At 35.7% G+C, this 137384-nt stretch overlaps 18 protein-coding genes, 1 non-coding gene and 4 pseudogenes across 36 annotated transcripts in view; 14 read left to right on the forward strand and 9 right to left on the reverse strand.

Moving 5' to 3' along the window:
• The window catches only part of LOC117923381 (cellulose synthase-like protein E6), a 5483-nt gene extending 3434 nt beyond the window's left edge, over positions 1 to 2049 (forward strand). The window contains exons 5-8 of the mRNA XM_034841641.1: positions 45 to 257; positions 374 to 598; positions 689 to 1036; positions 1352 to 2049. Of these exons, the coding sequence (XP_034697532.1) occupies positions 45 to 257; positions 374 to 598; positions 689 to 1036; positions 1352 to 1897 (1332 nt within the window). The 3' untranslated portion in view covers positions 1898 to 2049. The remainder of the gene's footprint in view (positions 1 to 44; positions 258 to 373; positions 599 to 688; positions 1037 to 1351) is intronic.
• A 498-nt stretch (positions 2050 to 2547) lies between these two features.
• Positions 2548 to 9765, forward strand: LOC117923210 (annotated as a pseudogene).
• A 4114-nt stretch (positions 9766 to 13879) lies between these two features.
• Positions 13880 to 18173, forward strand: LOC117923383 (annotated as a pseudogene).
• A 108-nt stretch (positions 18174 to 18281) lies between these two features.
• LOC117923382 lies at positions 18282 to 22372 on the forward strand (annotated as a pseudogene).
• Positions 22373 to 23684: 1312 nt separating this feature from the next.
• On the forward strand, positions 23685 to 27026 carry LOC117924348 (cellulose synthase-like protein E6). The gene is made up of 8 exons (XM_034842961.1): positions 23685 to 24123; positions 24202 to 24526; positions 24848 to 24988; positions 25088 to 25219; positions 25298 to 25510; positions 25613 to 25837; positions 25932 to 26279; positions 26406 to 27026. Exons 1-8 carry the CDS (start codon positions 23846 to 23848, stop codon positions 26949 to 26951), a joined length of 2208 nt encoding a protein of 735 aa, XP_034698852.1. The 5' UTR covers positions 23685 to 23845; the 3' UTR covers positions 26952 to 27026.
• Positions 27027 to 28775: 1749 nt separating this feature from the next.
• On the forward strand, positions 28776 to 33907 carry LOC117923212 (annotated as a pseudogene).
• A 2698-nt stretch (positions 33908 to 36605) lies between these two features.
• LOC117923514 (cellulose synthase-like protein E6) lies at positions 36606 to 40306 on the forward strand. 3 transcript variants are annotated; one of them, XM_034841839.1, is made up of 8 exons: positions 36606 to 36886; positions 37034 to 37358; positions 37973 to 38113; positions 38332 to 38463; positions 38564 to 38776; positions 38874 to 39101; positions 39193 to 39540; positions 39614 to 40306. In XM_034841839.1, the coding sequence occupies exons 1-8, from the start codon at positions 36699 to 36701 to the stop codon at positions 40157 to 40159; spliced, it is 2121 nt and encodes a 706-aa protein (XP_034697730.1). In that variant the 5' UTR covers positions 36606 to 36698; the 3' UTR covers positions 40160 to 40306. The 3 variants fall into 3 exon arrangements, with proteins under 3 accessions (XP_034697730.1, XP_034697731.1, XP_034697729.1); XM_034841838.1 differs by having other exon boundaries at positions 36607 to 36970; XM_034841840.1 differs by lacking the exon at positions 37973 to 38113 and having other exon boundaries at positions 36606 to 36970.
• Positions 40307 to 41590: 1284 nt separating this feature from the next.
• Positions 41591 to 49961, reverse strand: LOC117923516 (acetyl-CoA acetyltransferase, cytosolic 1). Of its 2 annotated transcripts, none has more exons than XM_034841843.1 (14): positions 49635 to 49961; positions 49404 to 49502; positions 49149 to 49322; positions 48937 to 49042; positions 48649 to 48787; positions 48283 to 48360; positions 48132 to 48197; positions 47604 to 47686; positions 47128 to 47227; positions 46931 to 47041; positions 46795 to 46836; positions 46552 to 46638; positions 46226 to 46311; positions 41591 to 42425 (listed from the first exon to the last, which is right to left on the reverse strand). In XM_034841843.1, exons 1-14 carry the CDS (start codon positions 49663 to 49665, stop codon positions 42413 to 42415), a joined length of 1215 nt encoding a protein of 404 aa, XP_034697734.1. In that variant the 5' UTR covers positions 49666 to 49961; the 3' UTR covers positions 41591 to 42412. The 2 variants fall into 2 exon arrangements, with proteins under 2 accessions (XP_034697734.1, XP_034697733.1); XM_034841842.1 differs by lacking the exon at positions 41591 to 42425 and adding an exon at positions 45178 to 45312 and having other exon boundaries at positions 49635 to 49960.
• Positions 41691 to 45197, forward strand: LOC117923515 (cellulose synthase-like protein E6). The gene is made up of 8 exons (XM_034841841.1): positions 41691 to 41982; positions 42046 to 42370; positions 42881 to 43021; positions 43240 to 43371; positions 43458 to 43670; positions 43761 to 43988; positions 44078 to 44425; positions 44499 to 45197. The coding sequence occupies exons 1-8, from the start codon at positions 41711 to 41713 to the stop codon at positions 45042 to 45044; spliced, it is 2205 nt and encodes a 734-aa protein (XP_034697732.1). The 5' UTR covers positions 41691 to 41710; the 3' UTR covers positions 45045 to 45197.
• A 9432-nt stretch (positions 49962 to 59393) lies between the features above and the next one.
• Positions 59394 to 61899, reverse strand: LOC117923374 (DNA oxidative demethylase ALKBH2). 4 transcript variants are annotated; one of them, XM_034841634.1, is made up of 5 exons: positions 61505 to 61899; positions 60557 to 60673; positions 60270 to 60459; positions 60054 to 60121; positions 59819 to 59940 (listed from the first exon to the last, which is right to left on the reverse strand). In XM_034841634.1, the coding sequence occupies exons 1-5, from the start codon at positions 61733 to 61735 to the stop codon at positions 59914 to 59916; spliced, it is 633 nt and encodes a 210-aa protein (XP_034697525.1). In that variant the 5' UTR covers positions 61736 to 61899; the 3' UTR covers positions 59819 to 59913. The 4 variants fall into 4 exon arrangements, with proteins under 4 accessions (XP_034697522.1, XP_034697523.1, XP_034697525.1 ...); XM_034841633.1 differs by having other exon boundaries at positions 59819 to 59946; XM_034841631.1 differs by lacking the exon at positions 60054 to 60121 and having other exon boundaries at positions 59394 to 59946; positions 61505 to 61891.
• A 1036-nt stretch (positions 61900 to 62935) lies between these two features.
• Positions 62936 to 65613, reverse strand: LOC117922891 (protein C2-DOMAIN ABA-RELATED 11). 2 transcript variants are annotated; one of them, XM_034841100.1, is made up of 4 exons: positions 65468 to 65613; positions 64441 to 64595; positions 64136 to 64231; positions 62936 to 63627 (listed from the first exon to the last, which is right to left on the reverse strand). In XM_034841100.1, exons 2-4 carry the CDS (start codon positions 64549 to 64551, stop codon positions 63337 to 63339), a joined length of 498 nt encoding a protein of 165 aa, XP_034696991.1. In that variant the 5' UTR covers positions 64552 to 64595; positions 65468 to 65613; the 3' UTR covers positions 62936 to 63336. The 2 variants fall into 2 exon arrangements, with proteins under 2 accessions (XP_034696991.1, XP_034696990.1); XM_034841099.1 differs by lacking the exon at positions 65468 to 65613 and adding an exon at positions 65279 to 65461.
• A 626-nt stretch (positions 65614 to 66239) lies between these two features.
• Positions 66240 to 88099, reverse strand: LOC117924106 (sister chromatid cohesion protein PDS5 homolog A). 3 transcript variants are annotated; one of them, XR_004652719.1, is made up of 34 exons: positions 87880 to 88099; positions 85056 to 85259; positions 84763 to 84944; positions 83870 to 83996; positions 83516 to 83734; positions 82893 to 83109; positions 82595 to 82740; positions 82347 to 82492; positions 81549 to 81698; positions 81380 to 81428; positions 81087 to 81278; positions 80795 to 80977; positions 77595 to 77749; positions 77388 to 77514; positions 77117 to 77266; positions 76960 to 77019; positions 76664 to 76800; positions 76407 to 76524; positions 76119 to 76253; positions 75787 to 75980; positions 74639 to 74795; positions 74340 to 74486; positions 72860 to 72940; positions 72090 to 72740; positions 71879 to 71989; positions 71025 to 71104; positions 70254 to 70305; positions 70010 to 70096; positions 69855 to 69892; positions 69572 to 69631; positions 69319 to 69497; positions 67261 to 67697; positions 66808 to 67171; positions 66240 to 66687 (listed from the first exon to the last, which is right to left on the reverse strand). XR_004652719.1 is itself a non-coding variant. In XM_034842667.1 (34 exons), exons 1-33 carry the CDS (start codon positions 87970 to 87972, stop codon positions 67136 to 67138), a joined length of 5100 nt encoding a protein of 1699 aa, XP_034698558.1. In that variant the 5' UTR covers positions 87973 to 88099; the 3' UTR covers positions 66689 to 66970; positions 67112 to 67135. The 3 variants fall into 3 exon arrangements, 2 of the variants coding, with proteins under 2 accessions (XP_034698558.1, XP_034698557.1); XM_034842667.1 differs by lacking the exon at positions 66240 to 66687 and having other exon boundaries at positions 66689 to 66970; positions 67112 to 67171; XM_034842666.1 differs by lacking the exon at positions 66240 to 66687 and having other exon boundaries at positions 66689 to 67171.
• Positions 88100 to 91042: 2943 nt separating this feature from the next.
• Positions 91043 to 94093, forward strand: LOC117922902 (tRNA (guanine(9)-N1)-methyltransferase). The gene is made up of 3 exons (XM_034841112.1): positions 91043 to 91507; positions 93059 to 93418; positions 93546 to 94093. The coding sequence occupies exons 1-3, from the start codon at positions 91106 to 91108 to the stop codon at positions 93759 to 93761; spliced, it is 978 nt and encodes a 325-aa protein (XP_034697003.1). The 5' UTR covers positions 91043 to 91105; the 3' UTR covers positions 93762 to 94093.
• Positions 94094 to 94954: 861 nt separating this feature from the next.
• On the forward strand, positions 94955 to 95026 carry TRNAT-CGU. Its single transcript has one exon. It is a non-coding gene; the product is annotated as a tRNA-Thr (tRNA).
• Positions 95027 to 95093: 67 nt separating this feature from the next.
• On the reverse strand, positions 95094 to 98007 carry LOC117924386 (nuclear transcription factor Y subunit B-6). 2 transcript variants are annotated; one of them, XM_034843011.1, is made up of 3 exons: positions 97463 to 97518; positions 96345 to 97319; positions 95094 to 95837 (listed from the first exon to the last, which is right to left on the reverse strand). In XM_034843011.1, the coding sequence occupies exons 2-3, from the start codon at positions 96424 to 96426 to the stop codon at positions 95254 to 95256; spliced, it is 666 nt and encodes a 221-aa protein (XP_034698902.1). In that variant the 5' UTR covers positions 96427 to 97319; positions 97463 to 97518; the 3' UTR covers positions 95094 to 95253. The 2 variants fall into 2 exon arrangements, with proteins under 2 accessions (XP_034698902.1, XP_034698903.1); XM_034843012.1 differs by lacking the exon at positions 96345 to 97319 and having other exon boundaries at positions 97463 to 98007.
• On the forward strand, positions 97626 to 98115 carry LOC117923213. The gene is made up of 2 exons (XM_034841438.1): positions 97626 to 97679; positions 97787 to 98115. Exons 1-2 carry the CDS (start codon positions 97626 to 97628, stop codon positions 98093 to 98095), a joined length of 363 nt encoding a protein of 120 aa, XP_034697329.1. The 3' UTR covers positions 98096 to 98115.
• Positions 98116 to 98334: 219 nt separating this feature from the next.
• Positions 98335 to 101943, reverse strand: LOC117924385 (trihelix transcription factor GTL1). 2 transcript variants are annotated; one of them, XM_034843010.1, is made up of 3 exons: positions 101401 to 101943; positions 99048 to 99825; positions 98335 to 98682 (listed from the first exon to the last, which is right to left on the reverse strand). In XM_034843010.1, the coding sequence occupies exons 1-2, from the start codon at positions 101874 to 101876 to the stop codon at positions 99051 to 99053; spliced, it is 1251 nt and encodes a 416-aa protein (XP_034698901.1). In that variant the 5' UTR covers positions 101877 to 101943; the 3' UTR covers positions 98335 to 98682; positions 99048 to 99050. The 2 variants fall into 2 exon arrangements, with proteins under 2 accessions (XP_034698901.1, XP_034698900.1); XM_034843009.1 differs by lacking the exon at positions 98335 to 98682 and having other exon boundaries at positions 98928 to 99825.
• Positions 101944 to 105480: 3537 nt separating this feature from the next.
• On the forward strand, positions 105481 to 110984 carry LOC117924028 (nudix hydrolase 2). Its single transcript, XM_034842577.1, has 9 exons — positions 105481 to 105638; positions 105709 to 105953; positions 107400 to 107465; positions 107635 to 107772; positions 109073 to 109150; positions 109241 to 109291; positions 109428 to 109462; positions 109822 to 109930; positions 110510 to 110984. The coding sequence occupies exons 1-9, from the start codon at positions 105512 to 105514 to the stop codon at positions 110699 to 110701; spliced, it is 1041 nt and encodes a 346-aa protein (XP_034698468.1). The 5' UTR covers positions 105481 to 105511; the 3' UTR covers positions 110702 to 110984.
• A 647-nt stretch (positions 110985 to 111631) lies between these two features.
• On the reverse strand, positions 111632 to 113134 carry LOC117924330 (nuclear transcription factor Y subunit B-3). 2 transcript variants are annotated; one of them, XM_034842941.1, is made up of 2 exons: positions 112389 to 113134; positions 111632 to 112259 (listed from the first exon to the last, which is right to left on the reverse strand). In XM_034842941.1, the coding sequence occupies exons 1-2, from the start codon at positions 113006 to 113008 to the stop codon at positions 112106 to 112108; spliced, it is 774 nt and encodes a 257-aa protein (XP_034698832.1). In that variant the 5' UTR covers positions 113009 to 113134; the 3' UTR covers positions 111632 to 112105. The 2 variants fall into 2 exon arrangements, with proteins under 2 accessions (XP_034698832.1, XP_034698833.1); XM_034842942.1 differs by having other exon boundaries at positions 112167 to 112315; positions 112389 to 113131.
• Positions 113135 to 118085: 4951 nt separating this feature from the next.
• LOC117924397 lies at positions 118086 to 119662 on the forward strand. The gene is made up of 2 exons (XM_034843030.1): positions 118086 to 118408; positions 119090 to 119662. Exons 1-2 carry the CDS (start codon positions 118162 to 118164, stop codon positions 119431 to 119433), a joined length of 591 nt encoding a protein of 196 aa, XP_034698921.1. The 5' UTR covers positions 118086 to 118161; the 3' UTR covers positions 119434 to 119662.
• On the reverse strand, positions 119599 to 122019 carry LOC117924398 (acyl carrier protein 3, mitochondrial). 6 transcript variants are annotated; one of them, XM_034843037.1, is made up of 3 exons: positions 121938 to 122019; positions 120273 to 120499; positions 119599 to 120031 (listed from the first exon to the last, which is right to left on the reverse strand). In XM_034843037.1, exons 2-3 carry the CDS (start codon positions 120486 to 120488, stop codon positions 119840 to 119842), a joined length of 408 nt encoding a protein of 135 aa, XP_034698928.1. In that variant the 5' UTR covers positions 120489 to 120499; positions 121938 to 122019; the 3' UTR covers positions 119599 to 119839. The 6 variants fall into 6 exon arrangements, with proteins under 6 accessions (XP_034698928.1, XP_034698926.1, XP_034698924.1 ...); XM_034843035.1 differs by lacking the exon at positions 121938 to 122019 and adding an exon at positions 121807 to 121913; XM_034843033.1 differs by lacking the exon at positions 121938 to 122019 and adding an exon at positions 121718 to 121748.
• Positions 122020 to 122867: 848 nt separating this feature from the next.
• On the forward strand, positions 122868 to 133331 carry LOC117923353 (SNF1-related protein kinase regulatory subunit beta-2). Its single transcript, XM_034841612.1, has 4 exons — positions 122868 to 123579; positions 124453 to 124631; positions 124732 to 124894; positions 132686 to 133331. The coding sequence occupies exons 1-4, from the start codon at positions 123343 to 123345 to the stop codon at positions 133010 to 133012; spliced, it is 906 nt and encodes a 301-aa protein (XP_034697503.1). The 5' UTR covers positions 122868 to 123342; the 3' UTR covers positions 133013 to 133331.
• Positions 133332 to 133714: 383 nt separating this feature from the next.
• LOC117923352 (oligopeptide transporter 3) overlaps positions 133715 to 137384 on the reverse strand; it is a 3833-nt gene continuing 163 nt past the window's right edge. The window contains exons 1-6 of the mRNA XM_034841611.1: positions 136986 to 137384; positions 136574 to 136671; positions 135375 to 135944; positions 135040 to 135295; positions 134743 to 134925; positions 133715 to 134655 (exon numbers count right to left, since the gene is read on the reverse strand). The exon at positions 136986 to 137384 is cut by the window's right edge and continues 163 nt beyond it. Coding sequence (XP_034697502.1) covers positions 134038 to 134655; positions 134743 to 134925; positions 135040 to 135295; positions 135375 to 135944; positions 136574 to 136671; positions 136986 to 137384 — 2124 coding nt within the window. The 3' untranslated portion in view covers positions 133715 to 134037. The remainder of the gene's footprint in view (positions 134656 to 134742; positions 134926 to 135039; positions 135296 to 135374; positions 135945 to 136573; positions 136672 to 136985) is intronic.

A 137384-nucleotide genomic window follows, 5' to 3' on the forward strand; every position in this document is an offset into this window, starting at 1 on the left:
CTGTCAATTATCTTAATGTAGGTGACTCTGATTTTGTTGAACAGATAAGGGTGTCATCAAAGATAAGCAATGGCTCGATTATTCTTAATGTGGACTGTGACATGTACTCCAACAATTCAGAATCAGTGAGAGATGCTCTGTGTTTTTTCATGGATGAAGAGAAGGGCCATGAAATTGCTTATGTCCAGTTTCCACAGTGCTACGATAATCTTACTAGGAATGACTTATATGGCAACTGCCTTAGGGTGATTAATGAGGTAGGCAAGATTGGAAAGAATTAGTTATTCCTTACTGCTTGGCCTAGAGGAGGTAGGCATTAGCAATGACTTCCTAATGATTTTATTGTTGGCTTTTGGCATGACTGGTGAAAAAGGTGGAATTTCCAGGCCTTGATTCTAATGGAGGACCTTTCTATATTGGTACCGGGTGCTTTCATAGGAGAGTGGCACTGTGTGGAATGAAATATGACGAGGAATGTGAGAGAGAATGGAAGAGAGAGAATAACAGAAGAGGAAGAGAAAGTGCTAGTGTATTAGAAGAATCATGTAAGGTCCTTGCAAGTTGTACCTATGAAGAGAACAGTCAATGGGGAAAGGAGGTTCTTCTGTCTCTGTCTCATGAATTTCCTGCCTGTAAAGCTTTTTCCTTTTCTTAAGCTAAAAAACTTAATCTTTATGTTGAATTGCAGATGGGCGTGAAGTATGATTGTGCAGTGGAAGACATTATCACAGGATTCTCAATACAATGTAGAGGTTGGAAATCCGTCTATTTCAATCCAGAAAGGAAGGGCTTCTTGGGTGTTGTGCCCACAACACTGTTGCAGTCACTAGTACAACATAAGAGATGGTCTGAAGGCCACCTTCAGATGTTTCTCTCGAGACACTGTCCAATTATATATGGACACAAAAAGGTTCCTCTGAAACTTCAACTCGCATACTCTATCTATAATCTGTGGGCTGCATACTCCTTGGCTATGCTATGCTATGTTGCTGTCCCATCCCTTTGTCTCCTTGGAGGCATCTCCTTGTTTCCAGAGGTATGAACATTACATCATTTAAACAGATACTTCCAAACTTAAAAAACTTTTGAGTAGTACAGAACTGCAAAATACTTACTGTCAAGCACAGGCAACATTGTTCTATAATGTATGATCACTAGCTAGCAAAATTTCTCAAATTATTCTCAATAAATTTAGTTTCTGAACATGATAGATTTTCCTAAATACTTCGAAAAGAACTATGTGCTTTTCTTCTTCCATTTTAGAAAGAGAAGTCCTGACATGACACTTTGCTGTATCCAAACAATTGAAATGTTATTTGGTTCCCAGCATTGAATTATGTTACTTTTTCAGATATGGAGCCTGTGGGTCCTTCCCTTTGCCTATGTCATTATTGCCAAGCATGCATACAGCTTAGGTGAGTTTCATTGGTATGGTGGCACAATCCATGGTTGGTGGAATGATCAAAGAATATGGATGTTCAGAAGGACAACTTCCTACTTCTTTGCCTTCCTTGATACAATCTTGAGGATACTAGGCTTTGCTGAGACCACTTTTGCTGTCACTGCAAAGGTGTGTGATGAAGATGTGTCTCAAAGATACGAGCAAGAAATCATGGAGTTTGGTTCTCCTTCACCAATGTTTACCATTTCAGCTACACTTGCATTGCTCAATCTGTTCAGTTTTGTTTGTGGTGTAAAGAGGGTGGTTGTGGATATTCAAATTAAACCTTTGGAGTCATTAGCTCTGCAGATTATCTTATGTGGGGTTCTTGTTCTCATCAACCTGCCTGTATACCAAGGGCTCTTTTTCCGCAAGGACAAGGGCACCATGCCAACATCAGTCACATACAAATCAGTTTCTTTAGCGCTGTTGGCCTGTTCAATAGCCTTGTATTAGTTTACTGTATCAGTAAGCAAAGTCTCTTTACCACAACTTTATATGTATTATATAAGGCTCTGAAGAACTGTTATATATGTATAACTGATGCAGTTTCAATTTTCAATAATGGATAGTATATGTTTCTCCAGGTATAAAGGCTTAGATATTAATCATGTACCCATTTTAATTTGTTACAAGCCTCTTGCTTAAACCCCTGTTCATCAGGGTGTCACCAGAGAGTCCAGAAATTGAAGAATGAACACATGAACTCTGTTTGTGCAGGCAGAGGATGCTTAAACCTTGAATATCCCTTGTCTCCTTGTTAGAAACATTCTTGAATTTAAAGGAAATAGTGGGCAGGTTATATAAGGTAAAGCATGAGACAGAAGAGGGAGAGTATGAGAGCATGAGAGCTAGAGAGATGTTTCCCGTCCTCTGTTTGAAACAAGGGCTGAAAAGGGTCAAATCTTGTTTCACAGTTTATCCAGTTTCAACCTTTGCGGTCGGTTCATTTACAAGAGGAAAGCAATTTAGAGATGGGTGGGCTTAGATGGGATAATTTGTTTTTACTCCTTTCTTTGATGCCATTTAAAGCGGCAAAGTAAAGTTTTGACCATAACAACAATAAAATGAAAAATGCAAACCAAACTATTTATATAAGCTGATCACATGGTGGTCAGAGAAAGACAGAAGCAACGGGCAAAGATGGCCATCTTCCTCTCTTTGAAACAAAAGCTGCTAGGGGTCGTATGCTATTCAGATGCTATGCAGCATCAGTTTTGGTGGGCATCTCTTTTATCTGTGTTTATAGGGTGGTTCACTTCCCAGCTGCAGATGGACAACTACTGAGAAGATGGGCATGGATGGGTTTATCTTTAGCTGAATTGTGGTTCAGTTTGTACTGGTTCATCACTCAATTCGTTAGATGGAACCCCATCTATCGCTACACCTTCAAAGACAGGCTCTCTCAGAGGTGATCTTTTCTCTCTTCCTCTCCCTTTTCTTGCCCCCATCTTCACTTGCTAATTGCCTATTGTGAAACTTAATTGCAGATACGAGAACGCTTTTCCAGGCATAGACATATTTGTGTGCACTGCAGTACCAATAATAGAGCCGCCCATCATGGTCATCAACACTATTTTATCATTCGTGGCTTATGTTGTAATATGTGGCTTATATTGAGTGAAAGACATGGAAAAAAATGGGTCAATGCCGGAGCAAAGCGACTAATTTGTCATTTAAGCTTATATTTTGTGGTACAGTTCAAAGGTATTCTTAGAATTTCAATACCTGAGGGTTAATATAAATACCCTTTATGTAATCCTAATTGAAATATAGTGAAAATCTTCTTCTGTGTTCTAATGGACATAGGCAATCTTCTAAACCACGTTAAATCTATGTGTTTATTTTCATTTTTTTCTAATTTTTCACTAAGAACCATTGCACGAAAATCAATAGCTTATAATTATCCATCACAAAAATTATGCGGCTATCTCTCTAATGATGGAGGCTCAGACCTGACCTTCTATGCCTTGTTAGAGGCCTCTTGCTTCTCAAAACATTGGCTACCATTTTGCAGGAAGTTCAGTATAGAACCAAGGTCACCTGCTGCTTATTTTTCCACAAATCCCAAACCCCATGATAGTAATCCACTCATGGCTCAAGAGTGGTTCTCCATCAAGGTATAACTTTCTCTGTTTCTTTTTCTTTGGATTCTATGAATTTTAGTTTAAGATTAATTTCCATTTGAACATTTATTTTTAACATATTTGCACTATTTCCGTGGCTGCCCTGAGTTCATTCAATCTTCTTCCTTGCCATTCTTTTCTCTTTCAATTTTTTTAGTTTTTTAATTTTGCCTAAGGATATGCTTCCATGGCTGCTCTGAGTTGGTGGTCCACCTTTCTAGTATTTGTTATAAAAAAAAAAATTGAATGAAGTTGGAATAAGACTCAGATGCAATGTACACAAATTGTTCTTTTCAAATTACCTAAGAAAGAAGCAAGAAGAAGAAAGCTGTTCTTTCATTGAATTTGTTTTCTACTACAGACAATAAAGAGATCACATCCTCAGCCCTCTTCCAGATACTGGTCCCACTATGCTTAGATCATTGCTTCCCATATTCTTCCAGATATTTTTCCTTCAAAAATTATATTACAAGTAATGAACAGTCATGTTGGAATTCAAAGACAACACAGATTAGGTTCGAACCTTTTTTTTAGGATTATACTCGGATTCTGATCTTAAAATGAATTCTATTAAGTCTGTCACTATTACTACTATCATGAAAGAATTATAACCAAATTATTTTTCATTAGGCTTTGTAGCTTTGGCAGTAAGTTTTACACTCATGGTGCTCGAATTTTTCATCTTTAACTATTATAACTAAGGCCTTTTATCGGTTTTCTGGCTGCAGTGTAACACTTACTCTGTTTTCTCATTGTAGAAATCGTATGAAGACATGAAGAATAGAATTGAAACCACCACTAGACTGGGCAGGGTTTCAGAAGAAATAAGAAAGGAGCACAAAGGATTTCTAGAGTGGAACCATGTCTCTACACAGTATAATCATCAGTCCATTGTTCAGGTGCTTGAAAATCAGAACATTTATATTTGTGAGCTTCATCTTTCACTAATATGATATAGAATAACAGATACTAATTGATGGGAGAGAGGGCAAGGCTGTGGATGTTGAAGGCCAATCCTTGCCAACTCTAGTATACTCGTCCCGGGAGAAGAGACCCCAATACCACCACAATTTCAAAGCTGGAGCTATGAATTCACTGGTAAAACTTTGCTCTAGCCTCTACACACATGCATCCTAAATCCATTAAATCAGTTGAGCGTTCCTCCAATGCACCTCTGTCTATTGCATCATTTTTTATACGGGTGATTATGATTTGGGTGAACAGATAAGGGTGTCATCAAAGATAAGCAACGGTTCGATCATTCTTAATGTGGACTGTGACATGTACTCCAACAATTCAGAATCGGTGAGAGATGCTTTGTGCTTTTTCATGGATGAAGAGAAGGGCCATGAAATTGCTTATGTCCAGTTTCCACCGAGCTATAATAATCTCACTAGGAATGACTTATATGGCACCTGCTTTAGGGTGCTTAACGAGGTAGGCAAAATTGGAAAAGAACTTTGTATTCGTTACTATTTTGGCTAGAGAGATCAAGGATTCCTAATGAATTTTATTGTCGGATGTTGTCACGATTGGTGAAAAAGGTGGACCTTCAAGGACTTGATGCTAATGGAGGGCCTTGCTATATCGGTAGTGGGTGCTTTCACAGGAGAAAGGCACTGTGAGGAATGAAATATAGCGAGGAATGTGAAAGAGAATGGAAGAGAGAGACTGACAGAACGGCAAGAGAAAGTGCAAGTGTATTAGAAGCATCGTGCAAGGTCCTTGCAAGTTGTAGCTGTTCTTTATGTGTTTAGGCACTCTCAAGGTATCCAGGCTCACTCAACTCACTGGCCTCTCAAGATAACTTTCTGATGCCAAAATGATGATCTTAGATTAAACACTTAATGAAGAATATATATTTTTGGGCTGTTGGAACACACTTTTTATTGATGAAGAGTGTTGAATTTAAACATGAGCTTGTAACTTGAATGACATTAGAATAGCATAAAATCAAGCTACAAGATGATGAACAACTACTTCCTATAAAATAGAAACCAAATCTTGACCAAATAAAAACAAGAAAATATTTGGATGTTACCAATTTTGTGCAAGACTCCAATTGCAATATTTAACTTCAAAATTCAAATTCCAGCAGATACTAAGGCAAAATTCAAAATTCAACACTCCTCCTTGACTTAGTAGATGCAAACTCCAAGTCTTCCACGTAGAAACTCAAACCTTGCTTTAGGTAGAGGTTTAGTGAATATATCAACATTTTGACTCTCTGTGTTGCAATAGACTAGATGTGCATCTCCTTCTTTCTGCACCTCTCTTAGAAAGTATAGTTTAATCTTGAAGTACTTTGTTTTGCCATGAAAAACTGGGTCATTGGCAATAGATATAGCAGCTTGGTTGTCAACAAACACTTGAGTACTCATTTCTTACTTCATGTCCAAATCTGTCAGCAACTTCCTAAGTCATAAAACTTGATTTACAGCAGCAGTAGCAGCAATATAACAGTAAATATCAGAGAGTTTTCGAGTACCTCTAACTGGAAGCTCGTCAACATTTTCATCATTATATTGCTGCATCTTTTCATCCCAACTTCATTTCTTTGTTTTCAAAAACTTGACATCTCTACTCACCACAATTTTATTAGTTTGTGGTAAGTAAATTCAATAAACCTTTGAAGTGTCACTGTATCCGACGAAAATTCATATCTCTGATTGTTTATCTAGCTTGTCCCTTTTCACCTTAGGAACAAAAGAGAAACATAAGTAACCAAATGTTTTCAATTTCATTACTTTAGGTTGATAACCAAACCAAGCTTTGAAAGGGGTCTGCTTTTTTAACGTTTTTGTTGGCAATCTGTTCAGCAAATATATTGTTGTACTTGCAACTTCAGCACAAAAATTTTAAGGCAGATTTTTTTCATGCACAAGGCATATTGTCATCTCCAAAATCGTTCTATTTTTCCTCTCCAGAAATCCTTTTTGTTATGGATTATATGGTGCAGTGAGCTGGTGAACAATGCTTCCTTTCAAGAATGGCGTCTTTTGAGGTCCACCAACATCAGTATGCACCAGTTGTAGTTTTTGGGTTGCTCTCTAGGATGTTTTCTTTGGAAAATGAAGTTTAGTTTGCTTCCCATATTGACAAGTAGCACATATAGGAAGATCTTTTTCTAAGTCAAGAAGTCCTTCAACTATTTGATTTTTCTTCATGTAAAGCACAACATCATGATGAAAGTGCCCGAGCCTTCTGTGTCAAAGCATTGTTGTACTATCTTGTTATAAAACAAGCAGCATGCTCATCTTTCAGTAAATTCAAGGCAAAGCTCTTGCCCTTCATTTTTATGTTAAACACTTCTTTGCCTTCAGCATCCTTGATAATGCAATTCCTATCTTCAAAATAAACTTTAAATCCTTTCTCAACAAGTTGTCCAACACTGAGTAAGTTTTGGTCAATGTCAGGCACAAACAAAACATCATAAATGAGTTTCAAACTTATTTGGCTTTCGATAGCAACCGTTCATTTGCCCTTCACTGGAATATACTCACCATTTCCAATTCTGACTTTGGAAATAGTTGTTCTAACAAGTTCTCTTAAAAGATCTTGATCATTAGTCATGTGGTTTGTACAACCACTATCCATAAGCCAGCTTTTAGAGGTGCTTTTATTAGCAAAACATGTTTCTGCAAACAATTGCTCCTCCAGGCATTGGCCAACTGTTGCACTAGTTTCTTCCTATTGTTGATTTTTGAAAATCCTCTCCACACGCCCTTGTTTACCACACTTGTTGCATTTCACATCTGGTCTCCACCAACATTTTTGTGGAGAATGATTTGTTTTCTTGCAATGAGGACAAGGTGGAAAAACTCCATTTTTCTGGTTGTTGTTGTTTGGCTTGTTGTTCTTCTTCTTATTCTTCTTTCCATTTTTATGGCCTGGATTTTTTTGCATCCTTGCTTGAAATGCTCCTTCTATAGTATCTCCTTGTCTCATGAGTCTTATTTGTTCCACAACCTCCAATGAATGTAATAATTCTATCAAGCTAATAGTTGACAGATTCTTTGAATTCTCCAAAGAGGAAATTGTAGCTTCATATTTCTTAGGAAGTGTAACCAATATCTTTTGAACAATCTTCTCATTGGAAAATTCTTTTCCAAGCAACTTAACTTTGTCTGCTATTGAAAGAAGTTGTGTAGCATAGTCTTTAACAGCATCAGACTCCCTCATTTTCTTTATTTCAAATTCTCGAATCAAGTTCATCACCTGCATGTTCTTGATTCTTTCATCTCCTTTATATTCCTCCTTGAGATACTCCCAAATTTCTGCAACTAAATCAATTTTCATGATTTTGATGAGAATTGATGATGAAACTGTAGCAAACAAGCAAACCTTCGCTTTAGTCTTTCTTGTCTTTCTTTCTTTATGCAACTTCATTTGAGCCACAGTTGGATTGGCTCCCAAGAGAGGAACTTCATAATTTTCTTTCACTGCTTCCCAAACATCAAGTGCTTGTAAATGAACTATCATTCTAACAGCCCAAGTTTCATAATTGTCTCCATCAAGAATTGATGGTGCAGCTGTGAGACTTGACTCCTCTATTGCTAGATGATTTTAGAATGTGTTTGGGTTCACTCATGGTGTTTTGGGTTCACTCACCTCACGGGTCTTTAGGAGTTTAGGCACTCTCAAGGTATTCAGGCTCACTCAACTCACTAACCCCTCAAGATAACTTCTAGCTCACTCAACTCACTGGCCCTTCAAGATAACTTCTGCTCTGATACCAAAATGATGATCTTAGATTAAACACTTATGCAGAATATTTATTTTTAGGCTATTGGAACACACTTTTTATTGATAAAGAGTGTTGAATTTATATATGAGCTTGTAACTGAAATGACATTAGAATAGTAGAAAATCAAACTACTAGATGATGAACAACTACTTCTTATAAAATAGAAACCAAATCTTGATCAAATAAAAACAAGAAAATATTTGGATGTTACAGATTTTGTGCAAGACTCCAGTTGCAATATCTAACTTTAAAATTCAAATTACTAAGGCAAAATTAAAAATTCAACAGCTATGTAGAGAACACCCAATGGGGAAAAGAGGTTCCTCTATTTGTCTCATCAATGCCATCGTTTTATTTTATTTTTTTCCTTTTTCTTCTTTCTTCGAGTAAGAAACTTCATGCTTATGTTGACTTGCAGATGGGTTTGAAGTATGGTTGTTTAGTGGAAGATATAATTACAGGATTATCAATACAATGCAGAGGTTGGAAATCCATCAGTTTCAGCCCAGAAAGGAAAGGCTTTGTAGGTGTTGCCCCTACAACACTATTGCAGTCATTAATACAACACAAGAGATGGTCTGAAGGCAACTTCCAGATCTTTCTCTCAAGGTACTGCCCCCTCCTATATGAGCATAAAAGGATTCCTCTGGAGCTTCAATTCTCATATTGTCCTTACCTGCTCTGGGCTCCAAACTGCTTGCCTACACTATACTATGTCGCTGTCCCATCCCTCTGTCTCCTTGGAGGCATCTCCTTGTTTCCAGAGGTATGAATTTAACATTACTAAAACAAATTAATCCCAAACTCATCATTATTATTAAGAATTATACCCCTTTCAGATATCAAGCCTGTGGGCACTGCCCTTTGCCTATGTCATCATTGCCAAGTATGCATACAGCTTAGGCGAGTTTCTTTGGTTTGGTGGCACAATCCAAGGTTGGTGGAATGAACAGAGGATATGGGCGTTGAGAAGGACAACTTCCTATTTCTTTGTCCTCCTTGATACAATCTTGAAGCTACTAGGGTTTGCTGAGACCACTTTTGCAGTCACTGCAAAGGTGTCTGATGAAGATGTGTCTCGAAGATACGAGCAAGAAGTTATGGAGTTCGGCTCTCCTTCACCAATGTTTACCATTATAGCCACACTAGCAATGCTCAATCTGTTCAGTTTTGTTTGTTGTGTAAAGAGGGTGTTTGTGGGTATTCAAATCAAAGCTTTGGAGTCATTAGCACTGCAGGGTATATCTTATGTGGGGTCGTTGTTCTCATCAACCTGCCTGTATACCAAGGGCTTTTCTTCCGCAAGGACAAGGGCGCCATGCCAACCTCTGTCACGTACAAATCGGTTGCTTTAGCACTATGGGCCTGCTCAATAGCTTTGTATCAGTAAGCCAAGCGTCTCTTCACCAGACCTCTCTACGTATATCATGTAACGCTTTGCAGAACTTTTGATTTATTGGAAATTAGATATTTATTTATAAAATTGATTATTTATTTATTTATTTTAAAAAAATAAATCACTTATTATTTTGTTACAAAGGATATTTATGAACATCATATTTTTTTTTCATGTACAATCATACAGTAACCTCAATTTTCAAAATCTCAAGTAAGAAGGCAATCTTTTATGTTCGAAATTATGAAGTGGCTTGGTTTTTTTATTGGCGGCTTTAGATCTTTTATTGGAAAAGAGGTGACTAACCCTCCCAAAACCTCTCTTCTATGTTCTTTTCTTTTCTGTGTTTGAACTTGACCGTCAGATGAGACCTTGATCTAGAAATCGGTGCAAGCCCATGTGCTGAAATGAGCTCCACAACCAGGAAGGCAGGAACCTCCAAATTTCCTCCATCAAGCACTCGTCTACCACCACCATGCACGTTTCGGAAACACTGCTGCCGAAGTTTGGCAGTGGAAAGGGAATTGTCAAATGTCGCCATCAAATGCCTACTATTTCACGTCGAGGAATCTTGTGTATATAATTTTGGGAGAGTTATCCGATAGGATAGGTTAGAAAGAATAATTACTAGAAAAGTTCACTCATATTAAAGATTGTTAGTGGAGAATTTTACCTTGAATATGTTTTCTATATTATTTATAAATAAATTTGAGATTATATGATATGAGACTCATACATGATGATAAATACAGTACATTTCTCAGACCTGAAAAAATTATTGTTCACTTTTAAACAATCAAGTGACTGTTTAAAATTTGTTATTTTTTCTTCTTTTTTTTTTTTAAAAAAAAAAAATTGAGATTTTTTAAAGAACCTTATAAAAAAAATAATTTTTAATATCTCATAAATAAAAATCATATCCTAATGTTATTATATTATTTTATTAATATAACATACAATTAAAAACTTTGTTACCATAATAAAATGAATAATCATTTTTTACAAGCACTTGTCAATTGAATAATATATAAATATTCAATTGACTAACACACACCTATTAAATGGAATAACTCACAATTATTCATTGGATAATATAGCATGTGAAAAAATTAAACAAAAATAAATTAAATTATGTTGTAATATATTGTAATGATAGTGTATTTATATTATAAATATAATGCATTTATGTCGTAACTATATTTCATTACAAAAATAATAATTCTAAAAATGTTTATTCATACCCTATTGGTATTAACACATCGTATCAATATATTAATAACATGCATTAAAATTATTTAATAATTTTAGTGAATTCAAATTAGTATTTCATTTGGTTTTAGAAATTATTTATAATATAGGTATTTTATGAAATATGGTATAATCATACAAAATTATCATTTTTATAAAAAATTTCAAAAATTTCCTAATTATGTTTTATTATAATGTAAGTGTATTTATATTATAATTATAACATATTTTTGTTGTACCTGTATTTTATAATAAAAGTAATAATCTTTAAGATCACTTTTTATACCTTATTAAAATTCACTATATCAAATATATTAAATCATCCACTCCATGCATTGAAAAAAAATGAAAATTAAGAAAAAAAAAAAAAAACCACTATGCAAAGGAAAAAAAATCATATAAATTTTTTTAAATTATTTTATTATAAAAATAAAAAATGATTAAATATTCTCCATTATTTTCTTATTATTTTTAAATAATCTCAATGAAAAATTAAACATTTTATCTTCTTTGAATTTAATACCAAAACATAATTTATCAATTTAAAATTAATATATATATGAAAAAATCATCATTTTTATTATATAATTATAAAACTTATTTTTTTTTCTTAATAAAATTAAAAAATAGAATAAAAATAAAAAAAATGTAAAAAAAAAACAAATTTGAAAATATTTTTGTTTTAAATAGTAAATTTAAATAACAAATTATATATAATTGTAAGGGTTAAACCAAAATTTTGATTTAAAATTTAAATATCAATAATTATAATAAATATGTGACCCACGCACCATAAATATCTTGACAAATCAAGTGAAGTGCTTTAAATGCTTTGAATTTTAAAAGTTTTAGTTGAATGTCAGTTTTGGTATTTAAGTCTATTAAAGTCATCCCCAAGAATTATTATTTATATATTAAAAATAGTAAAATAAAAATTAAATTAAATTAATTTTATATAAAATCGGGTAAGACCGGGCAATACCTAAACGTGCTACGAGTTTTTAAAAAAAATTATCAAACTCATCCTAAATTCGTTTATTAAAATTAAATCTCATCCCATTATGTGGGGAGGAGCGGATACCCAAAAAAATCCACCCAATTGTCATCTCCAATTCTAAGACTAAACAAATGATAAACTAATGAGATTCCTTCCTGCTCACAAAGTTACTAATGACAAACAAATGAGATGTCTTCCTACTCATGATGTGACTTATTATCCACATTCAAAGGACCAAAACGCAGTCAAAAGGGGTATTTCAAAAGTAGAGATGATGAGCTTTTTGGTAAAAACAAAGAAAAAAAGTACATAAAATGTCATGGAAATTTCAGCTCACAAAATATAAACAAATTTGCATAAACTAATGGGATTTCGATAAACATGTTTTCAAATTAAAAGAGAATTAAGTCAATCAAATGGTATCATTAGGTTAATGACCACTCCCATTCAAGTTTTTCAATTCTTCTATAACTTGCTAAGTAACAAAAATTAACGATATAAGTCTTGTTCATTGGGACTAAATATTATAGCATAAGTTGATTAAATTATAAATTCATCTCGACAAATAAAATAAATCTCATTAATATAGACCTGACATTATGATGTATCATAAAATAAAATAAAAAATAAAAAAATTATATCCCTTATTATTAATTTATCCTTATAATAACTAATTCTATATTTAAATTTTGTTTTCCTCCTTTACCATACAACATCAAAACATTAATTCCTTGTCCAACAACTTTTCTCTTTATCCACCAACCACACATCCTTAATTTTTTTCTTTTTCTTTTTTTTCGCAAATTCTATTTATCTATCATTCCTTATTCACTGTACATTACACATTCAACATCATTATTTTTGCCCTTATTTTCTATTGCAAACTAATATTTTTCCACAAAATCTCACTTTTGAATATGTAAGACTTTACATTGTCCAATTACTTTACTCTTTTTTTTTTTTACATCTTATTACATCATACTATATTACTTTTTCTTTATATTTCCATTTCTATCGAATAATTTAAGTATCAAATACTTCTTCAAAAAGCACTATAAGAAAATTTTCAACTTCTTAAAATTATTTTTAAAATTTCATTAAAAAATATTTTTTTAAAAAGAACCATCTATCATATATTTCTTTAAAAAATATTTCAAATGATTTTTAAAATTTTAAAAATATTTTTAAAATTTTACCAAATATTTAATTTTAAAAAAATATTTTTTATTATTATTTTACATTAAAAATACTTTCCAAAAGCATTGTGAAAGAGACATTTATTCTTATCTTGATCTATATTAGTTGTGTTTTAAAAAAGTCATTTATAACTTTGAAAGAGATTGTGGGACCTTCTCTTACGTTTTGAAGGTGACAGGAGATTTTTTGAGACAAATTTTCAAGACCAACTTGTCCTTACTAGGAATATGACAACATTCTTACTGCTTTAATACATTATATCTTTAATCATATATATATTTTATTATCTTAGTCACATTCTTCACCCTAATCTTTTTTATATTGTTTTTGCGTTGGTGTAGTCATATTTTTCATATACGTGAAAGCATTTTTTAATAACAACTTAGTCGCAATGTTACCTTACATGCTTTGAAATGATATTAGACAAATGAATTTAATATGATACTGCAAAGTACTCTTTGGTTCAAAGACTAACACCAACTAGTCTTTAATTTCCATAGATCAAAATTCTTTGATTTTTAAATGTGTTCAAAATATTTAAAAAATAAAACCATCCTTTGGCCTGGCCACCCAATGTTACCCACTCACATGGTGACAAAGTATAGCACACAAGGACTGTAAATTTCGAAGAAAGGGCTCGACCAATGGTGTCCTTCCAATAATCCACTGACAAAAAAAAAAAAAAGTCATGTGACTTTATAAGGTCATGGAAATGAATGGAGAGAGAGGCAGTGTAGAAATGGGCAGAGATGGCTATCTTCCTCTCTTTGAAACCAAGGTTGCAAAGGGTCGTATCCTATTCAGATGCTATGCAGCATCAGTGTTTGTGGGTATTATTTTTATCTGGGTTTACAGGGTGGTTCACTTCCCACCTGCAGGCGCACAAGTGCTAAGAAGATGGGCTTGGATGGGATTGTTTCTATCTGAGTTGTTGTTCAGTTTCTACTGGTTCTCACTCAGCTTGTTAGATGGAGCCCCATCTATCGTTACACCTTCAAAGACAGGCTCTCTCAGAGGTTTTTTCAATCTCTCTCCCTCTTCTTGCTCCTATCTTCACCTGCTAATGGCTCATTCTGAAATTTCATTGCAGATATGAGGAGGTTTTGCCGGGCATAGACATATTTGTGTGCACTGCAGATCCAAGAATAGAGCCACCCATCATGGTCATCAACACTGTTTTATCAGTCATGGCTTACATTTACCCATCACAGAACCTAAGCGTCTATCTCTCTGATGATGGAGGCTCAGACCTGACCTTCTATGCTTTGTTGGAGGCCTCTCGCTTCTCAAAACATTGGCTACCATTCTGTAGGAAGTTCAGTATAGAACCAAGATCACCTGCTGCTTATTTTTCCACAACTCCTGAACCCCCTGATAGCAATCCTCTCATGGCTCAGGAGTGGTTGTCCATCAAGGTACAACTTTCTCTGTTTTTTTCTCCTTGGATTCTATGAATTTTGGTTTAAGATCAATTGTCAACATGTAGTTGCAAGCTGCAACTACTTCCAAGGCTGCTCTGACTTCATTCCAAAGACCCAATTGTTAAAGGAAATAATCGAAGCTGGAAGAGAGCCTCAGACAGTAAGAAGGATGCTGTCCTTTTAATGAGTAACTATTTAAGATACGAAAGATCCCCAACATTAATGTCGACCACTGTGCATTATCAGTCTGACCCACTTCAAAATTGTTGCATCTTTTTTCCGGAAAGTTTTGCAGGGAAGATAATGAATGAATGAGTGTGTGCTCGGTAGTGTTCTTCAGAAGTGTTTCTTTTTTTTTTTTTTTGGGAGGCTCATATATAGAATGCTAAGATTTTTAAATTTTTTAGAAATGTTTTTTAAATTTTATGAAACGACCATATTTTTTTCTCAAAAATATTTTTTAAAGTAAAATTAAGTGTTTTTTAAAAGCAGTCTAAAATATGGTTTAAGGACTTTGCAGAAGGCAAGAGTCTTGTTGGTATAACGTAGATGAAATTCCTTCCTTTCTCTCAGCATTTGACTTGCATTCTGACCACTCAAATAAATTCTATGAGGGATCAGAATTGAGGAATATGATAGAGTACAAGACATATTATGGGTCCAAATCGTACAAGCAATTTAGAGATCATAATTGATGAAGAGTGGAAGAATATAACATATATTATAGATCCAAATCCTGCAAACAATTTAGAGATCATAAATAATGATGAGTGTGGAAGAGTATAATATATATTATGGGTGCAAATCCTGCAAGGTTAAGTTTTTAGTAAAATTGATAAAGCAGGCTTGGTGGGAGATCATGTATTCAAACCTCAATACATATTTATTTTCCCGATTTGTTGAGCCCACATGTATGCCCACAAATAAATAAATAAAAGTCCAAATCCTAGGAACTTAAACTCTTAGGAGAACAAAGAAAATGTTCATCAGAGTGTGTAATGGTATGTGGTACTTGAATTTCTCTCTTTCCATGTTATAATGAGTATGTGTAACTCCCATACTAGGCAAATCTTTTTAGAGTTTTTCTACATACGATTTAGAAGTTCTATTCCTTTTCTCATTATAGGAATTGTATGAAGACATGAAGAATAGAATCGAAACCACCACTAAACTGGGCAGAATTTCAGAAGAAATAAGAAAGGAGCACAAGGGATTTCTGGAGTGGAACAGTGCTTCAACACGGCATGACCATCAGTCCATTGTTCAAGTAGTTATTCTACTAATTTGTGTATTTTTTTCCTATTCCAAAAGATTTCTTCTTGAAAATCAATACATCTCTACTTGGTTTTTCTCCATATTTATCTTTGATTCATCTCTTACTAATATTATCTAAAGTAACAGATAGTGATTGATGGGAGAGACCCCAAGGCTGTGGACTCTGAAGGACAACCTTTGCCAACTCTAGTGTACTTGTCCCGTGAGAAGAGACCCCAATACCATCACAATTTTAAAGCTGGAGCCATGAATGCACTTGTAAGCTTAAATGACTTCAGCTTTCCTACAGTGAGCCACTGTCAATTATCTTAATGTAGGTGACTCTGATTTTGTTGAACAGATAAGGGTGTCATCAAAGATAAGCAATGGCTCGATTATTCTTAATGTGGACTGTGACATGTACTCCAACAATTCAGAATCAGTGAGAGATGCTCTGTGTTTTTTCATGGATGAAGAGAAGGGCCATGAAATTGCTTATGTCCAGTTTCCACAGTGCTACGATAATCTTACTAGGAATGACTTATATGGCACCTGCCTTAGGGTGATTATTCAGGTAGGCAAGATTGGAAAGAATTATATATTCCTTACTGCTTGGCCTAGAGGAGGTAGGCATTAGCAATGACTTCCTAATGATTTTATTGTTGGCTTTTGACATGACTGGTGAAAAAGGTGGAACTTCCAGGCCTTGATTCTAATGGAGGACCTTGCTATATTGGTACCGGGTGCTTTCATAGGAGAGTGGCACTGTGTGGAATGAAATATGGCAAGGAATGTGAGAGAGAATGGAAGAGAGAGAATGACAGAAGAGGAAGAGAAAGTGCTAGTGTATTAGAAGAATCATGTAAGGTCCTTGCAAGTTGTACCTATGAAGAGAACAGTCAATGGGGAAAGGAGGTTCTTCTGTCTCTCTGTCTCATGAATTTACTGCCTGTAAAGCTTTTTCCTTTTTCTTAAGCTAAAATCATGATCTTTATGTTGAATTGCAGATGGGCCTGAAGTATGATTGTGCAGTGGAAGACATTATCACAGGATTCTCAATACAATGTAGAGGTTGGAAATCCGTCTATTTCAATCCAGAAAGGAAGGGCTTCTTGGGTGTTGCGCCCACAACACTGTTGCAGTCACTAGTACAACATAAGAGATGGTCTGAAGGCCACCTTCAGATCTTTCTCTCGAGACACTGTCCACTTATATATGGACACAAAAAGGTTCCTCTGAAACTTCAACTCGCATACTCTATCTATAATCTGTGGGCTGCATACTCGTTGGTTATGCTATGCTATGCTGCTGTCCCATCCCTTTGTCTCCTTGGAGGCATCTCCTTGTTTCCAGAGGTATGAACATTACATCATTGAAACAGATACTTCCAAACTTAAAAACTTTTGAGTAGTACAGAACTGCAAAATACTTGCTGTCAAGCACAGGCAACATTGTTCCATAACGTATGATCACTAGCTAGCAAAATTTCTCAAATTATTCTCAATAAATTTAGTTTCTGAACATGATAGATTTTCCTAAATACTTCAAAAAGAACTATGTGCTTTTCTTCTTCCATTTTAGAAAAGAGAAGTCCTGGCATGACACCTTGCTGTATCCAAACAATTGAAATGCTATTTGGTTCCCAGCAATGAATTAAGTTACTTTTTCAGATATGGAGCCTGTGGGTCCTTCCCTTTGCCTATGTCATTATCGCCAAGCATGCATACAGCTTAGGTGAGTTTCATTGGTATGGCGGCACAATCCAAGGTTGGTGGAATGATCAAAGAATATGGATGTTCAGAAGGACAACTTCCTACTTCTTTGCCTTCCTTGATACAATCTTGAGGATACTAGGCTTTGCTGAGACCACTTTTGCTGTCACTGCAAAGGTGTGTGATGAAGATGTGACTCAAAGATACGAACAAGAAATCATGGAGTTTGGTTCTCCTTCACCAATGTTTACCATTTTAGCTACACTTGCATTGCTCAATCTGTTCAGTTTTGTTTGTGGTGTAAAGAGGGTGGTTGTGGATATTCAAATTAAACCTTTGGAGTCATTAGCTCTGCAGATTATCTTATGTGGGGTTCTTGTTCTCATCAACCTGCCTGTATACCAAGGGCTCTTTTTCCGCAAGGACAAAGGCACCATGCCAACATCAGTCACATACAAATCAGTTTCTTTAGCGCTGTTGGCCTGTTCAATAGCCTTGTAATAGTTTACTGTATCAGTAAGCAAAGTCTCTTTGCCACAACTTTATATGTATTATATAAGGCTCTGAAGAACTGTTATCTATGTATAACTGATGCAGTTTCAATTTTCAATAATGGATAGTATATGTTTCTCCAGGTATTAAGGCTTAGATTTAATCATATACCCATTTTCTTGCTTAAACCACTGTTCATCAGGGTGTCACCAGAGAGTCCAGAAATTGCAAATTTTTTAGGAAAAAAGAATGAGCACATGAACTCTGTTTGTGCATGCAGAGGATGCTTAAACCTTGAATATCCCTTCTCTCTTTGTTAGATACATTCTTGAATTTAAAGGAAACAGTGGGCAGGTTATATAAGGTAATGCATGAGACAGCAGAGAGAGTGTATGAGAGCATGAGAGCTAGAGAGATGTTTCTCTTCCTCTGTTTGAAACAAGGGCTGAAAAGGGTCAAATCTTGTTTCACAGTTTATCCAGTTTCAATCTTTGTGGGTACTTGTTCTATTTGTGCTCGGGTCATTTACAAGAGGAAAGCAATTTAGAGATGGGTGGGCTTAGATGGGATAATCTGTTTTTACTCCTTTCTTTGATGCTATTTAAAGCGGTAAAGTAAAGTTTTGACCATAACAACAATAAAATGAAAAATGCAAACCAAACTATTTATATAAGCTGATCACATGGTGGTGAGAGAAAGACAGAAGCAATGGGCAAAGATGGCTATCTTCCTCTCTTTGAAACAAAAGCTGCTAGGGGTCGTATACTATTCAGATGCTATGCAGCATCTGTTTTGGTGGGCATCACTTTTATCTGTGTTTATAGGGTGGTTCACTTCCCAGCTGCAGGTGGACAGCTACTGAGAAGATGGGCTTGGATAGTTTTATCTTTAGCTGAATTGTGGTTCAGTTTGTACTGGTTCATCACTCAATTCGTTAGATGGAACCCCATCTATCGCTACACCTTCAAAGACAGGCTCTCTCAGAGGTGATCTTTTCTCTCCTCCTCACCCTTTTCTTGCCTCCATCTTCACTTGCTAATTGCCTATTGTGAAACTTAATTGCAGATACGAGAACGCTTTTCCGGACATAGACATATTTGTGTGCACTGCAGAACCAAGAATAGAGCCACCCATCATGGTCATCAATACCGTTTTATCAGTCATGGCTTATAATTATCCATCACAAAAACTATGCGTCTATCTCTCTGATGATGGAGGCTCAGACCTGACCTTCTATGCCTTGTTAGAGGCCTCTCGCTTCTCAAAACATTGGCTACCATTTTGCAGGAAGTTCAGTATAGAACCAAGGTCACCTGCTGCTTATTTTTCCACAAATCCCAAACCCCATGATAGTAATCCTCTCATGGCTCAAGAGCGGTTCTCCATCAAGGTATAACTTTCTCTGTTTCTTTTTCTTTGGATTCTATGAATTTTAGTTTAAGATTAATTTCCGTTTGAACATATTTGCACTATTTCTGTGGCTGGCCTGAGTTCATTCAACCTCCCCAATAATGGTTCTTCTTCCTTGCCATTCTTTTCTCTTTCAATTTTTTTAGTTTTTTAATTTTGCCTAACGATATGCTTCCATGGCTGCTCTGAGTTGGTTCGTCCACCTTTCTAGTATTTGTTATAAAAAAAAAAAATTGAATGAAGTTGGAATAAGACTCAGATGCAATGTACACAAATTGTTCGTTTCAAATTGCCTAAGAAAGAAGCAAGAAGAAGAAAGCTGTCCTGTCATTGAATTTGTTTTCTGCTACAGATAATAAAGAGATGACATCCTCAGCCCTCTTCCATATACTGGTCCCACCATGCTTAGATAATTGCTTCCCATATTCTTCCAGATATTTTTCCTTTCTAAATTATATTACAAGTAATGAACAGTCATGTTGGAATTCAAAGACAACACAGATTAGGTTTGAACCTTTTTTTTAGGATTATACTCGGATTCTGATCTTAAAATGCATTCTATTAAGTTTGTCACTATTACTACTATCATGAAAGAATTTTAACCAAATTATTTTTCATTAGCCTTTGTAGCTTTGGCACTAAGTTTTACACTCACAGTGCTCGAATTTTTCATCTTTAACCATTATAACTAAGGCCTTTTATCGGTTTTCTGGCTGCAGTGTAACACTTACTCTGTTTTCTCATTGTAGAAATCGTATGACGACATGAAGAATAGAATTGAAACCACCACTAGACTGGGCAGGGTTTCAGAAGAAATAAGAAAGGAGCACAAAGGATTTCTAGAGTGGAACCATGTCTCTACACAGTATAATCATCAGTCCATTGTTCAGGTGCTTGAAAATCAGAACATTTATATTTGTGAGGTTCATTTTTCACTAATATGATATAGAATAACAGATACTAATTGATGGGAGAGAGGGCAAGGCTGTCGATGTTGAAGGCCAATCCTTGCCAACTCTAGTATACTTGTCCCGGGAGAAGAGACCCCAATACCACCACAATTTCAAAGCTGGAGCTATGAATTCACTGGTAAAACTTTGCTCTAGCCTCTACACACATGCATCCTAAATCCATTAAATCAGTTGAGCGTTCCTCCAATGCACCTCTGTCTATTGCATCATTTTTTATGCGGGTGATTATGATTTGGGTGAACAGATAAGGGTGTCATCAAAGATAAGCAACGGTTCGATCATTCTTAATGTGGACTCTGACATGTACTCCAACAATTCAGAATCGGTGAGAGATGCTTTGTGCTTTTTCATGGATGAAGAGAAGGGCCATGAAATTGCTTATGTCCAGTTTCCACCGAGCTATAATAATCTCACTAAGAATGACTTATATGGCACCTGCTTTAGGGTGCTTAATGAGGTAGGCAAAATTGGAAAAGAACTATGTATTCGTTACTGTTTTGGCTAGAGAGATCAAGGATTTCTAATGAATTTTATTGTCGGATGTTGTCATGATTGGTGAAAAAGGTGGACCTTCCAGGACTTGATGCTAATGGAGGGCCTTGCTATATCGGTAGTGGGTGCTTTCACAGGAGAAAGGCACTGTGTGGAATGAAATATAGCGAGGAATGTGAGAGAGAATGGAAGAGAGAGACCGACAGAACGGCAAGAGAAAGTGCAAGTGTATTAGAAGCATCGTGCAAGGTCCTTGCAAGTTGTAGCTATGAAGAGAACACCCAATGGGGAAAAGAGGTTCCTCTATCTGTCTCATTAATGCCATCGTTTTTTTTTTTCCTTTTTCTTTCTTCGAGTAAGAAACTTCATGCTTATGTTGACTTGCAGATGGGTTTGAAGTATGGTTGTTCAGTGGAAGATATAATTACAGGATTATCAATACAATGCAGAGGTTGGAAATCCATCAGTTTCAGCCCAGAAAGGAAAGGCTTTGTAGGTGTTGCCCCTACAACACTATTGCAGTCATTAATACAACACAAGAGATGGTCTGAAGGCAACTTCCAGATCTTTCTCTCAAGGTACTGCCCCCTCCTATATGGGCATAAAAGGATTCCTCTCGAGCTTCAATTCTCATATTGTCCCTACCTACTCTGGGCTCCAAACTGCTTGCCTACACTATACTATGTCACTGTCCCATCCCTCTGTCTCCTTGGAGGCATCTCCTTGTTTCCAGAGGTATGAACTTAACATTACTAAAGCAAATTAATCCCAAACTCATCATTAGTATTAAGAATTATACCCCTTTCAGATATCAAGCCCGTGGGCACTGCCCTTTGCCTATGTCATCATTGCCAAGTATGCATACAGCTTAGGCGAGTTTCTCTGGTTTGGTGGCACAATCCAAGGTTGGTGGAATGAACAGAGGATATGGGCGTTGAGAAGGACAACTTCCTACTTCTTTGCCCTCCTTGATACAATCTTGAAGCTACTAGGGTTTGCTGAGACCACTTTTGCAGTCACTGCAAAGGTGTCTGATGAAGATGTGTCTCGAAGATACGAGCAAGAAGTTATGGAGTTCGGCTCTCCTTCACCAATGTTTACCATTATAGCCACACTAGCAATGCTCAATCTGTTCAGTTTTGTTTGTTGTGTAAAGAGGGCGTTTGTGGGTATTCAAATTAAAGCTTTGGAGTCATTAGCACTGCAGGGTATCTTATGTGGGGTTGTTGTTCTCATCAACCTGCCTGTGTACCAAGGGTTTTCTTCCGCAAGGACAAGGGCGCCATGCCAAACTCTGTCACGTACAAATCGGTTGCTTTAGCACTATTGGCCTGCTCAATAGCTTTGTATTAGTAAGCCAAGCGTCTCTTCACCAGACCTCTTTATGTATATCATGTAAGGCTTTGCAGAAGTTTTGATTTATTGGAAATTAGATATTTATTTATAAAATTGATTATTTATTTATTTATTTTAAAAAAATAAATCACTTATTATTTTGTTACAAAGGATATTTATGTATATCATTTATTTTTTTTCATGTGCAATCAAGAAGAAAATTTTATAATTATTTTTTTACCTTTTTTTTTCCCTTCAAATATTCTTAATCAAACCGTAACATCAATTTTCAAGATCTTAAGTAGGAAGGCAATCTTTTATGTTCGAAATTATGAAGTGGGTTGGTTTTTTTATTGGTGGCTTTAGATCTTTTATTGGAAAAGGGGTGACTAACCCTCCCAAAACCTCTCTTCTATGTTCTTTTCTTTTCTGTGTTTGAACTTGACCGTCAGATGAGACCTTGATCTAGAAATCGGTGCAAGCCCATATGCTGAAATGAGCTCCACAACCAGGAAGGCAGGAACCTCCAAATTTCCTCCATCAAGCAACCGTCTACCACCACCATGAACGTTTCGGAAACACTGGCAGTGGAAAGGGAATTGTCAAATGTCGCCATCAAATGCCTGCTATTTCACGTCAAGGAATCCTCTGTATATAATTTATGTTGAAAAAATTATGTTTTATTGAAAAATTAAGTTTTAGTTCATATAAGTTTACCATTTAAGTCTAAAATATAAAGAAAATATGAAAATTGAAAAAAAATATATGAATTTTTTATCTTTCCAAAAATGATCTACTATAAAAAAAAATAAAAAAACATTCATTTAAATTTTATTTATTTTGTAAACCTTAATAAAACTTAATTTAATTTAATGATTTGGAAAAAAAATACACCATTTTTCAAAAAATTAAAAATAAATTATTATTATTATTATTTAAAAATCAAACATCTTAAAAAATATATATTTTTAAAATTATGTATGTAAAAAATAACTAAAAATATGTCAAAATTATTTTTTTTTAAATGATATATTTTTAAAATATATTTTTTAAAAAATTAGTTTTCTAAAAATAATAAAATTTCAAAATAATTATTAAAAAAATTAAGATAAAAATATGGTAAAAAATATTTAAAAATAATTTTGAATGATAAATTCATCTCTTCGTATTTATATTATTTTTATCAATTATTTAATTTTTATAAGTCAAACTTAACTTTTGAACCAATGATGTCCCGTTTACTTTCGAGGTACAAAGCTATACAGCCGTTGTAAAAACAGCTTTTTAAGGGATGACTTTAAAATATACCATCAATCATGAAGGGAGAACGGTGAGGTATTTTTTTCTTTTTTATTATTATTTTGTTTGGAAAGAGGGAAGAGAGACAAAAGGTAGAAGATTGTTGAAGTTGAAGTTGATGTTTGATGGGATTGCTAAATGCAATTTAAATTAACGAGTGATGCGGGCTGGGTAGTCGGTGTAAGCTTTGACTATAATAGTAGAAAAATCCCTCCAATGATAAATCCCAACCTTATATCTCTGTGTAAGCTGACCCCGTGATTGATTGCTGAGAGAAAGCGAGAGACAGACAGATAGAGAAGAAGAAATGGGCAAAGAAGGCAATTTTCCACTATTTGAAACAAAAGTTGCGAAGGGTCGTAACCTCTTCAGATGCTATGCAGCATCAGTGTTTGTGGGTATCATTTTTATCTGTGTCTACAGGGCGATACACTTCCCAGCTGCAAATGGGCAAGTGCTTAGAAGATGGGCTTGGATGGGGTTGTTCTTATCTGAGCTGTGGTTCAGCCTCTACTGGTTTGTCTCACAATTTTCTAGATGGAACCCCATCTATCGTTACACCTTCAAAGACAGGCTCTCTCAGAGGTCTTTTTTTTCTGTGTCTCCCTTTTCTTAGCTCTTATTTTCACTGGCTAATCGCCTATTTTGAAACTATATGTGCAGATACGAGAAGATTTTGCCAGGTGTAGACATATTTGTGTGCACTGCGGACCCAACGATAGAGCCACCCATCATGGTCATCAACACTGTTTTATCAGTCATGGCTTATAACTACCCATCACACAAACTAAGTGTCTATCTCTCTGATGATGGGGGCTCGGACCTGACCTTCTATGCTTTGTTAGAGGCCTCTCGCTTCTCAGAGCTTTGGCTACCATTCTGCAGGAAATTCAAGATAGAACCAAGGTCACCTGCGGCTTATTTTTCCTCAACTCCTCAACCAAATGATTGTAATCCTCCCATGCCTCTGGACTGGTTCTCTGTCAAGGTACTAACTCCCTTTGCGCATAGTCTTACTTCCCCTGTTTTCTTTGAGAAAATTGTTATTTTTTGCCTGAAGATAAGTCTAAGTCTTCCATGACAGCGCAGTGTCCGATTCACCTCTGCAATTAATGTTAAAAATAAGAATATTAACAATAATAAAGTTCTCGGAATCACAAGGCCAGTTGTCATTTTATTATTTGAATAGTTTCCCATTTAAGAATGAATCCACCAATAAGTGGGCCCTTCCCACTCTCTATTATAACCCAAGGACTTCAATAGTTCTTCTGCGTTTGATAAAAAAGTTATTTTCCTTTTCTCATTATAGAAAGCATATGAAGACATGGAGAATAGAATAGAAACCACCACTAGACTGGGCAGAATTTCAGAAGAAATAAGAAAGGAGCACAAGGGATTTCTGGAGTGGGAGTATGCTGCAACACGGCAGAATCATCCGTCCATTGTTGAAGTATTTCTTGTCTTAATTTCATCTTCATAAAGAATAGCAAACATCCATATTTGTGAGCTTCTTTTATTGTTGTTTTACTAATTTGATAAAGAATAGCAGATACTAATTGATGGGAGAGATGGTAAGGCTGTGGATGTTGAAGGACAACCATTGCCAACTCTGGTATACTTGGCACGTGAGAAGAGACCCCAATATCATCACAATTTTAAGGCTGGAGCTATGAATTCACTGGTAAAATTAACTTAATTTGCTTTAAACCTGTCTGCTATATCTTCTTAATGCGGCTGATAATCATTTTTGGATGCACAGATAAGGGTCTCATCAAAGATAAGCAACGGTTCTATTATTCTTAATGTGGACTGTGACATGTACTCAAACAATTCCGAAATAGTGAGAGATGCTCTATGCTTTTTCATGGATGAAGAGAAGGGCCATGAAATTGCTTATGTACAGTTTCCACAGAACTACAACAATCTCACCAGGAATGACTTGTATGGTACTGATATGAGGGTAATTAAAACGGTAAGTAATATCAAATACAACTATACATTCATTACTGTATGGCCTAGAGGAGAGTACATTTTGATGAATTGTATTAGTTTTTTGGAATGCTTAATGAAACAGGTGGAGTTTCCAGGCATGGATGCTTGTGGGGGGCCTTGCTATGTTGGTAGTGGGTGCTTTCATAGGAGAGAAACACTCTGTGGGATGAAATATAGCAAGGAATGCGAGAGAGGATGGAAGAGAGAGTATGACAGAGAGAACAGAGAAAGTGCAAGTGTGTTAGAAGAATCATGCAAGGTGCTTGCGAGTTGTACATATGAAGAGAACACTCAATGGGGAAAGGAGGTTGCTCTCTCTGAATGTCATGCTTGTATGTTTTTTTTTTTCCCTTTTTCCTTTTCCTTAATGTAAGATTCTCTATATATATGTTGATTTGCAGATGGGATTGAAGTACGGTTGCGCGGTGGAAGACATTATTACAGGATTGTCGATACAATGCAGAGGTTGGAAATCCATCTATTGTAGACCAGAAAGGAATGGCTTCTTGGGTGTTGTTCCAACAACACTGTTGCAATCACTAGTACAAAATAAGAGGTGGTCTGAAGGCCAGTTTCAGATCTTTCTCTCAAGGCACTGTCCCTTTGTATATGGACATAAGAAGATTCCTCTGAATCTACAATTCTCATACTCTCCCTACTCACTGTGGGCTTCAACCTGCTTGGCTACACTATACTATGTTACTGTTCCACCCCTCTGTCTCCTCGGCGGTGTCTCCTTATTTCCGGAGGTATGTACCTTACACCCCCCAAGTGAACTTAAGAGTTTGAAAAAATGTTCTACCAAAACTAATATTCAAGCAGACAATAATTCAAAAGCTAGAACTGTTTAGCAATGCATTATATCTCCCTTTCAGATATCAAGCCTGTGGATCCTACCCTTCGTCTATGTGGTCGTGGCCAAGTATTCATACAGCTTAGGCGAGTTTCTATGTTCTGATGGCACAATCCAAGGCTGGTGGAATGAACAAAGAGCTTGGGTGTACAGAAGGACAACTTCATACCTTTTTGCCTTCCTTGATACAATCTTGAAGCTACTAGGATTTGTGGAGTTGAGTTTTGTAATCACTGCAAAGGTGTCTGATGAAGATGTATCTCGAAGATATGAGCAGGAACTCATGGAGTTTGGATCTCCCTCACCAATGTTTACCATATTAGCAACACTTGCGATGCTCAATCTGTTCTGTTTTGTCTGGAGTGTACAGAGGGTGGTCGTGGATGTTCAAGACAGAGCATTAGAGTCACTAGCATTGCAGATTATCCTATGTGGGGTTCTTGTTCTCATCAACGCGCCCCTATATCAGGGCCTCTTTTTCCGCAAGGACAAGGGCGCCATGCCCACCTCTGTTACATACAAGTCTGTTACTTTAGCCTTACTGGCTTGTGCAATAGCCTTGTATTAGTCCTACCGTGTAAGAAAATTGTCTCCTTTCCGCAAGTTTTTATATTTATGTAATGCTTTGTAGTTGAAGAACTAATATATATATATATAAGCAGCCAATTTTTTTTGAAGTTTTTGATGTTTGTGTTACGAAAAAGCTTATATGGTCGGTAGCAAAGCCAGAAAAGAGGTTTAGGTGGGCAGTATGTGAAACTTATTTTAGAGAGCAAAACAACATCAAACTACTTACATAGTTTAGTGGTAGATGGCTACTTTTCTCAAAATTTTAGGTCAATTAAAATTCAAGGGATCAAATCCTATTAACCCTAATATTTTTATCAAAATTTCAGGGGGATTTTTGCCCCTTCTAAACACTGTTTAGATCCACCCCTGTATATATGATTAACACCCACTTACATGTAAACAAACATACCTGACCTCCAATTAACCAAAGCTCCTCAAGGCTTGTGACCTGGAGATAGGGTTGCAACTTCGATGGGTTAGTCAAGTTGACGGCTAACTCAAGTTCAATATGAATTAAGAAACAATCAATTTAAGTTCAACCTAACTCAACCTCTAACCCAAGTCCAACTCAACCCCATTTCTCTAAACTTGGGTTGTTTAAGTTAGACTCATGCATAATTCAAAGGTCATCTATAAATATTTATAAAAAAAAAATGATATAACATAATTTAATATTTTTAAAATATATATATATATATATATATAATAAATATTATTATATGGGATAATATGCATTATAAATATTATAAAAATATTAAATCAAATTCAGTGAGGCTTAGGTTTTCCAATATAAACTCAACCTCAACCCAAATTGAATTCAAATTGAAAAACCTAAACTCAAATATTAAAAATAATTGTCCAAGCCTACTTAAATATTGAATTGAGTTCGAGTCAAGTACCAATCCACTTAGAGACAACGTGGGAAGACATTGTGGTCTTAATAAACTAAGAAAATGAACATACGATGAGATGTTAAATGAAACTTTGATATCATATTGGATAACCTGTTTTCTTAATAGTTTAAACTATTTGGATTTTAAGTACAATGAAACAACAAAGATTTTTGAGATACATAGAATCCTCTTTTAGATTATTTGCGGTTTTAACCTTTATGGGCATATTTTTTATTTGAATTTAAAGATGGCCTTGTATGGGATTGTTCTTACCATAGCTTTGATACATAGTCTATTTTGCCTCGGAAATACTCCAAAAATAAAATAAAAAAAATAGAGTTGAATAGGAAACAAAGAAAGAAGAAAAAGGTTAAAGCTTGTCAATTAAGATATTGTCCAAAAGAGGATTATTTCCTTGGAAATAATTTGTCCCTAAGAATAATTCCAATTTCCAAAAATAGGAAAACAGAGAGAAATAGTAATCATGAAGTAATGTTACTGTTCATTGAAATAATTTTATACTTGTTCTCATGAAATTTTGTTTCAACCCCTTCTTTGCAATTGAAAATAAGGCACTCACAATTGGAGAATGCCAATTTTTTTTCCACCAAATATTTCTTTGGATTCTTCCACTAAAAGAAGAACCAGAGATGGCTAGCTGCAGGACGACAGTGACAAATGGCTACCTTTATGCGTAGAGCTTGATTCCACATGGTGCAAAACACAATTCCTTATACAAAGATTGAAAAGAAAAGGCTAAACAACAGAATTGCAATCTTCAAAACTGGTATTAAGTTTCCATTTCTAATGGGATATTATTACAAATGGAAAAGATTCATAAATTGAAAAGGAAAAAAAAAAAATGAGAACCTGAGCACAGTTGGCTCTTGATTGGGACACTTAAAACTTTGAATCAGATGTTCATATATTGAGACCAAAGGGTTGGAAGTTGCTTGTTAGAAGTTAGAACAACATAAATGTCATAGCTTATACAACAGAGGTAGTGCCTCTGTGGAAGATGGGAAGGGATGGTCATCTTCCTCTGTTTGAAACAAAGACTTCAAAGGGCAGAATCCTCTTTGGATTGTATGCTGTTTCAACCTTTGTGGGCATATGTTTGATTTGGGTTTACAGACTAACTCATCTACCGGAGGAAGGAGAAGTTGGAAGATGGCCTTGGATAGGATTGTTCTTATCAGAGCTCTGGTAAATACTCTACTGGTTTGTCATTCTGTCTGTTAGATGGAACCCCATCTACCGCTACACCTTCAAAGACAGACTCTCTCAAAGGTCTCTCTTTCTCTCTGTCTCTTTTCTTCTTCTCCCATCTCTTTCTCTTGCTAATCCTGACCTTGAAACAGGTATGAGAAGGTTTTACCTGGGATAGACATATTTGAGTGCACTGCCAACCCCATAATAGAGCCACCAACCATGGTCATCAACACAGTCCTATCAGTCATGGCTTACGACTACCTGCCTGAGAAGCTGAGCGTCTTATCTTTCTGATGATTGTGGGTCATGTCTAACATTTTATGCTCTCCTAGAGGCCTCTCAGTTCTCAAAGCTATGGCTACCACTTTGCAAGAAATTCAAAGTTAAACCCAGATGCCCAGAAGCTTATTTAAGCTCTACTCCTGAACCAAATGATGATGATCCACAAAAGGCTGAGGAATGGTCATCCATCAAGGTAAAGTTTGCTTATTTTATATTCATGTCTTCCTTCACATCTGTCTGTTCTTCGTCCTGCAACAATGGTAAAATGGATGATTTTCTCTTTTTCTATAAAGAGAGTCCTGCATCATCATTCAAAGAATGAGATTGTATGATTCCAAATGCTTAGATATAAAATGCCCATTTCCTAGTGAAGGTACTGTAAACAAAACAAATTCTTAGGAATATACCAAGCCGAATATCACAGTCAATTTTGACTGGCTCATATTCAGCAATGCCTGCATTGCCCAGAGTCCATTTCAAGCTCTCCACCTCTCCACAGAAAATATGGTCCAGTTTCGATTGGGACAAATTTCTTCAACTGGACCACAACCTCCTATGATTGAAAAGTTCAAACCATTGATTGAAATATCGTTTGAAATTTGGGAACAAAAGTGGGGTATACACCATCTCCCATGTTCTTCAATTTTAAAGGCTAAAACCTTATCTTTTACTTATTTGTTTATTTGTCACAGAAATTATATGAGAATATGAGAAACCGGATGGAAGCTGCTACGAAGGTGGGCCAAATTTCAGAAGAAATACGCCAACAACACAAAGGATTTGGAGAGTGGGACTTTGTCTCTGATCCACGGAATCATCAAACCATTCTTCAAGTACTTCTCACTGTCTTTTCTATTTAACAAGCGTATCGTTTTATTCATACCTGATCTACAAGCATATCCTTTTCATTATCAGATATAGATCTTAGGATCTTATATCATGATGGGCAAAGCCTATCAGAGGAAACAAGGATGTAACAAAGAAGAGAATGAATAGTTCTTCCTTTTCTTGGAATGTTTGATCTTATTAATGATCATCTGCTAATTTCACAGATACTAATTGATGGGAGAGATGGCAAAGCTATGGATGTTGAAGGCGTTTGCCAACTCTAGTATACTTGCTACTCTTCTGTGTAAAATTTCTATGATCAAGGTGGAGCTAGCAGGTATTGATCGCAATGGAGGGCCTTGCTATGTTGGCACTGAGTGCTTTCACAGGAGGGAGACTCTTTGTGGGAAGATGTATGATAAGGAATGTGAGGGAGAGCAGACAACGAGAAACAATGATAGAAAGATAGAAGAAATTAAGTGCAAGTGTACTAGAAGAAACATACAAAGTTCTTGCAAATTGCAGCTATGAAGATAACACTCAGTGGAGAAAGGAGGTTCCTCTCTCTTCTTCCTCTCTCTCTCTCTCTCACACACACACAGACACACTCCTTAAGTCACATACACAGATATGTAACTTCATATCTATTCATTTGCAGATGGGTTTGAAGTATGGTTGTCCAGTGGAAGATGTCCTTAGTCCTTACAGGGCTATCAATACAATGCAGAGGTTGGAAATCAATCTGTTTCAAATTTTCAAGGGAAAGTTGTGTTTTCATGGGCCAATATGGTAATAATATTGTTTTTGGAACCCAGGTTTGTGAAATGGGAAAAACATCTGTTAATGTGGAAACTTATATCAGTTTCATGCACTCTGAGCTGGCTGTGTTTTTTCTACCGAGCTTGCCCCTCCAGGTACCCATTCCTCTCATCTTTCTACACTCTGTCATGGAGGCGAAGCAGAGGTTCCCACAAGAAAACCCTAGCGTTCAGCCGTTCTTTCTTCCCTCTCTCTCATTTTTGCAGCCATTCCTCTCATCTGTCTTCACTCCGTCACCGAGGCGAAGCAGAGAATCTTGTATATTTTTCAACAATTTCTCTCATTTAATTTCTGAAGCCTTTAATCCCAAACTTCAATCTAGTTTTCTATCTTCAGCCCCTTCTCCTCTCAAAGTCCTAACCATTTGAACCTGATCATCCCAATTTCGTCACCCCTTCGGATCGAAGAGGGTGTGAAAATTTGCAAAATTTCACACATTTGAAAGTATAAACCTTTACTTGAAAACCTGAATCGAAATTTTTGTTGCTTGTGGTAATTGTGAAGAACCAAATGGAGCACTTCATTGAAACAAGGTCGAGTTAAGAAGACGGCTTGAGGAGGGTACGTGTTGACTGAAAATCTGGTTTAGGAAAGCGAACCGGAATGGAAGCGACAACTCTGATATATTGGGTTCATGAAGAAGAATCTCGTGTTCTTCTCATTGGATCACATTTTTCTGTAACCTTCACATCAAATGTGAAGGTAATTAATTTGTATTTAGGGTTTTTTTTTTAATATTTTTTTTGTTTAAACTGGAGCAAAAGAGTGATTTTCGAGTGGTTGTTGTATTTGCAATTTTTCCTCCATTGGTGAGGGCATAGGTTGGGGCGAATGTCGATTTTGGATCGTATGAGCGGCTGTTCGATCTCAATATTTTTGTGTATTGGAGACTCATGAAATGGAAAAATGTTGTGGACATATTTAGAAATTGGGTGGAAAACTTGTGTATTTATTCAGATTTTTAGACTGATGGCAATAATTTATGAATATAATTAGGCAATATCATATATTGGCGATTAAAATGCATAAATTATGTGTTGGTTAGTAGAAATTGTTGGTAGTGTTTGTGAATTTGTAATGTTTGTTGGAATTTGTAGTGTACATCTTTTGTCAACGAAGACAGAATTGTTTCATCGCATCAGGTACTACCTTAATGCAAAACATGTACTACCTTAATAGGCTTGAGGTACTACATTAATGTACATCAGGTACTATCTTAGTGCATATTTGAGAAATGTTGTTGTTGTGTGACTTAAGACACAATTAGTTCATTTCATTACACATTGCAGCATGACATTGTTATGTTCTCATAGGTTACTCCATCGGTGGCGTATGTAATCATAACAAATTTCATGTACTACCTTAATGCACATAAGGTACTACCTTAATGGTCTTCAGGTACTACCTTAATGTACCTCAGGTACTACCTTAACGCACTTGTGAGAAATGTAACCATTTTGTGGCTTCAGATTTTTATTAGTTAATTTCATTACCTATTGCAGCATGACATTGTTATGTTCTCATAGGTTACTCCAACGGTACCTTATGTAATCATAAGAAATTTCAGGTACTACCTTAATGCACATAAGGTACTACCTTAATGGTCTTCAGGTACTACCTTAATGTACCTCAGGTACTACCTTAACGCACCTGCAAGAAATGTAGCCATTTTGTGGCTTCAGATTTTTATTAGTTAATTTCATTACCTATTGCAGCATGACATTGTTATGTTTTCATAGGTTACTCCAACGGTACCTTATGTAATTATAAGAAATTTCAGGTACTACCTTAATGCACATAAGGTACTACCTTAATGGTCTTCAAGTACTACCTTAATGTACCTCAGGTACTACCTTAACGCACCTCAAGTACTACCTTCACGTGCTGAGATGGGCTGCTGACCTGGATACCTGGAGGGGCAATTTCGGTAGAAAAAAAACAACCGGCTCAGAGTGCATGAAACTGATATAAGTTTCCACATTAACAAATGTTTTTCCCATTTCACAAACCTGGGTTCCAAAAACAATATTATTACCATATTGGCCCATGAAAACACAACTTTCCCAATTTTCAACTCTACTGCAATCACTGACACAACATGAGAGATAGTCTGATGGTAATTTTCAGATATTCCTTTCAAGTTACTGTCCCTTCACATATGGGCATAAAAGGATTCCCCTTAAACTTCAAATTTCCTACTGTCTCTCCCTATTGTGGGCCCCAAACTGCTTGTCTACTCTATACTACTTCGCTATACCATCGCTTCGTCTCCTCAAAGGCATCTCCTTGCTTCCAAATGTAAAAGCCTCAAGTTATTAAATAGATGCTACATACTTTAATTATTAAGAAATTAATCATCTTGTGCCTTCAGATTTCAAGCCTATGGATTCTACCCTTTGCATATGTCATCAGCAGCAGCTGTGCATACAGCTTGGGCGAGTTTATTTGGTGTGGTGACACTCTCCTGGGTTGGTGGAATGATCAAAGGATGTGGGTGTTTAAAAGAACAACTTCCTACTTCTTTGGCTTTTCAGAAACCATATTGAAGCAGTTAGGGTTTTCCAAGTCCTCCTTTGCAGTCGCTTCCAAGGTGGCTGATGAAGAAGAATCTAAGAATTTTGAGAAAGAAGTCATGGAGTTCGGTGCTCCTTCACCAATGTTTACCATCTTAGCCACACTGGCTTTGCTCAACCTGCTCACTGTTGTTGAAGGCATAATGAAGGTGATTATGGATATGCAAGCTCAGGTCATAGACTCTCTCTTATTGCAGATTCTTCCATGTGGGGTTCTGGTTTTCATGAACCTCCCAATATACCAAGGACTCTTCTTCTTCCGAAAGGATGCAATCAGAATGCCCTACTCTGACACATATCAATCAATTCCCTTGGCTCTATTGACCTATGTAGCAGCCTTATATTAGAACTGTGAACCCCGAACTTCGACTCATGCGCTTCCACTCGATGACGAACTCTCTTTTTATTTGAAAAATGATTTTATCTAGTAGAAAATGACTTGAAATCGCCACTTATTTTTGTTTTATTTTTAAAAGGTAAACAAAATAAGAAAGAAAAACTCTAAGTGTAACTCCTTATTTGGAAAAAGTGGCCTGTGAAAAACTGGATCGGGTTTGGGGATCAGGTTACTTATCGGAAAAGTACGGTAAAGACTATAACATCCCTCTAAGTTCCTAAAGTCAGATCTTTACTAATAAAATGAAGTTGACATGGTAATCAATAAGAAAATCAATGGATACTCAAACCGATTATACACATATGAAGATCAAAACATGAATAGAGAATGACCAGAATGGAAGTGGATGCGTACCTGGGCAACGAGCCACAATGCACTATCAAAAGAGAAGGTTAGTACATAATTAATGAATATAAAATATATCTCACATCTCACCAAATTGAATGTGAAATTATCAATGGCACACATGACATTTTATTCAAATTCATTTTTTATTTCAAATTAAACTTCTTTGATGTTGGGCCCCACCCAAAGCCCATTTTATTTTGCATAAATTCAATTTTGTAATTCCATCCAATTTGACTGATTTTTTTAGATTCAACAAAGGCCATTAATTCTCTATCACAACATATTCACATTGATTTTTTATTAAGACAAACAACCACCAACATTACCATTTCCATTTTACATTGAAATTTTTTTATTCGCATAAATAAACACTAACATTTCACATATTCATGACCGATTGCATTGATTTCAAGATTCCATATTAACATCAAAAACTACATTCCATTTAACTTCTATGGTTGGCCACTTTGAATTTTTAATTCAACAACAAACATACCACTAGATCAATCCTCCATGGCTACCACTCAATCTCCAATCTCATTGATTTCTTTAATTTAATAAACACAGCCCATTAACACCACTCACAGTCAACATGAATCACATATATACCATTAACTAATCACCATGGCCGACACTCATTCTCATTCACTGATTTTAAGAATTAAAACAAAGCATTAACACTCTTCCATGTCTACCATGCATTCATTTTATTTTTAAATCTCAAACAAACACTAGCCATTGACATCCCTCATAGTCGGCCACATCATTCCACATTCAGTTGATTTTTAAAGTTCAACAAAGGCCATTAACAAAGAATTCCCATGGCCGACCGCCATTCGCAGTCTCATCAATTTATTCTTTTTAAATTAAACAAAGTGTTTCACTAACATCTTTCCATGATTAGTATGCGTCCAAGCTATTGATTTTTTATTCAAAAAATAAAAATAAGGTCATCACAACTCACCTTTGTGTTTTGTTCCAATGGTGATGCGCAAATTGAATTGACAACAGGATGTCGGGAAACTAATTTGGCACTGCAGTTGCAAAAAAGTTCCAAAAAAAGGTTAAATGGTGCGTTGATCCAAGTCTTCTGTTGAGCAAGTGATCGTCCTCTGAAGGTGATGTCGATATGATCTCAAATCCTAGATAAACTTGGGCACGACATGCAGATTCATCCCTGGTGATGCGTCTCTCCTGAAGATGCAGAAAATGGTAATGCTATGAAGAAAAAGAGATGGTGAAGTCGATGTCATTCTGGTGCCCTCATGATCAGAAGATCCTTTGCTTGTGTAATAGTGAGAAAGATTCATGCAAATATGTTTTTAGGTGCACCTAAAGATGAAGACGTGGTGCAAACGAGAGGCGTCTGGAGATGGAGTTGTATCTGATGTATTGGAGATGAAGATGATGGTGACACGTGTCACCACTCTATTGACTCCTTCAAACCACTACCTGATTCCCTAACAGCCAGTCATGAGTAGACACGTGGCGCCTTGAGAGCCTTCCGCCTGCAAAGAAATATAACCTATAGAACATTATGCAAAGCAACTTTCTACTTAAAAACTTTGCCTCAGGTAATACTTAGAAGATGTTTTTCCATGAACTCACTCTGAACCAAGTAATATGTTGAAGGAAATGAACTTTTATTTGTAGCCTTCATACACAATCAGTTCCAATTTCAGGATTGTTCCCAGTCCTGAACCATTCACAATCTATCCCAAACTCATCATTATTATTAAGAATCATACCCCCTTTCAGATATCAAGCCTGTGGCTGCTACCCTTTGCCTATGTCACCATCAAGTATGCATACAGATTAGCCCAGTTTATTTTGTTTGACGGCGCAATCCTTTGGGAAGAAGTTTTTTATGTTTGAATTCCAAAGTAAAATTTTATTTTTAAAAATAATATCAGACTACTTTTAAAAATAATTTTCAAAAACAAACTTTTGGTAACTATTTAACATACTCTTATTTCTTTATAAAATTGTTCCTGGTTTAAATTCTTTTTGAGGTGGCACTTCTCAAGGTTCATCTCCACATCCAAAGTTATATATATATATATACATAGACACATGAAGTTAAAGATATTCTTGAGAATGATTGGTAAGAAACCAAAGGACGGTGCAGGAGATAGAAACACGCAGGACAAGTTTATAAAGACATATCAACTTCTCGATCTTGAAAAGGAATACAAGTTTGGACTTATAATGGAAAAGACTAATGAAGTAAAATGGAAAAAGAAATGAAGACCTGAACACAGTTGACTCTTCATAGGGACACTTAAAACTCGGAATAAGATGCTCTTTTATTGAAAACCAAAGGGTTGGAAGTTGCCTGGTAGAACTATATCCAGGTCATAGCTTATAGAGCAGAGGTAGTGGATGTGTGGAAGATGGGAAGAGATGGCCAGCTTCCTCTGTTTGAAACAAAGGCTGCAAAGGGTAGAATCCTCTTTGGATTGTATGCAGTTTCAACCTTTGTGGGCATATGTTTGATTTGTGTTTACAGACTAACTCATCTACCAGAGGAAGGAGAAGTTGGAAGATGGCCTTGGATAGGATTGTTCTTATCAGAGCTCGGGTACATACTCTACTGGTTTATCACTGTGACAGTCAGATTGAAACCTATCTACCGCTACACGTTCAAAGATAGGCTTACACAAAGGTCCCTCTCTTTCTTTTCTTCTTATCCAATCTCTTTCTCTTGCTAATCCTGACCTTGAAACAGGTATGAGAAGGTTTTACCTGGGATAGACATATTTGTGTGCACTGCCAACCCCATTATTGAACCACCAACTATGGTCATCAACACAGTTCTCTCAGTCATGGCTTACGACTATCCGCCTGAGAAGCTGAGCGTCTATCTATCCGATGATGGTGGGTCATGTCTAACATTTTATGCTCTCCTAGAGGCCTCTCAGTTCTCAAAGATATGGCTACCATTTTGCAAGAAATTCAAAGTTGAACCCAGATGCCCAGAAGCTTATTTTAGCTCTACTTCTGAACCACATCATGATGATACTCTAATGGCTGAGGAATGGTCATCCATCAAGGTAAAGTTTGCTTATTTTATATCCATGTCTTTCTTCACATCTGTCTGTTGCTCTTCCTGCAACAATGGCAAAATGGATGATATTCTCTTTTTCTTCAAACAGAGTCCTGAATTATAACAAATTCTTAGGAATATAACAATCTGAACAACACAATCAATTTTGAGTAGTTCATATTCGGCAACAATGATAAAATGGATGAGCTCATCTTTTTCTTCAAACGGAGTCCAGCATATTATTCAAAGAATGAGATTGTATGGTTCCAAAAGTTTAGGTATAAGATGCCCATCTCCTAATAAAGGTACCGTAAAAAAATTAATTTCTTACGAATATGCCAAGCTGCACGTCACAGTCAACTTTGAACGGTTCATATCCACCAATGCTTGCATTGGCCAGAGTCCATTTCAAGCTCTGCATCTGTCCACAGAAACAATGTCCACTCCAATCCGGACAAATTTTTTCATCTGGACCGCAACCTCCGATGCATTGAAATGTTCAAATCATTGATTGAACTGTCCTTTGAAATAACAAAAGTGGCGTGTACACTATCTCATATCAACTTCAAACTTAAAAGACTAAAAACTTATCTTTTATTTATTTACTTATTTCCGTCACAGAAATTATATGAAGATATGAGGAACCGGATAGAATCTGCTATGAAGGTGGGCCAAATTTCAGAAGAAATACGCAAACAACACAAAGGATTTGGAGAGTGGGACTTGGTTTCTGATCCACGGAATCATCAAACCATTCTTCAAGTACTTCTGACTGTCTTTTATGCTTTACAAGCGTATCCTTTTATTCACATCCGATATACAAGCATATACTTTTCATTATCAGATATAGATCTTAGGAACTCATATCATGATGGGCAAAGCCTATCAGAGGAACCGAAGGATGTAAAAAAGAAAGAGAACGAATAATTCTTCATTTTCTCCTAATGTTTGATCTTATTAATCTTCTGCTAATTTCACAGATACTAATTGATGGGAGAGATATCAAAGCTATGGATGTTGAAGGCCAACCTTTGCCAACTCTAGTATACTTGTCTCGTGAGAAGAGACCCAAATACGCCCACAACTTTAAGGCAGGAGCCATGAATGCCTTGGTAAGCTATAACTCATTATGCTTGAAATCCAGATTTGCAACTACACATGGACAGATGCATTGATGAATTGGTATATATTATGATCATCTTGAATGAATAGATAAGGGTGTCATCAAGGATAAGCAATGGTGAGATTATTCTTAATGTGGACTGTGACATGTACTCGAACAATTCAGAATCGGTGAAAGATGCACTGTGCTTCTTGATGGATGAAGAGACAGGCCGTGAGATTGCCTATGTACAGTTTCCACAGTGCTTCAACAACATCACAAAGAATGACTTATATGCTAGCTCCTTAAATGTTATCATGGAGGTGGGCACTTACCCAGAGTATAAATAATTTTAAGTTTTAACCCATTGAAAGAATTCTAACACTAGCAACTCTTCTGTGTAAAATTTCTATGATCAAGGTGGAGCTAGCAGGTTTTGATAGCAATGGAGGGCCTTGCTATATTGGCACTGGGTGCTTTCACAGGAGAGAGACTCTTTGTGGGAAGAAGTATGATATGGAATGTGAGAGAGAGCAGACAACAAGAAACAATGACGGAAAGATAGAAGAAAGTGCAAGTGTACTAGAAGAAACATGCAAAGTTCTTGCAAGTTGCAGCTATGAAGATAACACTCAGTGGGGAAAGGAGGTTCCTCTCTCTCTCTCTCTCTCTCACACACACACACACACTCCTTAAGTCACACACACAGATATGTAACCTTATATCTATTCATTTGCAGATGGGCTTGAAGTATGGTTGTCCAGTGGAAGATGTCCTGACAGGGCTATCAATACAATGCAGAGGTTGGAAATCAATCTATTTCACTCCCGAAAGGAAAGCGTTCCTTGGCGTTGCACCAACCACACTACTGCAATCACTGATACAACATAAGAGATGGAGTGAAGGTGATTTTCAGATATTCCTCTCAAGTTACTGTCCCTTCACATATGGGCATAAAAGGATTCCCCTTAAACTTCAAATTTCCTACTGTATCTTCTTGTTGTGGGCCCCAAACTGCTTGCCTACTCTATACTATGTCGCCATACCATCGCTTTGTCTCCTGAAAGGCATCTCCTTGTTTCCAAAGGTATAAGCCTCAAGTTATTAAACAGATGCTACATAATTTGATTGTTAAGAAATTGACCATCTTGTGCCTTCAGATTTCAAGCCTATGGATCCTACCTTTTGCTTATGTCATGAGCAGCAGCTGTGCATACAGTTTGGGCGAGTTTATTTGGTGTGGTGGTACTCTCCTGGGTTGGTGGAATGATCAAAGGATGTGGGTCTTTAAGAGAACAACTTCCCACTTCTTTGGCTTTTCAGAAGCCATATTGAAGCAGTTAGGATTTTCTAGGTCTTCCTTTGCAGTCACTTCCAAGGTGGCAGATGAAGAAGAATCTAAGAGGTTTGAGCAAGAGGTCATGGAGTTCGGTGCCGCTTCACCAATGTTCACCATTTTAGCCACGCTGGCTTTGCTCAACCTGTTCACTTTTGTTGGAGGCATAAAGAGGGTGATTATTGATATGCAAGCTCAGGTTTTAGACTCTCTCTTATTGCAGATTCTTCTATGCGGGGTTCTGGTTCTCATGAACCTCCCAGTATACCATGGCCTCTTCTTCCGAAAGGACGCGACCAGAATGCCCTGCTCTGTCACATATCAATCAATTGCCTTCGCTCTACTGGCTTGTTCACTAGCCTTATATTAGAACATAACGCAAAGCAACTTTCTACTTAAAACTTTGCATCAAGTAATACTTTGCAGATGTTTTTCTATGAACTCGCTCTGTACCCAGTAATATATTCTAGGAAAGGAACTTTCTATTTGTCATGGTAAGAATATGATCATTGCATAACCTATCTCTTTTACACAACAGCTAGCTGAGAAACCTTTGCTTAATTTAACAACAAGGGTGAAGAAATTGGAACTTCTAGTCAAGTCAGAAGATTGGTGCTTCCTAAGAAGCACAGGGGAATTGGTGGGTTTTAGGGGTTATCAGGAAATCTTACCCTGTTTCCCCTAATTTTGACTTTTTGGCTCTGCATTGAGATGCTCACACGGAGACCAACAATGAAGGGAAGTATAAACTCCTTGATCCTTTTCTTTCTAAAGGTTGCTTTTATTTTCTTCGTATGTTCACATTTTACAAAAACTTAAACGAGGCAATAGTACCCTTCATGAAACAATGTCATTTTTCATTCAAATATTAAAGTCTACTCTATGTATAGACTTTCCCTCATCAACCTGCCTCCACATCAGAAAAACATCCTTTTTCCGCAAGGACAAGGGCCTCTGTTGCATACAAGTCGATTACTTTAGCCTTGTATTAGTCTTTCTGTATGGGTAAGCAAAGTGTGTCCTTTCCACAACCCACTTTGTATGCATTGCATATTACATCATTTTACTTCTAGGTACCGGTGTATGTTGATCTTGTATAGAGGATAAGATCAGTACATGAGCAACTCCTTCACGCATCAGTCCACCCCCAACCCCTTCATATGTAAGGCCTGTGCAATGCTACATACCATGCTCTAGTACCACCTCCCCACAGATAGACGTGTGTTGCCACAATGTCATGCTGTTACTCCGCAATCGCCTACCCACCTCTAGGCATGTCGGCAAAATTTGGAACGAGGTATGTTTTAAAGTGTTCCAAAAAAACAATTGGAAAAACAAAGAATACGTCTGAACTTTATATTATACAACAATGTATAATATTTTTAGAGAAAATAAATTAAGAAATATATTTTTCTCAATGCATTTTTATTTTTAACTTTTTTATATAGAGAACATGCATGCTGCCCTAGTGTTCTCAAGACATGACATGAGGCTTACGAAGGTGCATGGAAAACGTGGCCCACCGTGAACCTTTTTAAAAAGATAAGATAAATTAAATTAAACAAAATTATAATTTAAGAAAGGTTATATTAAATTAATCTTTTTCTTCTCCATATTCATGTTCATTTTTTAAACTTCAACTTAATTTTCTTCCTCAAGGTTGATCTCCAAATCCAAAGTATAATTGGTAAGAAAAGAGGCAAGAGATATTAGTAATGCAAGGCCCTTCAACTTGAACTTCTCAATCTTCAAAAGTAGTTCAAAAAAAAAGAGGACCTGAACACAGTTGGCTCTTGATAGGGACATTTAGAACGAGTAAGATGTTCTTATAATGAAACCAAAGGGTTGATGGTTGACGGTTGCTTGGTAGAACTACATCAAGGTCATAGCTTATACAACAGAGGTAGTGAATGTGTGGAAGATGGGAAGAGATGGCCAGCTTCCTCTGTTTGAAACAAAGGCTGCAAAGGGTAGACTCCTCTTTGGATTGTATGCTGTTTCAACCTTTGTGGGCATATGTTTGATTTGTGTTTACAGACTAACTCATCTACCAGAGGAAGGCGAAGTTGGAAGATGGCCTTGGATAGGATTGTTCTTATCAGAGCTTTGGTACATACTCTACTGGTTTGTCATCCTGTCTGTAAGATGGAGCCCCATCTACCGCAACACCTTCAAAGACAGACTTACCCAAAGGTCTCTCTCTTTATTCTCTTCTTCTCCTATCTCTTTCTCTGGCTAATCCTGACCTTGAAACAGGTATGAGAAGGTTTTACCTGGGATAGACATATTTGTGTGCACTGCCAACCCCATTATAGAACCACCAACTATGGTCATCAACACAGTCCTATCAGTCATGGCTTACGACTATCAGCCTGAGAAGCTGAGCATCTATCTATCCGATGATGGTGGGTCATGTCTAACATTTTATGCTCTCCTAGAGGCCTCTCAGTTCTCAAAGATATGGCTACCATTTTGCAAGAAATTCAAAGTTGAACCCAGATGCCCAGAAGCTTATTTTAGCTCTACTCCTAAACCACATCATGATGATCCTCTAATGGCTGAGGAATGGTCATCCATCAAGGTAAAGTTGTTTATTTCATACCCATGTCTTCCTTCGCATCTGTCAGTCGTTCTTCCTGCAACAATGGTAAAATGGATGAGTTTCTCTTTTTCTTCAAACAGAGTCCTGCATTATCATTCAAAGAATGAGATTGTATGATTCCAAATACTTATATGTAAGATACCCATTTCCTAGTTAAGACACCCATAAGCCGAACAAATTCTTAGGAACATAACAATCTGAACAACACAATCATAGCAATTCTTTGCATTAGCCAGAGTCTATTTCAAGTTCAAGATCTCTCCACAGAAAATCTGGTCCAGTTCAATTGGGACATATTTCTTCATCTGGACCACAACCTCAACTCTTCTTTCTGTAGTTTACAACAATACAAAATGTTCAAATCATTAGTAGAGATGTCCTTTGCAATAGGAGAAGGAGGTGGGATTTAAACCATCTCCTATGTTCTTCAATTTTATAAAGACTTCAAATGTTGTCTTTTGCTCATTTATGTATTGTTTTCTGTCACAGAAATTATACGAGGATATGAGGAACCGGATAGAAGCTGTTATGAACATGGGCCAAATTACAGAAGAAATACGCAAACAACACAAAGGATTTGGAGAGTGGAACTTGGCTTCTGAGCCGCAGAATCATCAAACCATACTTCAAGTACTTCTCACTGTCTTTTATGTTTTACAGAAGGATTTATTCACATCTGATATTTGAGCATATCCTTTTTATTATCACTTATGGATTTTAGGAACTTATAACATAATGGGCATAACCTATCAGCAGAATCAAAGGAAACGATGTAACAAAGAGGAAAATGAATTGTTCTGCATATTTTCAGCATATTTGATATTGTGAATCTTCTACTAATTTCACAGATACTAATTGATGGGAGAGATGGAAAAGCTGTGGATGTCGAAGGTCAACCCTTGCCAACTCTAGTATATTTGTCTCGTGAGAAGAGACCCAAATACCACCACAACTTTAAAGCTGGAGCCATGAATACCCTGGTATGCGACTACAACACATCCAGTGATGAATTGGCGTGTGTTTTATGATCATGATGATCTTTTCATTATCGTGACTGAATGAATAGATAAGGGTGTCATCAAGGATAAGCAATGGTGAGATTATTCTCAATGTGGACTGTGACATGTACTCCAACAATTCAGAATCAGTCAGAGATGCTCTGTGCTTCTTCATGGATGAAGAGTCAGGCCATGAGATTGCATATGTACAGTTTCCACAGTGCTTCAACAACATCACCAAGAATGATTTGTATGCCAATTCCTTAAATGTATGCATGGAGGTGGGCATTTAACCAGAACATAGATAATTTTAAATCTTTGAAAGAATTCTAACACTTGTGACTCTTCTGTGTAAAATTTCTATGATCAAGGTGGAGCTAGCAGGTTTTGATAGCAATGGAGGGCCTAGCTATATTGGCACTGGGTGCTTTCACAGGAGAGAGACTCTTTGTGGGAAGAAGTATAGTGAGGAATGTGAGAGAGAGCAGACAACGAGAAACAACAATGAAAGGATAGAAGAAAATGCAAGTGTACTAGAAGAAACATGCAAAGTTCTTGCAAGTTGCAGCTATGAAGATTACACTCAGTGGGGAAAGGAGGTTCCTACCTCTCTCTCTCCCTCACACACACACACACACTCCTTCAGTCACATAGACAGATACGTAACTTCATATCTATTCATTTGCAGATGGGTTTGAAGTACGGTTGTCCAGTGGAAGATACACTTACAGGGCTATCAATACAATGCAGAGGTTGGAAATCAATCTATTTCACTCCAGAAAGGAAAGCTTTCCTGGGAGTTGCACCAACCACACTACTGCAATCACTGATACAACATAAGAGATGGGCTGAAGGTGATTTTCAGATCTTCCTGTCAAGCTACTGTCCCTTCACGTACGGGCATAAAATGATTCCCCTTAAACTTCAAATTTCCTACTGTCTCTTCTTGCTGTTGGCTCCAAACTGCTTGCCTACTCTATACTATGTCACCATACCATCACTTTGTCTCCTCAAAGGCATCTCCTTGTTTCCAAAGGTATCAACCTGAAGTTATGAAACAGATGCTACATACTTTGATTGATATGAAATTAATGATCTTGTGTCTTCAGATTTCAAGCCTATGGATCCTACCTTTTGCACATGTCATCAGCAGCAGCTGTGCATACAGCTTGGGTGAGTTTATTTGGTGTGGTGGCACACTCCTGGGTTGGTGGAATGATCAAAGGATGTGGGTGTTTAAGAGAACAACTTCCCACTTCTTTGGTTTTTCAAAAACCATATTGAAGCTGTTAGGGTTTGCTAAGTCTTCCTTTGCAGTCACTTCGAAGGTGGCTGATGAGAAAGAATCTAAGAGGTTTGAGAAAGAAGTCATGGAGTTTGGTGCTCCTTCACCAATGTTCACCATTTTAGCTACACTAGCTTTGCTCAATCTGTTTGCTTTTATTGGAGGCATAAAGAGGATGATTATGGATGTGCCAGCTCATGTTTTAGACTCTCTCTTATTGCAACTTCTTCTATGTGGAGTTCTGGTTTTCATAAACCTCCCAGTATACCAAGGTCTCTTTCTCCAAAAGGATGCAAGCAGAGTGCCCTACTCTGTCACATATCAATCAATTGCCTTCACTCTATTGGCTTGTTCAATAGCCTTATATTAGAACATTATGCAAAGCAACTTTCTACTTAAAACTTTGCATCAAGTAACACTTAGAAGATGTTTTTCTATGAACCAACTCTGTACCAAGTAATATGAAGATGTTTTTCTATGAACTCACTCTGTACCAAGTAATATGTTGAAGGAAAGGAACTTTTTATTTGTAATGGTAAGAAAATGTTCGTTGCACAAAATATCTTGGTCACACAGTAGCTAGCTGAGGAACAACTCAATTTCTTCATAACTTGGAATGTCCCAACGTTGCAACTGGCCTGCAACATGCAAAGTTCTTAAAAATTGAATACAGTAGTCATTAAATAATAATAATAATAACAACAACAACAACAACAACAACAACAACAACAATAACTTAAGATTTGTTTCCTCTTCTGAATATAACAGTAAGGATGGAAAAATGTGAATTTCTAGTCAACTCGTAAGGTTAGTGCTTCCTAGGAATCACAGGAGAATTGGTAAGTTTAGGGGTTATCAGGGGATTTTACCCTCGTTCCTTTTATTTTAAATTTTTTAGCTCAGCAGTGAGATATTCATTCAGATACCAATACTGAAGGAAAATATAAAATCCATGATCCTTTTCCTTCTAAAGATTAAAATAAATGGTTTATGGACACTCTATAGTTGACCCTGTTGAAATCACAGAGTTTAGAAAGGTGCAATTACAACTGAAACATTGAAAACAACAGTTTGAAATATGGAGACTCGGATCTATCTCCCAACTGGAGTTTTCCCTTTTTCCTTGTTGATAAACCAAGAAAACCAATGGTTGAATATAAAAGTTTGTAGTTTTGATTTCAAGGTTGTGTATTGTATTTTTATTCATAATCTTTGGTAGTGTTCACTAGTTCAGAGTTGGACCAATAGTTCCAAAAATTCCAAAATTTTAAGGCAAGGATATTTGTTTTGATCACATCAGACAATCAACCATGAATTACAGCATGATTGAACTCTATAATAAAGCTGGATATGAATACAACAGACACTAGTATGCCAATGATTTCAAATAGCTGGCAAACAAACCCCAAAATTTTCTTTGATGTAAAGCTCTAGAACTTAGAACAACATTCTAGCACAGAAAACCCACCAAATGTATATGCCTTAGCAGTAATATGAATGTTGAAGTGACTAAATTTAGCTTATGAACCTCACCAAATGTAAAATGCTTACATGAGCTCTAGAACAAGGGCAGATGCTCCTCCTCCACCATTGCAGATACCACCAACTCCATACTTCCCATTCTTCTGTCTTAGTATCTGCAACACCATTAATCAAGCAAAAAAAACACTTAGAAAACACCAAGAAGAACTAGTAACTGAAGTGATTAATGTCTCCCCACATTTCCAGAGACAGACCTCAATCTCCCACATGGTTTTCAATACAGAAAAGAAGAAAATCAGAGTTCAGAGAGAGAGAATTGTCAAGGAAGTATTTGCTTGTATTGAAAAAAAATCTTTTGACTTATGCAGAACCAAGATAAGCTGCCATGAATATACCCCTAACAATGTGACCAAGATACGAGCACCACTGCAACCTATTGGATGTCCCAAAGATACAGCTCCACCATGAACATTGACCTTTTCCTGAATCCACAAAAGAGCACATGCTTATAGAGGCAGAAATCTGAAAATGGTCAGGAAAATAAAATTGTGCAAAACTGAAGTAAACAAATTCAATGTATAGTAAGTCGCTATAGGTTAAAAAAAACAAAAGTAGAGACGGTGAACTAGAGCACTCACAGGATCAAGACCAAGCAACTTTTGATTGGCAAGAGCTACAACCTGCAGAAAACAAATGAGATCATAAAATCAGCATAAACTGTTACTTGATAAAAGAGATGGTAGAAGTATAACAAGCACAAGAATAAATCCTTACAGCGAAAGCCTCGTTTATTTCATAGTAATCAATTTGAGAAGCCTTCAGGCCAGCATTAGAAATAGCTTTTGGTATTGCAAGGGCTGGGGTAGTTGTAAACAACTCAGGTGCCTGCCCAAGCCAATCATGTTTTAGTATCAAGTCATCTGTGGTCATATCAAGATCGAAACAGATACAAGTTAACTTTTTAACAGTACCTGAGCAGCATCACCATATCCTGCAATCTTAGCAATCACTTGGAGTCTAAGCTCAACTGCCTTCTTACCACTCACTAGCACTAATGCAGCCGCACCATCACTGTCCACAAGCGAATAGCACCAACTTACAGTGAAATGATTGGCAACACCTCAAGGGTTGACATGCTTGGTTACACAGAAATATGCAACAGAAATCTATCAAAGCAATACCTGGGTTTAACTAAAACCTGATGAACTAAAAGAACCATTATCTCTTTAGTGGGTTAACAAAAAAGTATATGCCCCTAACTTAGATGTTTAGATATGAAATTTAGTTATTTATTTTCAAAGTGAAGCCCTATACAAAGAGTCTGGGAAGAGTTTCTCATTTTGGCCAGATGCTTGGGAAATTCAATTGTTCATCTCACATGCTACAACAAGATAAGGTGTTTGAGACTCTTAAGGAAAAGGCAGCATGCGAGAGCACACACACATACCTTATGCTAGAAGCATTCCCTGCAGTAACTGAACCCCCATCCTTGAAACTTGGTCGAAGTTTCCTTAGTTTTGCAGCATCAAACTGTCAAGATGGAAATTGATATCTTAGAAAGCAAGTAAAAGTCAACAAATAGCAAGGAAAATGGATGGCATTGAGAACCCAGAACATGAATTTGTTGCTTGACAGGTAAGGTAATTACTGGGTTAAAGATGATCTCACTAATACTATTTGGTGATTAGATCCTATATATTTGTTTTGATACATCAACTTACCCATTACATTACAGTAATGGCCAGGCCCCTTTTAGTTGGTGAAGATTGAAATGGCTTGATAGAAAATCGAAGAATGATTCAGCATATTAGGCAAAGTACTTAAAATGAAGAGAATGGCACAGGATTGCTTATATCAATAACCAGTGGCAAAGGGCAGAGTGGCGTCAACAACTTGTCCCAAATTACATGTATGAATAAGATATTTATATTTCAGATGGTGTACGTGAATCCCTATACCCATAAATTCTATTTACCTTTCCTAGACCTTCATCCTTATCAACAAGTGTAGATGGTTTTCCTCTCCCTCCAGATACTTCAACCTGTATGTATAAAACCATGAATTAATAATGAAAATTTACCATATATTAAACTTTCTACCATTTAGCATGGAATTAAGAATCAAACCGGAATTATTTCCCATGCAAAGGCACCATTATTTTGTGCAGAAATACCACGCTCAAAACTCTGGATAGAGTAAGAATCCTGCAGAGACAACATAAATACAGCAAAGAAAAAGTCACATGGACCCAATTAGTATTTTCAAAGCCATTTACAGTATCTATAAGGAAAAATGATGTGTGATAGTCAACACATAAATCACCCTTGCAAGCAGTATCGTTCTTTTAATTTATGTTCAGTTGTTTTTCTTTAGATGCATGATTTCACCAAGAGTTCATAAACATGGGCACTTGAATGAAATTAGACCAAAGATTCAAAAAGTAGAAGAAGATACAAATTAATCACACCAGACTGATCATTGCAGACTGCTACCTGTTCTTCTCTTGTTATCGTATGCTGATCAGCACATATTTCTGCACAAATTCCCATTCCGAAATCATTGTAAACATCCCAGAGCCCATCCTTGATCATACCATCAACAATAGTATCATGCCCTAATCGAGATCCGTTCCTGTTCATAAGTACAGAGTCAGCTACAATGCATAGACACTTCTCCCCATTAGTAAGAACGGGAACAATATGTGGCCCAACAGGCTTAATTCACAAACTGAAGCAAGCAACTCAATAGACATGATCTATCACATGACCCGAAAAGCCAACCTTGCATATACTAGGTATTTAGGCGCATTAGACATACTTTCCATGCCACCAGCCACAACTACATCATTGACACCCAATTGGATAGACTGTGCAGCAAACATTATAGCTGGATCAAGAAGACAAAAAGGACAAGTCATACACTTTGATAATATTGTCCACATATGATAATTGACAACTCAAATTTATAGTTTCCCACAGATAATAGAATCTACCTTTCATCCCTGAAGCACAGACTTTGTTAATAGTGGTGCACACCACTGAATTCGGTATGCCCGCACCCAACGCCGCCTGTCTTGCCGGAGCTTGCCCCAAATTTGCACTCAGAACGTTCCCAAAGAACACCTCTTGGACCAGCGATGGATCAATATTTGCCCTTCTAAGAGCACCTACAGTTTCGTGATTGAATCGCAGAATTTCAGTCCCCAAAGGAATAAAATTGAAGTGGTTAGTGAAGTTAGGATAATTACCCCGAATAGCTATGGAGCCAAGCTTGGTGGCTGATAAAGACGAAAGGGAACCAAGAAAGCCGCCCATAGGGGTCCGCGCAACGCCCACGATGCAAACATCTGTTCCCAATGAAAACTCAAAAAAAAAAAAAAAAGCTGAGCAAACCCCTCGAATTCACATCAACAAAACTTCTCAAAATAAATTAAAGCACTATAATACTGAAAACAAGAAATCAAAAGCAAATACAGAACCTCGAGGTTTGATTGAATCATGAGGAGCCATGGAAGAAATCCACAGAGAGAGGAACGTGTATGTGGACGTGGATGTGGATCAGGAGAAATAAATAAGGGGGTATGCATCTACGGATAGACTTGGCAAATGAGAATCCATTTATTTGATGATGCAGCAGTTAAGGGGCTTCTCTTTCTACTTTGGGAAACTCAGTACACAGCTGCTCTGCTGGGGACCCACCATTTTATTTTGACTTTGCTCTTGGGTATGGTCTCCATGAATGTTGATCTCAGAGTAGGAAGAAGACGTCATCAGCAGTTACTAGTGTCAGTTTCCACGGTGCCTTCTGCTTATCTGCCTGGTGTGGTACATTGAACCGTTTCTGTGATTGGCGATCAAATTTTCTTTAATACTCAAGTGAAGTTTTACATGAGTTTATATAATGAACGACATAGTTTAAGTTAATTTAATTCCGATCAAATTTGTACGACTCCCAGATTGAATTTACGAAAAATATGTTGAATTTCAGACCTATTCATGGACCATACCAAATTTTATTAAATAGACTAAAATTAAATATTTACAACTCATGGAATGGGGATTAGGCACATTGTATAAAAGGTTTCGGTAGGATAAGATAAAAGATTTGGATATGATAAGAATTAACCAGCATTTTTTATGTGCATTTTCACTCTACCACGAGACTCACTTTTTATTTGATGAAAAACTTGGAATTGTCACTTATTTTTGTTTTCTTACTCGACGGCGAGACTCACTTTTTATTTGGTAAAAAATGTGATTTTTAGAAAAGATTTAGAGTCGCCACTTATTTTTGTTTTATTTTTAAAAAGAATAACAAAATAATAAAAAAAAAAATCCTAAGTGTGACTTTAAAGGAAAAACAGGTTTATGAAAAACCGAATCTAAATTCAGGGTCAAGTTACTTATTGAGAAGGTACGGTGTTAAGTCGTAGCAACCCTCTAAGCCTATATACATTCGGTCTCTACCAAGGATGAAAATATCGGTAATCACGGATATATCGGTAATTCGATTTTATGGATATATCGGATATATCGGAGATATTTTGGATATACTGGAGATATATCGGCGGATATTATTGGTAGGCTTAAAATTGTTAAAAACTCATAGAAATGCAAAAAAAACCTCATAATAATATAATTAGAAGTATAATAAACATTTTAAAGTTGTTTTATTGAAAAATTTGATATACATATGATATAATTTGCGATATTAGATGTAATTATATCATGTCGATCTATAAAAAATTTTAATTTCGTAATTGTTCTCATTATCAAGTCACATCAAATACTTCATTTCATTAAATAACAATAATTTGTACACATTACATTGCAATGTCCCTTTAGTACCAAAATGATGATCGATGTGGTTCAATGGGATTGATAGATGAAGGAACCCCGGCTTGCTGTTGGAGACAATATTGATACCAACTCAATGAGTCTCGATAATATTAGTTATAAATTCTAACATGCCATGCATATATCTCTTGAATCCTGCCTACTGCCTCTACATGGATAGGATACTCAAACTTCACCCATGTGTTAACATCAAATCCTTCTTCCCTGGAAGGGGAATAATGCGACATACCATACTCTTCATCTGTTGAACTTGAAGGTTGACCATAACTCATCACATGAGGAGGGTAGACGTTAACCTCATTCGAGGAGTCACTAAATTGAGTCCCTATACTCATAGATTCAAAACTCCCTGAAAGTAACTCCTCGTTATATGGTTCCATCATTCGTTCTCTTCCTCTATAAGGCCTCCCAATAGCTTCTATGCCTGGACCAACTCTTCTAGAGTCATGGTCTTCATCCTGTGTGCAGTGTGTGAAATCATTTTCACAAGTAAATTGGCTGATTGGATATTGACTATGTCGATGTTCATCAATATCTCCTCCCCCATTATCACCTCCATCATCAGTTCCACCTCTTGAACCATCGTAACCAGAAGTAGAAGTACCTGCAGCACTAGGTCTACTACTATGGCCAGCACTTGTGGAGTCAATCTCTTGGTAGGAATGCAATGTCGCATGAAGTGAATCATCAGTATCTTTGCTAAAACTTTCAGAGTGAACTTCTTCGGACAACACACGTTCAACATTAACTCCAAATTCTCAAGCATGAGTGGCAATTCATGGATCAGGATTTCCAACTTCATCATCCAAGTGTATAGGCCTAACCCACTGGAACAACTGATTATCTTCTTCTTCACCCACCTCCGCTGAAATGTCAAGAAGATCAAGGTAATCTTTTTCAGCAACTCGATCATTTTCTGCCTCCATATCCCGTAACTTTAGCCTCATATTATAGTAACAAAACACTAATTGCTCCAATCGAGGGTAAACCAAACGATTTCGTTGCTTTGTGTGGATGATAGCAAACGTGCTCCAATTCTCTCACATGTAGAAGATGACGCAGTTTGTGAGAGAACTTTGATGGCTAACTTTCTCAATGTAGGTGTTTGATTCCCATACATAAACCACCATTCAGCTGCAACGAATTTGATAATCATATAAATACTTATGTGGTGAATTTACAATAATAATAATCAATTTTTTCCTATAAAGACTCACCGGGCACCATGGTTGACCTTGATGCAATTGCCGCTCGATCACCGAATCCTCTTTTTGCATCTCGAAAAAGTACAAGTTATGTATTCAACATTTAATTTGTTAGTAAACGTTCAAATAAATTGATGAATGAAATTATTGTTTTATTGACAAAAATAACAATTTTTTATTCACCTCATTTCCAAATTGACCAAGCGATTCAGTAGTTGGATCTAATTTTGCAAAAACATCATGGACAGCTTGAAGTAGTTCCGGATTACTACCAACTCCACGCCTATATTGAAATCTTGGATTCAAGAAGTATGCTACAATAAAATTTAGTAGAGTTAGTATTTTTTTTTTTAAAGAAACTTAAATACAAAGTAAAAACTTATAAAGATATATAGTATTTAAGTACATGCTGCATGAAGTGGATGTTTTAGTGTTTTCTCCCAACGATCTTGTATTATTTTGAACATCCAATCTCCAGCTCCTTGACGAATAAGGTTCTCTTTCATCACGTGCATAAGCTCGTACACAAATGGCATTGTGGGAACAACTTCAAAATCCACAAGTCGAAGCACCACGTATAATAGCTCATATAATGAAACTATATTTGTCAATCTGTCCCAATACGTATGGTCAAACAATAATTGCTCCAATTCTCGTACAAGTTTTGTTCGACTGAGTTTGTGTTGTGCCCATTCATCACTCATAAACAATTTTTTCAAATCAACCCTTTTTTTTAGAAGACTGTCAAGAGCAATATAATTGGTAGCAAACCTTGTAGCTCCTGGTCGAACAATGTCTCCACCACAATACTTTCTCATTTGTGCTAGTAACCAACCATGATTGTAAATGAAGTTAGTTATCTTGCGAGCATGGTTTATCACCTCGATAACATTGGGTCTTTTACCGATGTCTTCAAAGATTAAGTCGATGCAGTGTGCCGCACACGGAGTCCAATATAAGTTATACTTCTTCATCAATTGTTTCCCTGCTTTCATGAATGTCGACCCATTATCTGTGACAATTTAGACCACATTTTCCTTACCGACTTCTTTGATAATAGTCTTCAAAAGCTCATATATATACTTGTGGTCTTTGATATAGTTTGATGCATCGACTGACTTAAGGAACACTGTGGTCCCTTTAGAATAAACCATGAAATTAATAATACTTAATTCTGTGGGCCCTATCCATCCATCTGACATTATTGTGTACCCATATGTCTTTCATTTTTCCCTTTGTTGGTTCACATTAGCTTCCATTTCTTTGTACTCCATTTCCAAGTATTTGTTCTTTATTTCGTATGGAGATGTAGGTTCGATTCCCATTCCTGCACTTCATATGTAAAACATGTCACAAAATATTATACTTACTAAAAGTATAACACAATATAACATTTGATAAATTAGTAATTACCTGCTTGTTGTGCACCAATAATCATATTCTTGAAGTGATGAGACTTTGTTTTGGCGGGTGCGACACTCTCATAAATGAAGAATTTGCTGATTAAGCGTCCTATAGTTTCTTTAATTGCACCACCCTTGAATATATCTTTGATATTTTTTTGTTTTGCTGCAGAAGACTTGTAAAGCGAAGGGCAATAGGGGTGAATGATGCGAATGTCGCATACTCTGTGATTTTCGCATCGTCGACGGTATACCAGTAGAAGACTCTCCCGATTTGCGTTTGCTTCCTACAATATTCTCATGTTGTTCACATTCCCAATTAGATGCTTTTGAGGCACGAACTGCAGATTGATATGCATCTCGCTCATCTGGGTGCATATCTGTCGGATACATATACACATCTTCATCCTCAGCATCATCATCATCATCTTCGTTTACCAAATATGTATGATGCGTCCCCATTGTGCCACGTAATTGACTACAAATGTCTTCAATATCAGCATTTTTCTTTGCTTTTGCTTTTTGTTTGTCATGCACCAACAATCGTATCTCTTCTTTCATTTCGGGCGGCACTCTTGGACACTTTTTGGTGTTGTTATGCGGGTCCTTATGCATTAAATGAGACTTGAATCGTGTAATGCCTCCACTTTTCATTACCAACCCACAAAAATTACAAATTGTTCCATTTCGGTTACCCTCAATTGGTAAACAATACTTCCAAGCCGGATCTCGCCCTGGCACGGCAAAACCACCTTCACTAGTCATGCTAAATCTATTGCAAGAAAAATACACTTAAATTTAAATCTATGTTAATTAAACTAATTAAATAAATTACCTAAGTTAATTTTTTAAATCTAAATGTAATTTTATGACAAATTTACTAAATATTGAAATTAATCATAATTGAATATGAAAATAAATCGCGATAATATAAAAAAATTGAGCATATTTAATATTCCATATATAGTAGTTCATGTTAATTAAACTAATTAAATAAATTACCTAAGTTAATTTTTTTAATCTAAATGTAATTTTATGACAAATTTACTAAATATTGAAATTAATCATAATTGAATATGAAAATAAATCGCGATAATATAAAAAATTGAGCATATTTAATATTCCATATATAGTAGTTCATGTTAATTTAACTAATTAAATAAATTACCTAAGTTAATTTTTTAAATCTAAATGTAATTTTATGACAAATTTACTAAATATTGAAATTAATCATAATTGAATATGAAAATAAATCGCGATAATATAAAAAATTGAGCATATTTAATATTCCATAATTAATCATGTTATTTAAATTAATTACATAATTTACTATGTTAATTAAATTAATTAAATAATTTAGCTAAGTTAATTAGTTTAATGTAATTCTAAATGCGAATTTAAATCACAAATAATCATCTAAAATAAATATATCATAACCTAAATTAATTCAATAAAAATATACAAATTAATTACAATTGAATGTAAACATACTAATTAATTAAAAATACATGAATTAATTATTACAAACAAAATTAATTATAATTTCAAACAAACATACCTTAAAATGATTGAATAATTGAGCAATCTTGGAAAAAATTGGAGTAATAAGAGAGCAAATGAAGAATCAAAGCAAAAATGGATGAAATTGATGCAAAATTGGCTATTTATAGATGAAATTTGGGCCAAAATAGCTGTTGGAACCTTAAGTTACCATTCAAAATTAATTTTGGCCGTTGGATCACAATTTGGAAGCAATCTGACCGTTGAATCTCTTTGTTAACGTTGGGATTCAAATCTGGCCGACAATTTGGAAGCAATCTGACTGTTAGATCTCTTTGTTAACTTTGGGATTCAAATCTGGGCGTGGGATCAACACGGGGCTGATCTGGGCCGTCGGATCACGCTGGAGAGAGAGGGGCGATTTTTCACCAAAAATCGCCAATAAATCGACGATACACGGGATTCTCAGGCGATTTATTCATAAAATCGCTGATTTATCGCCTATTGCCGATATATCGCCGATTTTTTGGCGATTTTTGGCGAAAAAATCGCCCCGCCAACTTATCTCCTCCATATGTCGTTTCACCCCCCGCCGACACGCGATATATCGCGATATTTCACCGATATTTTTCGATTTTTTCCTCCTTGGTCTCTACTAAATAAATTAAGGGAATTATGACAATTAATTAATTACTCATGGATACTAATAAAAAGAAGGTCACAAATCAATATACAAAAAATAAGGATAAAATCAAATTATAGGAATATGCAAGATAAATGACAAGAAAATTATGTAAAATGATTTATTGAAATAATAATAATAATAATAATAATAATAAGATATTTTTTAAAAAAATTAATTTTCAAGAAATTTTAAAGAATTTTATCAAAAAAATTTGAATTAATGATTTCAATTTGTTTATTTTATTTTTTAAAAAAAGAGTCAATTTATTTCAACAAATTACTTGATTCAATTTTAATTGCATTCAATTTTCAAGAAAGTTATTTGCACTTATTTTATCAAAAGAATTTAATACAAAATTTCAATTAAGCAATAAATTTTATTTTTACTTGCTTTTACTAGAAAATAATTAATTTTTATAACTTTATTTAAAAAAAATATTTCGATTCATTTTCATTTAAGAAAAGTAATTTATACAAATTATTAAAAAATATATAACTTTATTTGCAAAAGAACTTTTAATTAAAAAGAAAAAATTTAATCCCTTATTTTTAAAAATTACCTTTAATCCTATTTTAATTAAGGAAAAAGAATTTATTTAAAAAAGCATTTTTTTTTTTGGATAAAAATTAATTTTTGAGACAATTGGACAATTTTTATTAAACAAAGAAATTTTTGGACAATTATTATTAAAAATAATTTTTCAAATTCTATTAAAAACAATTTTCTTGAATTTCTCTAAATGCATTTTTCTAAATTTTTATTAATAAGAAACTTTATTTTATTAAGAATAATATTTTCTAAATTATTATTTTATTAAAACATGTTTACTGAATTATTTCTCTTATTCAAACAAAATTTCTTATTTTTTCGATATCTAATTCTGTATACAATAAATAAACATATAAAAACGAATATTTACATAAACCAATAAAAATGAAACCAAATAGTAGTAGGAAATAAAACATGTACCAAAATAAGTTTACAACAAGTTCAATGCTCCATTTACAGCTTTCCGAGTCTCACTTTCTCCGATGAAATTTCATACTCCACGTATCATAAATTCGTACTTAGCTAACAGAATTGCAGAATTGGCTCATGCAAAAAAAAAAAAAAAAAAAAAAAAGCTCAAATATAAATATCCAAATATGTACAAAATCTCAAACAAATATTCAAACCCAAATTCAAATTTCAAATTAGTCTGATAAATTTCGTCAATCAAAATGGGTCCAAATTAGCAAATATAACCCAACCAAAACATTTCACATTTTATAAGCCCTAATCCAAAATTTTCAAATTAATAACTAAAATATAAACTCAATTAATTAAATAATAAATTAAAATAAATTTAATTAGGCCAAAATTTAATATTCCATAATTCCAACATAATTTAATATGCAAACTTAAACCCACAATTAAAATAAAGCTCGATTTATGCTAATCCTGATTTACAATCAAAATATATTAGGCAAACTCAAAATATCTCAAATCATTACTGCATAAATCAAACAATAATAGATATAATGGCAATAATAATAATAATAATAACAAAATAAAATAAAAATAAAAATTTTAACTCACGTTTTGGAGCCAGTTTGAGTGTTGTGGGAATGGGAGAAAAGTGGGAGATGAGAGAGATAGAGGGGCATCGGAAATAGCGCCGGCATCACGCCACTGATAGTGGCACCGCCGAAGATGGGAAGTCGTGTGTGTGAGGTAGTGTGTGGAAGGGAAAAAAGAAAAAAAGAATAGATGTAGAGGGAGAAAATGGGGCCGACTGGAAGGAAGAGAAGTGGGTGTGGAGTGTGGCAGTGGCAGCGTGTGGGAGGAAAAGGAAGTAGAGAGATGGAAAAAATGGGGGCCAGCCACCAAAAAATGGGAAGAAAAAAAACTAAAAGAAAAAAAGGAAATGAAAAGAGAGAGAAGAGGGAAGAGAGGAGGGGGGATGGGTCTTTACACGTGGGGGTATGGGTGAGAGATAGAGTATGGGTGGGATTTTTGGCAATGATGAAAATATCGATAATTACGGATATATCAGTACTTGGATTTTACAGATATATCGAAGATATATCAACGGATATTTTGACACAAAATATTGATAGATCAAAAATTCATCAAAACTTATGAAAATTAAAATTAAAAAATTAAAAAAAAACCTATTAAAAAATGATATTAGAGCATAATAGATATTTTAAAATTGTTTTGTTGAAGAAATTAATATATGTATAATTTGATTTTTCCTTTTAGAGCTAATATTTTACTTGTATAATCGATATATCTGTGATATATATTACTTATATATCGTATCACCTTCTCCAATATACGATATATAGGCGATATATCCCGATATTTTCGTCATTGATTGTCGGGAAGGCATGGAAGAGAGGAGAGAGGAGTGAGGAAAGAAAGAGAAAAAAAAAATAATAATAATATAATATAATATAATAATAATAATAAAAACTAATAATTAAATAATGAGTGACAAAAAATATTATATATAATTGAAATTTAATTTTAAGAATAAAATTAGGCTAGAAATTAACATAACAATAAAATTGGAAAAATTTTGGGTCTACAATAAGATATTATTTTTCCAGTAATCCCCAACATTAATGTTTGCCTCTTTCTGTTTGAAAAAAAAAATGATATAAACCATATTCTTTCTATTTTAGAAAAGATACCATATGAATGAGTACATGTACATGTTAACAACGTTTTCAAAAATAGCTTTGAAAAAATCATTTTTAACCATTTAATTAGTTTTGAAAATAAATTTTTATTTTGAAATTCAAATATAAAAAGAAAAATTAGTATAAGATCAAATCTATATCCATATGCAGTTTCCTCGTAAAACTTTTCTATATAAAGACTAAAGAGAGAGGGAGATTCTGAAATCTCTATAATCAAAAGCACAAACCTAGCCTCTACATATTGCCTTGTTAACGGTAACCAATAATCCACATATCTTAGGCAAATTTTAAGTGATAATGAGGGAGGGAATGCAATAGTCACCAGGAGACTTTTGGATGCGTAGCCTGATGAGATGCCAAACCAATTAATTGTCAAACAAGGAAACAAAGACATCAAACCACTTCATTTTGCAGCATTGCCTTTACTTTTGGTTTGGAGATGGAACTATACCACTATTTCAAGCTCAACAAATTGCCAGCTTAAGCTTTGGAGCCTTCTGAAAACTGGATTTTTCCCTTGTATGAATTGGGTGCCGTCCAAGCCAGAAATCTATGCTTGTATGGCAGGAAATTTGGTTGACAATGGAGGACCAAAAGCCACAGGACGATGGCTGTAAGTCATGGTTATATCATACGAGACCAAATGTGTTTTTGGGGCAACGGTGAATGCAAGCAAAAACTGAGAGTCGCGCACCAGGAAATATTTGTGAAGAAGGGAACATTAGTAACTAAGGTGTAATTACAATGAATGGTAAAGGTAGTGAAAGGTGGTAGTCCTGAATTTGGCTTGTGAAAGTTGAGGTTCTTTGCTAGAAAGCCAACTGAGTCAGGAAGGCATGTAAAATAAATGGAAGATGTGCTGAAAGGCATGTTAATGGATTTGTGTCATCAAACAGGGCTATTGGAAGGAAGCAGTTGTAGCAACACTAGCCATAAAGAAGAAAATTACAAAATGTTCTTGATAATGTCTAAAACTGTAAAACATAGATACAGCATAGCATATACCAGCATGTGCTGTTACTGTACTTTTTCTTTGATTTTTTTTTCCCTCTTGGGATTTTTGGTAGTCTTATCACCACCCAAAAACCTTCTAGTGTCCATAATCAAGCAAATTATGTTTTCCTTTTCCCTTTCTAACAGAAATATAAGATATTTTGCCTTGTAGCAGGAAGTTTTCTGAGACCCACAGGCAAATGGTAATAGAATAGAAGCTGGACAATGAATTACCTCTCCCCGTTATCCAACAGCCCATCAAATAACATGCCTGAAGGTGAGGTTGATGCGGGTTGCATCTGCTTTTGCACGCTTGGGGACTGAGTGGACCCAGTCTCTCTGAGTGTAGCCTCTCATGACTAACATTGATCCATGCTTTAGTGTGAAAGAATGATGATCAACACTGCTGCTCTTCTTTGCCCGCTTGTTCACAGGTTCACCGTTAGATCGACTATCTGAGACTTGCACATCAAAAGATAATTTTAATATATAATTCCTGGAAGTTCCATTGCTTTTTCATGAGAAACTAAGTAGAAGCTGTCAAGAGAAACCCTGGTGAATGACATACTGTCCCAGTTGCTTTTGCAAGAAACCCTAATTGTCCGCATTGTATATGGTGACAGATGGTCAAAATTCCTCAACCAAAACAAATAGAACCATTAGGTATGATTACACATGCAACAATCAAACAAGGCTAATCAGAAAACCGTTTATTCAAAATTTTCTGAATATGCCAACAAATAAAGATGAAATAGTCAGGAAGTGAAAAGAAGTATTGTTGTACCTTGGGACACTTTACTGGGTTTTTTCTTCAAGAAGAACTCACGTTCACAACCAAAAGAAATAGATGCAATTTCCGGAGTCGAACCATAAAGCTTCTCATCATCGGAATGCCAACCCACATAGTCATTGCCACCTTTATACCTATTTAAGAGCAAGCTATTAAAACTACTCCCAGGCAGAGCTTTGTGTACCTTCAGGAAATAAGTAAGGCATTAAGCCTGCCACTGAAGTAGGCTATTGAAACAACAATTAAAATAATAAGAGGAAGCAATGAATAAGCATTCTTACTGCATCCAAGATATCCTTAAGCGGAGGATAATCATCCCAAGTATAGGCATGTGGCTGGTATCCACTATAACTTAGTTCTGGCAATCCTACACTTGCAACATAACATGTGTCTCTAGGCTGTATAGAAAACTATATTATTAGAAACTATTATTTATTACCTATATCCTACAAAATAAACATAAAAATAACACATAAACAGAAATAAATGAAAAAAAAAAATAAAAAATAAAAATAAATGGAGGGTAGGAAAAACAAAAACAAAAATAACAACGGGAATCCACCAACTCCATGTTCAACTAATTGAAAATCTTGATGGGAAAAACTCTCCATAGTTTGTAATCATAATGTAGTTAAATAGAATTATGTATGAGGGTACCTCCCAATGCCCATAAATCCACAGAATTTAGGCGCAAAAATGACCTTCCTCCACAATATTACTTGGATTTTCACTCAAGCTCTAAAATTACATATCGAGGCAGAAAAACATCTTCAATAAATCTGTCTTTTGTATGTATAATATGCCACATGTTGTCAATGCTGCATTTAGTTGATGGTGAAATCTACATTTCTAGGCAATTTTCAGGGTACAGAAAACAGTAATGAAGAAAAAATCACATAAATAAAACAACTATTAGAAGTTCCCTCACCAAATAAAATAGAACTTGGAAACAGGCAAAAGATGAAAATAATAGCAATCAAACCTAGGTTGAAGCACAAGCCATGGGCTAAAGAAATTGGAGACCGGTAAACATAGCTAGCCGATATAAGTCAAAAGTCACTCTAGCTTATAAAAGAAATTAAGTGGAACAATCAAAACTGACAGTACACAAGTTAATGTCATATTTGACGTCATAGAATCAAATACATTGTTGTTCAGTTTCTAGGAAAATTTCCAGAAAGGAAGAGAGGAAAATGGAGAAATATGAAAACAAATGGGAAGAAACTAACCTGGACGCAAGATCGGCCGAAGACGCGAATAGTGGGTCTGGTCCATGGAATTTCTTTGTTGAGGTAATCGAACCATTTCCACGATTCTTCGAAGGCTAGGAACCGTGGAATGTAGATGAGGTCGCTTCCGTTTCCAAGATCAATGCTCTGTCTCTTTCCACCTTCATTGCTAGGATTAGGGTTAGGGTTAGGGTTTGTTGATTTGGACTCGGCTTTAAATTTGAAATTCATTGGAAAGAGAGAGGGGGGGGGGGGACATAACAGAAATAAACTGCCCAACGTAGAAAGAGTCCAAAAACACGCGTTTTGGCGGGGACGGAGGCTCGAAGATCCAAAACGCTGCGTTTTGACCCCAAGCGGCGAACAAGGTAAGACTAAGGCCCTGGTTGGAATTAACTCCTTGATGTTTAAAAAGATCAAAGAAAATGTTATGGTTCATGAATATTAATTTTTCATTTCAAAATTTGTTCAAAAAAGTTAGAAATCAAAGAATTTTTATCCTTCTTATTAAATTTCAGAAACAAAAAATAAAAAAGAGGTCATTTTTAAAATTATTTTCAAAATTTTAATGTTAAAAATAAAAAAAATTTTAAAAAAAAAAAGAGGTTGTGTAGACTTGCATTTTTCACATTCTTTCTTAGCTATCTTTCAAGTGTGTGACTAAATCCTTCGATGGTACGGAGTCAAACGCTAGAAAATGCGTTTATAATAGATAATGTTACTAAGAAGTTTGATACTATAGTTTCAATTGTTCCTATCATTGGATCGTTGGCTAAAGCAAGATTTTGTAATGCCTTAGGACATCCCCTTCTTTTTGCCTTTGGACTTTCCAATTAAATTCATCATAACACCCATAATGATCAATTTTACGAATATCCCATTATATTCCAAAAGCTCTTAGCATTTCTTTGTAGCTTTCCCTCTATTTGCTTTTTGTGATTGACATAAGGAACCAAATCAATCATGATTTCAAACTGAATATTTGGGTATTAAATTTGGTTTATTTTATGTTGTTTCTCATCTAAATCTACTAGTTCTTTAATTATTTGTAACAATTCTTTACTTGAGAGGTTAGAATTTCTCTAATTCATACATATTTATTTCTGAGTTTTTTGAAATAAATAAAGCAAGTGAAGTCAATAGAACATGTGCGAAGGGAACAAAATATAGAAGTTCAACAGGTTTGGTACCAAACATACCCCAAAAGGAGCATTTACCATGGTGTGAAATCAATGGCCTTTTTTCACTTTGTTGAATGCTCCCACTTGAGTCCCATTTGATTTGATGATTTTTTTATTATTATTATTATTTGTTTATCAACACCAAAGCATCATTGGCTTGGGATGAGGTTACAAGCCATGAATCTCTGAGATAACAACCAAAGGGGGTGTTTGCTTATTTGGAAAGAGAGATCTTCCACTTCACAGAATCTGCCATAAAGGTCAGTTGGAAACCAATCACACCACTTCCATAAAAGAATTACATTTTCTTTTTGACCAACTGTACCTTAAATCACACAAGGAGATTTACAATCAGACATTTAAATCACATGGCAGACACCAAAAGGATAGTCTATTTGAACATTCTAAAAATTCAGACAGGAATAAAATCAACAAAAGTTGGTTGTCCTGCATATGGGGTTTCATCCAAGTAACCTAATCTCCATAAATACTATTGAGGAGCTAAATCAAGGGGAGATGAGACAGTAAGAGAGATAAGTTCATCAAATTTCAGTTATCTGCAATACTAAATCAATGGAGGACAGCAACACAGCTACAACTTAATGAATTTTCTCCATTGTTGAAAATTTTTGGTTATCCAACTAGGCCACTTCAAGGAGCAGCAGGAGGATCCATTAACTTGATCTGCAACTGAATTTCGCCGGACTCCACCCCGCAGAGCCTTAGCCAAACATCCTGCACAACCTCACCATTTATACAACTGACGCAGCTCTCCCTGACAAGACAGTTGTCAGGGTCTGGGATGACCTTTCTCAATGTTGTCTCACCAGATGAAACCCCTAGGATCTGCCTCAGTCTTGCAGCTGAGACTATGGGTTGAAGGCTGAGGTGAGCATGGCCCATCTTGTCATCTGCCTTAAACCGGTCTTTATCGAATACTTCCTGTGGGAAGAGGGTTTGGTCATTATGCAGCACAGATATAAATTTATGAAACAAGGTCATTAGCACCCTCACCACATTGTCCCAATGGGATACCCATGATAATTTTTACATTTGAATGGTTGATTTCTATACTCAAATCGCTTTGCAGTTAAATACGGATCACCAATAACCCAGTAATATCATTCCATACTAGTGAATTGGGAAGGTAAAACCATATTCTCCTCAACTAGAATTCACCAACTAAGCATAGGGTCAAACCCAAGGTATCTCACGGCACTCAAATGATTTACTATGAATACTTCAAGAACCTAGCCCCTAACACTAGACTTGTCCATGAACAGGGGTTTGAGTACCTTGACAATAACAGAACTGAACGATATTAAATCTCTTGGATCAGAAAGATGATTTGAGCAGGCAGAGTTCAAACAAAGGCTACAAAGTGATCCAAGAGCCATAGGATTGAAACAAGAAAAATCTACAACAAATATAGCAGAAAATTAAAACTTACCAAGTATAGAACTCCAACCGGGTCCATGAGGGAGAAACTTAGCTCTTCATTCCAAACAGGATTAAGACAACTGTTTATAACCTTGGTCTTTGCTGTCTGGTAGAGAAGATACAAATAAGTTACTTGACAAGACCCAATACAAAAAGACCGAGAATCCCAGTAACAACATAGCATTTTTTAACATATTTATACCAAACACTAAAAAATTGGCAAGATAATTATGAAGTTTTGAACATAGAATATATGAAAGAAGAAACCATAATTAAACCATTGAGCTGTGAAAGAAGCATAGAGCACAGAATGACCTGATTTCCGAGTTTGACTATGACATAAGGATCACTGCTCTTGAAGTCCCGGATTACCAATCTCTTCCCTTGCACAACAATTACTTTTAGCATGCCCACTGGCTCCCCCATAATCAACTTCTATAGGTGCATCAACTTGCTAAAGAATACAACCACTGTAATGAATGGAGCAAATACAATCAAAAGAAAGCCAACGAGGAGACCACTTTAGAATCACCAACAGAATTGAATTAGTGTTTGGTTGAACAAGATCTGAGATTTCAGATTTGAACGCCCCAATCCAATTCCACAGTTTGAACCAAAAGAAGAAAATGAAATCCATTTCCTTTTCCCTTTTCCAGCGTTGGGGAGAATTTGAAAAGGAATGGATCATATACAAGTATACTACATCTCCGATGCCACTTAAGGAATGAAATTTTCTATTACAAAAGGAAAACAAACAAAGATGATCGAAACAGTCAAGAAGTACACAGAAAACCCATCAAGCATCAGGCATCAAAAAACACATAGGCAAAACAAACACACACCATCCCGATTCTCCGCACAAGCACAAAACCAAAACTCGAACTTAGCCCTTTGGTTCTCCAAGTTATTTCCCTTCCCCCGTTCATTTTCCCGAGAACCAGACAAAGACCCACAAAACAACAAAAGAAAACAGAACCCACAATCACCCATGAAACCACTTCACATTCCTTCACTTTTCTAACTAAAATAAAAAAGAATAGGATAAAACCACCGGCAAATAAACCCAGATAGCAGAGCCCAAATTAGACGATCTACAAAAACCAAAAAAATAACAATGGAAAACGGAAACCCAGTTTAGATATAGAGAGAGGACCTTGTTTTTATTCTGGGGTTATGGTTTGCGACTGCCGGAGATTGGGTTCTAGCAAAAACCGGCTATCGAAGGTGGTGGTGGGGAAAGACTAGAGAGAGGAGGGGGGCAAGTAAAAGGATGAGTCGACTTGATTGAGAGTGGGGGTATTAAGTATAAGAAAGACATGGAAACGGGCACATGTGGGTCAACCTTGGCCTGCGTTTTCGTGGTGGGATCCTGTGACCGGGTGAGCAGTAAGTGATCAGTGGCGTGGCCGCATCTTCCTTCTCTTTCCCTTTACATTTTCCCCGGAAACTGGTTATTTGAAGGAAAAATCACCGATGTCCATTCATGGATTTGCAGTTTTTGATTTTTTTTTTTTTTTTTTTTTTTTTTTTGAAGGACTAAAAATATAGTGAGATGGGATTATTCTTCCGAAAACTGTTTTTGAGAATATTTTCTTAAAAAATGACAAGGAGGTCTTGGATTTTTTGCCCTTTCTAACATGTTCCCATTAGTATTTTCATTTTTCTTCCAAGAAAACCTGACTAATCAGGTTACCTTCTGGTTTGAATCAAGAAAAGCAAATTTGATTAATCGCCCGAAACACTCAACAAGTCACGCAAATACAATGGTCAAACATTCTCTCCATCCTAGTCCCTTTCCATTTCTCTTTCCTCCATCCAACCCTTCCCTTTTTTGTTAAATAATTTTAGATGATTTTTTATTTTCCCTTTTTCCAGTTCCACTTTCAATAAATAAAAAATAAAAAATAAAAAAAATCAGAGATAAATAAATAGAAAAAAATATATTTTAATTCATTAATTTAAATATATATATATATATATATATATATATTAAAAAAAACCTCAAAATTTTATAAATCGATTTTATCTTTATTCATTTAAAAATATTTTAAAATACAGATGCATAGTCACTTTATGGGTAATAAGATAATCCTAAAATATAAAAATAAAATGACTTGATCCAAAGGAAACCAGCCCAAGGATTAATTTTATCCCAAAAGAGGTACAATCACATCCATCCAAAATCATACGTCCGTATTATCGACCATGGCCTGGTTTCTACACAAATCAAAACAGAAGACCATTCTCCATTATTCAAACATCATAACACACATTTCATAACATTTCTTCTTCATTTGTCTGCCCAATCGTCACCTTCCCACCCATGACCTTGACCTGTTTCCTTATCATAATTCCAACACCACCTTTATTCAACTGAGGCCCCATGTGCCACCACACCAACAGGCCACTCATTCTTCTGCAATTCGCTGTTGTCAAATTCAGACAATATATCTTTTAGCGTATTGGATGACTGGTGAGTCCCCACCTGCTCTATTAAATTCAGTCGATGATCCACTAAAGATTGAGAGAAAGCAACACAGAGTGAGGGAGAGAAGGCATTACCTGGAAACATGAATGGCAAACCACTAGGGTGTGAATGGTTCTTAATTTGATGAGTTAAGGTCACACATGAATAAACTAACTAACTAAATAAATCCCAGATGCCAAAGTTAAAAGATTTACAGTGTATGTTAACTATGACTGTACATGAGACCCATAATCCATCATCCATAGTCATTGGTGAGACTGGTGCAAACCATTCATCAGTTACAGGGGGGGGTCACATACAGGATTCCACCAATGTTCTAGCATCGTCATGGGTATGCCAACTGTTACATACAACATGCTGCAGTAGGCCACCATACAATTTATTAGTGAGGCATAGTTAAGATCATATGTGGTATTCATCTTCTCTCACCCTCAGCTGGGGATTCACCATGACACCACAGCTTTGTGAATTATTACGAGAGGGGCAGGGTATAATGACCTTACTGCTAAACTCATCAGCACTCTAGACTGGTTTTCCTACTCGACGCTTCCACATGCTCTGCATTAGATAAGAACTTGAGATTAGAATATCTAGAATGTAAACACAGTGCATACAATATTAAACACAGTTAAGCTCTGACAACTTACAAGAGGCTCATCATCAGAATTTTTGGCATCCTCGGTGTTTGAAGGATCTGAAGTTTTCTTGCTAGATTTATCCACATCTGTTGGATTACTCTCCAAATTTTCTGCTTGAGTCTCTTCAGAATCTGATTGCTCTTCTTTGTTGGCTTCCTCACCAGAAGGTGAGTCTCTTTTTGATTCTTCTGGTTTTCTCTCTTCTGAATAAGATTCCCTTTTTTCAGGGGATTCCTGAGCATCTTGGCAGATGCCCTCCTTATCCTCAACAGGTCTCCCCTCAGAATAAGGTTTTTCTTCCTTCTCTGATTCCTCTGTATCACTTGGCCTCTTCTCCTTATCCTCCACCTGTTTCCCTTCCGAAACTGATTTCTCATCCTTGTCAGATTCTTCCCCACCAGTAAGACCCTTCTCCGATCTTTCATTCAGTTTCTCTTCTGAATCACCTGGAAAAGGAATGAGATGAATAAAATTTAATGATAACCAAAATTCAAGGTTAATGATAAAAGCTATACAACTGGCTTTACAGGTTTATAGCTGAGCATCATGTATAAGCTCTCATAAAAATGAATCAAGATCTATAGGTTGATAATAGCCAAGATCTTTTTTTTTATTATTACAACCCTTTTGAAGGCAAAGTATTCAACGTGCAGGAAGATAGCTCTAGCCAAATAGGAGAAGGCAATATTATGGATATATAAAAGATTCATGTAGAAAATATTTTGATTTGCAAATTCTTAATCTCTCATAGAAAGGAGGTTAATATATATCAATGCAAAAGATGGGGTTGAGCTTGAGTCCAAAATCAATCATGAAATTTCAAGCTTGAAACATGATTTTGACCATTCCACATCACAAGTCCACTCTTGCACTTGCTAGAAAATAATTTTTTAAGTTAAAGTTCCCTACATCCCTCCAATGCATCATCATTGCCATTTTACGCACAACTGAACCATCTCTATAAGTATCAAAAGATTGTCTTTGTCAACCAGTAACTTGCTAAGAGACACTCTTGCTGCTAATTGTAACTAGTACACACTAGTTTCCATTATGTGGTCAACGTTGCAACTCTACCCTGTTTCTGGAGCAAATTTTCTGCTCCAGCTGGATATTTGGTCAGGATGCTTCCATTTTGCACCCACCAGAATTCCAGTTTACTCCAGCCCATTCGGTTGGTTAGGTTACAACTAAGCGGTCAAGCTAGAATTTAGTTTACTTCAGATCATCGCTCGTTTCATTTTCATCATTGAATTCATTCCAAGTTTGAAACATCAACACTAGATTATGACTTGAGTGAAAAAAAAAAACCATGGATAAACACAAAAATCACCAAGTAGCAAAAAAAGATGCATCCCTTGATACATGCATGATTCTATATCATATTTCAATTCCCAATCAAGTAACATGCTCGATGAGAAATATTTGCAGGATTTCCTTCCTCTGCCCTCACCAATACTTTATGCAGCTTAGAAACAGTTAAAAGCCAAGATATTCTCATTTCCCCTCATCTTCATCTAAAGAAGAAACGCCCATTTTAATCTTCATACACACCTTCATTATGAGAACAGTTTTATTTTCAATACTCCTTTTTTATCACTCTATTTGCACAACTTTAGTTCAGCTGTTCCAAGGCAATCTCGTTTTGTTAAGTTTGAAGATTAGCTTTTCCATTTGTGAATTTTCAAATAAGCAGATGCATTTTTACTCCCAATTCAGTTAAAATATTATCCATAATTTGACAGATAAATGCAGAATAAACTCTTCGTGGATATTCTTGATTTCCTTTAGATATTTTAAGTGTAAGGACCATGGTTATAACAAACTTTTAAGTCTCAGTGGTAGGATATTAAAATGGATAGGAACAATATCAATACAACAGTAATCTTTATTTGGACCCTAATTTTCTGTGACTTCTGTCCCAATTTACACTCTGAGAAGTTCATCAACACCACATAAAATCTGTTATTAGCAATTCACACTGATAATACAACCCCTTCAAAGATCTAAATTCATGCAGACTTAACAGGGAAGTAAATAATATATGTTACAAAAGGCAAGACAATTCACCTGAGTTCATATCTTCAACTTTGGACATTGCATTAGGTTCTGGATTTGATACATCAGAGCTCCCTCTGCTCTCAACTTCACAAAATTCAGTAGCAGTGTTACTCTCTAACCCAGCCTTCTCTACATGCTTCAAATTTTTCCTTGGAGTTCTTTTGCCTCTTACTTTAGAGGATGAGGATCTGTCATTCATTTCAAAGTTCGTAAGTAATAATTTTTTACTCAATTCCCACATAATATGCAACAGACTACTCACTTAATTGGTTTCTTGTTCTGTTGTGAACCATTCAAAAACTTATTTTTCTGGTCAGCTGATCTGCAAAATAGACAAAATGAAATAAGAATCAGAGATAGCATTCCAAAAGGAGAGAGTTTCTAATAGGTGAATTGTAATGATACAATAAGGGAACCATGCTGTGATTCTTGTTGATAAATACACCAGTAATGCTATGAGCTCATGCGGGTGTCAGCATTTTCCCTAGATAAACTCTCTGGTAATTAAAGAAAAGAAAAAAGAAAAAGAAAAAGGCAATACTTACACTCCTTTAGAAGGTGGGGTCTTTGATGAATTCAACTTCTGTAAATGGTGTAACAAAAACATTGTCAGGGTCAAGCCACTATTAATAGCTTTACTGAAGTCATAAGCAAAACAGTTCACTAAAGGAAAGAATGTTCTACAAAAAAATATTGAGACCTTAGCAGGCTTTGCAACATTTTCAACAAGCTCCCAGCGTTCCCTGCCTAAACGAAGCACTTCCACATCCCCATCATCATATAATACCTTCAGTACAATATCAATTGGTGAACAATCAAGAATTATGCCGAGTTGTGCTAAATTAGATTAAAGACAACTAATAAATGACTAGTACCAAAAACATTGTTAGTAAATATTTATTAAAAAAGAAAGAATAAAAAAGGACAAGAAAAATGCAGCTTACCACATGTTTTCTTGCTTTAGGGTCATAAGATTTCACTACACCTTCATAAAACCTGTTGATTTTAGGAATAAGATACATTAAGACAATACCCTTGTGAGAGCTTACAGATGATAAGGCACTGATCTGAAGTTTGGACCCCACTAAAATAATTTTACAAGAAGCCTATTAGATCCTCCATTATCAATATCACTGACAACAGCTTCAAGAGAAGAATCTAATCCAGACAAAGAAATCCAAGAGGACTGGTGTGACTATTAAGGGAAAAGAGGTTTCAGAGGTGAGAAACGTGCAAAAATGACCTAAAAAAATATTAATAATAGAAAAAAAAAAAAGGCTGGTGGGAGGAAAAGAAATAGACAGAAAGCTGATCTCAAATAGTTGGATAAAACTGAAAATTATGAAAAGTACGAGTCAAATCATTTTTTTTCCTTTTTTTGGCTACACTCTAAGCATGAAGAGAAAATCCAACCTGTAAATCCATAAATACAAACATGCATAGATAACATGACATTTGATTGAAGAAAGAATCAGGCTTACAAATTCTGAGAAAAAAAAAAAAAGAATTGCAATTTAGCCTCTTTTATTTGGAATAGAAAATAATTCAGTATTCTAATCCTCAACAAAACGCTTCAATCTGATATATCGGGAAGGTATATCCCACACTTTATTATGAATCTCCTTTTTATTTTTCTTTCTAAGAATGGCACTTACGCCCTTTTTTTTATTTTTGTTTTTTATTTGCCTCCCTTATGTAAAGTGAAAAGAACTTACTGCTTATCCATTGGCCACCAAACTTTTATTCTGCAATCAATCAAGTCTGCAGCATGACTCCTCCCTTCCTTTGATGTGCACTGAGGACAAACAAAGCATTAAGTCATAAAACTGTGGTTCTAAGTTACAAGTACAGAAGAATAGCAAGAAAAGTAACAAGAATCTCATATATGAATCTAAAAGAATCTATACCACACCTAGCAATATGTGAAAGTAAAGTTAGTTTCATAAACACTTTTATCTTCATCTTTCTTTTTCTTCCCCCTTGTTTAGTTTCCTCGGTTTTTCTTTTTAGCTTTTCTCATCTTCTTCTAAGGGAATCAACCAAACCAACTACCACCCCCCCTCCCCCAAAAAATAAAAATAAATAAATAAAACCAGCCTCTTTCTCTTTTTTCCTTCCTTCCCAGGTTCCTTGATTTCATGATACTGCTTTTTCTTAATTAATCTCACTAGGTATTAGGATATCCTATGATCTTTGAAATAGAAAATGGAAGCCCTTTTCAAGTAGAAAAGGTACTCATGTTTGTTAAATTCCTTCCAAAGAAGCACAACAATTAAAATCTAACTCCCCTAATTATTCAAAAAAAGATGTTAAACAACAGAAGTTTTTTCCAAAATCAAAATAAACTAACGGTAGGCCTAATATGACAAGAAAAAATATAGTTAACAATTGTAATCATCATTCATTCATAGTCGGGAGTACATCAAAAATCATGTTACAAGGTTCTAGATGAGCATCTTTTCAAATACTTGGATACCAAAATTAAAAGCAGCCCAAGAAGTTGTATAGAAATGTACATTTGCAAGAAACCACTGCTTTGTTTGACAAAAAGACAAGAAGAACTACTGACCTTTGCCAATCCTGCAATGCTTCTTCTTTTCCGCTTCTTGGTAGATCCTGTGGGGGACTTGACATTACTTGCTGTATGGATCTTATCAGTCTCCATTGGCACATTAGGCTCCTGCAAGAGGTAGAAAAGACGCAAATTTATTATATCAATAACTAAAACAACCATAAGTATCTGTAGCTCTATAAGTAATTTGACCAATGGAAAAGCTCACCCTCAAATCATGATCTTCATCTTCTCCAACAATACGAGCCTCATCATTATCACCCTTGTCAGAGCCTTTTCCTTTGCGTTTTGATAAGAAGTTTGAATTCCTTCGGAAGCATGATACCAACAAGTCTGACTCAGCAGGTTCGCCTATATTTTTCAATGCAGACGCTTTATCCTCTGAATCAGTGTGAACTTCTGAATCCATATCAGTGGACTGAAATGAAGATACCCCTGCCTGATGCAAATTATCACGCAAAGCTCTTACAGAACCTTTTGAAGCACTCCTTGGGAGAGACGATTTAGCAGATGATGATCTACGCCGTTTAGGTACTGTAACTGGTGTTACTTCACCGGATCTTCTTCTTTTCTTCTTTTCATGTTTCTGACCCATTTTTGCTTTTCTATGTGACGAATATTCATGACCATTGCTTGATTCAAATTTACTAGACATTCCCATAGCATCAAAATTTATTTCCCTCACCATTTTCAAGATATCAACATCGTTTTCAGCATGTTTCTTCTTAGCTGGTGAAGACTTCTTGTTCTTCACTTTTCTTGATTTGGTTCCCCTAGATTTCAAGCGTTTTATCATTTTCCCCAGCGGCAATTCATTTCCATCTCTATCATTGTCGTTTATGACCCCTTCTTCATCAACCTGATGTAATCAAGGAAAGAGTGCACGAAAACAAGTAAGTGAAACATCTGATATGCAAAAAGTTTCATCCAAAAGTACTGTTTTATGGGAAAGCAGCATTCTTGAACCATAGAACATACCATTCCATTAGTTTCTAACTTAAGAGATTCAAAGTGGGTCAACACACTCTCATCAGCCAGCCACGTTTGCCCTTCACTGGCCTATCAAAAACATGCAATGGTATTACATGAGATTTTTATTTTTTTTTATGGATAAAGAAGAAAATATATTAGGTATTACGTGAGATGATATCAAGGAAATATAAAACAAAAAATAAATAAATAATAAAAGTGATGTGGATGAATCTCCAAGATATATATCAAGAAAGGGAATTAGTAGCAGTTGCAATTAAAGTAGAATTAGTATTACTTGGAATTAAATTAGGATTAACATTTGGAGTCTAATTAGCATGAGCTAGTTAAGTTATAACACAATTAGAATTTAAGTTATAATAAGTAGTCTTGGTAGACTTTGGATGTTATAATTAGAAGTTGAGCCATAATAAGTTATTAGACTCCTAGTAAACTTTGGATTTCTTAGAGAAGGCTATAAATAAGCTATTCAATGTAAATTTCAAAGGGATGAATGAATTGATATTACTAATATTATATTTCCTTTCATTGCAAGTGTTGCAATCCTCAATGGTGAGATTCCATTGATTTTCTTCTAGATGAGACTCCTAGAAGGCCTTAGTGAGATTCTAAGGTTTTCGATTTTTTATTCATTGTTTCTTCTTTCTCTATTTCTTATCTTATATTTTTCTCTACCATAAAATTTATTCCTTGTTTCTCTCCTTACACCCTAAAAATAAAACCCTAGCCCACATACCCTTGAGTGTAGGCAATCATCCTCGGGTTGTCCTACATCAAAAAGGTATCAAATCACCCTCAAGCAACATGAGCTAAATTTATCAAATCTTGTATGTCTTCTTCAAACTTAAGATGTAGACAGAAAGTTATCCTGTGCAATCTTTGGCAAAAACATCTAATAGGGAAGGTGATGACTCCAAACAAATAGTCATAGAATTATGCAACGATTTGAGACATCTTATTGATGATGTTAGATATTTCACCAGTACACCCAAACAAAATTTTGAAGGAAAAAAAGGAGATATTTAATATCAACACTTGTAAATAGTAGCATGAAAGACATTTATGTACATAAACACTTATAATGGTGATTTGATGAGTAGCAGGATTGGGATCAATGGATGTCATGAAGTGAAAGAGCTCTATGGGACTTCATATGGCAGTCTCCCATACCAATTAATTATAGGCATCAATATACTGATAAAAGATTAATAGATAGCAATAGTTGGGAAGCTAAAAGTGCCATACAAACGCCCATTTTTCTTTAGTAAGCAATGCATGGAGAAATTTAGAGAATAATAAAAATTAAATAACCGACAATAATGGCAAATGAGTTCGCAAGTACCAAGACCTTGCATCTTATTGCAATAAAATTTATCAGATCCCAACCAAATTTATGGTAGGAATTCAGCCTCCCCCTCTCCTCCAGGTGCTCAATACAGCCAAAACGAATTTTAAGGAGAGAACTTACCACAGAATCATCCCCCTCTTTCTTTTCACACAGTTTGTACAGCATTGGAGGTAGAGTGATTGATGAAGTCAACCCTTGAACATCATCCTGTTTTTGAACTAACCGCTTGATGATCGACAGCCCAAGGTCACAAAGAGCATGGGAATTCTGAGAATTTCAATGAACAGAAAACAATACATAAGCTCATATTAACTCCCTTCAGAGCAGGGTTCATCTTTGGGTTTAGGTTCAAAACTTTATCTGCAAGAATAACAAAAAGATCAAAGAATTTGGATTAAAAGGTATACTTTATCCCCTACCTTTGACTTTCCTGCATCAACTATATCTTCTGAGAGCTTGATACTTTGAAAGATAGAGATTATCGCAGAAATACCCTCCTTTTCCTTGTCAGCGCCAGCTTCTGCCTTGGTATCTTCATCTCCATGCACCAGCATAGAAAGAAATATATGCAGTTTCCTGGAAATACGGAACAGGACTAAGTCCGATAAGAAGTAGGATTGCTATGGTCTTAAATATACTTGTATGCATATTACCCTTTACCCACAAACAAGTAACTATTTCAAGCCACAAACAAAATCCTCAAGAGTTATTCACCCCAATTTGCATGTGTGTAATAAGTGGTGTAAAAAATCTAGCCACCTTGACAAATATTTTGATAAAGAAAGATCATTTACAGAGAAAATGTAAAAACCATAGGTAAGGTTTTGATACAAATCATGAGTTAGTTAATTGATTGATATTAAAAAATTGACAGTTTTGAATCTACATAAGATGTAACATATACAAGTTAAGGAGATAATAAAAACTATCTCAAAGCAACCATCATTTCAATAGCATAAAACTTAACAGAATACATTTATTTAACTTTGGATACAATTGAAATATACAAATATGTCTCATAAATATCTGATATATAAAATAGTATGTTCAAATAAATTTTTTATGAAATCATATGGTGTATTATAACAGATGACAATTGTATCTTAGAAATCTAAACTAAATGGTTTCCAATTTACACATTGCAAACAGCATGACTACCTAATCATATGAAAATAAGAAAAACTAGGATGATTGGCAATAAGAAAATATGCATAACAATCATGTACTGAAAATAATTATTTTAGAAGGTTCACCGGGTGACAGGTTAAAGTGTTCCTCTAGCATGCATGAACATGAAAAAGAGCATTGCCTCATCACTGAAGACATGTTGTAATGTTCACAAACACAAAAAAAAGACAGATTCCAAAACTATGTTAGATAGCCATCAATAGAAAAGTTGACATTAATAGAATTGAAACTATTCATATTTCGCTCCTTTTTTTGTTGGATAGCCACCAAAACACACTATACATATTTCTCTCCTTTCCTAGTAAAGCTCTTTTCATATGAAAAGTATCAAAAGTTACATTTGAGAGAAAAAAAAATGTACATGTGGAAACAGATATACCAGTATATTGGTTCAAATGCTTTGACATCCTTGCATTCATCGATATCAGGACAAGAATGATGAGCAAGGGCATGGACCAAGTATGGGAGTATGAATTCAGGATAAGCCAGGGAGCTTGCATCAGACTGTGTAGAAAGTTGCCGTGCCTTGGTTTGATGATACATTTGGATGATATCACCCAGGTTGTGTTTGTCCTGCCAAATTAAACATGACACAATATAACTAAAAGATCCAGCTAACAGCCCTTCAAAGTTCCTGCAGGTACAACAAGCATAAAATGCACTTGAATAAAATGCAGAATAATTACAGCCAATCAATTCCAGCATAAATACCTCTTCAAACTCAGATGGTTGGGATCCAACAATGTTAAATGAGAAGGCACAAGCATATTTTGCATCCAAAAGGCGGTCCTTTATGTATTGATGAACTTTGCTCAGGAACAGTTTCTTTGCTTGAGGAAAAGTACTCTATAAGTCCCATAAAAAACAGAAAAACATTTTCAGATATTTGTGAAAAGTAAGTAAACTGTCTCCGCATGAGGACAACAATAGAGGCAAGCACTTATATCATGAACAATTGAAAAGCAAAAACAAAGAAGCTTTAGCAAAAAAGGACTCCACCTCTGATGTTTTCAAGGTCAGGTGAAAGACACCAACAGGTATCTTATGATCCCAGTGCCTAGCCAGACGAAGAATTGCCTTTGCAGCTGCAAGCCTCAAATGGGCTTTATCAACTGCACTGCAAGATGGCCAAACTCATATATGAAATCCTAAGTCTCTTAAACATGAGATACTTTGAAAGCAAACTAACCAAAGCAAAACCAAACTAGTAATTAAGGTGTACCATAAAACTAAAAAATATTTATGGTTGATATTACCTTGATTCTATATCTTCCGAAATCTCTCCAAACAAAAGAATGTTTTTAAGGATTTCCAGAAGGTCATCAATCCCAAGCCGAAGATGTGCATCTTTGACAGGCAAGTAGCTCTTGACCATTGTTTTGATTCCAAATATCTGTAGCACAAAATTGAGGATATTGCATCATTAAAGCAACAATTAAAATATTGAAGAAAAATCCAGGATGCGTTATCCATAAAAAATGAGGTTAATGCCCTAACAGCATGAAACAACTAAGAGAAGCACAATACAACTTCCTCCACTAAAACAGCGGACCTTCAATAGACAAAGCTCACTTCTATCATCCCAACATGCTTTTGCATTATCTTCTGCTTTCTGAAACAGCAACGCATGCTTTTAAATGAAAAGAAATTATCAAAAAATCACAATCCGAAGACAGACTGAATAAGTCAAGGAGTTTTAAATGGCATACACTACTACACTTTAGAATTTCGCATTTTATAAATCCTTCAATCTCACTCTCTCTAGTCTCGAAAACTGGCATTGCAGTCTGTGCTATGCACCCAAGAGACTGTAGGACAGCAGGCAAATGCGTCTTCTTATCCAGCATATCCACAAGCCTCTGCATGATGAATGAGAAACAATGGCTCTTGAAAATGCGAAGATCGTCACAAATTTAAAGAATATATTTAATAATTTAAATAACGGCCAAAGATGACGCATGAAAAAAACTAATGTAAAACCTTGTATAAAACAGAGAGTGACTTGAGCCCATCATCCTTTGTTATTGCTGCAAGCGCATGTACAGCATACTTGGCTTGTCTCCGACTACCTTCTAGACATAGCCTTTCCAATATAAGATCCACTGAACTGCAAGTAACAATAAGGTGATAAAAAGCATATAAACCATGAACTTGGATTTAATAAATCTGCATTTTCAAGAGTTGCACCTGGATGTCACAGCCAGTTGTTCTCGGATGGTTCCACCAGCTTTTGCTAGAATATGTAAAACACCTTCTTTTATTATTTCATTGTCATCTTTCAGAAGATGAACTAGATCTTCTTCAGCCCCACTCAGTAGCAACGGACTGAAGCGTGCAAGAACCTAAAGGTTCATCACAAGAAATTAAAAACATACAAACAAATATGTTTCAGAAAAGAAACAAAGTCAACCATGACTGTAATATACTTAATACTATTAATACTGCAAACTCTTCCCATTGCAACTAAACAAAGAAGGAAAAGAAAACAATGAAGAGATCATTCAAATGATATGAAATTTGCAACTTAGTCTTGCTATGACAACAAAAACCCACAAACGATATGAAATCACTGGCAAGCACAAGCAAACAAGACAATGGACATAATTATTAATGCCACTGAAAGTGGTTATTATCATGTATCGTGCTGCACTGCCATGGGTTAAAGCTGTTATTCCGATTAAATATCTCTATCCCCAAACACATGGATTTTATGTTGAGCCCATGAAAAAAAAAAAACTCCATAATTCCTCAGCTTGGTGACAATTGTAGAAAGCATTGCAAATCAAACAGTTTGCAAGCAAAAACTATGAATTGAAAATAAAGGCAAAAGAAATGCTAATGATATTCTGATAGAAGTACTGCTCATGATACAGTTTTGTTGATGAAGCTAGAGGAGAGGTTCCTTGCAAGTTAGAAACACTTTAGAACCTAAAGGTTTTAGGTTAAGCAAGACTAAGACAATATACAGAAAATATTTTAGTAAAATTAGTAGAAGTGAAAATAAGTGGTCAAGAGCACCTAAAAGCCATCATATCCATCATTTGGCTCTGTTACCTGTAAGGAAAGTGAGGTTTGAGGACTGCATTGACCATAGAATTAGAGTCAAATGGATGAAATGGAGAAGTGAGTCTAGAGAAGTTTGGACTTTTGAGAGAACAAATAAAATGAAATAAAAATCTACAGATACATAAGTACATTCTTAAAAATTGTCGAAGTTTTCACTAAATGGCTAAAATCCAAGTATGCTTTTATTGTGCAGAATGCTGGACAGTCAAGAAACAGACATGTCCACAGAAAAAGCACAGCCCAATTGAAGATAAAGATGGTTGAGTTCCAGGACAAGAGGCATAATTGGAAATGAATGCATCTGTGGGAAATTGGAAGTTGCACCAATTTGTGACAAGATGAGGAAAGGCCAACTGAGAATGGTTTCCACATCTGCAACAAAGACCAATGAGTGCACCAGTAAGGAGCAATATGACCCAACTCGAAGTTGTTGTATGTTTCTCATCCTGTTCTGTACTTCAACCGATTTCAATGAAATTGTTTCTGATCAAATAATATGACTCAACTTGAAGGAAAGGGAGAAAGGAAAGGCTGACAAGGATGTGGTTTGATATAATGAAAAGAGACTCAATGACCCATTATGTTAATGAAATATAAAGCATAAAATAGATTAAAGTGGCAGAACACAGTTCACATAGTCAGACCCTAAATAGATGAACTAAACCATATGCAAGCTGAATTGCATTGTAACATCAGCTCCAGGGTTATCATTATTATTTCTTTTATAGGCCTCAATTTCATCATTACTATTATCTAAAGTTCTCTAGCTCAACTAGTTTTTGTTGCAAAACAACTCATGATCCTCCAGCATAGTTCATCAAAATCCATAAGAAAGTTGTGGGATGTAGTTAGTTCTAAATTGTCCTTTTCGGTGGGCAATGGAAAAAGGATAAAGTTTTGGAAAGATAAGTGGTGCGGGGATGAGCCATTAAATGTTTCTTTTCCCTCTTTATTTGCTCTTTCTAACTCTAAAGATCCTTGGGTGGCAGAGTTGTGGCAGCATTCTAATGAAGAGGGTGGTTGGAATCCTAACTTCTTGAGGCCCCTAAATGATTGGGAGATTGTTATTGTGGAACGCTTATTGGCAAGACTTCAAGATAAAGTGGTAGAAGAGGATAAAGAGGATAAAGTGTGTTGGGTTGATATGAAAAGTGGGAACTTTCTCTATTAAATCACTTTATGTTAACCTAAAGATAGGAAGGGTAGTGAAATTCCCTTCTAGTGTTGTGTGGAATGCATGGGTTCCTCCTAAGGTGTGCTTTTTTGCTTGGGAGGCAACTTGGGGAAAAGCTTTGACTCTTGACCATCTTTAAAGGAGGGGGTGGTCTTTGGCCAACTGTTGTTTCCTATGTATGTCTCATGAGGAGTCTATTGACCACATCCTTTTGCATTGTGACAAGGCAAGGGTGTTGTGGGAGCTATTATTCTCTCTTTAGAGTTTTTTTGGGTGATGCAGCCTACAGTTAAGAGAGATTCTACTAGGCTGGCACCTTTGTTGGAAGAAAGCGGAAAAAGATTTGGAGGGCAGCTCCTTTATGCCTCTTCTGGACTATTTGGAAAAAGAGAAATAGAAGATCAATTGAGAATGTGGAATTCTCAATCCAAAGGCTGAAATACTTGTTTTTGTATAACTTGTTAACTTGGACCAAACTGTTTATAGGTGAAAGATTGATGTCCATAGTAGATTTCATTGATTGGTTGGGGTTGGTTTGAGGGAGGGAGTATCTTTTTGTTTTCTCTTCCTTTTTTGGCGCTTTTTGGCTGCCGCTGTATACATCATGTGTACTTTGGTCTGCCCTTTTTGGTGTTTTTAATACAAATCTCATTTACTGATCAAAAAAAATAAAAAATAAAAAATAAAAAATAAAAAATAATAGTTCATCAAAATCCATGTATCATTTAAAACAATTAACTCTAAATCTCTTCTAATTAACTCCATTACATCCTGGGTTGCCTTCAGCTTTGTCCAACTCATCCATCTCTTTGGAAAAAGAAAGTTCAAATGGTTGTAGCAACTGAAAACACACACACACACACATATATATGTATGAAATTAGGACAGGCCCTCATGACTGGTGGAAATAGAAGACCTATGCCATTTAGTGACTACATTAATTTTTAAGTTGAAATCCTAGACATGTGTCTAAGATGAATGCTTAAGGCAGTCATGCTGAATGTTTAATTACAACATGCAAACCAAATACACAGAACAAAATACTGATCGCACGCCCAGAAACACACAACCAAATACATAATAACCATAGAAGGATTAAAGATTTTAAAATTTCACCAGGAAAAGATCAAGGAAAAACATATTTTACCACTAATACATTCATGCAAGATTGAATATATTGGGTGTTTCCAGAAGATTTTTGAATGGCAGCCTCCAGAAGGAATTCTTTCACATGCTCCTTGTTGAAAAGTAAATAAGAGCACTTCAAAGAGAGTGTGCCTAAGAAATCATACAGACGGTGTTTCTCACCAAGAATCCTAAGCAAATCATCCTGCAAGTAAGAAAAAAGCCATCTAAGAATACAGTCTCATGGGAAAAAAAACACACACACATAATTTTGTTAAACTCAGAAGCATCTGTGCCAGCATCTTAATTCTTACCCGAGAGGAACAAGCTTGATGGAAACTAGTCTTTGGATCAATTAAACTTGATAAAATCTTCCAAATGTTAACATCTTTTAATTGATCAAGTATCTGAAAATTCTCCTCAGCCTTTGCAGGGTCAGCAAACAAGCGAGACATAATTCTGAGGCAGTAGGTGACCTTTTTCTGGATCTCAGGACCTTCACCATCCTGCATGTAGATGAGAATGATTTTTATCAATTCGACATTATAATAGACATTCCAATTTTATCCACCAGGTAGTAGTAATAAAACTTTCAACATTTGCAAACCTGATGCATCTGCTTAAGAGACAGATACCTCTGCATCTCTTGTTGCAACCTGTAATCCAAGAGGAAATCACCCGAAGATCAGTACAAATCTATCATATATATAAAAATTGAAATTTACTAAAGATCCCACAGAAATGCCTGATCTTAAAACCAAGCATTTGAAACAAACCTTTGTTTCTGCTCCAGTATCTTTTCAAGAGCCTTGACCTCAACTTTGTCAAACCCTGAGAAAACTCTTACCCAATGTTTAACCTTATCTTTGATTGAGAATTCGGTTGGAAACAGGGTCTCACACAGGACCGATTCAATTGTATCTGATCTGCAGAACAGATTCCATTAATCAAACATGTGTCTCATTGGATACTTGGAAAGAGCAACATCATGCAAGCTTTAAAATGGACCAAAACATTTTTTAAGTGATTTTCTGATTAGAATATATTACTACAGTTAAAAGACAAAATATAGATGTGAAGAATGATCAGCATTACTCATAAATCTGACATATGTTAATGGACCTGAGTCTCAATAATGTAGAATATAGATGATATATTCACCAATAAAATATAGAGGTGAAAGGAGTGATAAACAGGCATGTTAGAGAAGCAAGAAATACAGAGTGGACCGGAAGTCAATAACAGAATTCACAGAGCCTATCCCAATGCTTTTGTATCGCCATGACTTCAATAAAACATAGTAAAGAATAATTTGAGCATGCAACTGTGGGTGAGAATTGATCTCACTACAGCATTTGAACCACTTCTGAACTTCTACATCACATTGAGCTCTTACATTACAGTTTGCTTATTTTTTACAATCTTTCAACAGAATAAAATAGGCATTCTTAATCGATACTCCTTGGTATTTTATTATGACACAAATGGCAAGCCATAGGGGTTTCTTCTTTGCTTGATGCTCTTCCTAGAAAAACAGAAGTCAAAAGAGAAACTTGCAAATTAAAATACCTTACCTGAAATCTTTATCATAAAAACATCTTAGAATCTTCCCAGGAATCCAATCAAATTCACTGGGATTCAGTGAGCCATCACAACATCTCAAGCAATAAAGATTGTAGATCTCAGCCAGCCTCTCTAGGGTATACTTTTTAACAAGTACCTGAAGATTTGAGAGCAAAACTATTAGAATTTTAAAAACAAGATCCAAGGGATAGAAGTAAACTGAACAAGCACAAACAAAGATGAAGGAAAAAGTAAATACAGATTTGTCTCGGAGACGCTCAGCAACTAGCTTTGCAGTTTCAACTGGGATGGAACTTAGGGAGTGACAGGCCACATCACAAATTACAGCAACAACTTGTTTCCGAACATTTTCATCATAATCTAACAGCCGGTCACAAAGTGCAGCTACAAAGGATTCAACCAGGATCAATTTTTTATATATTTTTTTTTTTGGATAAATAAAGAAGAGTAAAAAGGATTCAACCAGGATCAAAATCAAACAGATGAAAGACACATAAAGAGCATAAAGGTCTGTAGAACTAATCAAAAGCCCTTACAAATGATCTGAGGAGCCTCGGCTCTAGAAGGATTGGACAGCAGACAACTTTTGACATGTTCAAGGACAGACATACGAACCCCAACTACTCTATCAGCCAACCTCTTCAAAAACTCCGAAAATATAGGTTGAAATGCTTCAGAAATAGCCAAACCCGGCAAAGCAAACAGGTCTCCAACTAATTTCACCGCTTTCAAACGAGTATCTAAATTATCTGTCTGCAAATGTAGACACTTGGAAATTGAGGAACTGTGCATCAAATTTAATAATCATGACGTTTATAAAAGGAAAAATTAAGATTGTCACAAAGATACAAGGAGAAAATAGGCAAGTAAACTATTTTGAGTTCAGTGAAGAATGACAAACCAAAAGCTTGAAGAATATCCAAAAAGAATACGCTAGTAAAAGGGTTTCATTTTCAATCAAGACACCGGGCTAGAACATTCAAACAACTATAATAAGAGATTTTGGACCCTACTTCCAAAAGTATCATGAAAAGCTCCTTACAGATGATGTCCTAATACTTAGTTCATCTTAGCAAGAACCACATAATGAGGGAAAATGCAAATTTAACAGCATAAGAAACATGTTCAAAAGGAAGTAAACTGTTGATTCTGTGATTACCAATAGCTCTCCTGTGAGGTAGGGAGTAACTCCCGATAGGATCTGAGGAGCACAACGATAAATGTCATAGATAACTTCATGGTAGTCAATTTCGCTGTTCATCGACCTGTTATCTCCTGAAATCGATGACACCAGAAACTGTTTTATGCCAGGTTCAAGTTTTGCTGCACAATGCTCTATAACATTCATAGCAAGCTTCCTTGCAGCTGTCGTAACATCCTGGTGTCACAAGATCCAGAAAAATAGTTGTCTGTCTATTAAAGTAGATTCTTAGCATAATGGAAGCACAGTATTATGCAACATGTGATAACGAAACACTCCAGTGCAAATACCAGCATAGTGAAAGGTACTTACACTCTTATTGCAACCTAAAATAGACAGGATAGAAAATAAAAGATCTTCCCGAACATCCTCACTCTCTTCCAAGAGAACAACCATGATAGTTTGCATTGATGTTAGGACACTTTCAGGATGATCATCCCTGCATAAGAGAAATTTTTATATGGTAATTATGGCATCTTTAAAAAAAATGCTGACAACTTAACATGCATCCCCTGGATATTCTGGATATATTAACATATCTGTCATCCTTGGAGTTATAACTTAGCATAAAACCATTTGACCTAAAATCAATAATTAAATTCATGGGATTAAAATTGTTACAGCTGGATATTAACAACTGAAAACAGTACAACAAGGTAAGCTTGTGATCAAATTCTATACATTGGTGCCTTGACTATTCAGGTGGTCCATAGAAAACTTATCTGGGAGTAACAAAATTTATTTACATGCACATAAATACACACACATAAATGCATCCTGTCAGGTAGCCCAGGCACATGAAGGGGAGGGGGAGGGGGGGAAGAAAAGAGTGAGTTTTCTTTCCTCCAACTCATCACATCTCCAGACTCATACATAGAGGAAATCCATCAATAAAGATTCAATTAATTATTTCTTATTGCTACAACCTCATCAATGAATGAAAGAAAAAACAATCCAAACCACTTTACAACCATTGACAATATCTACTAATGCAGTTCTCAAAATATTTAGATGATCAAATGATTTGTTTGAGTTTGACTTCCACAATTTTAGAGAGCCAACCAGACAGCTTCCATGTTCAACAAAGGAAGAGTCAACAATCTTCAATAGATAAATTAGTCTTGAGTTAATGAGGTAGTTTTACTAACAACACAAGCAGATTCCACATAACTAATTAACAACAAAAAATTTGGGACAGAACACACCTTGCAACAGAAAAAAATGTACGGAACATTTCATTCACTAGATCATCACACTCAAGATCCAACATCACAACACATGACCTATATCTTGCTAGAGTCTCCAAGATAACAACTCTCCTTCCAAATGCTGGACCATTTGTATCACTTAACCCACTAAAAGTGCTCACAATCAAGCGAAAGATATCCTGGAAAAAATATCACACAGAAATCAGTTGGAGGCTGGATGTATGATTAAAAGATTCATGAATAACAATCAACATTTTACAGTCTAGTCGACCATCATAAAAGAAACATACCTTCAGAACATCATCACTATAAGGAGCCTCAGGTGCTGTAATCCGGGTTATCTCACAAATACATGTTGCAACGAGAAGCTTAACATCCCTATCTTGGTGTTTCAGCAGTTCTGGCTTGACAATTGCATTCAGAGAAGGCTGCAGTGATTCCAAAATTGATGCTGACGGTGATTGATCCAACTCAGTTAAACATGTTGCAGCTTGCTGCATGTTAAAGGAAGGCAAATTATTATTAGTCAACCAGTCAAGAATTGATAACAGTTAACTTCATGCATGAAACTACAAAAGTTTGAAAGTTTGGGCCTAGCATGGTTTTCAATTATGAATTTCCCTTTATGCTATAGCTCAGTCATGAAAGTTAAAAGTTAAAATCCATCACCAAAATTTATTTTCTTGATAGGCAAAAAATAATATCATAAACAACACCTGATAAAAATAGGACACGCCAAAGTACACAAGTTGGATACAAAGGTGCCAAAAATCCATCTCCACAATTTATGCCCAACCAATTCAATGCCCACAACTGCCATTGTTACTAAAGGTTCACACTTGAGGCACTGTGATCCCCTATAATCAAGGTGTAATAATCAAAACAAGGTGCATGTGATACATCTCGACTGTTTACTGAGAATAGTCAAGAAAAAAAAAAAGAGACTTCTTCTGTAAGTTCGTTTTAACTTTCATTGCAAAGAAATTTTTATAACCCAATGATGACAAATTTATTCATCCACTTCTCTTTATAGATCCCACTACTCCAACTTATCTCTCACCACCTCCCCACCCATTTCCTTACCCACTTGGCCAACTTCCCACCCAAATACCCCTCTCTTCTTGCACATCTGAAAAATTGGTATCTAGCTCTTCTGAATCTCTCTCAAAGAATGGGAAAAAAAATAGAACTTAACATGCGCGTTCTAAAATTGCATTAAGGACTCAATATCACATGCATACGGCAGGCGCCAATTGCTTGTTACTGGACGTAGTGTTAAAATCGAAATTCTAATTACCTATTAGTGGAATACTAACAAAGGCATGCCATCAGGGCCATCACAGCACTTTGCACATCATAAAAAGTGTCTAGTCTCAAGGCATTGCACATGATCCAAAGAAGTCTTGCCTTGCTCAAGGTAAGCCACCTTCATGCACCCAGGGAAAACTTTGATGACACTTACACTTATTACCTGCGGCCATTCTAAGCAAGTAGCCCACCACTAAGAGCAACCACCTTAATAAAACCTTGTCCAAACCATTCTGAATATGCCACAGAATCGTGTCCAATCATCCACTCGATCTAGTGCAGCATTTATTACCAACTCCTCGTTCATCTGTTCATCACTACCTCAATCCACATCTTTTTTGTCATAGCCTACTCCTTGTAGCAATTCCGATTTGCCATAAACTGAACTGTTGTAACTTTTACAATAAAAACACAGCTAAGAATCTTTAGCCAGAACAAACTACCGTGTTTGCGGTATGAACAGTTCCTCAAGTCCATTAGCATGTGAAGTTTAATTTCTGGTAACATTTGTCTGCCATTTGGATTGCAAGTCACAACATTGGTTCCTTCAAGCCCATGAAGACCAAAGCTGCAATTTAGATCATAATGAGAACATTTATAGTTTATCCTCCATCATAACTGCGTCCACCAGCGCTCTTTTCGTTCACGGTAACTTATCCAGCCACACCTATGTATTAGGAGAGGGTAATTCCATTCATGGTACCATTATGAATCAGTTTTACCATAATGGGCATCAGCCCATCATACATCATCAAACATTAAACAGAGAAGAATTACCAACACGATCTTGCTGCGCCGTTTGTTTAGGCAATATTAATACATACACTATTTGGCTATCAAACAAAAATTACCAAGGTGGTCATTTCTCATATTCAATGTGGGTCCCTGCTTTCATTTATTTCTTTTAACGACCAATCACCGTTAGAATTTTAAAACAATCATTTATTTCTTTTAACGACCAATCACCGTTAGAATTTTAAAACTATCATTTATTTCTTTTAACGACCAATTCTCATTACAATTTCTAAAAAGTATAGACTTCAACATCCAGTTTCAGATAAAACTACCGAACTTCTAACAGTTAGACCTTCTTCTTTCATTGAGTTCTAAACCCCAAACTCAACCAACTTTACCTATAAAAGCAGTGAGATTATTATGTTCTCTCAAACAATCATCGTCACATAATTCCACTCATCTGATAACTTCCTGAAAAAATGTACTAGGCTTCAGGTCAAGTTCAGGATGAATATTTTCTGGTGAAGTGTGGGAGAAATTATTTAGCCCCTTCTATCAGCTTCACATTTTCCAAGGAAACAAACAAGCCTACAAATGCATGAAACAACGCTCAACTTTCAACCCCCCAGTCTCCCCATCAAAACTCACCACCGAAGGTCTCAACTTTCAAATCCTACACTACCCCACACTTACCACCGAAGAGAACAAAATACGTATATCAAAAACCACAAAACAACATCTAGATATCAACTTTACTCCCAAACCAATAAGCAAAAACCCTAATTCAACCCAATTTCCTTAAACTCCTATCAAAACCACCAATTCCGGAACCAAACCATCAAACTCACCAACACTCAATTCGACCCACACAAAAAAAAAAAGAGCAAAAACAAAGGAAACCGATATTCCAAGCATCAAATTCGCTGATTCCGCTTCCGGAACCAAAACCACACTAAAACAACATGCAAAAACCATGTCCTCTTTTGTTCTCTCATTACTTTCCCGGCAAGCAAACATAAAAAAACAGTAACAATAGTAACAACAAATTGAAAAAAAACCAAAAATGTGCACCTTTAAGAGCTTAACGAGAGCGTCTTTGGTGGCCGGAGGGTTCTCGAGCTTCGATCCGACGTCCCTGAGCTGCTGCTGACGCTTCTGATCCATTCTCTTGACCAAAAACGGCGACGTTTCGAGCTTCACGAGCTCTCTCACCGTACCATCGGGTCGATAGGGCGTGAAAAGTGAGACGAAAAGAGGGTTTCTCCCAACACCACTGCGAAATGAACTCTAAATGCGAGTGAAATTCAACCAAATCCAGGGCTCACAGCTATTTTTATCTTACAAATATGCGTTTTTTCTCCGGTGCCCTTGTATTTTATTCTATTTTCAATTTCTCTGCTACATATTCGTGACTCGAATAAGGGTGTGTGGGAGATAAGTTGAAGAAGTTTGGGTTAAAATCGCAATATTTAGAAGTTAGAGAGTGAAGTGCAAAAGTAAGAAATTTAAGGGGCTTAGCTCCGCCTATGCACGAGCGTGGATTTGTCGGAACGCAGATAACTCGGGCATGACGTAAGTCAAGACTCGAGAGATTAGGTAACGAATTTACTGAATTAACCCTACGGTATTATCTATATTACATTTTGGTTTAGATTAAAGTGCCTTTTTTTTAATATATATAAATCATTTTACAAACGACTTCCATCTCAATCTCTTCTGAAAAATAATATTATTTTTTATTTTAGAGTGATTTGATGAGTGATGAAAAATATGGTGTTAATGGAAGGATAAACATCCATATGAGTATTCTTGAAGATGTTAGATGGTAAATTAATTTGATTTGATATTAATTTTAATAAAATTATTTGAAGTTTCGAATTTGACTTGTGAAAATGATAGGTTTTATAATTAAATCTTTTAGATATTTTAATAATTATAAATTAAATTTTATCGATAAGATGTTTTGATTGATGTGAATATATTAATAATCGTCCAAAATTATAAAGTTTAGTTGAGTAAAACTTACGATTTGCTATGTGTCAAAACTTACGATTTGATACATTGAATTATATCATATAAACTTTTGATGAAAAAACATTTTCTCATGGCTTAAATATTTACTTGTTTTTAATCATCTATTAAAAATGAGTATCTTATACAAATATTATTCTTTTGCATGTAGCATGTGCATGCAAAAGCTTTTCAACTATTAATCGTTCAATTTTTCCCTTAATTGAAATAACATTCATTTGTTAATAAAATAAAACGGTACTTGTTTGGTATTAAACTTGTAAGATTCTTTAACATCATTGATCGATTTATCAAATAATACACATATTTTTAATATTACTTCACAATATATGTCCACGTTATTTTGAAATATAAAAATTTCAACTTTCAGTTCCATTCACATTATTTAAATAATGTAAAATTGATTACTTTTTATGTATAAAAAGGTCATACATAAAAACTCATTTGACAATATTTTTATAAAACGCTTTTAATTTTAAAACTAAAAAACCATTCAAGATGCGTTTGATAATAATCTTATAAAATATTTCAAAATTTTATAATACTTTAAAATTTTTATTTTTAAAATATTAAAAAATTTATAAAAATTATTGTAAAACACATTCTTATAACATCAAAATTGGTGATACTCTTAAAATCGCTTCAAATAAAAATATCGTCAAACCATCCCTATAAATAGAGTTTAAATTCATGGGTCCACGTATTTATTGTTGTCTAAAGTTCTTGACTTAGGATATGTAACTTTTTATAGGCCTCCCCTAGGCTATAGAAAACCAAAATTGGCTATCTAACTTTTAGCCATGATATGCGTAAATTTTGTTGCCATTATAATGTCGAGCTATTGGTCAGTTCAAAATGATCAACTTTGGCAAAATGATGGTCAACGTGGTATAAAGGTTATGTTTAGAATATTTAAATAGAGAGTGAAAATGAGAAAAATAAATTATATATTTGGATTATTTTTAAAATAGGAATATAAGTAAAAAATTAATTGGCATAAAAATCAAATCCCACTCTTATTACAATTTTGATTTATTTTATTTTAATTTATATGGTATTATAATTTATGTTTATTCCCGTTTTAATATATTCCTTTTTTCTACACATATAGATAATAAAAAAAATAATACCTTAAAAAAATAATTTTCATATAAGGAAGATTTGTAAATTGTATGAATTTGATTATATTTAAAAATAATATTTTAGTATATGTAAATTTAAACCCATTTTTATTTACTCGTTACATTTTTAAAAAATGAAAGAAAAAAATATTTTTTATTATCATTTTTACATTTTATAGATCATTGCATATAAAGGTGCAATTTGAACGGTCTGACCAAACCCAACCTAGATTCAACTCAAAATTTGGGTTAAGTTTTTTGAATTGGAATTTAATTTAGGTTGAACTTGAATCAAACTTTTGAATAATCAAAGTTTAACCTGATTTAATATTTTTATAATATTTATTATCCTCTATATATACACACGTGTATGTTTATTTGACTTTTGATACAGTATAAGCTTTTTCATTTTTTTTTAAAGCATATATATAATTTTATTTTCAACTTTTGTATTATTTATTATTTAAATTTGAATATATATATATAGAAACTTTTATGTATGAATTTTAAATTATATAACTTAATTAACTCGATCAATTTAAGTTTGACATGATAAATTTAAGTTTAACTTGATCAACTCAAAATTTTCAAAAAAAGGTTGAATTGAGTGCTTGATTGTCGGGTTAGGTTGAGTTTGAGTGATTGTTTTTTAGTGCAGATTAGATTTGATTAAGTCATTAATATGAAACCCTTCCAAGTTGTCGCCATAATCATATATAAGATTTTGTATTTAATAAGTGAGAGCGACTTTTTATTATGCCTTATCATATTTTGCCACGTATTCAAGCGATTAAAGTGATGAACTTGGAAAATATGACATAAAATTTGGGAAAAACATCTACAGCAGAAAGAGGCCAATTTTGTCTTTTCCACATGTTCCAGAATTGGAATTATTTTTTGAAGTCTTATTATTATTATTATTTTTAAAAAGTTATTTTATTTTATTTTATAAGTTACGCTATTAGATAAAAAGAAAACGCTTTGCACGTGTCACTGACAACATTAAAGATACTGCCACGTGTTTGGCTTTACAGTTAACCGATAGAACGACGTCGTTTTAAGTATTTGCACTGAATCACTGCGAGAGTCGGCTTCCCAACCGAAACCCTAGGGGCTAGACCAGTCCCGTTCGTGCTCTGCAGAAAATGGAAGCAATGGAGGCCGAGCGAAATGACCAAAACGCCCCCGCTCCTCCTCCTCCTCTGACTCTCTCCAAAAACGCTCAGAAGAAGCTGTTGAAGCAGCAGAGGATGGAAGCGAAGAAGGCGGAGAAGAAAGCGGCCATGAAGGAGCAGAAGAAGAAAGAAGCGGAGCGGAAGCGGAAGGAGTGGGAGGAGATGCTTGCGAGCGTCGACGAAGAAGAGAGATCAAAGCTGATAGAGTCACGAAAAGGCCTCAGAAAGGAGAGAATGGAGAAGAGGTCGGAGGAGAGGGAGAAGAAGGTCCAGAGACTTACCAATGCCAAAGAACACGGCCAGAACATCGTCGTTGATCTCGACTTCTCTGACCTTATGACGCCTAACGAAATCAATAGCCTTGTTCAACAGGTCTATAACTTTAGCCATTTCTTATATAAATGCATATATGTTTAAATTTTGTTTGGTTGCTAAGAAAATGGATGAAAAAGAAAGGGGCAAAATTTTGACTATTGTTTGTTTGATGATAAGTGTTAAAAATATTCTCACTTTTCCATACTATCCCCTGTTTTTTCGAGCATTTCGCTTCAACAAGTTTTCCGAGCAGCATTAGAAATAGTGAGCATATATGGCTTTTTTATTGGTGAAAAAATTTCCATTTTTAGCAAATTCGAGCCCCAATTATCTGCAATTTCAACAAACTTTGCATCTATTTATTCTTTTGGTAGAAAAATTTTCTGCTTATGGCCCATTTTGATTTGTTCATTCTGTTTTCAGATTGTGTCTATGACAGGGGTTAGCTTGTTTGTTAAGTATTTGTTACTGACTTACAAGCAAATTCAATATTAATTTCCACGCAAGAACCCAGGGACAACTTGTTGAAGTTGGTGTATACAAGTCTCTATCACTTGAAAGTTGAGATCTATAATCTATTTGAATTATGGGACCACTAATAGGACTGATGAAAGTATTGAACAATCTAGTTTTCTTCATACAGTAGAGAATAGTTTGGGCGGTGTGTGGCAGATGATTGAATTCTTCAGTTTGTGACATTTTGAGCTTTATTCTTGGGGTATTGTTAGAATGATCTTTGCCTTCTTCGAGTCTTAAATATTCTGGGTGATGCTGGTGTTCATTTCTATGTACATTAGGCTGCTCAGTTAATCTGAAGTTCTTTAAGATGTGAGTCAAGCATTATTATTTTTATTTGGCACTGCTATCATTTTGTTTTCCAGCCAAAAGGAGCTCATTCTGTATGTTTTCGTTCCAATGGGACCATGTGATCGAAGGGAAAAATGGGAAACAACGTTAGTCAAGTGATGGATGTCCCAGGCAAAATGGTTAATTTTGGAGTGGCAAATGGTCATAGAATCCATGAACATGAAGCATCAGGAACACATTGTGAAAAAGGGGAGAGTGAGTGGGTTTACTTCAGATTTGGTGGGAAGTAATTTTGGAATCCCTGAACACAAATAATCAGGAGAACTTTGTTAAAACACGTGGGAGAGTAGGTGGTATAAAATATGCACACAAGAATTCCTAACATGCTACATTCGGAAGATAAGCAATACACATTAGAAGACAAATATATGTTGTTGCCTATAAAAAAAAAGGACAAATATACATTGTTGTGAAATAAATTGTTGAAATGATTGTTCTTGCATCGGGATTTCTCTTTGTCAATGTTTGGTAACTGCAGTTACTCAGTCACAAAGTGTAGCAATTGCTATTTTTTTGCATGGTAGCAGGGAGCACTATGCTTTCTTGTCCACCGATGATCTGAGTTTAACATGGGTATTCATTAGGGATTTAATGCTCTTTATGATTATCATGGAGTGAACATGAATCTTAGTATTTATTGATGTCTATATTTGTTGATTTATTTTATTCAAGAAGGATTTAAAATATGGTATATGCCTACTTATTTTCTAATAAATAATTTGTTATTGATGAAACCTCCAGATTATGTATTGTTATGCGGTGAACAGAAGATGCGCTTCTCCCTGCCATCTCTGGTTGACTGGATGCAATGGGAAAATGGGAAGTCAATTGCAAAGGCTTCCAGGATTTGATAAGTGGATAATTGAGAAGGAGAACCAATCATATATTGAAGCATTGCAAGATGAGAAACACAATCTGGTATATCTCACAGCAGATTCAGAAACTATTCTGGATGAACTTGACCCAAAGAAAATATATATTGTTGGTGGTTTAGTGGATAGGAACCGGTGGAAAGGGATAACAATGAAGAAAGCACAAGAGCAAGGGATCCAAACTGCAAAACTCCCTATCGGGAATTACTTGAAGATGTCGAGTTCCCAGGTATTGTTGGTCTTGGCCCATGAAAATCGACCACATCAGCAAAATTTAGAGCTGAAATTTTTGCAAAATTCAATTCTTTTCCCCTCAGTCCTCTCATTATTAAGCATATTGTTGATTCTGAGTGCAGGTCCTCACTGTAAATCAAGTAATAGAGATACTCCTCAAGTTCTTGGAAACCAAGGATTGGAAGGATTCATTCTTTCAGGTGATTCCCCAAAGGAAAAGAGGTGGAGCTGACTCAGAAGATTGCCAGGGAGAGGTAGAAGAAGGAGAAGAAAACGAAGAGGGAGAAGACCAACTAGAGATGAAAAAGATGCGCACTGAATCCCCTTCCAATGGCTAGAGGAAGTTACTGACACATAACTTTGATTGCCCTTGAAGCAGTTTTTGCCCCTCAACATAGTTTGTTCAGAATAATTAGAAATCAGTGCTGTAAAATGTTATTCACCCGATGATTGTCAAGAAGAGCCCTTTTGTTTCGATTTTGATTTCATAGGCAAAAAGTATTGAACATCCTCTTAATCAAACACACCTAATCTAGAATTCTGTAAAATGAAAAGTCCACCTCAATATAGGCCCATTACCAGGAGTATATGGACCATTGGTCGCCATTGTAAGAGTACTCAACCGAGTTGTGATGATTTTGATCATCAAATCAATTTGTTTGATGGATTATGTAGAAGGTGCCACTGCTTCTACAGTTTTCAACCTGTGCCCATCAACAGAAATCCTTAGGCCTTCTTGTCTTATTATTTGAATAACCAATTTACAGCCGATCCCAAAATCTCAGTGCAAAACAAGATTAGGAAGAGAAACAACAGAAATATTGAAGGAGAAGCACAAAAATTCTTGAGCAATGGTCTTAGGGCGAGTAGCTAAGGTGGTGCATCTGCAGTGTAATCCCACACGTAACAAGTCAACCCACTACTAGGAAAGTAAGATTGAAATGATTACTTGATTCTATTTCAATTTTAGGTAGCAATGAAACCTAGATTGCAAAGAAAATGACAATAATACCCATATAGTTCAAAATATTTTTTTGTCTTTACTTAAAAAAATCTCTCAAACTACACAAATTAAATTAATTTTTTATTTTTATTGGAAAAAATATCTTTAGGATTTTTTTAATTAATGCCATTTAAAAATAATGTTCTATTTTTAAGAATTTATAGCATTTAATGTTCTATTTTTAAATTCATTTAAAATAAAATAATATTAGTAATTATTAGTTTTAAATTATTGTTATTTATTTTTTAAAAATAAATCAATTATTCTTTCAAGATGTTAATATCATTTTTTTTATTAAAAAATATTTATTTGTTAACTTATTAATAACTATAAAATTATTTTTATTTTTAATAAAACATGAATTTAACTTAGTTTATATTATACAAATTGAATTTACAAAATCAAAATAAAAATTTATTTTTAAGACCAACTTAGTTTTTTATTTTTTTCTTGGAAAGAGAAGCCTGTGATTCCGTAGTGCCTTGGACTTTTGATAAATTCTTTTACTTGGGCGAAAGCCAACACAGAGCTTCCATAGCATAGTGGTAGTGCGTTCGCTTCGTAAGCGAAAGGTCGCGAGTTCGATCCTCGCTGGGAGCTCGATGAAAATTTTGATATTTTTTTTTTCCCCAAATGCTATTTTGGTAAGACCAGAGACTAGATAGCAAAAGGACCTTAATTAGAAGGAGGATCAACCAGGAAACCCCAGCTGATTTTGCATAACAGCGTCCCAACAAAAACTCTTTTCCTTTGATTACATTCCATTTATTTTCACCTTCACCTCACTAGAAACTACTACTCTCTCTAGCTAGTATTTTGTTTTAAGCTCATTTGTACTGGCCATATGGTTCCAAGCTAGCCACTGCAGCCTGGGATGTGCCTGCATTGGGAGCTTCCTTCAAGTATCCACTCATGGCTGCTGCTCCAAAGAACCCCTGGTGATGACCCATATGAAACGCCGGCGCAAATGCCGCCACGCTCAGACCCCCAAACTCCACATTCCTCTTCACCACTGGCTCACTCCTGATGGTGGTACGGTCGCCTTCAAGCTCGCGGTAGCGGTGGAGGTACATGGTGAGTGGCTCCATGTAGTCATCAAAACCAAGTTTGCTCATTGCCCACAGCACGTCCTCTGCAGTGATGGTCTTGCGCTGCTCGCGCTGGCACCGCTCATTGGCTTCACCTGTGATGAAGCTGATGTACTCAGACACACACTCCTGGATTGTTTCCTTGGCATCATCCGAGATTTTGGCATGTGGGGGTAGGATTTTGCGCATGATCCTGATCACATTCGCTATTGGCATGAACCTGTCTTGTTCCCTCACAGTGCATTCAGTGTCTTCCATGGCTGAATTGTTGGACATCTGATTGCTCTCAGGCTGCTTCTCATTGGGTTCTGTCAGCTTCATTCCTGGGACAGACCAAATCACGCAATAAATTATTCACTACACCATCTCTCCCCAACACTAAAACTATTCAAAAATAACCCTAAAAGAAAAAAAAAATGCAAATGTGGGTTTGGATTCGTCGTTTATAAACCATAGCTACCATACCATATTTTATGTTACCACTGTAAGAGTGGATGCATAAGGAATTGATTTTTTAGGGGATAAGCTATGTGGGTCCACTCCCGAATGAACAACTGTAAAGGGCATTCAGACAAAGAAGTTGGCATCGACCACATGCATGGTGGGCCACCAGGAAAGAAGCCATTAGTGGGTTTTGATGAATTTCTTTACTTGCTTAAAGCTACAAGGAAAATGACAAACCCCCACTGAGCAAAAGGGAGAGAAACCAACAAAAACAGTTCATATACGTTCTTATAAATGTGGCTTCATCCATCATTTGTAAAAACTTGACACTGCTAGAGAAAGAGGCTGCCAAAACCTAAATCACAAAGGGCTCAAGTACTGCTTACCTGAGCTTGACAACATGCAAAGATCAATAGCTTTAAAACTGAAACAAAAAGTCATCCCTCTTTCTTCTGATTTCTGCTGCATTTTTAACCCACATTTGTGTTCAGGTTCTTCAAAAATCTTGGTAAAAAACGCAGCAGCAAGAGCACGCCAAGCCTAGTTAAGAGTGAAAATTGGTGTAATGTCTAGGTTAAAGTAGACGGTGACTGTGTAAATGGGAAGGGTTGTGTATAATCAAAGTGCATGAGCGCCAAGTGTTGACAAGGTCATGTGGGACCTTCTTCTGCATGCTAGCCATTTGTAAGGTACTGTGATTTTCACAACCCATTACTTCAACCATTTCTTCTCCACTACCTTTTTGCAGTACTCTAGCTTCCATAACCCCATATCTATATATATGCAGAGAGGCCATGCCCGCCATGGGCACATTTTACTCCAATAAATATAATCAACATCATACAAAATGTAATCAATAAAGATAATGGATCAAATCCGAAGTCCAAGTAAAGAAAAAAACAAATAAATTTTAAGACGTGAGCAAGTTTGCCCATCGCTGTAATTAAAGGGCTGTGAATCACAAGAAGGGTGAAAACGATTTCCAAGCAAAAAAGGAAGAGTCACCGCCAAGCTCTATTTCCTAGAAAATAAAGCTTCAAGGGGAAGACAAACATCAGAAGAGAAAGTTACTGCAGGGATCCAAGCGAAGAACCCGGATATCAAAGCGTCAGAGAACATTTTTCTACAGTTGCATGCAAGTAATCAGACCAGAACCATCACAGAAAAAGAAAGAACACTAGATCTCAACGGTGAGAAAAAGCTAAAAATGGAGGTTGTCTTCAAGATAAGAGAGAGCAGAATCCCAAGACACACTTGCATGCAGGAGAAGAACACTAGATCAGGCGACAATGTCTCAACAATCGAATCATACACAGTCCCTGCATGCAAAACATCAATGCTGAGAGCCTCTGTTTGGATCTCTGGAAAAGTCAAGAAAAAACATTGAATTTCCAAGACCCAAACAAAGCCCAGAAAATTTTCATTTCTCAAAAGAAAAAATAAAAAGGTGACTCACACCCAGATACATATACATATATCTATAATGGGTAAGCATTAATTTTACCAGAGGTTGTCTTGGAGAGCTTTCTGTAGCCATGGAGGCCTCCACTCTCCATCTCCCTATCTCTCTTCACTCTCAAATTTGGTCTGAAACCGAAAGCTGAACTATTTCATACTCGGCAAGTGTCTAACATTTATACTACAAAAGACCCTCCTCTCCACGTGCCATGGTGGCGATGTCAACGAGGAAACCGGAATTCCCCCTCCCATCACCGCCACTTGTCGGTTGCTCACCTTTTCATTTTTAGCCACGTGGCGGGTTACAGTTTGTGGGGTGTAGATGACCCCTCTCTTCCTACCCGCAGTGGAATAATATGGCCTTTGGGAGAATGGGACCAACCATCGCGTTGGACCGCCAGGGGCTGTGTCCTATGGAAGGGGCACCGCGGGGAGTATTTATAGGCCCGGAATCATAACCGTAGGGTCGGATCGAGTTCTTGAAGAAGACAAGAAGATGGATGAGGGTGGGTGGGGCGCTGGTGCAGTGACGATGGTCCTGGTGGTGGCTGCATTGCTCATATTTGTTCCATTGGGAATGGGCCCAGTGCAGGCTCCTTCTCCATGCATGCTCCTCGTCTTCCCGGCGGTCTTGATCTTCATTCTCATCTTCCTCTCTCACGCCTCCAATCAATCCTAAATTTGTTATTCCTTGTCCCACATTACCACATTGTGTGATCTTTTCATTTGTAATATTATCTCATTCTTATATTATATAATATGGGGTGGTTGAAGGTGTGTTCCTTGGGAAAAATATCATGCCAAATTTGACTCATGTGAAGAGGGTTTTGGAATTCTTTGGAATCAATCATTAAAACATTGTTTGGAAAATGTTATAAAAACTATGGTGGATAGAATCAAATATGGGACCCACAAGGATTATCCATTCAAAACCATTTTTCTTTCTTTCATTAATTGCGTCTACACTTGCATTTCTGAAAAGAAACCATTACCCATGCGTTATTAATCGAGAAATAATGGTGATTGAACAGGACTGAATCTTTTCACCGTCTTCTCTGCCCACCTGCATTTGCATATAGTAGGAGGATGGGCGATGGTGGTCACAGAGACTGGTTGCTTCTGTACTGAATTCCCACAATATATGTAGCCAGATCCTCCTTTTGTATTGGTTATCCTCATCTCTCTCATTCCCTCTCTCCACCCTCTTGCATTTTCTCGGCCTTGTGCTCTTTGTTTGGTCACACCAAGCCCCATCACCCTGTTCATCTGATAAACAATTTTTAAGCAATAACAGAATAATTTAATTTCGTTTCTGTGATCATTTTCTGCAAGTAATAGTAGTTGTGAAAAGGAAGAAAGATAAAGGAATGGAATACTAACTCCTGCATTTCTTTTAAGAGGTACCTGGAAAAGGGTTCAAACCAAATAGACTGAAAAGGTACTAAAGTCATGGGGAAAATCATACAAAATTCATCTGTCTCTCAATGTTTATGCAGACTGATACTAGGGCAAAAGCTAAGACACCGCAGAGTGAAGTTTTCATACAAAATTCATCTGTCACTCAATGTTTATGCAGAAAGGTAACTGATACTAGGGCAAAAGTTAAGACACCGCAGAGTGAAGTTTTTTACCATTTACTCCTTTGTAGTATCTTCTTCCTCATAGTCCTCGTACTCGGTTTTTGTACTATTACATGGATCAATGTTTGTGTTGTTAGAGGGATTTCCTGGATTGATGAGTCCATTTTTGTAGAGAACGTCCAACTCATTAAAGTAAGGAAGCTTCTTTCCACTGCCTGTTGATCTTCTGTAGTACTTGTTGATGTTCTCCCATTTCTCTTTACACTTCTTTGCTGTCCGGGTATAGCCCATACTGGACATTCCAGCAGATATCTCTTCCCATATAGAACCTTTTGCACCCATATTGCGAAACTTGTGATCCAATGTAGTTCGGAGTGTGATGAGGGCTTGCACTTCAGATTTTGGCCATCTCTTATTACTTGGATCATACCTTAAATCCCTCTGATTTTGAATTTCTTGGTTCTGAATTTCCTCTTCCAGGCTTGAGTTTTCTAATGACTGGGGGCAATGAATTTCATGACCCAACACATTCTGGATGAAAGAAATGAGAGCTAAGCTACGAGATGTCTCTTGCGCTCTTACCTCCTCATACCTCTTTGCCCTGTCCATCTCCTGCTGCTTCCAAGCTTCTTCTCTAACTATTCTATCCCTCTCCCTCTTTTCTAGCAACTCTATTAACTGCATATGCATTTGCTCTTGATTCTTGATTACTTTCCTAGCCAAACTTTCCAGGAAAAACTCAAGCTTTTTTCTTGTTCTTCTCTTCCTCTTACGTTTCCCTGGTAGTGTGATCCCCTCTGATGAATCCCCACCATCATCTGAAGATGAGCTGAAACCAAAGACAAATCACATTAATGGGTTAAAAATGATGATTTTGGATCTGGATTGAAGTGATACCCTAATACACTTCCACAGTCCCATTGTAAAGCTATAACAGGCAATTGATGAGCAAGATTGCATATGCTCTTCAATATATTTATAATATTGACAATATCTACTACTTATAATGCTTGTTAAGCTGATGTTCAACTTTGATCATAAACATCAATATGTGCAAGACAATATATCTCATCCCTTTATATCATTATAGTATCACTAAATCCTGTTCTGAATCTATGTGTTGTTACGTACACTACTTGATTACTTTGTTATAGTCAATTTTGTCATTTTTTTGAGTATCTAACACTATTGATTTATGTACTCTCCACTAAAGTAATGCTAAATTAAGCCAATAAAGAAAGTTCCACTTGGAACAAATTTTACAACTCATTACTCCATACATCAATACGAGCAAGACAATATATCTCATCCCTTTATATCATTATAGTATTATTATATCCTGTTCTGAATCTATGTTAGACTTTGTTACATACACTACTTGATTCCTTTGTTGTAGTCGATTTTATCGTTTTTTGAGAGTGTCATAACACTATTCATTTATGTGCTCTCCACTAAAGAAATGCTAAATGAAGCCACTAAAAGAAGTTCCACTTGAAACTAAAAGATGCACGATCTCGTCAAACACAAAATAATATAATACAAGAATAAAAGGAAACAGTTGAATATGTGCAACCAAATGTTCCTTGTATACCCCCTCTGTAGGGGAATATGCTCCCTCCTGTTAGGAGCCTTATTAATAAATTCTATTTACTTATAAAAAGAACACATGCAACCAAATTTTTTGTTTCATCTCATTTTTTAGGTGATAGTGTGCAACCCAAGTGCACAATATAGGACACCCATCAACTCAAAGCACCTACAATGTCCCCGAGCATTTTACACCTAATGTTCTGGTCTAAATGGAATCATTTCTCATGCATTTAATTTCCCACGAACTACAATTTTCTTCCATAGAAAATTTCATTTCTTTCAAGTATCTTATTATGCATGTGATCTTTCTTACCAGCCCTATATATTCTGCACTTTCCTCTACTTTTCCCGTTCTTCCCAAGATCCAAAAAAAACCTTAAAAAAAAAAAAAAAAAAAAAATCATCCCTTGTGATCATAATTTACACCTCCAACAATTACTGAAGCCATATGGTTTTAGTGTCAAACAGTTTTCAGTTCACATGATTCATTGTTTTCCAGATGCTGCAATGGTTAAACCTCAATAGTAAGTATTGAACTTTCCTGAGAAACTGTAAAATTTTGGCAAATTTCAAGCATGTTCTAGTACTATCCTCGCCCCCATTCCTTCACCTTTGGCTTTGGACATTTAACAAATGGGCGTTATGCATATAGAAAGGGAGTAAAAGACAATACCACCGCAATAAAATGTGAATCCGGAACAACAGAAAAGCATATCACCATTGCTACCTGTGGTTTCTACAGTTCATACAATATAAGGAAATATACGATTGAAAAATCAAGAAAATAAAATACTAATTAAACCAGTAAAATTACCTAGATTCAGTGTCATCCGGGTTTGGATTCGTAATATTAGGCAATGCCGCCATAGCCTTCGCCTCAAAGTAGCCGTTTCCGAAAATACCACCGCTGTTCTCTTCTAACTCGCCGACATCAACTTTCACCGCAGAATCAGAGAACTCCTTCGATGCTCCATTGAGCAAACACATCCTCTGTGACAGAAACCCTACTTCAGGGGACGCGACACTCAGTAGGTTCCCGGAGATGTCCTCAATCTCCGGAATCAGCTCGCACGATTGAGGATCGGAGTGCTGCTCCGCCAGCGCCTTGCCGTTGCATCTGATCGGACGGAGCTTCTGCGGGGGCAACTGTTGTCGGTGCTCGATCTCCGGCGAGCGAATCACGGCCGCTTGCTCGTCGTAGATAAGATCGGCGGCCACGGGGAACGGAGCTATGTGTTCGGGAAAGTGGTCGGGGTTGGTTATTGGACGGTCGCCGGAGAAGAGTTCCATGGCGGTGACCGTGGAGGGTAAAAAAATCGCGGCCGAGGAGTATGAGATAGGTGAAATGGGGTTAGTAAAAGCAAGTAAAAGAAGGTAAAAGAAATTATATCGAAATTACAGAAGTCCCCCCTATTTCTTCATATTTATTGTACTTAGCCCTTTCATGACGTGTGACCTTTTTGTCCTCTCCGACGTAGGCACATTTGTGACATTGAAGCCACCATGGATCAGCATGGTGAGTGATGATGTGGCATGAGCTGGCACCATTCCAATATTCTATTTTTAACAAATAATAAATAAATATTGTGGGCCCCGGCCACTTGGGCTAGGTTAATTCTTATGTGGAGCCCCAAAGAGAGTACGCCCTTTGGGATGAACAAGAACTAAAATAAAAATAAGCTTACAAAAGGAACTTGTCCATCTTACAACATTAGTATACTCTCCTCATGTAGACACGAGTATTATTTATTCAGATGTTCCAAAAAAAAATCTTTTGAGTTCATACATTCCAATATCATGCATTACCTTATTGAATATTTTATCACTTTTTTTAGAGCTTACGTGTATAACTTTTTTTGATGAAGTATGGTTTAGTTCTATCTTATTTAATATGACTCATTATTGTGCATATAACATTATCTTCGTATAATATTATTGAGTTACATTCGATTAAAAATAATTTACACGATTATCAAATATGTTAAAATATAGATTTTAACCATATATATTCATGACCTATTTCATGAATTGCAAGTAGTTTAAAATGATTTGAAGATGTATTTAACAAATTTAGATAAAATAGTAGTATAAACATATTTTGGGGGTCTGAAAGGTGTCTTATACTTGCTTATCCAAGCAAATGTAAATTTGATTCTCTTGAATAAAACATACTCACATTAGTTATTCTATAAAGATAACATAATATGTATTTAATACTACTCTAATGTATTCAGGTTGGTGTAGAATTGTATATTGCCTTTAAATTGACTGAAAAACAATTTTTTGATGTGCACAATTGATAAGATATATTAATATGCTAATGACACTAAGACATTGTACTTCAGGACCAAATATCTCTTTATCATCTTTGCAACGATCAAACGAGTCATTTTTCATTTCAAGTAATTAGACAACTATCGGAAAACTTAAAAGATATATTTTATTTATACAAAAATGCATCAAGAGTTTCTTAATATATGTTGATTGATGCACTAAAACTCAACTTGGAAAATGCATAATCACTATATCGAAATAAAATTTTATTTTTCTAAGATATTTCATCTCAAATTCCCTTTTTTTAAATAATTAATATTCCTGAAAGCTTTTAAGAATTCCAATAAAATCCAAGTCATCAACATATATTACAGTAATTGCAAATACAGTTTCTAAGTTTTTAAGGAAAATACATGGACATTTATAATTATTCACATATTAATTCTTTTAACAGGTATTTGTTGAAGTAATTGCACCATTTGTGCTTGGATTGCTTCACATATTTTAATTCTTTTATTGATTTTCATGTATATATAACATTATCTATAAATCCACATAAATATGTTTTAATAATATTCACACGATGTATATCTAGTCTTTTTGAAACTATTAAACTAACTATAAATCAAAATGCAATTTCGTTTATGATAGGAAAGTATGTTTTCACATAGTCAATACCGAGTCTTTCTTTGAAGCTTTGTGCACTAATCATGTTTTATATCTTATGATGTTATTTTTCTCATTACGCCTTCATATAAATTCACATTTGTACTAAACAAACACACTTCATATTTTACTATCGATTTTTAGCTTTGTATGCATTCTTTCCAATTTGGTCAATTATTTTTTGCATCCACATTCTTCTACATTTTATGATTTGGGTCAAAGGTCATTTGGAATAACAATATCATTTTTATCCCACTTTTCTCCCAAATACACATAACTTATCAAGATATCATTATTTTCAAGTATCTCCCCTCTTTAAGGATTATTTGTACTTATTTATGGATTACTAGTTCAATATATAGCTTTTTAGGGATTATTTGATTTCTTTGTACCTCTCAAAGGACTATACGTTTAACAATTTTAAATTGATAAGTTATTATAGGGATTCCTTCAATGTAATAAGTTTTTCATGTGTTTTTCTTTATATTAACTTATTTTAGGGAATTACAACCTCTGAACCGACAAATCTACCATGCTTTAGGCATATCTCGGATTTATTTGTTATAACGATAGTTATTTGTCCTATTAGAACATTATATTTTTCTTTAACTATTTTATTATGTTTCAAATATGAATTTGCTATTATGTCCGTTAACTATCCGATAAGGACGTCATTTGATGTTGGAATATTTACAATCGATTTTTATGATTTTTATCACTTTCTTTGTATTTCCCATCGAATTCAAATAATTGATCTAAAATTCTTTGCAAATGAATGGTTCTTTTAGCTTCTTGTTTATATTGTTTTGTACAATGGTCAAAATGAGACAACTTGGATACATTTCAAGATTATTTATTTTTAGATTAGACCTTTTTTGTTCATTAATGGTGAGAAAATTATCTCAATAAAATGACAATCCATTAAATCTACAGTACAACAAAAAGTTTGTAGGTTAGAAATATGTGGTTGTTGAAATACAAGTTGTAGAGGAGGACCCTAATGGTAAGTAGTATGTCAAATGTGGATTAAGGTTGCACTAGCAACAATAAAGTCTCCATGGGCTAGAGTAAGAAGCGATATTTTCATGAGTAAGGGCTAGACAATTTATTGCAAATGTTTAATGAATGTCTAGTGGTACACCATTGCTAATAGAGAGAAAGATAAGGTGAAGATTTTGAATAGAATTAGTTTGGGAGAGGGTTTCAAAGTAAAAAAAAAACAACTAGTGCTATTACGGTGAATTCATACAAATGACTGATATTATTAGAAGGATTTCTACTTGATTGATAGGTATTGTAACTGGTATTCATGTAATCAGTTTAATATATATTTTTTTATGGTTTATATTTTGAATTGAGTTCATTCTTGTAATAATTAGATGAATTGAGTTGTCGACATGAAAGCATAAGAACTCAAGGGGGCCAACACTTTCTTTGGTCAGGTTTGCCTAATTTAAGAGGGAAGGTCCAAGACTGAAAAATAGGATTAATGAAAAAAAATATCACCATATAGTTTAGGTCCCATTCTTTGTACTTAAGTCCAATCTCATCTATTTATACCTAAATTATTACACTTTATATTCACATAAAAATCATTTTTTAAAATGAAGAGTTGAATACAAATTTATAAATTCTATTTAATATTAAAATCAATTTTTTTTTTGCACAAAATGTTCCTTTAAAAAGAGGATTTTCAATACATATTTATAAGCTTTATATTAAAAATCGAGTTTGGAAAGATGTTTTTTTTTCTACAATCATGGGACATTTAAAAAATGTTATGTCTTTTTAAAATATTTTATAAAATATATTTTTTTAAATATTATTAAATAAAAAATCCATCACACCCCAAAGTAGGGGGTGGTGGCCATTACAGTGAAGACGTGGCAAAATCTCAATCGTGACAATATAACTCAAGTCAACAAAGCACACGATTTCATGCCCACTAAATCATTCCTCACAAAAATAAATGAAAAAGCCAGAAAATGCTTAGAGCCCTCCTCCCAAAACCCCATATTCTCCTTTTCGGACCCAAGTTCAGAGCCTGGAAAAATCTCAATCCTTTGCCCAATCACCACTTCCTTTCCACATCTTTTCGATACCCTCTCAAAGGTTATTGATTTCCACTGAAACCCAAATCTTGAATTCTTCCCTTTGGTTATTGTTTTGTTTGTGGATTCAGGTGTGGAGGTCGTTGGAGCAGTGTTGGGTGGTGGAGTGAGAGCAATGTCAGGTTCAGCAGTGTCGTCAGCATCGGCTGCTGGTGAGCAGTTGGCGTCCGGGAATGAAGTGCAGCAGGTTACGATGAAGGTGCTGTCTGCAGAGAACGATGACCATGGTGGTGTCATCGTGGAGATGAAGGAGGCTATGGATTTTGAGGCTTTTGTTTCTCTGCTCAGAGCTTCAATTGCTCACTGGAGACAGCAGGTTTATGGGCTCTGGTTACTTATTTTCTTGTGGGATTTTTTGGTTTTTTGGTGTCAAGGGTTTGATGTATTTTGGCTTTGTTTTGCCTGTATTTGCATTTTGATTCTATAAAACCCACCTATGTTCTCTACATTTTAAAGATTCACCATTGTATTTAGTCTTTAATATTTGATGGTGTACTATTTACAATTCTAACTGGAGTAGCAACTATTCTATTAACTGCTGGTGCTTTTCTTGAATGGAAGTGTTTCAATTGTCTGCGGATCAATCTCACGTTAGAAAATCAAGTAAATAAGATCTCATAATTCTAGAATAATGAACCAAAATAGATCTACAAAACTCACCTTGTGTCATTGTGATAAAGACCACCTTACTTAGATTGTTCACGATATTGCGATACTTTGGTAGCACCTTGTCACCTTGTATCAGTATTGTATTAACACCTTGTATCTTCGCTCTCCTAACTCTCTGTCTCACTTAATGCTTGTATTGATGATGGGAAACCTCACAAACTTAGGACGAGTGGAGAGAGGGACCAAGCCCTTTTATATTACATCAAGTAGTCTCACTTAATGTTTGTATAGATGATGGGAAACCTCACAAACTTTGGACTAGTGGAGAGAGGGACCAAGAGCCCTTTTATATTATATCAAGTGAACTTCTATTAAGAGTCACAAATGAGCACTACCTTCTAAATACATGAATCCGCCTTTTCCAATTCCATGTAATATCTGTGAAAACTTTAATGTAGGTACATGACTTTGGTCATTGTTCCTTGTATACAATTTAGTAGGTTCATGACTTTGGTCATGGTACCTTTTATTTTCCATATATCTTATACATTTAATCTTCTCACATACATTAGATGTATAATATAGGAAATGTAAATTCATTAGGTTCATGTTGAAGGGGTGGGTTTTTCTTCTCTTTTCTCTTGCTTGCTGATTGGCCCTATTTGTATAATCTGTGTGTACTTTGTTGTGCCTTTTTGCAAGTGATTTTAATATATCTTGCTCATTTACCTTTCAAAAAATAAAAATAAAAAATTGAACCCTTAGGATGTGGGGATTAACTTCATGTGGTCATGAAGGCCACAATAATTCTAACATCTAATGCTTTTGGGGTTTTTAGAATTAGAGATAATTCTGAATCAAAATGTTTGTGATTCAGAATTTTAGGATGAATTAGTTCTTGGGCGTTCCTATTAATTTCAAAATGTTTGTGATCTGCTTATGTTGTCACAAACTTTTTGATTGCTCATACATGTGCAATTCAGACTGGTTGCAGGCTAGATGATTTCACAACATGAATGAACACAGACCACATAATCAGTGGTTTTGCGAGTCAGATATGTCTCCCTTTTACGCATTTTTGATGTTATCACTTGAACTTTGATATATTGATCTTGTTTATTTCCATTGATTGGTATGACAATGGGTTCTGCAGGGTAAGCGGGGAGTTTGGATCAAAATGCCTATTGAGCTAGTAAATCTAGTTGAAGCTGCAGTTAAGGTATCTTACTTTTGTGAAATTGAGTTATGGTGATTCCTGAGAATTGAGAAGCTTATCTTGATTGTAAGGAAATCTGCCAATGGTGTTACCTGTCATGTTTTGTCCTCTGATTGATCTTCTAAAGTTGCATTTGACCACTGTTTCTCGTCTCTGTCATATTTCTATGTAGGAAGGATTTTGGTATCACCATGCTGAGAGAAAATACTTAATGCTTGTGTATTGGATTCCTGAAGGCCCCAATACTATTCCACCAAATGCCACCCATCGAGTGGGTGTTGGTGCATTTGTGTTGAATGAAAAAGGAGAGGTACACTCTTGAGCATTAACCACTCCACCTAACTTTTCAACCTTAAAGGAAGAGCAGCTTCCAAGTCTGTAAAGAATTCTCAGTTTATGCCTGTAGGCCTCTGTTATTTTGTATGAGGAGCACGGTGAAAGACTTGCAAGTTGTACCAACTATTTGAGGTGTTTCCCTGATAAGCATTCTAATGAAAGCTTATACTGCTTGCATGATCCTAACTCATGCACCAGAAAAAAAAAAAGGCAAAGTTTCTGGAGCATTCTGTGGAAGCAGAAGCTTGATTTGGAGCTAGGAAGCAGTTTGCACTCAAGTTTCAACCATTCATATGAACTTTCATTTTTGCATTTTCTTTGAAAAATTTACAGCCATACTCCCATTTTTAGAATTATACTGTTAGAAAATCATGATGCTCCTATTCTTTTACTAGAACGATTGTGACTATCATTGTTAGTGTTAGTTAACTGCTACCATGTGCAATAAGCCAATCATGAATTAACTAATAATAACTAGTAGTTACAGATTAAAAATGTGACTATTTGAGTATCACAAAATGTTACATTTATAGGTTAATGTTCATGGCCACTATATTTCTTGGTGATTTCTAGTGCAGATTCTACTGCTATAATGTTCTTATATTTGAATGTTCCCATTGCTTTTTCTTAGCTTCACTTTATTTCAGATCCCTCCTCCTGGCATCTGCTTCCTGTTTCTTTTCTTGCACTGCATGTAGCTACTATGACTCAGTTCTCTAAGTTGCTTATATTCTTTTTCCATCGAACAAATATGAGAAACCGTTAACTAGACAACCCCCTGCCAATAAACTAAACTCTTGGATTGGATAGTTTTTCATCATATAAGTGTTTCAGAATTCTGCCTAGAAACCTGCTCTGCTTCCTCTATATGGCAGTGGCAGTGGCAGACCGAATTTTTTTCTCACTTTTCTGACTTAATTATTTAACCAAGTTAGATGCAAGAAAAATTTTCCCTAAGTCCACTCCAATTTATTTATTGTTTTGAACCTGATACTAGACTGTTTCTCTATCCCCGTTCTCTCCCTCCCTCCTCTCTCTGTAACTCTCTATCATCTAGTCCTCTTCTCCCTGCCTGTTTTTCTCAGTAAATCTCTATTAACTTTTTGGTAACCACTTTTTGTTTGCCAATTAACAAGAGAGACCCTTGCCCTTTCCCTGTGAGTGCTCATATAATAACAATTATATATAACTTATGCAGCTGTAGATCTCTGAATTTGTTTTCACTCTTAGGGACAGTGTAGTTATGACTGAAAAATGTGGGTTTGCTTTGATAGATGTTGGTGGTTCAAGAAAAGAGTGGACGGTTTCGAGGAACAGGTATATGGAAATTCCCCACTGGAGTTGTTGATGAGGTGTGTATGTCAGGGTAAATGTTTTCTTGCAGATATAAATAATACGCAGTCAGTATTTTTCTTCCATTTATTGAGCTGTTTCATCTACAGGGGGAAGATATATGTGATGCAGCAGTTAGAGAAGTCAAAGAAGAGACAGGAGTAAGTGTGCAAGTTTATTCTCTTCAATACAAATAATCTCACGTTTCAGTTTCTTCCCTTTCCTTTTCTTTTGAGCCAATATATATGTGATTTGGTCATTATTTTGTTTAATTTATTGGGTATTCTGCTGCTTCAGATTGACTCTAAATTTGTGGAAGTATTAGCATTCAGGTATGTAGTTTGCTTAACATGAAATAGTTTAATATAAATCGAGCTGCATTATTTCAGATTAGGTTGCACATGTCCCAGGCTTCTAGCTAATATCTTCAAACTTGCTTAGGCTTCCTTGTATAGTTGTCCTCAATATTTCACCAAGGTCTGGAGAAAGCTTGTGTGCTTTACATGTGTATATATTGTATTTATATCCAACAAACAATTTCTCTAGTACCATTTAATATAGATGACCCCCTGCAAAAATTTTCTGAAAATTTCTGATGGCAACATATCGAAGAACTAGGATATATATTTCTTATCCATTTCTCTGACAGTTACTGTTTCTGAAATCTGAATTCCTGTTACTTAATTTGCAGACAAAGCCACAAGTCATTCTTTGAGAAGTCAGATTTATTCTTTGTTTGCATGCTGCAACCCCTCTCCTTCGATATCCAGAAGCAGGAATCAGAGATTGAGGCAGCTCAGGTAATTCCCGGCCAGAAAATGGCGGATGATAAAGCTTATTTTTTCTTTTAAAAAGGTGCAATACAATTAATTCACTAAAAACACGAAATGTTGGGAAATGTGGTTAGTGCCATGTATAAGCCATCACCCAACGCTCCTTCCATTACCTGTTTGTTTCCATCTTACCCTTATCGATGCTACATGTTGCACGAGAAATTCCAAAATATTTTTGACAAATACAAAATGGACACTGTTCTGGAACAGTAAATTCTTTTACATATTTGTGCCAAGGAGAAAGAAGCGAGAATGAAAAGTAGACGATTAAACTATCTGGGGCCCAACCTGTTTGCTCCCCACCTTGGAGATTCAAAAAAAATCAAACAGGCCCTCTCTTACATGTGGTCCTTTTCGCAGGACTGGTAGCTGGGATGTTCTAATCATCCTGCTATGGTTTAAAAGTTGTTGTCAGATCATGTCTTACTTGTTTCAACCTCGACTTCTTGACTTTTGTTCATCAAACATGAAAAGAACCCAATGTAACAATACCTGAAGTAACTGGTACACAATCCTTACATGGTCTTTTTTTCTTGTGATCTGCAGTGGATGCCGATCGAGGAGTATGCAGCACAGCCATTTGTCCAAAAGCATGGGCTTTTAAGGTACCTCATGGACGTATGCTTAGCCAAAAAAGATGGGGATTATTCTGGTTTTACTGGCGTCCCTACAACATCCAGTTTCTCTAATGAAGAAAGCTACTTGTATTTGAATGGTGGGTGCCTGAAAAGCCAGTAAGGTCTTCTAATCATCTCTTCAAGTCGAGGGTTTTGCAAGGATTTCCCTTCTATGATTTTATGTTGCACAAAGCTCATCTCCTAGGGTGAGGCTGAGTAAATGAACCCTTTCCATTCTATTGTCATTTATTCAACGACTCAGGTATATCAAGAGACAAATAAGTGATGTAAATGACAATTCCATAAACGAGTGACAATAAGTGATAAGTACGACACTGTCTTGTTAGATCGGGTTTTGATCATCTCATCTTAAAATCAATAGAATAAGAACTTTTAATTAAAAATCAATTAATGTTGTGATGTCCAGTAAAGGAGATAGGACATTTGATAGTACAAGAATCATGACTTTGTTAGATCTTGTATTGCTTATTTTATTTGAATATCAATCCATCTTTCAAAAAAATTCGAACATTTTGTGGTATTTGATACTGCACATTTGCACCGACTTTGGACCTGTTTTTTAGACCATTATTAAGGTAAACAGGTTATGAATTAATGCATGCCTGCCAAAAAAAGAAATTTAGTCTTAGGATATGAGTTAATATATGATTAAAGAAAAGGATTGTATTCATACCCTCATTGCTACAAGGAAAACATTGTATATTATTTGGAAATGATGGTATTAAAAGTATGTTTGGCAGCGATTTTAAGAAGTGTTTTTAGTTTATTTAACATCCTAAAATCACAATCAAAGACATTTAAGTAGTATTAAAAAAAGTTAAATATTTTATCAAAAAATTTAGAAAATTAGTAATAAGTTAATAAAAAAGAAAAAATAAATCATCTGAAATGTGAAAGTAAGATATTTTCAACACGGGACAAGAAAAATCAATTCCATTGTTGTTCATTAGGCCATGTAAACTTGAAATGAAATGTTACTTAAAAGTGTTGTTGTTATAGAAGACAATGTACGAACGATTTGAGGATGATATTTAGTGATGTGTACAAACAACAATGACATTATTTTATTTTGAGTAATGGGAATACACGAAGAAAAACACCTATTAGAAAGGAAAAGAAAGAGAAGGAAGAAAAGTTTGACTAATTTTACGGCCTAATTGTGAGAGAGGGACAGGTGGAGTATGCAGCGGAAAGGGGGCCTCCTCCGTCTCTTTGCCACTTTGGTTCAGACAAACAGTATAATTTGGAGAAGCATCGCCGCTTGTTTTCTCGGTTTCCATATTCAGAGCTCAGAAGTCGAAATCTTACACGAGCGCTTTTGGAACTGGCTAGTGGCTTCTCTTTTCTCTCCCTCCCCACTTCCCGAAGATAGAAAAGATAAAAGTAAAAGAAATCATCCAGTGTGGAGATGGAAACAGCCCATAACAAGAAATCCATCATGAATTATATGGTTTATAGATTTCAAGCTAGCTTAATTTCTGGGTTTTTTTTTTTTTTTTTGGATTTACAATTTATATATGAAATAAACTGGAAAGGAAAGAAAAAAACAAAAAGAAGAAGAAAAACCAAGAGCAAGGGCTGTAGCTAGTGTTTTCTTCATCCATCCCCTTCTCCAGCTAGCTCCAGTAGCTCCAGAAAAGAATGTATTCGAACATAGCCTGTGATCCTCACATACAGAACCCATCATCGTCTTCATCTACTTCTTCATCTTCATCTTCATAATCCACATCAATCTGGTAAAGAAAAACTCATATATATCACTTAGAAGTTACAACAGATAAATCTACCTGGGTCTTCCGGTGGCCGCTCCGCCACCACTGCTAGAACCACCGGAGGTAGGTCTACTGCCGCTACCCATCTGATGATACGACCCTGATCCGTAGACGTGTCCTTGATGATGCTGGTGGTGGCCCATCATCATCATTGTCTGCTGCATCGCACCGTACCCACTTCCGAAGTTTCCAGTGTTTACTACGCCGCCATTACCTCCGTCCCCGCTGGAGCCGCCGCCGTCCTTCTCGACCTGTCTGCCCACAGCGGTCTTCTCGCCCTCCACCTCCCGGAACTTCTGGAGGTACACCTTCAACGGCTCCACGTACTCCTCGAACCCCAGCGTCATCATGGCCCACAAGAGATCGTCACCGTTGATCGTCTTCCTCTTCTCTCTCTGACACTTGTCCGACGCCTCTCCGGTGACGAAGCTGATGAACTCCGACACGCACTCCTGCACAGTCTCCTTCGCGTCCTTCGAGATCTTTGCGTTCGCTGGCAACGCCTTCTTCATTATCCTGCTCACGTTCGCGATCGGAAGCAGCCGGTCCTGCTCTCTCGCCGACAACTCGCTGTTCACGTTGCCGCCGCTGTTGTTGTTCTGAGCTCCTCCCGAGTCATTGTCCGAGTCTGCCATTAAACTCAGCCAACCAAAACCTCAAGCATCACACTTGGTCCAAGTCCAAGTCGCCAATTCAGCCGGAATTCGAACGTTGTCACGGCCGGTACTTTCGCCGGCTGTGGGTAGAGAGTGTTGAGGCCCGTTGGATCTGGGGCTTAATATTGCATCGGATTTGACATGTGGACTTTTGCCAACCGTTCATTTGTCGATAAGTTTGAGTTACGTGGAGGTACTGTGTACTGTTGATAGACAGGAAAAGGAAGATCTGAGCCGTTGAGTTCAACAGCACGTGACCTACTCAGGTCCGATTTATATATTTTAATGATATAGGAATTCAACCTAGGGCACAACATTGTATTTACCTAAAATTAGAAGTATCCTATGATTCTTGATTCTTTAATGACAATTATTTTTCGGATTATAAAAAAAAATTATTAAATAGTTTTTTAATTTTAAAAATATGATTAACAAATTTTTTATTAAGATTTTATCTAGGAAAATATTTTTCATATTTAAATTTTAAAACAAAATCATATTCATGAAAAGAATTTATTTTTAAAAAAATGATATTAAACATATTTTAAAATAATACCGACATTATTGTTTATGTCACAAAATATCATTTATTGATACAATTCTCCAATTCCCAATTCAAATTTCATTTATAATAATATGAATAACACGATGACAAACAAAAAATACGATAAAAATATGAATAATAATATCAAACTACTAAAATTATATAGTAAATCTTACACTATAATTTTTTTTCTTTATTTTAAATTTAGAGATTGAATTATTGGATATTTTTCTTTATAGCGAGAAGAGTTTAATAATATGTGGTCCTAGTGGGGTCATTAGGAAACTAAATTAATTTAGTGTGGGTGTAAATGTTGAGGAGTGTTTGGATAGTGGAGGCATGGGAGGGTCCCACTACACTGAGTGGAGTGTGTTGTCAATGGCATCCAATAGTGAAATATTTCACCCATCATATTCATATATTGCATTATATTTGTTGTGAATTTTCCATTTCAAAATTATTCCCATTTGGCAACAATTGTTTGTACATATGTGTTATTACTTTAGGGAAAATTATTAGGACTTAGAATGACAAACTTAGTTTTGAGAACTATGAAGATTACATTTATGACTCATGGGGCCAATAGGTTAAACCATCAAATCAATATCCTTATCCTTGAGTAATTAAGCCAAAAGCCAAAGTAATTCATGCATCACCTTTTTTTTTTAATGAAAAATATTTATTACAAAAAATAAAGTAGAAAGAGGAGAAATCGAGAAAGAAGAAAATATAATGCTAATAAAATCTTATTAGGAAAAACCTAATAGAAAAAATTCTTGTGAAGGAAAAAGAGTGTACTCTTTGCAAATTTAGTTATTATGACTACTTTGTTAAAAACCTTGCAAGTAAAATTTAGTGAGACAAAACTTGGATGAAGGAAAAAAATTACGGTATATCCATATCAGTGTTCTCTTCATATAAACATGATTATATTTTCTTTAACACTTTAATTAGTAGACCTCTCAATCTTTGGATTTCAATGTGGTATTTTCACTTTTTCAATAAAGTCAACGGTAACGCTTTTGTGAATAGATCTATTAGATTATCACATGACCAAATCTACTTAACATTAATTTCACTTTTATCTTGGAACTCATGAATATAAAGGAATTTGAGAAAGATATATTCAGTTCTATCATTTGTTTTAATTTGTGTGATACAAACAACATTATCTTCATATACTTTGGTTAGGTTGTCTTTGATAGAGGGTATCTCACATGATTCCTCGAATATGTTGTATCACTGACCATAACCATATTCATGACTTGTTTCATGGATTGCAAGTATTTTTTAATGGTTTGAAGAGATAATTATCATTGTTTGCTTGATTGATCTCTATGACAGTGTTGTATTATTGTAAGTAAATACATACTTTGTTTGAAATTGAGCTTTGTGAGGGTTTGAAGGATAGTCATCATTCACGTATCCAAGCAATTGAAATTTTGCTCATTTCAAATAAAACAAAGTCAAAACTTTGACAAAGATATTGAATTACATGTTTTGACCTCATTCTGTGCTTTTTATTTAGTGTGGAATTGTATCTTGCATGCAAGTTGACAAAGAATATTATATTTGGTCATATACAATTTGTAAGGTCATGAGTATACCAATAGTACTTTTAGACCGAATATTTCTTTGTTATCTTCTTTAGGATGAAATGGAATATTTTTCACTTTTAAAAAATGAGCTATCATTAGAGAATTTAGTGGATGTGATTTGTCCATATGAAAGTGTTTCATGAAATTTTCCGTGTACGTTGACTGATGGACTAACATTTCATTTGAAAGGTGCTTGATTTGCAAGATGAAACAAAATTTTATTTTCCTAATATTTTTCATTTCAAATCCTTTTATAAATTAATTGTTGTTATGAACTCTTCAGGAGTTGATAAGATTGCAACAATTACAAACCTCTATTAGTATATATAATGTAATGACATAATGTGATCAAATATATTATCATCATGATTTGATCTAGAACGTGATATTTAATTTTCAACTATTGCTTTAGACATTTTAATCTTTCAAAAAATTATTTGCTTTAGGCATTTTAATCCTTTAAAGAGTTGATTGCTTCATGCATTTTGAATCATTAAGAGATTTTAACATATCAATGGAAATTTATTGTACCTATTTTATAAAGTACATATCAAATCCTTCATAGATTATTGAGGAGTTGATATAAGGTATCTACGATAAATCTAAGGTTATAACTTTTGCTTACACTTTTGTAAAATAACCCATTTGTATCCAATAGTTTTTACGTCTTTAAATGTCAAATTTTAAACTATTTATATCAAGTAGACTTAACATCTTTAGATATTGAACTTTATGTCCATTTATATCCGATCAAACTTATACTTTTAAGTATCAAACTTCAAGTCCTAATACTTATATGGACAAGTTTAGTACTATTTCAATTGCTTCTTTCTACCTAGCCATGTATTTTTATGTCAGTATTTTTGCATAATTCATGATTTGGATTTTCATCGTTCCTTATATGTTAAGGTTCATCTAGAAAGAAGATTTTATGACAATATTATTTGATAGTACTTTCCACTTGACATTTACATAACTAATAAAGTCTGTTTACTTATAGGTAATTTACCTCTTTAAGAGTCATTATTCAAGTTGTTCCTCTTTTGAAACTATTTATCCAATTTGTGCATGCTTAATGATAACTTATACCTCTTAGGATCTATTTATTTAATCTATTATAAATTGATAAGTCATTCTTATCATTTTTTGAACGGGCATGACCATTTCGAGAGTGTTAATTTTTGCATGCATGAGTATTTCCTTATGCCATTTCCACATTTAGAGAATGTCTTTTTAGCCGATGTGTCTATAATGCTTCGGGCATGTCTCATTGTTTTATTAAAACATCAAGTTATCACATTTCATTATATTATATTGATGTTGATATTATTAGAAAGAGATTCATTCACTTCTCATATGTTTATAATTTTTTTTGAAAAGTAACATTTTAAAATAATAAATATTTTTATTATAACCTATTCTTTTTGAAAACAATAGACTTGAAAGTAATATCCTATCCTTGAGTAAAATTATTAGAGTTTAATTAGAATTAAATTGCTTTTATAAAATGATCATATGGCAGAGTTTAAAAAATGAAACCAATCTTATTCAAGCTCTTCTCATTCATTATTGTTTATATAAAATAATTTATATTGTTTATATAAAATATTTATTCCCTCATTATTCTATCTCTATATAAATTTCACTATTTTGAATAGAAAGAAGTAAATTATATAGTAAATAATACGAATAATAGGTAAAAATTTAAAATCACTAAACATCATCTCCAATGGGCCACAATTCCATGAAATTAAGATAAAATAATATATTTCAATTTTTAAAATTTTCTTTTTTAGAAATACTTTGGCCGATAGGAAGATTGTTAATATTCTCATATTCATAACTTCTAATTATGTATAATAATATAATATTTGATTGATTGTAATATTTGTAATTATTATTATATAGCTTTTGATGATATATAAATACAATATTTGGCTAACAAAGAAATTGAATTAATATTTCATTAGTTGATTACCCGTTTAATAGAGAATGATTATCCACAAGTTCCTATAATATGACAAATTCTCATATTTTATAATAATATTCATTTTTATTTATTTATTAATATTATGTGAATTTCACTCAACTTCTCCTAATATTGGGCTAAATACACTTTATCACCATTAGTTTAAATTCGGGTCAAATATCTTTCATATTTTTCCTATTTGTTATTTTCACATACCTTCCATTTGATTTAAAATAAGAGAATTATTTGATGAAATTTTCAACTCAACGTGGTTAACTGTATTTAACTGATCAATGGGCCGGGCCCAAATTACACTCCTATTTATATTTAATTAAGAGGGATGAAAAGAAATATAACAATAAACCAAAAGCTAACCAAAAGGTTAAGGCTTGTACTTGAGTGAACTATAAAGGCTATTTTTGTGATTATGGGCTAATGGATTAACTTCATTAGATGGCATTCTATATATGTCACAATCTTTGAGAATGTTGACCTAATTTCTCTCCTACCTCCATATATTCAAACCAACGCTGTTTACCTATTCATAACTCATATGTATATTTTGCAGATGGAGATTGTTGGGGCAGGCTTGAAATTGAGGGAGATTGCTTATGATTCTTTCCCAAGATTATCAAAGGTGTATGTGCTCTAATACTCTTGTAAAGAATACTTTGTTCTCAAAAACTTCATATAGAATAAGTAGATGATAGAAGTAGGCTACCAACCACAGTTAACTTCCTTTTTCAACTTCCAACTTCTGCCTTAGACACGAGGTGATCTCTATACACCAACCACCAAGACAAGGATGAAATAACCCTTTCTCTTTGTGTTGGATGTCAAATGACCAAACCCTCGTTCAACCCAATGCCAAATTACAACTTTTGTGGTTGTAATTTGAAGGGTTGAGAAGGGCATGTGGAAAATAAACTGTCTTATATAAACAAGGGCGTGAGATTCCTTTCTGTGTTGATTAATTTCATTGCAGGAAATACAAAGTTCAGGAGACAGAAACACAGAGAAGATGAGCTACTTTTGTGTGTGCAAGTACAATAATCTTGTGATCATGCTAGTATTCTTGGTGTTCTTCTTCGGGACGTCGGGGGCTGCTGGAAGAGAGAGCTTGCTGCCAGAGCTGTGGAGCCGAGAGGACATGGTGCAAGGAGCTGGATATGGAGAGGAGAAGCTCTCAACGGTGCTGGTTACAGGCACTGTTCTTTGTCACGCTTGTCTGGATAAAGAGTCTCAGAATCCTTCATTGCCCATCTCAGGTTGGTAATGCTGTTATCTGTTTACTTGCCTCGATATATATTGATAGAAGGACCCTGCAGCCTTAACATGATCATAACCAGTTGCCATGAACTTTAGCTTTTCTGATCGATAATGTGATGATAGTGATGCAAGCCTAAATGCATGCTTTCAAGAAAGAGGCAGAGTGCCTTGATGATCTATATATTCTATGGTGAGGTATAAGAAGAGCCTTACAGGCTTCATGAGCTGTGGCTCCAGGGTAAAGGTCATGGTCATTTCTAATGCATCAGGTACATGAAGCTAGCCTCTCTCTCTCTGAGCACTGTTACATTGACACGACTGCTTGGAACCTCTCATCTAATTCCAGTGTTAATGCACTTTCATTTACCTACCTCACCTCCTTTAAGAAATTCCTTTTGAAGTTACTAACATATTAATATTCTATTGTTTGTGGAACCCTTCTTGGCTCACAATATTTTGCCTTTGCTTGGGAGTCATGTGGGCAAGTTAATGCATTTCTAAGTTTTCAAATGTTTGCTGATTAAGTGGGTGATTATGGTTTAATCAACTCATCGCTCTCATTCTTAACCCCCCGGATGGCTTAATAAGTGGCCAATTATCATGGTTTGATGTGCCTATAATTATTATCAACAAGCTTACATGAACTGTATTTTGTAATAGAGTTTTTAAGTTTCCTGCAGGTGCTTCAGTATCTGTTACATGCCATGCCAGTGGGAAGAAAAGGAGATCAACTTTGGCACAAGGAGTCACAGATGAAAATGGAGATTTCATCATCGATCTTCCTTCTGAACTTCATGCAGTTCCAAACTTGGAGAAGACATGTTCAGTTGAAGTTCATCAGCTGCCAAGGAACTCGCTCTGCCAACCAGGTTTTGTCAGGAAACACAGAGGAATAAGATTATCATCAGTTGGGAATGGCATACGGACATACACAGCAAGAACGATAAGTTTCATGGACCCGAAATCAAAGCCTTCACCAGCTTCCATGAAGAAGATGGCTGGTAAAGATGAGATGTCATGGTAGACACCTTGGACCTACTTATTATGAACATCGCTCTGACAACTCATTTGGATGGCGCTTCAGTCACAGCATTGAGTGCTTGTAAAAAAATAAAACAAATCGTAAAAATACAGAGGATGATGGTGATATAGCGTAGATGTAAATTCAATGTTTTGCTATATGTTGAGCTTGAGTAACGGCCAATCATTATAATAAAGATGTTCTTCCACATGGGGGAAGAAACTGTTTACCATAGGGTTGCTTACATAAAGAAATACTACGAATCTTGACAGATGTTCCACAATGACATTAACGATGCTTGGTGTCCCAAAAGCAAGTTTCGGGTAAAAACTTATCTTAAACTTGTACTTAAAGACACAAATGAAACAAAAAATTCTAGACGGGATTTGTGAATGCACTCCAAAACCGATCAGGGCTTCTCCACAGGTTTTTTCAGGGCTCCAGAGACTATGTACTTTGCGACATCAGCACAGCAAGTAAGCTTATCTGCTTCCTCTTCAGGAATTTCAACAGAGAATTCTTGCTCAAAAGCCATAACAAGCTCCACCCTGTCCAAGCTATCCAGGCATAAATCCTTCTGGAAATCGGCTGTTGCAGTAACCTGTTGAAGGGTCAAGAGAAGTTACATCAATTTCATCGAAGTATCCTTGTTGCCTAATGGCAGGGTAAAAGCTGAACTGAGATGAACACATTTCTTGGTATTCCAAACATAAAACATCAACCCCACCAGGGGTATTGTCTCAACTAGAATGAATTAACCCCGAACATAAATCATTCATGACTAATCTGAAATCAACTGATGATAGAGAAAATAATAAATCATGGCAGGAAGAATTAACTACCTTCTTGCTATCGATTTTATCAAATTTCTTAACCAGTCCAAGCACTTGATCCATTATCTGGTCACAGCTGCTAAGTGCCGATGTGCATATCCGGCAGATCTGTGGCTCAATGACCTTGTGACCTCTACCAACAAACAATTGACCCAGAGAGATCCTCACCCTCAGATATGCCAATAAGGTGTTCCTTAAGAATTGTAGGTTCCCAAAGCCTTCCATGTTCTGGCGTGCTGAGGATCAATGAAATTCCACTTCATGTCAGTGCACACAAATCAAAAGCACAGATAAATATCTAAGTTTACAGGCATGTAAATTGCAACATAAAGGGAAGTAGATAACAACTAAATTTAAGGGTGTGGAAGATTGGAAGCTTTTAAATGTTTCTCAAGAATTATAGGGCTTTATTTCTCACCTATTTAAAATCAGCATATTATTTAGGGTACATGATTATAATTATGAGAGTTCAACATGGCTTTGATTTAATCCAAAATTTCCAAAAAAAAAAAAAAAAAAAAAGGTTCTAAACCTGCAGGTATAGATCCACACTAAATCTGTAAACTAGACCCAAGTGCAGCTACCAAGGTTTAAAGGCTAATACAAGTTGATCTATTCTCAAATACAAGAACCAAGAGGCAAGAACCCTAAAGAAGCTTTTTATTTTCTGACATGGCATGCATTTTTGGGTACATTGGACCCAAAATTGAATCAGATCTTAGAGGTGAAGCTTTTATGTGAAAACAGAGGACCATGCTCTTCATTTTTCTATCCATGACAGAATGTACCAGAAAACATGAAAACTATATTTGAATCCCCAAGCCTATCAGTTTCCCGGATAGGAAACAACCTTCAAGTTAACAAGTCCTAACCAGCAAAAAAGGACAACCCAGAAGGAATAAAAATGAAGCCTTTCATGGTTCAACTGGAAAACAAAATACATTAAGAAATTGAAAATGGAAGAATTAAGATACATGATCATCCACACATAAGAAATACAAATCAACCATGTTGAAGAAACCCTTCACAGAACCGGTGAGTGTGATCAAATCAAAACCTACATGATCTCAGTTGGAGACTAATTCTCCACATGGAATTAAATCCCCCCTCATTGAAACCAACTCTAACAAACACGGAGAGAAAATCACTCTCCCTCAACGTTCTCGAACAAACAGAAACTACTCTTCTGAGCCCCATTTCTAGGAGTCAAACAGGTGGCAGACAGCAAAATGGAACACCTTCTGACATGGGGTTTTGAGGAATGAATGTGTTATGCATGGAGCCCTTTAATAAAATTGATCAACCAATCAAAATTTCCTATATGGTTCTGCTAATTCTAATGGCAACCAATGTAGCACAAACCCATGATAGAAACAATTGAAAGATATCATCAACCAATCAAAAATTTCATATGTGCTTCTGCTAATTCTCATGGAAGGCAATGTAGCACAAACCCAAGTTAGAAACCATCAAACAGAGCAAACAAATACAAGCAACCAAATAAAAACTTCGCAATCCAATAAGATTCTGAAGCTTCCATTACATGAAAGAGAAAGCAAGGTGATATAAACAGCAACCCAGAAAATTTCTAATGCATGGAAAGAGAGGAAATGTGGGGAAGTTTTATAATCATATACAAACAAATGAGGAAGCAACCAGGAAATGGAGGCTCACCATTCACCTATGTGCTGCCTTTGGTTTATACACACATGTGTTCGACTTATCTTCGCACAGACACTCAAATCATTCAGCAGCCACTGCTCATGGGCTCTATATGGGCCTTAATCCCCTCTCAATCATACTTGTGGATCAAGAACATATGAAAGGACACTGGGCTGGGGATGGGGATGAAATTTAGGCAGGCTGGCCTCACCTAACTCCTAGGTTTGGGCTTGCCCAGGCAATCATTTTTATTACTTGATCCAGCTTGATTGAGTTTTTCAACACAAAATCAATTTGATGGGGCTTGGACCAAGAGTTTGGACAATCCAAACTTAACTAGAACTCAGTTGATACAGTATATTTTTTTAGATTTTATATATATAAAGAAAACAAAGTCAAATTACAATTATAGTATGTATTATTTCATTTTGTTATAAATATGGGTAAATTTACCTTTTATTGTTATCTTGAAATGTTGTATGCTTACTAATTAAATTTTTGTCAGGTTCAACCCCATTTAATCTTACCTAACTCAAATTTGTTAAATAATCCATTCAGTCTTTACCAAACTCAAATTTGTTAAATAATCCTATCAATTTGAGTATAACTCAAACCGAAGTCGTGTTTGAAAAAATAAGATCAATTTAAACTTTAATGAGGACCTCAAGTTAGAAATTGGTTGGATTAATTTTGGGTATTGGGAGTAGATGATGGTTATTATTATTTTTAAATTATATTTTTTATTTAGTATATATTAGATATGATTTTTTTTCATGTTTAATAGAGCTTTTTAGCTGGTCTTAAGAGCCATATTTGAAGGTTCAACGTAATTTTTATGAGTACTTGGAAGCAAGAGGAGAAATGGGCCCTTGAGTACCCAAGAGCCAAAGTCTAATGATGGGATGTTTCAAGGTATAAATGGTTAGATGTGGAAAGAAGACATTAGTAATGGGGGAAGCCCGAAGCCCGAGTATACGGTGGCTATCAAGGATTCAAGGCTAATAAAGCCCTCTACAATGCGAAATTTGAGAGGAGAAAGCACTGAAAGCAGGAAGCATCTTGGGAAATTAGAGAGAAAAAAATAACTTTGTCAATGATGATGTGACGAGCATCCCCCACTAAAACCCACATCATTGGGCCACCATAAGATCTTCCAAACTCATCGGAAGAATAACTCCACCTTTTTCCCCCACTCTGCTCTTGGTGCATTCCAAAGCTACACTTTTTTCTTTGTTTTTATTTTATTTTTATTTTTAATTTTGCTTAATTCTTTCGGAAAATCCCAAAACTAGGCCTGTGCTTGTTGGGTGGCTCTTGATTATGTGTTTTTTTAGGTAAATTTTGTGTTTTTGGGGTGGGGGATAGTATTGGGAATCTTGTAGATTAGGTTCTCCAAGTGGGTTTTGCCTTTTGAGAAATGGGAAATGTCAATGGAAGAGAAGATGGAGGTGGGAGCCCATCTACGGTTGGGGTGGAGGAAGAGGGTGGTGGTGATGGTGGTGGTGGTGGTAGTGGTGGTGCGCACCAAAACATGGCTACTCGGCTTGAGACTCACGTTAGCTATCATGCATCTAGTGGGTCGCCTGAGCTGATGGGTCAATCTCCTCCTCACAGCCCTAGGGCTACCCAGTCACCTCTGATGTTCACTCCTCAGGTGAATTCCCTAAAATTCCTTTTCTTTTCTTTTTCCTTGCTTCTAAGGGAGCAGTTTATTTGGATATCAAATTGGTTTTTGGGCGGTGTATATCTCTACAAGCTATAATTTTGATCTCAAAAATTGCCGTGTCATGATGATTATTTGTTTGGAAATTGTTTTGGGAACCTACAAATTAATATTATGATTTGTGTATAGCTTTATGTGTTTCTCTTCAGATGCCCACTAGTTGTTTGATCTAAGACCCGAAAGAATTTATTGTTCTTTCAGAAACCTACAAATATGAGTACTTTTCTTGGTTGACTACTTTTTCTGTAAAATAAAGGCAAGGCAGTTGCTTTGAGAACGTGATGTGTGCCATCACTATGGGCTTGATCGTTCTTTGTAAAGCTTTTTCTTTTGGTCTTTGAAATGGTAAACGGATATAAAGGATGGTCATCGCTCTAGTACATGTGCCACCAAGTGCTGGTGCTCTTCAATTTTTCTGTACGTGGGAAGGCACTTGTTTTCAGTTCTTTCCAGTAACAAAGTTAAGCCCGTCAGGATATGGTGCAGCCTGAACATCTGTTCATTTATGAATTTTCTCTCTCTATATATATTAAAAGCACTGATTAAAAAGAGGCACAGGAAGTATACATCTAAGAAGAAAAAAGATTGCAATCCCAATCTAATACTTAGTGCTCAAACAGTCATTGAAATCTATCAAGGAAGAGGAGGTAGCTTGAACACCGTCCTTAAGCGACCTATGAGACCACATGCATAGATTAGAAATATATTGAATGCAAGTACTTACCTTTTGTTAGTTTTGATGTTTATCCTATAGACAGATGCAAGAAAACCTGATCATTGTCTCTTTAAAAAAACCTTATTCAGATTCCAGTCATTCCACTGCAAAAACCTGATGAGATGCTCATCACAAACCATTCGTGGATGCAAGCTTCTTCAGGATATGAAGACATGTGCAGTGAGCAAGGAATTCCAACTATGATTACATGGAGCTATGGTGGCAAGGAAGTAGCTGTGGAGGGATCATGGGATAATTGGAAGATAAGGTTTGGGGGATCCAGTGCTTTTCTCTTTATTTTATTTCTAATTTTCATTTGTGCTTTATGAACAGAATCTAATTTAAAACCCCTTGACCCTGTTAATCAGAAAACCCTTGCAGAGATCAGGGAAAGAGTTCACCATTATGAAAGTGCTCCCCTCAGGTGTTTATCAGTACAGATTTATTGTTGATGGACAATGGAGGTACATTCCCGACATGCCATGGGCCCAGGATGATGCAGGCAATGCTTACAACATTTTGGACTTGCAGGTAGACATTCCCATTTTCTCTTTCCAGACTTATGGATGTTGCTGAAATTGGCAACCTATAATTATTATCATGTAACAACTTTCTATTTTCTGTATCATGTCATATATCATGATTTTTATTTTATATCTTGAAAAATGAATAGAGAAAATACTTAGGTAATATTTGGTTTCCGGAAAATACTAGGGAAAGAAAAAAACTGCCAAGGAAAATGGTTTTCTTATGTTTGGTTTCACCATAGAAAAAATATGAAAGAAAATAAAATATAATTAAAATTAGTTAAAATTTATGGATTTTAAAATTATTTAATCTTTATATAATGAAGAAAAATAAATAAATAAATTTAAAGAAACATATAAAAACAATTTATTGACTTTGAATCTATTTTTTATTTTCCTTCGTTTTTTCTTTCCTTTCACTTTTCCTCTCTATTTTCTTTTCCTCACATTACCAAACATAACCTTATAGAAAAAGAAAAATAAATAGAAAGAAATATGTCTACATGTGTAAAACACATAATATTGCAAAAATGAAGTAGAGAAATAGAAAACCACTTTCTTGAAGTGATACTATAGTTAAAGAGGTAAGTGTAAACCTTTATCCGTACCACACATCTAAACTTTATAACTTTTTTTTTTTTTTGATAAGTAAACAGGATATGCATTAGAAAAGGCTAATCGCCACAAAGCATACAGGGAGTATACAAGACGGCAAAAGCCTCAAAAAGAGAAAAAGGACCAAAGAGAACTACTTCCCCTTAAGTGGAAGCTATCCACTCCAAAAAACCTATAAGGGAGAAAAACTCCTCACCTAAATACACTTTGGCCCAACTCCACAAATTACAGACAAAAGAATTCTTTAATCTCTGAGTATTCAACACACCCCCCCTAAAGGCTAACCTATTCCTCTCCTTCCAAACCGTCCAAAAAATACATAACGGAATGGATTTCCAAATCTTTTTCCTTTTCTTCCCTACAAATGAGCCCCTCCAAGAGATAAGAGTCTCCTTTACAGTTTCTGGGAGGACCCACTTAACATCTATCAACCCAAAAATAATATCCCATAGGACTTTAGTTACTATACAGTGTAAAAGAATATGATTTACATTCTCTTCTTCACAACCACACAAAAAACAACGGTTTGGGAGTTGCACCCCTCTTATCTGTAGTTTATCCAGAGTAAGCACCTTCATAATCCAATGTTTTAATGCCATATAATTCATGGTAGAATCTACAAAATCGACTTTTTAAATTTTTGACTGGGATTTTAAGTTCCAAATTCCAACTAGTTTGCTATTAAATATTGTTATGCTAAAGTTTCTAAGTTCCTACATGTCCTCAGCTGATATACCAAAAATGAAACTATCAGGTATAACTATAACTTGCTTGGATTATTGAGACAAATGTTTTTGTGTGCCTAATATGAAGTTCTAACTTTTCAAATTTGTCTTTAGCTTCTACATGTTATTGAATGTATCTTAGTGTATATTGTAATATATGCTTAAAATGTGACACTTATGGGTGATATGTTTTTTTTTGCATGAATATGCACTTATCCTATGTACCATTTTTGTATCATTAGTTTTCAAAGGCTATGGATGTGACCTTGTGAGAATCTAGTATAGGGTACTTAAGTCAATTTATCAACAATAGGTTGGATTCATTAGTTTTGAATGAGCAATTCATCTACAGACTAGAGCTCAGTTCAACAAAGCCTTAAATACAAGTACTTGGAGTTTGACACGTGTATCCTTTTATCACCGATAGTGCTTGCCTTACCTTTAGGTAAGTAGGGCAACCGCCTAAGGCCCCTACTCCATAAAAGGCTGTAATTTTTTTATAATTATTCCTTTATTTATTTTTCTAGTTTTTATTAGATATCTCTAAATAATTATTGATAGATTTGTTATGTTAGTTAAATGATAAACTAAAAGAGAAAAAAAAAGACCCAAATTTTTATAATTATCTAAATATGTTTTGTATTGAGATATTAACAAATACTAATAGGTAAACTTTTAATAAATAAAATGATTTGTTTTAAGTGATTCAACTACCTATTGTAGCCATTAGCATTTATTATTCTAATTGTATTGTTCCAAAACAAATTGAAATAGTAAAAACTTATAATAAGTTTTTTTATTTGCTTCAACTTCCTTATTTTTATGTCATACTATCTTCTCGATTTTTTTTTCTCACTACTCTTTTAATTCTTTCTTTCTCACTCACTTTTTTTTTTTCTCTTTTCTAAAAAAAGAAGAAAAAAAATAGATAGAGTAATTGAATCTCAAAAATGAGCCCTAGATAAATATATTAGTAATAATAAACAAGATTTGGGTAAAGATTTAATAGACCATGAAGAAGCATTAGTTCTTCAAACAATTAGAAGATATTAGACCAACAAAATTATAAAATATTGACATAATCAAACAAAATCGTAAAAGTAAAGATACTCATTATGATGATCAAAAGTATAATGTCAACATTATTGATAAAAACTCTCTTGTGAATTGATGGTTTCTTTGTATGGAAGAGGAAGGGTCAGTAAACCACATTCTCCTTTATTGTGTTTGAGCTCGAGGATTATGGAATTTGATTGTCTTCTTGTTTAGGGTGGCATGGGTGGTGCTACAATTGGTAAAAGAGACTTTATTATGGTGGCATGGTTCTTTCGTGGGTAAAAAACAGAAGAAATTTTGGAGAGTTATCATGTCCTGTGTTTTTTGGACATTAGGAAAGGAGAGGAGCCAAAGATCTTTTGAAAGCAAAGAAATGCTTGATCAAGCGCTAAAATTAGTTTTTCTTTGCACTCTTTTGTTATGGGTTAGGATGTACATAGATGGAGGCTCCTTAACCATGTTTGATTTTATAAACTAGTTAGGGTCTTCGTGAAAGAGAAGGTTGCTTTTTGTTGCTTTCTTGACTCCCTTTGTACACAACTTGTGTACTTTGGTGTGCCTTTAGATAGTGCTTTCAATATATTTATTTTACCTATATATATACATATATATATATATATATAGAGAGAGAGAGAGAGACTGGTTAGGGTCTTCGTGAAAGGGGAGGCTGCATTTTTGTTGCCCTTTCTTTTTTCTTGCTTTCTTGTCTCCTTTTATACAACTTGTGTACCTTGGTGTGCCTTCATATAATGCTTTCAATATATTTATTTTAGCTATCAAAAAATAAAAATAAAAATTTAAGATTATGAGAATAATTTAGAAGAAAATAAAACAAGTGAGGACAAGAAATTTATTAATAAAATATTTAATTCTACTCCCCAAGTATTTGAAAATATTGATTAATAAAATCTTATTTACGATCTACCATGTCACAAGAAAGATTAAGTGAAGTAGCTATATTATCTATTGAAAAAGATATTTTAATAGAACTTTTAGCAAGTTTGCATCTCAAAAGCAAGAAAAATAAATTTTAAATAAAATTATATATTATATAAATTGATAAATAATACTATTGTATATAATATTAGAAAAGGCCCAATTGAAAGTTTTCGCCTAAGGTCCCATTTTATGGTAAGCTGCTTTGGTCATTGAGCCAGACTATCATGTCTATTCATTCATAGGCTATCATGTCTTTTCCCACAGCATCGACTCACATTCTTTTCTATTTTTCTCTTTTTGTAGTGCCTTCAACTTGAATCAAGTTGTGTCTCCTCGCTGTTGAATACATTTGTCTTGGATGAATAGTTGAAACTATGATGTTGTATAGCTTATGCTTTTCTGAATTGAATATGCTTATGGCCTCTTTCTCATTAACTGTCATATGCTTATGACATATCTTTTCTTGCATTGGAAGCACTGTAGAGAGTATCATGGGTCTTAGCTTGTCCATTTTTAGAATCTTAAGGCATTCTGAAATTGATGAAGAAACTGGTGAGTCATGAAGAATGCATGAACATGCTGTAGATGCCAAAATGTTCTAACTGAGGTTTGACTAGGAGAAACTGGATTTTGTCCTATTGTGAATTGGTATTGTATGTGCAGGAAGGATGACAGGTCCATTGACCATGTTTTGATCCTTGGTTCTGTGGTCTGAGCCTTTGGCCTGTGGTGTTACGCTTTTTGGGTCGACTTTGGTTTTGTCTAGATGTTAAAGGATATTGTACCTAGTTGGCATGGTAGTTTCATGAATATGAGGAGGAAAGTGTAAATAATGGCTTCATCATGCTGAGCCTGGTACTTTTGGAGGAAGAGGATTTGTAGCTCAATTGGAGTGTAGTCTAATGTTAGAAAGTTTACTTACTATGAATTGGGAATTTGCTCCTCTCTTTCTTTGTTTGGCACATCTATTAAATGTAAGCATTACAAATAGGCACATCAGAAACAACCCACATCCAAGCCATTTTCATGTCATGCCTGACACAGGTACACACAGTAAGTTAATACTTCAGGGTGTCTGTGTGGCATAGAAAAGGGAGAACAATTTGAGAGGAAGTTTTGTAAGCATCCTCATAGAAAAAGGACATTTAACACACTACCAAGTGGCAGACAGTAAACTAATCTAGTAGTCTTGGTCCAAGCCCATGTCAGCTACAATTCCCAAGGGAAAGTTCCACTTGTGGTAGGTATGATAAAATTTTCCATAGTGGCTAGTCTAATGGGTGGCTTGGAAACATCAAGTTGAAAATTCCTATAACAAATATCAAATGGCCATTTCCTCATCTAGCTCATAGTGAACTTGCAAATACCACTCAGGAAGGTAGTAGCCTTCCCATAAGGCCTAGAGGTCTATAATAAATGAAAAAACCTTCAACAACTGCCCCCAGTGATTCTAATGAGAGCAGTGGCACCTCTGGGTCCATTGGTAGACTAGGCACTGCTATTGAGCTTAAACCATCCTCCTAAGGTTAACTATCCATCAAGTTTAATGCCTAATGGACTTGCTTAAGGTTTTAATGACACCATGTCAGGAATTCCTTATCCCTTTGAGAAATAGATGAGATAATGGTGTTGATGGGGTGATGAGTGATGGGGAAAGCCTTTTAAAGTATATTCAAGAAGGGAAGGAAGGACATAAATTAAACTCTAAGTAGGGTTAGTATTAGTTGGAGTTCAATAAGAATGAGTATTTGTTATATAAATTTTCTGCTTATTGATCAAAAAAGAAAAAAAGAAAAGAAAAAAGAATGAGTATTTGTTGGAGTCAAATTAGCTAATTAGGTTATAGGAGAATTAGAATAAGAGTCATGATAGGTTATTAGAATCTTGGTAGAATTTGGATTTCTTAGAGAAGCCTATAAATAAGGCTAATTGATATAAATCAAGGAAAAAAAAAGAGTGACTAAATAATATTAGTTTTTTTTTTTTTCAAGTAATGCAATTCTCAATGGGGAGACTATTTTTTTTCCTTTCTTCTGGATGAGATTCATAGAAGGCTTTGGTGAGATTTCAAGGTTCTATCTCTTGTTCTTATCTTCTTTCTTTATATTTTTATTTTATTTTTTTAGCTGCCATAAAGCTTTATCCTTTGTTCCTCTCCTCAAACCCTAAAAGATAAAAAAACCCTACCCCACCAACTTGATTGTAGACATCCATTCTAGGGTTGTCCTACATCATGGGGATTCTGCACTTTTGGGAAATTGGCCAAACTGCTTATAAACCCAAATGTCAAAACAGAAGATGGTTGTCCTGTTTACCCATGTGCTGGCATGGGCGAGAGCCACTCATAAAATAATCCAACCTTGATGGTTATGCTTTTATATGTAAAGCTGACCCCAAAAAATTCTTGTTAGTCTTGCTCATGTTGTTGGTTCTGCTGCATTAATGTGATGCTGTCGATGGAGAAAAATGAGAACCAATTCATGGGTTTTATGGAGTGTGTGATGCTGCCCACACCACCCCCACCCCACCTCTCCCTCCACACACACAATAGAATTGCTGTCCTGAGTCCTGACATAAGGAAAGTAGTTAAATGGCTAGTTTATGCTTTGGCAGTTTGTAAGTCCACCAACCATTTGAAGCTCTTGGTTAGAGTTACTTAGGATTTTCGGAAATGAGAAAATAGTTGGCATTTGATATGTACATAACCCTGAATTTCGCCCCATTTTTGAGAAGAAAATGATACATTAATTATATGCAAATGATCCCTGATGAACCATGCCAAAATGGAGAGAAAAAAAAGAAGGAAAAAACTCATGAAACAGATGGAATTGTAGGATTCCTCCTTAAGACAAATTAGTTTATGCATTCCTCTTCTGGTTGATCTACACCTTACTTTATTCTTTTAAGATAACACACTGGCTAACAGTCCTTGTCCCATCATAGGCACATTGGGAGTGTAGATGATAACCATACTCATTAAAATGACAGCAATGGAATGCCAATCCTTAAGTGTTTTATTTGTGAAGTCTCTACTGCTTGATAATTGAAGCCCAAATACATGTAAACTAGTCCATGCATGACTAGCTAGGTAAACGAACAACCTTGCATCTTTTTAACCCGTGCACACAAAAGATGAATTGCTGTTGTAAGTCCTGACATGACGAGTGTCACCAAATGGCTAGTTTATGGTAGTGTGCCAACTACTTGAAGCTTGGGATTAGAGTTGCTTGGGATTATTGGAAATGAGAAAATAGTAGGCATTTGATGGTACATAACCCTGAATGTGTCTCCATGTTCGACAAAGAATAATAGGCTAATTATATGTAAAAATCCTGACATACTAGACCCCAGTTCAGCACATCTAGACTAACCATCAGAACATGCCTTTGAAATGTTTGGATAACCTCTCTGGAATTGTTGAGATAACAGTGGTCATTGTCACATTTTTGAAAGGTGCAAGGTCATTTAAAATGCAAAAGTCTTTTGAGGCTTAGGTGCAAGGCACAATACAAGGTGCATGCCTGAATGAATTGAAACATAACCTAGGAAGCATGTAAAAAATTATGACCAAAATTCTATCAAACTAACAAAATTTCAAGATTCTAAGCATTTGAAAGAATCATCCCAACAAAAAATTAATGAAATTATATAAAGTAACAATTTACTGTCAGAAATTCCAAAAATAAAAATTATAAGGGAAAAACAATGAGGCCGGCCTTTCCAACAATGTGTGCGTTGGTAGGTGAGGCTATAGCTAGGGACTGGTTTTGCCTTGAGCCTAGATGCGCTTAAAGCACCTCCTAAAACAACCATGGTTATATTAGTCTCTGAAACCCATAGACAAAGAATACTGAAAATTTAACCTGAATATTAAGAGAATCAGAATCTCAGATTGAACTAGGTTCAATGTTTTACCCAATTTTCAACAGTTCATTCTGAATTTTTGAACAAAACCACATGGACTGGTGTTTTCCCTGCCAAGACCAGTATATTGTTGGCACAAAGAAGGGGGGTGGGGGAAAGAGGTTGAAGTATTTGTGGTTCCTCACTGGAAAAGGGTATTGCGGTTGTGTGACGAATGAGCAGCCGAACTGTTGGTGGATCTTTTCTACTGAGCCTCCTTGGGGGCTGGTTTTTTTTTTTTTTTTTTTTTTTAAATTTTTTTCTCAGGTACTATACTATTCTTTTTTGGTACTTTCCCGGCTTCAACCCTATTTTAAAATATAGTTGTTAATAGAGTTCTTGATGTATCACACACAGGCAGATGCAGACTGACTTACATTTCTGGTTCCTTTTTTTCCCCTTCTGTCATGGCCATCTAGGTTCTGATTTATTCCTTTTAATTAGGGTTTTGCCAGTTGGACATGGTTAATCTACTGCAAAACACATTGTAAGTAGGTTTGGCTGCCAGCAGGAATGTCTGACTGAAACATATGGTGTTTACCCACTGTAATGTGCAGGATTATGTTCCTGAAGACCTTGAAAGCATTTCTGGTTTTGAACCCCCACAGTCCCCAGACTCGAGCTATAACAACTTGGAACTTGGTTCTGAGGATTTTGCAAAGGAGCCACCCCTGGTTCCTCCACACCTGCAAATGACACTGCTCAATGTGCCTTCATCTGCGGTGGAGATTCCGCCTCCAATGCCAAGACCTCAACATGTAGTACTTAACCATCTTTACATGCAGAAAGGCAAGAGCGGCCCGTCAGTGGTGGCACTTGGTTCAACAAATAGGTTTCGAGCCAAGTATGTGACAGTTGTGCTGTACAAGTCCTTGCAGAGGTAAAATAAGGTATCTGGTCCAAAGTTGGAGTCTTTAAATCCCCTTTAGGCAATTGATATATCTCGTGAAGAGGCAAAATGTTGTGTTAATTGCTTAAGTAAAAATCTGAAGAGTCATATAAAAAACCTTGGGTATTATGCACATAATGCAAATGCTGGATGGCCATCTGTGATGTATTTACTTATTCCTCCCTCTGTACTGTTCAGCTGCTCTTTCCACTAGAAACCATCAAGACAGACAAAAAAATTTTGCATTCCCATTGTTAGAAAACCCTTATATTGCAGCAGAGGAAAATAAACTTTATTGGTGAATTTCATTTTAATACGCTTCTACACCAAATATCCATGCGCTTCTGACTGAATATAATACTGGATTATCCAATTCTTTATACTGACTCATTTGGAAATCTCAACTTGCAACTAGTGGTCACTGATGAGTCATTATTACATGGAGATATCTGCTCATGGTTAGGTTATTAGGGAACAAAGAAACAGGACCCCTACCTAGAGCCCTTGCCAGGTTTTGTATCTCAATTCTTTAGATGACCCATTGCAGATATTTCATTATATAATTCTAGCCCCATGTGCTGTGGATTGGGACAATCTATGAATCAGGGCAAAATTTTAATTTTTTCTTAGAATGATTCCACACGGTCACCTGACCTACCAAAGCCATCAACTAGACCTTTCCTTTGGGTCATCCACCTTAACCAATACAGTAAAGGGTGGCTTGAACTTGCTTTATGTCATCTACATTGAGAATCCAGCAGATTGTGTATAGCAGAAAGGAGAAAAAGGGTAATAAGATGGGAAGATGGAGGTAGAGGGGGGTAGCTTCTTATTCATTAGCTTACATATGTGAGCATTTACCGGCAATCAAATATTAACTGACATAGATATGATGATAAAGAGGATGACCCTCTCTTTCACAAGCATTTCCGAAAATGCTGAGTAGTTGGTTCAATTCCTTCTATGACCAGCTCTAGCATCCTTCTTCTACATTGTATCCAAATCTTCGGCGCTACATAGTTACTGGAAAACCGGACACCCTTCAACAGCGATACCTGGTTGAGTTGGGCATGTTGCCAAAGGGCAGTGATCCAACTTTGTTCCCCACCACTTCAAATTATGATTCTCATTCTGCAGAGCAAAGAACAAAAGAACCCCCATGAATGCAGTCCCAGCATCCAATGCTGCAGACAGAACATAGTTGTATTTCTGCCACCATCTCTTGTGGTACCGGAACACAAAGTAGTTGAAGATGGCTCCAGTGATGAGCCAGCTAGCTATGTTGGTGGGAGTTGCCGGTGGCATACCAGCAAAGCCATAAGATATAACCGGTATGTTTATCAAAGGAATCCATTTCTTTTCCGGGAAGATTTTGCTCATCACCCAGACTGGGACTGGCAAGACAGCTCCAATGAGGAACAGCCATACCAGGTTCCTGTAAAGCCCTCCAGGTCCAAACAGCCTCCGTGGTCCTATCAGACCCCATATAACAGAAGCATCAAACGTGACCCGGAATTTAGGACATGTCCAGGGGCTGTCAGGATGGAGAGTTTCGACGTCACAGATGTTCTCAATGCTCCCCAACATCCACCAGGCAACCGCAAGGTTGACAGTACCAGCAACCAGTGTCCCCACCAGCTGGAAATCCAACAAAAAGATGATACTGAAATGTTAGTACAAAAGTTCTAATCGGTTTCATGTATTAGTTTTAGGAGCTTCAGAGACCTGAGCTGTGTACATGCACCGGGGCGGAATCTTCATGTAGTGCCCAAGTTTAAGATCAGACAAGAAAGACAGGGCATGAACAGTGCTGATTCGCCCATAAATCTTGAAAAGCAGGTTGGCAATGGGCTTTCCTGGTAGGACATACCCTATTATGAACTGTGCTATAATATCATATCCAGGTTGCTGCATGGAAGCCAGAAGAAACTTGGCATGTCAGACACGAATTCATTTTAATTTCAGCTTTGAAAGAACAAAGAAGAGACAAGACCTCATCAATCAGAGAACAGGGTTTATTACCTGGTTGGTAGTTGCTTGAATGACTCCAATAGGGAGTGTCACAATCCAAGCCAAGGCAAAGGCAAACAGCATCCCCCACCATGGCAGCTGCACATCCTCTTTCCACACAAAACACATTATGATTGACAGAGCGATGCTCCCTATCAATAAGATGAGAAACCACCATTCGGGTACTTGTTTGTAGTTTTTCATCAACCTCGCATGGACGTCCATTTTGGCATTGTGGATTGCTGATTTGCTCTGCTTCAGGATATCCCTAGACAAGAGAAGCCAATCAATATTTCATAAACCAGAATTAGATCATATACAACTTTCAGGGGAAGCAAGCATCATACCTGCCATGAAACAGGGCCACATGAGTGAGGGTTGCAGTGAATCGTGCAAAACCCGACCCAATTGAGAGGGCAAACAGGGGGCTAAGATAGAGTTTTCCATAACCATCATAAGCAGCAATGTTAAGGTCATACTGTGGGGTCAAGATCTTGTTGGTATCGTATTTGTGCCCAGTAGAAGTGAAGAGCTGATTAGAGAAAATGGGGAATTTTCGAGCATCAAAGGTGTTAAACTTCCAGTAACACACTGGCACAATTATATAAATGAACATGATGAAGCCAGCCCCAACATTGAGAATGGAAAACCAGGGTGTGACCAGGGGGCTGCCATGATAAGCCGATATCCCTGCCCAGTCTAGTGTGAAGGCACCCACCCCAAGTCCATGGTAACCTGATCCAATTTGCTGTGCTGTTATACTATGAGGCCAAACCCAGCAGACCCAGGAGAAGAATGTCAAGATTGGGAATAGATATCCAGGGAGGGCATAGTAAAAAAAGCTTGCCATCAAGAAAAGAAGGAAAAATTGCATCCGGGTCAGGCCTCTTGACTTTGATTCTTTCTCATGCAGTGCCCTGTAACAAAAAAAAATTATAGAACTGATCAGAACTAGCCTAAAAGGGGAAGTAGTACACCTAATTTGCAGAAACGGTATAATTTATTTTTAGCACTTTTAGGCATTTAGCGTAGAGTTGTTCTGGAATAAAGCCCTTTGAAATTCTCCATAAAAACCAATAACAAATTAGCAAAGGAGTTCATCTGCCCATTCGTTTGCCTTCTTTTATTACCCCTAAAGTTATACCTCTTGTCTCCTGAAAGGCGAATATTATACAGAGAAAGCTCACACAGCCCATGAGCCATACATGAACACAGAACAGGGTAATCTTGCTTTCCCCGGAAAGATCAAAATCTCCAGAAGGGGATAATATATTCATTTGAATTTTGTATTTCTTCAACTCAAAATGTTTGAAACCCCGCCCCCCACCCCCAACAAAAAATAAAGGGGGGGGGGGGGGGGGAGGGGAAATCATTCAAATTGGATTTGGATTTCATCAGAACAATCGATTAAACCCCACTCATTGATGCTTTTGTTCTGCTTCACTTTTACTTTTCAGAAATATATCTTTTGGCTAAAAACAGTTTCAAGAATAATGTTTTCAGTCTTTGCAGAGAAATAATCATTAGTCAAAGGAGAAAGACAGACCTAAAGAGAGAAACCTGGGCGAGGTTTGAAGGCCACCACATTTCAGCAGGTTCAACCAGGTACTTCCTCAGCATCCCAGCCCATCCATATCCCAATATCTGCAAATCATCATCAACAACAACAGAATTCAAAACCCCAGAAAATATAAAACAGTCGGTTTCTTGTAATAAACATTTGTTTGGATAATCTTGACAAATTTTTTTTTTTAAAAAAAGGACACATTTTAATTGAAATAAGTTCAGAAATACCCTGTTCACATGGTAACATGTTATCCTCTACAACAGAAACCCACATAAAAACATCAAAATGGCATTAATGGGTGCCTGAAAAAGTCTTATCTTCCAGCAGCAGAGACACAAAACCATGGCAATTGGCAACAGAGCCGATAATTATCTCCAGAAAGAAAATTCACCTGAGTAGTCAAGACTATGAGGAGACCACAGAGGAAGTTCAAGCTCTGCTTGTAGTAAGCCTTCATGACAGTAATGGCGCCGATCGAGTACGCGTCACCCCCACCATAAGACACCCCACAGTTAGCAAATACGGTGATGATTACATGCTCCTTCATGTTGAACGGCCCAGGGTTCAAGCTGAAACCCCACCCGAAAACCTTGAACTCCCTCCTTGGAAGAGTCGAAGCCATGAATTTTCCGACGGGCAGCACCGCAATTTGCATGAGAATGGCGGATATGGTGAGCGGCTGCGTGCGGTAGGAGAAGAAGGTGTTGAGAAATATGAGGAGAGTACATGAAATGATTCCCAGAAACCATGCTCGGAAAGTCATCACAGGAAGTGTTTGGTCGTCGGTCTC

Source organism: Vitis riparia, chromosome 10 (genome assembly GCF_004353265.1).
Source record: "Vitis riparia cultivar Riparia Gloire de Montpellier isolate 1030 chromosome 10, EGFV_Vit.rip_1.0, whole genome shotgun sequence".
NCBI lineage: Eukaryota > Viridiplantae > Streptophyta > Magnoliopsida > Vitales > Vitaceae > Vitis > Vitis riparia.

What these genes read in the sequence shown, in the direction of transcription:
- LOC117924348 (XM_034842961.1), top strand. Translation starts at nt 23,846, where the DNA reads ATGGGCAAAGAAGGCAATTTTCCACTATTTGAAACAAAAGTTGCGAAG. An exon ending in ATCATCCGTCCATTGTTGAA is followed by an intron (nt 24,989 to 25,087) that starts GTATTTCTTGTC and finishes AAAGAATAGCAG; the next exon opens with ATACTAATTGATGGGAGAGA. An exon ending in ATATGAGGGTAATTAAAACG is followed by an intron (nt 25,511 to 25,612) that starts GTAAGTAATATC and finishes TTAATGAAACAG; the next exon opens with GTGGAGTTTCCAGGCATGGA.
- LOC117923514 (XM_034841838.1), top strand. Translation starts at nt 36,699, where the DNA reads ATGGGAAGAGATGGCCAGCTTCCTCTGTTTGAAACAAAGGCTGCAAAG. An exon ending in CAGGAGCCATGAATGCCTTG is followed by an intron (nt 38,464 to 38,563) that starts GTAAGCTATAAC and finishes TTGAATGAATAG; the next exon opens with ATAAGGGTGTCATCAAGGAT. An exon ending in ACACTCAGTGGGGAAAGGAG is followed by an intron (nt 39,102 to 39,192) that starts GTTCCTCTCTCT and finishes ATTCATTTGCAG; the next exon opens with ATGGGCTTGAAGTATGGTTG.
- LOC117923515 (XM_034841841.1), top strand. Translation starts at nt 41,711, where the DNA reads ATGGGAAGAGATGGCCAGCTTCCTCTGTTTGAAACAAAGGCTGCAAAG. An exon ending in CTGGAGCCATGAATACCCTG is followed by an intron (nt 43,372 to 43,457) that starts GTATGCGACTAC and finishes CTGAATGAATAG; the next exon opens with ATAAGGGTGTCATCAAGGAT. An exon ending in GCATCTCCTTGTTTCCAAAG is followed by an intron (nt 44,426 to 44,498) that starts GTATCAACCTGA and finishes TTGTGTCTTCAG; the next exon opens with ATTTCAAGCCTATGGATCCT.
- LOC117923516 (XM_034841842.1), bottom strand. Translation starts at nt 49,665, where the DNA reads ATGGCTCCTCATGATTCAATCAAACCTCGAG. An exon ending in TTGCATGGGAAATAATTCCG is followed by an intron (nt 48,198 to 48,282) that starts GTTTGATTCTTA and finishes TTATACATACAG; the next exon opens with GTTGAAGTATCTGGAGGGAG. An exon ending in AGGATGAAGGTCTAGGAAAG is followed by an intron (nt 47,687 to 48,131) that starts GTAAATAGAATT and finishes CCATCTTGACAG; the next exon opens with TTTGATGCTGCAAAACTAAG.
- LOC117923374 (XM_034841631.1), bottom strand. Translation starts at nt 61,735, where the DNA reads ATGAATTTCAAATTTAAAGCCGAGTCCAAATCAACAAACCCTAACCCT. An exon ending in TCGGCCGATCTTGCGTCCAG is followed by an intron (nt 60,674 to 61,504) that starts GTTAGTTTCTTC and finishes TTTTCTATACAG; the next exon opens with CCTAGAGACACATGTTATGT. An exon ending in ACCCAGTAAAGTGTCCCAAG is followed by an intron (nt 59,947 to 60,269) that starts GTACAACAATAC and finishes TTGATGTGCAAG; the next exon opens with TCTCAGATAGTCGATCTAAC.
- LOC117922891 (XM_034841100.1), bottom strand. Translation starts at nt 64,551, where the DNA reads ATGGGGGAGCCAGTGGGCATGCTAAAAGTAATTGTTGTGCAAGGGAAG. An exon ending in TAGTCAAACTCGGAAATCAG is followed by an intron (nt 64,232 to 64,440) that starts GTCATTCTGTGC and finishes CTTCTCTACCAG; the next exon opens with ACAGCAAAGACCAAGGTTAT. An exon ending in CGGTTGGAGTTCTATACTTG is followed by an intron (nt 63,628 to 64,135) that starts GTAAGTTTTAAT and finishes CTCTTCCCACAG; the next exon opens with GAAGTATTCGATAAAGACCG.
- LOC117924106 (XM_034842667.1), bottom strand. Translation starts at nt 87,972, where the DNA reads ATGGATCAGAAGCGTCAGCAGCAGCTCAGGGACGTCGGATCGAAGCTC. An exon ending in AAATTCTAAAGTGTAGTAGT is followed by an intron (nt 77,020 to 77,116) that starts GTATGCCATTTA and finishes TTGCTGTTTCAG; the next exon opens with AAAGCAGAAGATAATGCAAA. An exon ending in ACCCCACCTTCTAAAGGAGT is followed by an intron (nt 69,632 to 69,854) that starts GTAAGTATTGCC and finishes TCTATTTTGCAG; the next exon opens with ATCAGCTGACCAGAAAAATA.
- LOC117922902 (XM_034841112.1), top strand. Translation starts at nt 91,106, where the DNA reads ATGGAAGCAATGGAGGCCGAGCGAAATGACCAAAACGCCCCCGCTCCT. An exon ending in TCAATAGCCTTGTTCAACAG is followed by an intron (nt 91,508 to 93,058) that starts GTCTATAACTTT and finishes TGAAACCTCCAG; the next exon opens with ATTATGTATTGTTATGCGGT. An exon ending in TGAAGATGTCGAGTTCCCAG is followed by an intron (nt 93,419 to 93,545) that starts GTATTGTTGGTC and finishes TTCTGAGTGCAG; the next exon opens with GTCCTCACTGTAAATCAAGT.
- LOC117924386 (XM_034843011.1), bottom strand. Translation starts at nt 96,426, where the DNA reads ATGCAGCAGAAATCAGAAGAAAGAGGGATGACTTTTTGTTTCAGTTTT. An exon ending in TTGCATGTTGTCAAGCTCAG is followed by an intron (nt 95,838 to 96,344) that starts GTAAGCAGTACT and finishes GGTCTGTCCCAG; the next exon opens with GAATGAAGCTGACAGAACCC.
- LOC117923213 (XM_034841438.1), top strand. Translation starts at nt 97,626, where the DNA reads ATGGTGGCGATGTCAACGAGGAAACCGGAATTCCCCCTCCCATCACCG. An exon ending in CCCTCCCATCACCGCCACTT is followed by an intron (nt 97,680 to 97,786) that starts GTCGGTTGCTCA and finishes GGCCTTTGGGAG; the next exon opens with AATGGGACCAACCATCGCGT.
- LOC117924385 (XM_034843010.1), bottom strand. Translation starts at nt 101,876, where the DNA reads ATGGAACTCTTCTCCGGCGACCGTCCAATAACCAACCCCGACCACTTT. An exon ending in CCGGATGACACTGAATCTAG is followed by an intron (nt 99,826 to 101,400) that starts GTAATTTTACTG and finishes CTTTGGTTTCAG; the next exon opens with CTCATCTTCAGATGATGGTG.
- LOC117924028 (XM_034842577.1), top strand. Translation starts at nt 105,512, where the DNA reads ATGCTTAGAGCCCTCCTCCCAAAACCCCATATTCTCCTTTTCGGACCC. An exon ending in TAGTTGAAGCTGCAGTTAAG is followed by an intron (nt 107,466 to 107,634) that starts GTATCTTACTTT and finishes ATTTCTATGTAG; the next exon opens with GAAGGATTTTGGTATCACCA. An exon ending in AAGTCAAAGAAGAGACAGGA is followed by an intron (nt 109,292 to 109,427) that starts GTAAGTGTGCAA and finishes CTGCTGCTTCAG; the next exon opens with ATTGACTCTAAATTTGTGGA.
- LOC117924330 (XM_034842941.1), bottom strand. Translation starts at nt 113,008, where the DNA reads ATGGCAGACTCGGACAATGACTCGGGAGGAGCTCAGAACAACAACAGC. An exon ending in GCGGCCACCGGAAGACCCAG is followed by an intron (nt 112,260 to 112,388) that starts GTAGATTTATCT and finishes TGAGGATCACAG; the next exon opens with GCTATGTTCGAATACATTCT.
- LOC117924397 (XM_034843030.1), top strand. Translation starts at nt 118,162, where the DNA reads ATGAGCTACTTTTGTGTGTGCAAGTACAATAATCTTGTGATCATGCTA. An exon ending in TCCTTCATTGCCCATCTCAG is followed by an intron (nt 118,409 to 119,089) that starts GTTGGTAATGCT and finishes AGTTTCCTGCAG; the next exon opens with GTGCTTCAGTATCTGTTACA.
- LOC117924398 (XM_034843031.1), bottom strand. Translation starts at nt 121,460, where the DNA reads ATGGGGCTCAGAAGAGTAGTTTCTGTTTGTTCGAGAACGTTGAGGGAG. An exon ending in TAGTCTCCAACTGAGATCAT is followed by an intron (nt 120,500 to 121,324) that starts GTAGGTTTTGAT and finishes ATTGATCCTCAG; the next exon opens with CACGCCAGAACATGGAAGGC. An exon ending in ATAAAATCGATAGCAAGAAG is followed by an intron (nt 120,032 to 120,272) that starts GTAGTTAATTCT and finishes ACCCTTCAACAG; the next exon opens with GTTACTGCAACAGCCGATTT.
- LOC117923353 (XM_034841612.1), top strand. Translation starts at nt 123,343, where the DNA reads ATGGGAAATGTCAATGGAAGAGAAGATGGAGGTGGGAGCCCATCTACG. An exon ending in CTCTGATGTTCACTCCTCAG is followed by an intron (nt 123,580 to 124,452) that starts GTGAATTCCCTA and finishes AACCTTATTCAG; the next exon opens with ATTCCAGTCATTCCACTGCA. An exon ending in TGGGATAATTGGAAGATAAG is followed by an intron (nt 124,632 to 124,731) that starts GTTTGGGGGATC and finishes CCTGTTAATCAG; the next exon opens with AAAACCCTTGCAGAGATCAG.